This window comes from Henckelia pumila, chromosome 3 (assembly GCF_033568475.1).
Source record: "Henckelia pumila isolate YLH828 chromosome 3, ASM3356847v2, whole genome shotgun sequence".
NCBI lineage: Eukaryota > Viridiplantae > Streptophyta > Magnoliopsida > Lamiales > Gesneriaceae > Henckelia > Henckelia pumila.
Genome location: NC_133122.1, coordinates 43,065,543 through 43,209,721, shown reverse-complemented (window position 1 = coordinate 43,209,721; position 144,179 = coordinate 43,065,543). Strand labels below are relative to the sequence as shown.

General features: G+C 35.8%; 5 protein-coding genes and 1 pseudogene across 11 annotated transcripts; 4 read left to right on the top strand and 2 right to left on the bottom strand.

The window, feature by feature from the left end:
* Nucleotides 1-10,105: 10,105 nt before the first annotated feature.
* Nucleotides 10,106-15,216, top strand: LOC140891416 (protein STICHEL-like). Its single transcript, XM_073299894.1, has 6 exons — nucleotides 10,106-12,394; nucleotides 12,749-12,968; nucleotides 13,070-13,627; nucleotides 13,741-14,446; nucleotides 14,703-14,784; nucleotides 14,891-15,216. Exons 1-6 carry the CDS (start codon nucleotides 10,289-10,291, stop codon nucleotides 14,972-14,974), a joined length of 3,756 nt encoding a protein of 1,251 aa, XP_073155995.1. The 5' UTR covers nucleotides 10,106-10,288; the 3' UTR covers nucleotides 14,975-15,216.
* Nucleotides 15,217-15,858: 642 nt separating this feature from the next.
* Nucleotides 15,859-17,965, bottom strand: LOC140891819 (F-box protein At3g07870-like). Of its 6 annotated transcripts, none has more exons than XM_073300475.1 (3): nucleotides 17,481-17,908; nucleotides 17,285-17,387; nucleotides 15,859-16,751 (listed from the first exon to the last, which is right to left on the bottom strand). In XM_073300475.1, the coding sequence occupies exons 1-3, from the start codon at nucleotides 17,549-17,551 to the stop codon at nucleotides 16,005-16,007; spliced, it is 921 nt and encodes a 306-aa protein (XP_073156576.1). In that variant the 5' UTR covers nucleotides 17,552-17,908; the 3' UTR covers nucleotides 15,859-16,004. The 6 variants fall into 6 exon arrangements, 5 of the variants coding, with proteins under 5 accessions (XP_073156576.1, XP_073156574.1, XP_073156575.1 ...); XR_012152612.1 differs by having other exon boundaries at nucleotides 16,600-16,710; XM_073300473.1 differs by lacking the exon at nucleotides 17,481-17,908 and adding an exon at nucleotides 17,915-17,965 and having other exon boundaries at nucleotides 15,859-17,387.
* A 7,504-nt stretch (nucleotides 17,966-25,469) lies between these two features.
* On the top strand, nucleotides 25,470-27,431 carry LOC140892863 (uncharacterized). Its single transcript, XM_073301889.1, has 5 exons — nucleotides 25,470-26,008; nucleotides 26,095-26,356; nucleotides 26,548-26,706; nucleotides 26,807-26,953; nucleotides 27,115-27,431. The coding sequence occupies exons 1-5, from the start codon at nucleotides 25,974-25,976 to the stop codon at nucleotides 27,235-27,237; spliced, it is 726 nt and encodes a 241-aa protein (XP_073157990.1). The 5' UTR covers nucleotides 25,470-25,973; the 3' UTR covers nucleotides 27,238-27,431.
* A 38,020-nt stretch (nucleotides 27,432-65,451) lies between these two features.
* On the top strand, nucleotides 65,452-95,423 carry LOC140887378 (nuclear pore complex protein NUP160). 2 transcript variants are annotated; one of them, XM_073294599.1, is made up of 27 exons: nucleotides 65,452-65,812; nucleotides 75,230-75,362; nucleotides 75,476-75,740; nucleotides 76,015-76,075; nucleotides 77,889-78,046; nucleotides 79,410-79,492; nucleotides 80,463-80,567; nucleotides 80,655-80,749; nucleotides 80,961-81,081; nucleotides 83,119-83,301; nucleotides 83,621-83,813; nucleotides 83,974-84,530; nucleotides 86,204-86,366; nucleotides 86,636-86,913; nucleotides 87,000-87,187; nucleotides 87,647-87,723; nucleotides 87,827-88,170; nucleotides 88,899-88,967; nucleotides 89,062-89,380; nucleotides 89,704-89,832; nucleotides 90,170-90,278; nucleotides 90,385-90,462; nucleotides 90,691-90,823; nucleotides 91,776-91,883; nucleotides 92,310-92,450; nucleotides 94,412-94,585; nucleotides 94,952-95,423. In XM_073294599.1, the coding sequence occupies exons 1-27, from the start codon at nucleotides 65,625-65,627 to the stop codon at nucleotides 94,991-94,993; spliced, it is 4,494 nt and encodes a 1,497-aa protein (XP_073150700.1). In that variant the 5' UTR covers nucleotides 65,452-65,624; the 3' UTR covers nucleotides 94,994-95,423. The 2 variants fall into 2 exon arrangements, with proteins under 2 accessions (XP_073150700.1, XP_073150699.1); XM_073294598.1 differs by having other exon boundaries at nucleotides 90,661-90,823.
* A 135-nt stretch (nucleotides 95,424-95,558) lies between these two features.
* LOC140890926 (probable disease resistance protein At1g61300) lies at nucleotides 95,559-99,706 on the bottom strand. The gene is made up of 2 exons (XM_073299098.1): nucleotides 99,664-99,706; nucleotides 95,559-99,040 (listed from the first exon to the last, which is right to left on the bottom strand). Exon 2 carries the CDS (start codon nucleotides 99,029-99,031, stop codon nucleotides 95,951-95,953), a length of 3,081 nt encoding a protein of 1,026 aa, XP_073155199.1. The 5' UTR covers nucleotides 99,032-99,040; nucleotides 99,664-99,706; the 3' UTR covers nucleotides 95,559-95,950.
* A 6,137-nt stretch (nucleotides 99,707-105,843) lies between these two features.
* Nucleotides 105,844-108,045, top strand: LOC140893018 (F-box protein At2g23160-like; annotated as a pseudogene).
* The last annotated feature ends 36,134 nt before the right edge of the window (nucleotides 108,046-144,179 follow it).

The window sequence follows — 144,179 nt, the reverse complement described above, 5'->3', positions numbered from 1 at the left end:
ATCATTTAGGGTCTTATTCTCTAGCCCGTAAGGTTCTCTTGGCGGGATATTTTTGGCCCACTATTCTGAAAGATACCATAACTTTGGTGACTTCTTGGGATAGTTGTCAAAAACATAGTAGACTTCGGCACCAACCAGCAGCTTTAATGAAAGGGATAGTAGCAGCATGTCCTTTCGATCAATGGGGAATTGATATTGTGGGTCCTTTCCCTCCAGCCCCAGCTCAAAAGAAATTCTTGCTGGTTGCTATTGATTACTTCTCTAAATGGGTTGAGGCAGAGGCTTTAGCTCGAATTACTGAAGGGGAAGTCTTGAAATTTTTGTGGAAGAATATTGTGTGTAGATTTGGAGTACCACGTAAGCTCATATCTGACAATGGGAGGCAGTTTCAAGGGGCTCGAGTGCAAGCTTGGTGTAAAGAAATAAAAATTCAGCAACACTTCACATCTGTCCATTATCCTCAGAGTAATGGTCAGGTGGAGGTGACTAATAGGTCTTTGGTGCAAAGCCTGAAGACGCGTTTGGGCCAAGCCCAGGGAAATTGGGTGGAAGAGCTCCCTAGTGTGTTATGGTCATATCGTACCACACCAAGAATTGGGACTGGAGAGACTCCATTTAGTATGGTGTACGGAAATGAGGCCGTCCTGCCAGCAGAAATTGGAGAGGAGTCGGCTCGGACCATTTTCTATGATGAAGAAAATGGAAAGAGGAGGATGGAAGACTTAGAATTTTTGGGTGAAAAGAGAGAAGCTGCTGCTATCAGGATGGAGACATACAAGAACAGGATAGCTCGGTCCTATAATCGTCGGGTGCGCAGGAAGGGTTTCCAGGTAGGAGATTTGGTGCTGAGAAAAGTTCAGGAGGTGGCTGTAGGGAAGCTCGACCCTAAATGGGAAGGACCATACAAGGTGGTGATGAGGCTCAGTTCGGATGCTTACTACTTGGAGGATTCAAAAGGAAAGATGTTGAAGAGACCTTGGAGCGCTTACAATTTACGCAAATATTATTCTTAAATGTTGCAAGTTCAATTTTCCTTTAAGTTGTAATTCATGCAAGCTACCTTCTACGTTTATCTATAAGCAGTTATTTTTTCAGAAATATTGATGTAAATATGCCTCAGCTCATCACCTTAGTCACGCTTCTTAAGCCCCTGACTTTGGTTCAGCTCATCACCTTAGTCACGCTTCTTAAGCCCCTGACTTTGGTTCAGCTCATCACCTTAGTCACGCTTCTTAAGCCCCTGACTTTGGTTCAGCTCATCACCTTAGTCACGCTTCTTAAGCCCCTGACTTTGGTTCAGCTCATCACCTTAGTCACGTTTCTTAAGCCCCTGACTTTGGTTCAGCTCATCACCTTAGTCACGCTTCTTAAGCCCCTGACTTTGGTTCAGCTCATCATCTTAGTCACGCTTCTTAAGCCCCTGACTTTGGTTCAGCTCATCACCTTAGTCACGCTTCTTAAGCCCCTGACTTTGGTTCAGCTCATCACCTTAGTCACGCTTCTTAAGCCCCTGACTTTGGTTCAGCTCATCACCTTAGTCACGCTTCTTAAGCCCCTGACTTTGGTTCAGCTCATCACCTTAGTCACGCTTCTTAAGCCCCTGACTTTGGTTCAGCTCATCACCTTAGTCACGCTTCTTAAGCCCCTGACTTTGGTTCAGCTCATCACCTTAGTCACGCTTCTTAAGCCCCTGACTTTGGTTCAGCTCATCACCTTAGTCACATTTTAACTTAGGCACATTTAGTACTTGGAGCAGAGAAAGATCAGGTCGGGAGATCATATGAGCTTTCGCATAACATCATTCAGGTCAGGTCGGGGGCTCATATAAGCTTTCGGATAACATCATTCAGGTCAGGTCGGGAGATCATATAAGCTTTCGGATAACATCATTCAGGTCAGGTCGGGAACTCATATAAGCTTTCGGATAACATCATTCAGGTCAGGTCGGGAGATCATATAAGCTTTCGGATAACATCATTCAGGTCAGGTCGGGAACTCATATAAGCTTTCGGATAACATCATTCAGGTCAGGTCGGGAATTTATTCAAGTTTTTTGGGTAACATAAGGCAGGTCAGGTCCGGGAGCTCAGCTCAACTCTGTTCAGCTCAGCTCAGATTGGTTCAGATCAGCTCACCTCCGGGTGTTAGTTTTATTTTTAAACAAGTACTTTGCTCCCCTTAGGGAGCTCAGCTCTGTTCAACGCCTCCGGGTGTTAGTTTATTTTTAAACAAGTAATTTGCTCCCCTTAGGGAGCTCAGCAATGTTCAACGCCTCCGGGTGTTAGTTTATTTTTAAATAAGTACTTTTCTCCCCTTAGGGAGCTCAGTTCTGTTCAACGCCTCCGGGTGTTAGTTTATTTTTAAATAAGTACTTTGCTCCCCTTAGGGAGCTCAGTTCTGTTCAACGCCTCCGGGTGTTAGTTTATTTTTAAACAAGTACTTTGTTCCCCTTAGGGAGCTCAGTTCTGTTCAACGCCTCCGGGTGTTAGTTTATTTTTAAATAAGTACTTTGCTCCCCTTAGGGAGCTCAGTTCTGTTCAACGCCTCCGGGTGTTAGTTTATTTTTAAACAAGTACTTTGCTCCCCTTAGGAAGCTCAGTTCTGTTCAACGCCTCCGGGTGTTAGTTTATTTTTAAACAAGTACTTTGCTCCCCTTAGGGAGCTCAGCTCTGTTCAACGCCTCCGAGTGTTAGTTTATTTTTAAACAAGTACTTTGCTCCCCTTAGGGAGCTCAGCAATGTTCAACGCCTTCGGGTGTTAGTTTATTTTTAAACAAGTACTTTGCTCCCCTTAAGGAGCTCAGCTCAGTTAAATGCCTCCGGATGTTAGTTTATTTTTGAATCCGTACTTTGCTCCCCTTAGGGAGATCAACTATGTTCAACGCCTTCGGGTGTTAGTTTATTTTTAAACAAGTACTTTGCTCCTTAAGGAGCTCAGCTCAGTTCAGTTCGATGCCTCCGGGTGTTAGTTTATTTTTAGGTGATAATCTCACCTCCCTTTAAGGAGCTCAGCTCAGCTCACCTTCGGGTGAGCCTATTTTGAAGAGTTAATCGTACCTCCTCTTAGGGAGTTCAGCTCAGTTCACCGTCGATTTTTGGTTTTATTTTTAATGTTTATTACGCTTTCCTTAGGGAGCATAGCTCAGCTCATCGGGGAAGGTTAAGGAGGTCAGTTTGAATTATGAAGACTAAGGAAAATGTAAAGCAAATAAACTGGCGTGAGAAGGCAAAAATTTAAATGTTTACATCCACAAAAACCCTAAACTAACTTTCATTCTCTCCCTCGCCCTCATCCTCACCCTGTTCATCTATGCCCCCATCCTCTTTTGCTGCCTCTGCTGAGGTTAGGGAGAGGGCAAACCCGTCTAGGTCCAGGAAGTCCACAGGGGTCCCTTCAGGAGGATAGCCTGCTGTCCTGAACTGCTGAGTGCAGCCGTCGAACCCTTTGGCCAGGTAACCATAGGCTTGGGCAGCCACCTCATCCATATATTCATCGGACTTCAAGAATGCTTCCTTGAAGCCCTCAGCTCCCTTGGACAGCTCAGCTCGGGACTCTTCCAGTTCTTGAAGGGCCTGAGCAAGTTGATCATGGGACCCCTTGAGTTCGCTCCAAAGATTCTCCTTCTGCACCTCGAAGACCCGGAAGTCACTTTGATGCTTCAGCCGTTCAGCTTGGAAGCCCATCCTCATTTCCTCCATCTGGGCTCGGAGATTGGCCACCTCTTTCTCATAACCAAGCTTCGCGTCCTCCGCTAACTGGTTGAGCTCAGCAAAATGAGCTTCATAACCTCGGGCATCCTTAGAAAGTTGCTTTCGAGTCATGGAAGCTCGGAGGGACATCTCAGCGTTCAGGACAGCAGCCTAGGAAAGGAAAAGAACAATTAAAAGAGAATATAAAAGAGGAACATAAAGTAACGGATAAGGGAAGGTTACCTCAGCTGAGGCAGTGTTAGAACGTTGCATCAGCTCAGCCCATCCAAGGCTTTTCACATAATCGGCGTCAGCCTGGGAGATCATATCCCGGAGGACTGACCCAGCCGTTGGAGAAGGCCCGACCCCCACAATACGCAGGGCATCGTGGTACATTTCGAAGAAATTGGTCCTGCACCGGACCACAGGAGTCTGAGGCTTCTCCGCCCTGAACTGACGAAGGGGTGCCACCTCCGGAATAGAAGATTTCCCGGAGTCCAGCTCCACCACCTCAGGGTGAGGGCTTGACGGTGCCCGTTTTTTCGAGCCTTTGGACTGGGTGGCAGAAGGCTCAGGCTTGCTAGTGGCTCGTGGTGAAGGGGCTTTAGACTTGGCTGAGCTCCCTTCAGCCCGGGCCCCTGATGGGGCAGTTGCTTTCTTCTTCTCCAACATTCTCTTCATGGCTGAATTCATAACCCTTTTTTCTGCACGAGACATAGGGAAGGTCAGGACAGGAAATGAGAGAGCATAACATTAGTAAAGCGGAGCACGGGCGGGGAAAGGGCCGTACCTAATTTTCCTCGAACAGAAACATCTGCCGAGCTGAGCCCATGGTGGCAGAGCAGGTCCTCTGCCAAAAGGGCAGAGACATCAAAGCACCTTCCCCCTATAGCCCTTTGGGCTCCAGTAAACAATTCCCCTTGACGGAAGCCCGGGGCGGGAACAGGTAGGAGTGGGAGAACATCCCTCCAAGATGAACATATGTCCCAATCGTCAGAGGGACATACGAAAAAGAAAGTATTTTTCCAATTTTTATTGGAGCTGGGAGAACCCTTAAAAAATTTACAGTTGGGGCGGCAGGAAAAATAAAAGGGGCCCTCCTCAGAACGTTTGGGCAGCAAGAAGTTACAAATGGTAAAACAGTTAACTTCGAAGCCCAGAGTCCTAAAAAGAACTACAAAACTACAGAGAGTTCGGAAGGAGTTGGGGGTGAACTGTCCTAGGTAAAGCTCATAGTATCGGCTGAGCTGTTGGAAAAGTAAGGGGAGGGGAAATCTAAGACCTGCCTTCAGCTGATCTAAATAAAAAGTATAATACCCTGGAGGAGGGTGGTTAGCTCGGTCTGTGGGATCAGGAATGATGAATTCATAAGTCTTCGGGGCGTGGGATAGAGCTCTTATCTTTTCCTCATCCGAGGCATCTAGCTCGGAGGGATACTGCTCAAACCACGGCACCACAGAGGCTTCTGGGTCATTGCCCAGGTCATCATCCCGAGCCGAGGTTGAGGGGTGAGCAGGGTCCTGGCCTGTAGGCTCTCCTGCGGGGGTAAGTGCGAGGGAATCAAATCGATCCACCTCTCGGAATATTTCATCCGAGCTTCCAGAGTTAGCTCGGGAGGAGGAGGCCATTACTTACAAGGATACTTAGGCGGGGAGCTCGGTAACAGAAGAATCAAGAAAACATGGGAGCTCGGGAAAGGGAATCTGAAAGAAAATTAAGAGAAGCAAAGTGAGGGGAAAGGTGAAAATGAATTTTCACAGTCCAGACCTATTTATAGAAGGAGCAAATGAATCCAGGCCGTTGATTTTTTGGAAGATGGACGGCTCGGATTTTCTGAAATTTGAAAAGTTACCGTTACATGATGACACGTGTTATTAGAATTACAGTTGTCCTCACTCATGTGCCTCAGCTCAGTACAGTCGAGGATAACCTCTCCCAGGCACCTTAGCTCGGCATCCATTTAGGGTCATCTCAGCATAAAAATGAATTTCGAGTCTTTGACCTCAATTCGACTTTTATCGGAGGGACTTGTGATACCCGGAAGAGGAAATCACCTTAGCTCATAGATGACCCTAAGGTAAAGATCAATCCTTAGCTAGCCAGAATCGTCTGGGGGGTCAGCTCGGGTCGGGAGTTTGGGAACTCGGGAGCTCGGTCAAGCTCTCCCATTGTAATGTCCATCTCAGCTCGGGAGCTCAGCCAAGCTCCTCCACCATTACCTCCAGCTCGGCTCGGGAGCTCAGCTCGGGAGCTCAGCCAAATTTCTTCACCATCCTCTCCAACTCGGGTTGGGAGCTCTGGATTTCATCTCAGCCCCGATGTCAGTAGGGAGTTAGCTTAGTAGAGGGGTTGAATAACCTTGATGAGCTAGCTAAGATGTTAGGATCAGTGTTCAGGTGGAGTTCAGGGGTTCAGCAATAACTTACTCACCCCTTTTCCATATAACCTCAGGGAGAGCAGCAGTATAGCATCCTCATGATGACTGTTCAGCTCAGATTAAGTGTATTGTTATTTCCTTTGTCAGATAATATTCGGGCGAGATCTCAGCCTAAATATTCGGGATTGTGATCCCGGGATTCGCGGATTCTTGATAAAGAAAGTAGGCGCTAAACTCGGAGCCCTCTCCTATAAATACCAGGTTCACTTTCATTATTTGGATCTTAATTTTTTACTCGAGTGCACACACCACTCTCTATATTTTGCTATCCTAGCATCTGACTTGAGCGTCGGAGGGTATACGCCGGAATACCTTCCGGCCCTCCTTAACACTCTTGTTAGTGGTTTCAGGTCAGCAGCAGTTCATCTTTTATTTGGAGGAGTTTCTTCAGCTCATCCAAGGAAATCACTTTATTGAGGTATATCAATGGTGTTGATCGATTTTAAAAATTCTAGTTGATGATCTCGATTCACATTCTTCACTAAAGTGTTTTTGGATAGAAAATGATGGTTGTGTAAAATTTTGAGATTTTTGGACAATATTTAGAATTTTTCCTAGATAATTCCTTATTTTCCACCATAACTTCCGCTAAAAATTTCTCTCTAAACCTCTTAATTTTGTTCAAGTTTCCTATAAAATACTTGGAAATAGAGTCTATTTACAGAGATAGCTTGCAGAGTCACCGAGCTTTGACACTTGTCTTAGCGTAGTTATCAATTTTTTACACTTGTTCGATCTGGTCAAGTGTCATACTTTTATAACGTACATACATTTTTTTATATTTAAATCCTATAATTAAGTATTTTTCAGTATTTACTATTTTTAATTTTTTTGGCATATTTTATGAATTTTAATGTAGTTTTTTAGATTATTAATATTATCATGTTTTTAGTAATTCAATCACTCAAACTTTATCTAAACACCTCAAAATAAATTTTTGGGTGTCACAAAAATTTTACACTATGAGTACTACTCAAAAAATACTTCATTTCCCAGGGAAAAAAGGAAAATGCAAAAATAAATTGCGAAGATACGGATGAAACCTGCAAAATTTATAAAACTCACTTGAAAACGCACATTATTTCGATTTTTCAATTACGAAAATGAAAATAGGAAATCACAGAAGCTGAATGAAACCATTTCCAAAAATATAAGAACATCCACTTCACAATTATTTATAATAAAAAACTCATACACAGATAAATAAAATCAACCGGTTCAAAAAGAAACATAGTTAGAAGAAACACACAAAATAAAAATGGAAATTTTGGGAGTGAGTGGGAAAATGATGTCTAGAAGGGGGATGTGCGTGATTCGTGATAGCTTATTTAACTTTCTTTGAACATAAAACTTCTATGATACGGTCTTAAAAATAAATTTTGAGAGACATATATCTTATCCGATTTGATATATGAAAAAATATTTAATTTTTATGTCAAAAATATTAATTTTATCGTCGATATGAATCGAGTCTATCCATGTCACAAATATAGACGTGCAATACTATCTTACAAAAAAAGTTACTTTTCTTGTGAGCATTCCGAAATTATCTACTTGGAAATTATATTTCTCTTCAATTTTTATTTTTTTTTTTTATCAATGTCAACTTTAATTTTTTTGAACGGAGTACATTCAAAATATTTTAAATATTAGTCAAATCCCAAATTCCATCATGACATGAGTAAATGACAAACTACCATAAATATAAAAATAAAATTAAAATTTTAATTAATCTGAAAATCATTACTTAGGTCAATCTTTATTTTAATGTTGATTTGTTTCGCCCTCGTACAGTTGTACTCTGATCCAATAAAATATAACACAATAGTGTTTTCATTAGTATAGGATACAGAGTGATTAGATCAATAAAATCTCAAGTAATTTTTATGGGGTCAAAAGTAACATTTTTTTTAAACCAGAATATGAAAACTCTTTATTACAAATATTTTATTAAAAAATTATAAATTGAACGAGAGGGCCAAATGAGATGACGGTAACCCAATAAATTTAAGTGGCAAAACTTCAAAAAATTATAATAAATATAATATTTAAAAATTTCACGTAGAAGGAGACAAGAAGTTAAAGATTTGATAAGCTAGCTTAGCCGATTTATATATATGTCCTAATTAAATAATAAATAAACAATGATAAGTACATTCTATCACATTATATATTGTATATTGTTGTCATAATTACAAAATATGCATAATTAGACAAATTGTTAGCAAATTTTAATAACTATGTTGTATCAGAACCACGGCTGTATTTTGAATGTGTGAGGTAAACCTTATTTTCAAAAAAATTGGTAAAAACTCTTGTGAGACGGTTTCACGGATTAATTTTGAGTTATTCATGGATCATGAATAATATTTTTTTATACCAAAAACATTATTTTTTATTGTAAATATGAGTTATGTTGACTCGTCTTACGGATAAAAATCCGTGAGACCGTCTCACAAGAGATTTACTCAACAAATTTATTCATGTCGTTTTAGTTATGTTAATCACAATTATTTAGGAATTGATTTTTAATCAATCTAATATGAAATATTCCAAAATTCTAACTTTTTTGTGAAAAAAACAAAATAAGAAAAAACGTTATGAGATTTGAAATTTTAGCAAAGTGAAATTATTGGTAGGGGCCGTCGCCCTCGATCTGGATTTGCCATCCTACCAAGCGGGAGTGACTTTCTGAGGCATTGGATCAACTATTAATGCTCTTATTTATTTACATTTATTACTATTTATTCGTGTCGATAGTGACTATATAATAATAATAATGCTAAAGGTGCTACTCATTTACTTTATTTTTTTCCAGCCATTCATTCTGTATAAAACAAACTGATCTAAATTAATAATCGAAAATATTAGTTTAGTTATACTATATTATTTAAGATCGAATGACTTGGAGTAATTAGTTTTAGCTTGCGTTTGGATTGAAGGCGACTTGGAGTAATTAGCTTTAGGTTGCGTTTGGATTGAAGAGATTTTAAATCCATGAATTTCGATTATATTTTATGCTTAATATTATTTAGGCATTAGTTATGTAAAGTAGAATATATTTCAAATGACTTCATTATTGGATGGACTTGAAATCCATCGTAATTAACACAAAATACTATGTGAAAATGGTGTTACTTCTCTAAACAAAAAAAATACATTTGAATATATTTGAAATCAATGGTTTTGAAATCCTTCAATTCAAACACAACCTTAGCATTTTCAACCTTTGATAAACCAAAAAAATGCATCTCTACTCAAATTCCAAATTTTATGTTTGTCTGATAAAAATATCATAAAACTTATTTTCGTAAACTTGTATCTAATTTATGGCTAACATATCCTAATAAAATATTTTCTTACATATATATTTTGTTAATACTTTTGAATTTAAATGATTATATATAATCGATGACATAAAATTATTATAAAAAGTCATAGTAAAAAATTAATAATTTAAACATAATCTCTAGATTTTTGTAGAAAGTATTTATTTAGTACAAAGAAATATACTAATAATTTTAAAAAAAAAGCGAGATTAGACCAAAACCTCTCAAAAAATACTATCATCGATGTTATTAATTCTTGTAAAAACGAGAACGAAATATGGAACGATCAGCTCTTTCTTGTGGGCCTCGGCGTGGATGAAAACGACACTCATCAAGCAATCTTCATTAACAGAGCTTTCTTCTTAAAATAGTCAAATGGTTTTGAAAATAGACAAATAAAAAAAAAACTTGTAAAAGGAACGTTTGGAACTTGGACAAGACAAAAAGTCTTTGGATCATCAAAGTCTGTTCTTTCTCACATACATACATGCAGTTCATGTTGTGGGACGCAGTTATTCATCTTCTTCCATTATATATATTTATTTTTACAACATTCAAATCAGACCCTACCTGTTGTTTTCCTCCTCCTACTGGGCTACTTCTACCTCGCTAGCTGTACATTCTTAATTTCAGACCACCCCTTATTAATTAAATGGTTGTTCAAAAAAAAAAAAAAACAAGAATTAAAATCTGTGAGATCTTATCTAATACCCTGTTTCCTCCGAGCAAAAAGATTCATTTTTTCCTGGTTTTTGAAACTTTGTTTTGAATTTTCACGTGCATTTATGTAAATAAGTGGTTGGCATTGTCAAAATAGTTTCTATATAGGAGGAATGGTGGGTGGTGGTGGTGGGATTGATCCAGGTTGCCTGAATATGAAGAAAGAGTTGGCTCGAATTCGGAAAGAAGCTCGAGTGTCCCGGGACCCTGGTACATCCTCGTCCTGGCGTTCACCGATGAATTCTGCGAGGTCCTTCAGCAAGCATCATCATGTGCATCACTACAAGAATGCCCAGGATGATGGTAGTCCTATTCTTGATTCCTCTGCACGGTTTTTGCAGACCACATTGCATGTGGAAAGCAATAGTGCTTGTGGTGGTTGTGATAATTCTGTTAATAGAGGCGATGCGAATGCGAACGAGAAGGAAAGGAAGGTGTTTTTGTACAACTGGAGTTCGAAATCCGAGAGTGAAAAGGATGGTGATCCTGAGAATCAGAATGAGAACGACGAAGGGCCGTATTCGAGTCATGAGGAGAGTGCGGACTTGGAATGCTTAAATCGTGAAAGGAAACTTGTGGGAAATGGTTCCAAGAGTTATGCGTATTGGAGTGATGGGTGTGGTTCGTCGATCTTCAAGTGTAAAGATACCAATCTTGTTCCTGCCATTCGACATAGGATCAAGAAGTCGAAGAGAAGCAATCATTCTAGCAAAAGTTTGCTTCGTTCTAATGATAAATTGCAGAAACAGATACTATTGAGTAGTTGTGTCAAGAACATGGTAGAAAACTTGGCCGATGCGGGTGCGAAGAGGGATGGTTTGGTTGGTTTGGTTTACCATTCTGATATTGATACAGAAGATGAAAGTTATTCCTTTCTCGCTGGTTCTTCCATGAAACAAGTTTACAGGAAAGAGGAAGATTATGCTTCACATAGTACTCCGGCATCGTCCACGAGTTCCTATAACGATTACGGCTTTAAGGATTCCAGTGCGATCATGCCTCGCGATTCAACCATGGGAGATGATGCAGAAGAAGATGCAGATGATCAAATGGATTTTTCAGTCCAACAGAGGTGTGGAATTCCTTGTTATTGGTCGAAAAAGTTAGCACGGAAGTCTAGAGTAGGATATGGGAGTAGCTATTCTCCATCTCTTTCTGAAACTCTGAGGAGAAAAGGAAGCAGCATCTTGTGTGGAAGTCATAGGAGCTATCAAAGAAGACGTCACAGGGCATCTATGGCTTCCAACAAGAGGAGACTGGCTTCTCGGACAACGGCTAAAAATGTCCTGTCCCTTCTTACCAATAGCGGTGATGATAGAGGAGGATCATCTATTGGAAATGAGCATAGTGATCATGAGTCCTCGTCGAATCTTGGGGAGCTTGATTTGGAGGCTTTGAGCAGGTTGGATGGAAAAAGGCGGTCTTCAAGTTGTAGGAGTCGAGACAGGTTCGAGCTTGTGGCACCTCATTCGGGGATTCTAAGGAAAGAATCTTCTCAAACTGTCATAAATCTTAGCCACAAATATAGGCCTATGCTTTTTGAGGACTTGATAGGGCAGAACATAGTTGTTCAGTCCCTAATGAGTGCAATTTCAAGGGGAAGAATTGCCCCGGTTTATCTTTTTCAAGGTCCGCATGGAACTGGCAAAACTTCGTCTGCAAGAATTTTTGCTGCTGCTCTGAACTGCCTTGCCACTAAAGATTCAAAGCCTTGTGGGGTCTGCAGAGAATGTGTGGATTTGATATCTGGCAAGGTCAGTGACCTTATCGAAGCTGATGGTTCCGATAAGCAGGGAATTGAAACAATGAAGAATCTTCTGAGAAACCTTTTGAGGGAACCTCGATCCACTCTTCTTAAGTACAAGGTTTTTGTTGTGGACGAGTGTCACTTACTGCCTTCAAAGACATGGCTGTCACTCCTCCGACTCCTCGAGAAACTCGTGCACCGTGTTGTTTGCATACTCGTAACAACTGATATTGATCATGTGCATCATACTATGTTGTCCCGGTGTCAAATAATTACTTTTAACAAAGTTAGCATCTGCGACATAACTGCTCGACTCAGGAAAATTGCTCATGATGAGAACTTATATGTTGAATCAGATGCGTTAGAGTTGATTGCTTCAAGTGCAGATGGTTCGCCGCGAGATGCAGAAGCTATGTTAGATCAGTTCACCCAGTTTGGGAAAAGAATCACCACGTCCATGGTGAATAAACTTGTGAGTTTTAGTTCACATTTCTTCTTTAAATCCAATGGATAATTATAGTGTATTTCCTCTCATCATTGTGATACTTAACAGTTCTTTTATGCTTGATCTCTGAACGGAAAATAAAATTTTGTATCTTACATATTCATAAGTTGTGGGAAGCAATAATTCTCCTTTCTTGCATATAATCTAATCAGGGTGCTAAAGCACTGGTCATAACTTTTGTTGAACATTAAACACTCAATTCTATAATTGATATCAGATTCAAGGCCACGTGTTCGGGTACTCTCAAGAGCAGATGGTTTCTTATCAGGTGGATCCATTGATTGAATCAACCAAGTCATGTAAATTGCTTCCTTTTTGTAGATTGGGGCTGTTCCTGATGAGAGATTGCTGAATCTTTTGGAATTAGCCATGACATCAAACGCTACCGAAACAGTGAAAAGAGCCAGAGAATTGATGAATTCAGGTCATGATCCTGTGGTTTTAACGTCTCGGATGGCGACTCTTATTGTGGATATTATTGCTGGAACTTTCTTGAATGTTGATTCTAAGAACAATTATTCTTTCTTTGCCGGACGAATTTGTAAGTGAGGCTCGGTTTATTCTTGCTTTATGGTTCTCTTGATGATTCCAATTTTATGATATACTTTTAACTTTATAAGTGATGACGTGATGAATTTTCAGTGTCTGAAAGAGAACTAGACACACTCAAGCATGCGTTGACGATGCTCTCTGAGTCGGAGAAGCATCTGAGGGTATCAACAGAACGGTCGACGTGGTTCACAGCAACCCTGTTACAGTTAAGTTCTGGTCCTTCACTTGGTCAAGCCAACTCAGGCGGTAGCAGACGACAGAGCTTCAAAACAACGGAGGAGGACCGCATAAAAATGTTCGGAGGATCTTCTGCTCAAAAGCAGAGAGCTGATGGACAGTTTGCACCTGAAAATTCAGGTTCTGAAGTATCCTTTTCAATATCAGCCGACCAGAATATAACGAGAAAAGATGATCAAATCTCATTGGTTAAAGCTGCCAGTGACGATTCTAAGGCCAGCCAGAATGTAAATGGTGAGGCATTGGTTCTCTCTCACTATGATTGTGGAAATCGGAAAACGGCTTTGAGATACATGAACTCAAAGGTGTTGGCAGATATCTGGGTTCTGTGTATTGAGAAATGTCATTCAGACACTCTGAGACACCTGCTTTCTTCTCATGGAAAGCTTGTGTGCATATCTGAAGTTAAAGGTGATATTTTTTTACCTAAAGATAACGTCGAGACCCGCAATTTGTCAGAGAGAAATTAGCTTCTTGAAGTGGTTTTCTTCTGCCCTCCTGATCTGTATGGTTTCTGTTTGCAGGTGGATTTGTTGCTTATGTTGCATTCCAAGATAGTGCTATTAAAACCAGAGCAGAAGACTTTCTGAGCAGTATTGCTAACTTGTTCAAAGTCGTTTTACAACACAATGTGGAGGTTGAAATTATCCTTTTACCAGATTCTTTGGGCCAGAAGCAAATCAAGAAACACATATTTACTAACCCGAAAGACAAACTAGAAAGCTCAAAGAGAACAGAAAGCAATTCTGGTCTTAATTTGGAGTCATTGAAGTTACAAGAGTTAATCTATAATGAGTGCAGAGTTGATCAAACGAAGCAGTTTGAATCTGCCAAAGGAAATGATAGATCAAACACTTCTAGAGAGAGCAAGCCTCTTGTTCAAATGCAGAGAATTGAATCAATCATACGTGACCAAAGATCAGAAACTACACTGTCACAGGCTATGGAGAGAGGCATTCCGGGATCAATGGCTCATTCGAAAGCTGAAAGGAGTCGTAATCTGACTCAGGATGGTCAGTTTCATCAAAATCATTCGAAGCTGAAGAATTCAGAATATCTGCCATCCCAGCGCTGGCAAGATGAGTATATCTGTGAAATCACGGCTTCGAAAATGAATGATGAAATGGCATCCGAGAAGGACGGAACTTTAAAGATGATAGCTGGGCATCCCGTTGTCCCAAGCTTGTTGCATAACACAAGCTTTGCGAGCAATATTGGCAAAGATGATATGTAAGTTACTAGCTTGTCTATGTATTACTACTTTAGTTTTCAGTGCTCCAAAAGTGATGTTTGGTTAAATTATTATATGATTTTATACTTTTGGGTGAGTAAAATATTCTCCACCAGACTTTAATTAGTCATAGAGCAATTTTCTTTCTTTGTTTTTTGGCTTGATATGTTGTTATGGCCTCATAAGAATATGTTATGAAGCAAAACTTGTCACTTGGAAGAGGATTTGCTGTAAACTTTTCGGTGTCTTATACAGCGGATACAGATCTGGATCACGAAATGCCGGTTTCAGTGGTTTGTTCTGTTGGAACAACAGCCAACCTCTCAGACGGGGAAAGGTAGGCTGTTTCATTCCTTGAATTAGTGAAATTTAACCTTTTCTTTCTTTTTGTCTTTTTAGTTCTTTGTGTGGATTCTTCAATATATGATATGTTTCAATTCCAGGCTACTCGTGCACGTAGAATCCGACGATTTTCATGGTTCGGAGTATGTGCAAGATGGAAGACAGACAAAGGATACAATAGATGACATAAAAAAAGAGTATTGAAATGTCTGTGTTTCCACCCTTTCTTCCTTTTTGTTTTCCATTCTTTGGGTTTATTATCTATGCCAAATCAACCATTTGGCTTCTGTATTTGTGTACATGATTTTGTCTGTTTTATGGTATAAATAAATAAGAATTGAACGATGAGACTGGGGAAATATTCTTTATGCTGCTGTTAATTGTTATATAATTGCAGTGTGGTGCTATATATTAGGTAGTGTTTGAGAAAGCTTCTAAGAAGTACTTCTTAGTTTTTCCTTGAAGCTCTCTCAAAGACTACCTTAGTATGCTTTGAATACCAAATTTGTGATTGTTTTGTTATAGTTTGTAATTATTGTTCGGATTACAATGGTGCATTTATATTAACTCTGTGATATGTAGAGATAATGTGTGAAGATTTTTTTATTTTTTTTTGATAATATAATGTGTGAAGATTTGGGTTTTAGAAAGTGGGTTAGTTTTTTTATTATTAAATGAAAAACATTACTTATCTAAGTTGGCGTGGTCATTTTTGTCTCCATTTTGTTTATTTCAAATTTTACTCTGGAACAAATATTTTTCGGATATTTTTTTCGATTTATTTTAAATTGTAAAAAATAAAATAAAACTATACAAATTTATATATTATATATGTTAAATAAAAAATATATCATAATAACTATTTCAACTAAATGAAGCAACATTTACCACAATATCTGAACTGGAAATGTTTTTTGTAAATATCAGCATTATTTGCTAGACTTCGCAATTTGGATTAAGCTAAATAGTAATCAAGTATTTCAAACATGTTGTTCTATAGTTAATTTGGTTTCATATGATGCCAGAACAGATATAAGCAAGAATCATGCAAAAATAAAACCTTCTGCATTATCATGAAATACATTCACAGTAGAGCCAAATACATATATTGTGTTGTTCTCAGTCAAATCATAAGTAGGCATGAAGCTCATGTAAATATGAAGCTCATGCCAAATACATATATGATATATTAGTTGGCTAGCAAGTTTAAATTCTTCAGTTTTGCGCATTTGCTCCCACAACATCCTTCGGAGATATGAAGCTCAAATCGTGCACAATAAACTCGGATTTCGTGGGTCCCATCGGCCTTAGTTTCTTGAAAGTTCTTTTAGTAGGGCTGAAAGAAACAAGTTGTTCTTCCCTAGATATAAACCATAGATCCCCGTTGTTCAGGAATTTGATTGGTCGTTGCAGTCGAAGATCCTGATATGACAGCTCGGCATAAAACTTCGTGTCGAAGCTGAATTGTCTGGTCCATGATTCTTGAACTCCATATTCTTTCATTAACCAGGCCTCAAAGACAGTATCCTCGTAAATGTAGCAGATGCAGAGGCAATTTTTTAGGACACCAATATTGATTCTGGAGGTTCTGTCCATATACTGTAGACTGAAGTGAGCTGGAGGTGGGACAAACTTGAACGCTTCTGCTGCCAAGTCGAATGAACTTATAAGCTCGCAAGGTTTACAACTATTGGTTATCCAGTGAACGGCGCCATTCAGAAGAGGATCGAACGACTTGTGTTTTGGCCAAGGGGCGTTTTCAATCCTTCTCCATGAATCCGATCCAAGTGTGTGCACATCGGCTACCAAACTTTTCGATTCTTCGGACGTCACAGGGTCAATGGATGTAAGACACATTAGACTGATAACCTTGTACTGCTTGGTCTTCGGACAAATTCCAAATCCAGAATGGTTTGCACAACTATGAAATGGAGCAGAGATGGCCAGGTAAGGAAGCTCTATCTGTTCGCGACGAATAGGGTTGCAGATGGCATAGAAAGGCTTTGGTGATGAATCAAAATACAAACATAGCAGTCCATTGCATGATCCAACAAGAACATGTCTTCTGGTATTGAAAGTAAACACAGATATATTCCAAGTGTATAGCCCATGATGACAGCAATAATATTTACTTTGATCATCACAGGTGCAAAAGGATAAAGGTGGTTCCTCATGGTTAAAGGTAAAGAGTCGGCGAGTGTCCAACCGACCCAATCTTTGTTGAAAAACTAGATTGGTTGTTAAGATAGATGATCTTGCACGATGTAGTTCGATAAAACAGGGATCCTTAACTAGTCGTAGAAACGTCTTGCAAACACAACTACAGTAAAATATACTCTTCAGCGGGAGCCTTGAAAAAATATCGCATAATATATTGTCCGGCAACTCAAGTACTAAGGGCTCAATTAGTCTAGTTATCAATGCTGCAGTACCATCACATTGATGTTCATCAGTACAGTTGTTTCCTCCTTCTTCATTAGTCATAAAATATTTACCTCGTCTCTTGCTTCGATCCAACTCCATCGGATGAACCATCGCCAGAAGTCCACACTGTTATGAAGGAACAGTAATTTTATCCTCAGCCTTATATATCCTGTTCTGCAATCAAAGGAGGAAAGAATATTAAATTCATCCCACGATGAAATTGGCTATGCAAATGTGATATTCCAAGAGAAAAAATACAAAACATACAAGAGAAGGTTGTTTATGTTGAAAACATCTCTATTTCCTGCGTCACTGAAACCCAGAGCAAGTCCCACCATTTCTCAACAATCCAAGAACACCACCGCTCCATAAATTTCCAAAAAGCATAAAAATTCGTGAACAAAAATTCAAATAGTGTCCCGAGATATTTTAATAATCAAAATCCCATTCGAAATCCAGCTTGACGGCCAATTCTGGTCCCGTCATAGAACTATAAATCAGCTCAAAATTGCAGAAAAACATTATTAAACTTGATCTTAATGACTGAGTCCACCGCAAATGTAATTAAATAAATTGAAGAATCGTAACTTCAAGCTCAAATCTTGCGAATCCGACCGCGTAATTTGACACAGAAACGATCACATACGAAAATTTACAGATCAAGAATATATGAGAAAGATCGATGTACGGTAACAACTTACAGTGCAATAGAAAGCCACCCTTTTTGTGTTCTGCTGAGCCAGTGTGCCTTCCTTTTATTTTATTTTATGTTATTATTGGCAAAAATTAGTAAATATGAGTATTTGAGTAAATAATTAAAATACATATAAATTAAGGTTGAATTGGATTAAAAGATTTGAAATCTAGGAATATAATGTATCTTCATTGTTTAGATTACTTTAAAAAAATTCATCTTCATATTTATTGTACTACAATTGAGGTCATCACAACGGATTTCAAATTCTTAGAGAATATTGGAATTAATTTAAATTCATTGTGGTTGGAGGGGTGTTTGACAGATTTTAAAAGTTTTGTAAATTTATTTGAAAAACATTTTAGAAAACAGTTTTAAACTTATTTGACATCTTTTAAGATGTTTTTATAAAAAAAAGTTGTTTCACCGCTAGTTTTTTTAATAAATGTCTTATTTTAATATTTTATTTCTTCATATTATCTTTGTATTAAAATTTTGTTATTTCTTAAGGGGTTTATTTATCCAATAATTATAAATTTGATGCATGCAATATTTATATTCTATACAAAAACAAAATAGAAATTTTTAAAATTTTAAAATAAGTTTTAAAATTTTTAAAGTTGAATTAGTAAAATATAAAATATAAAATATAAAAATAAAATATAGATACATAATATTTTGATAAGATAAGTTACATTAAACTATGTAAAATTAGTATGAAATGTTCTTTATATTAACAAAAATTAATATATAAAGTATATAAAATTAAATAAACAAAAAAATATAAGTATGATAATGAAAAACAATTTAAAAATTAAATCGTATATTTATCTATATTTTAAAAAAATTTAGTCAAATAATATATCACTCAAATCATAATATTATATTTTCTTGAATATCCTATATTATCTCTATCTATAATTTTGAATTCAATCATATCTTATTTGAATTTTTAAATTTGATGATAATGTCTTCACTCTTTTCAAAAATAATTTTTCGGTTAAAAAATATTATAGTTTTTATTTTAGCAGTCTTTTCAACTTATATATAGGTGGGCACCTCATAGGTGGGCACGGGAGGTGGGCAGCATAGCAAAACTCTATATATAGAGTTTTGCTATGTTGCCCACCTCCCGTGTCCACCTCCATGCCTACTTATGAGGTGGCAATCATCCAATGGATGAGATGAATCATATACAAATGGTTCATCCAATGGATGAGTGTCACCTCATAGGTGGGCACGGGAGGTGGGCAGCATAGCAAAACTCTGTATATAAAGTTTTGCTACGCTGTCCACCTCCATGCCCACTTATGAGGTGACAATCATCCAATGAATGAGATGAATCATATACAAATGGTTCATCCAATGGATGAGTGCCACATCATAGGTGGGCACGGGATATAGAGTTTTGCTATGCTGTCCACCTCCCGTGTCCACCTCCATGCCCACTTATGAGGTGGCAATCATCCAATGGATGAGTTGAATCATATACAAATGGTTCATTCAATGGATGAGTGTCACCTCATAGGTGGGCACAGAAGGTGGGCAGCATAGAAAATGTCTATATATAGAGTTTTGCTATGCTGTTCACCTCCCGTGTCCACCTCCATGCCCACTTATGAGGTGGCAATCATCCAATGGATGAGATGAATCATATACAAATGGTTCATCCAATGGATGAGTGTCACCTCATAGGTGGGCACAGGAGGTGGACAGCATAGCAAAACTCTATATATAGAGTTTTGCTATGCTGCCCACCTCCCGTGTCCACCTCCATGCCCAATTATGAGATGACAATCATCCAATGGATGATTACAAATGGTTCATCCAATGGATGAGTGTCACCTCATAGGTGGGCACGGGAGGTGGGCAACATAGCAAAACTCTATAATGAGGTGACAATCATCCAATAGATGAGATGAATCATATACAAATGGTTCATCCAATGGATGAGAGTCACCTCATAGGTGGGCACGGGAGGTGGGCAGCATAGCAAAACTATATATATATATATAATTTTACAATAATAATATCCTGAGATTTTGATATTTTATCTCGATATTTTATATTTAATTCATCATGATATTTTGATATATGAAATTTCGGTATTGAATTTTTTGTGTTGTAAAAGTTGATGTACAAATTTCTTTGTATCGGGCAAAACAAAACAATTAACGCTAAAAGCAAAAATTAAATTTTGTTTGATTACGATAAAATATATTTAAATTTTCAAGATTAAATTGTATTTTTATCTATATTTTAAAATTTTTAGATCAAATATTTTATCATTTATAATATTATCTTATTTTTTGAATATTCAATATTATCTCTATTTATAATTTTAAATTAAATAATATATTATTTGTATTTTTAAATTTTATAATTTCTTTAATATTTTCGGAAATGTCTTTTGGGTGGGAAATTTTGTTTTATTTCTATTTATGTGACTTTTTATTTTTTTTATATATATATATATATATATTATTCTTCTTAATTATTATAATATTTTTTAAAATTAAAAATAAACTCTTTCAAATTGTTTTCCTGATTTTTTTAAAGGAATATTTATAGAATAAGTCCAAATAAGTAACTGTTTAACTCGGATAGTTATTTTTAATCTGTACATAAAATTGTAACCAGCGACATCGTTCACGTATTGCGTGTATAATATTATATACAAATATTATGTTTTGTGTGTACATAGTATAAATTAATATTTTCAAGTATTTCATTTTAATTTTTTTTTACAATTTGATACTTTTGTGGGGTTTTATTCGAAAATAAAAATAAAAAATGAGCATACCAAGAGATCACTAAGATGCGTTTGTTTTATATATAGTATAGATCGGTTGCAAAATTATATTAATCACACAAATCATATTTGTTAGTAATTCACGCATAGAAAAATTCACGTACATAAATAATTTATATTAAATTTAAAAATAACTTACATTTTTTATATTTTAAATTAAAATTAAAAAATACAAGGGAAAGATGGTTGTTATTATAAGTAGTAAATAATAAATATTGAAAAAGTGATTGTTTTGAGTGGTTCATGCATCATCATCATCATCATCTTCAAAATATTTTTACAAAATATCATTTATATAAAATTTATACCATCAAATTTCAAAAAATATTTTAACTTTTTTCCAAACACCAAAATGGAATTCCAATTCCATATATTTAAAATCCAATTCCAAATCCAATTCTAATTTCAATTTCAAATTTTATTTTTTAGGTATCCAAACACACTGTATAACTCGTAACGATAAAACTTGTGGTATTAACTTTTTATGTGTATTGAATACGCTCCAGGATAAAAATTTATTTTCTTGTATATATTTATTTTTTTGACAGTTGAAAGCTTGTAATTTATTAAGATGAAAATAGGTTCTGATCAATTACAAATTTAATCAACCACAAAAGAAAAGATTCATGCTCCCATACAAAATGAGAGGAGGATGAAAAAGCAAAAGCAGCAATCGAGTTTTGGGTTAGATACTTGAAAATTGATGCTTTAACTATGTATAAATTTCTGTCAAAAAAACTCGTGTCGCAATTAAAATATATAATCATGCGCATGAAAAAAAAAAAACAAACAAACATAGTTGATAACTTTGCATGAAAATAGGTGATAACTATAAAATACGATGTTTTACAATGTTATATGACTTATTTTGATACTCGATGGTGACTAAATTGATTACACATGAGATTGCATGTACTTTGATGGATATATGAATTTTCAATTATATATTTCATATTAATTTAAAAAATTATTGACTTGACTTGTTTGAATGGATGATATTGTGTAGAATTTTGAACATACTCTATATCAAGTTAGTTAAATGATTTCAAAAGTCATTATGATGCATTTTATAGAATCGACTTTAAAATCCATATTCCGAGTGGGTGTTTGCCCGTAAATGCATGCATGTTCTCCAATGAATGAGTTTGTAGCTCCTTCAATAGGTATAATGTATTTCATGTGCACACACGAATAAATATAAATTAGCATCATAATTAATTTGTACTTCACTAGTTATTATCATTCAATAATTAGGTGAATGAGTACAAATCCAACTCTAATTCAGTTGCTTGATACCGAATTGATGGAAAAATATTTCAAGGACGTTTCACTTTCAAAAAGGCTTATTCATGAACGGAATTTTTGTTGAAATTAATAAAAATTAAAATAAATAGGATATGAAAGTTAAAAATAAATATTTTAAGAAAGAAAAAGTGTCATTTTAAGGGAGGAAAAATGAAAAATGTTTTGCCGATAAAGTACAAAGATGCTCGTTTAATATAAATTAAATAATAATTAATTAGCGGCCACGCAGATGTAATAAATGAATACAACATGCTATTTGTGATATCTTTATTTATATATATATATATATATATATATATATATATATTGCTATTTGTGAATTGTGATATCGTATAAAATCAATAACGGATAAAATTTAGAGTGATATTCTTGTGAGACGGTCTTATCCATGAGACGTGTTAACTTTACTCATATTTATAATAATAAGTAATACTTTTGACATAAAATGTAATAATTTTTAATGAATAACTCATATAAGAAATCCGTAGCAAAAAAATGACCCTTGAAAATTGAAATTGTTTCATAGGACTTTTTGTCAAAAATTTAATAACATGATGTGTACGTTATAATCAATAATGAATAATAGTGTCGTGACAAATCTTAGTAAATCCCAAATCAACTCAAGATTAAAATTTTATGTGTTTTCTGAAACTACAATATCAAAACCTTTACCCACATGTCTTCATTATAAAATTTTGTAGCATTTTGGTTTAAAAAATTCCCAAGTACGAAATCTTATTTGTAAAATGAGAGGTATATGGGAGAAGAATATATATATATATTTAATTTGATGGGGCAATTTAAAATAGTGGAAAGAAAAAATGAAGGGGAAAAAACGGTTGTACAAAATAAGTGAAAGAATTAATGAGAAGATAAGAAATTTTTTTGAAATAAATACATAATGAAATTAAATTATGAATTTTAATTTCTTTTAATCGAGTTTAAGAGTGTTTTTTTAAATCACATTGATATATCAAAAGTAATTTCTATGAGCACCTCTCGTTTTATAATATTAATACTTAATAATAATATAATATATATTATAAAAATGTTTTTATCTGTTATTTCTATTTTTTAAAAATAATTTATTTTTGTCCTTTTCAATTTTAAAAAAGCAGAGAATGCAAACAAACTGACAAAATTTTGGTTAGTTCGATGCTACCCCAGGGTAGTGCTCTGGGGATAGTGTGACGGATCATGATTGGTCAAAATCAATGGGTCCTACATGGAATCCACTAATTTTGATCAATCATGGGGTTATACGTCGCCCGCAGGGTATTACCTTACGGGTGGCATGAACAAAACCCAAAATTACATATGTATGTCTAAATGTAATTAGCCCAAGTGATGTCGTTTGTGGTGTTCGACATGCTGGTTCAAGTCTTAACATGTTGGGAGCACGTGCAAGATATATATATATATTTTTTATAGTTTTTCTTGTAACACTCTAACAAATAAAAAATAGAAAATAGAAACAAGTATCCGAAACATGAAAGTGAATTTTAATTTTTTTAGTCATTTGTGAATTGCAGCATATCTGATAGCAAGATGTCACATTGATCAAAGATTCGATATTTCTTGAATTCGAAATTGGGTAACAAGTTTGACACATAATTAGTAACCCCTCATTAATGCTTACAAATTGGGATGGCTAGATCAGAAAAACCTGAAAATAGTTCAGATGAAAAACATGTATCCGAGGGCAGTAATTTTAGAAAGGTAAAATGTGACCAAAAGCAAACATCTCATTCTCTCGTTACTCGTAGTTATCCAAGATAAGACAAGACAAAGATGTTCACCGAGTAATTAGCTCATCCGACATACTCTTGATATATAATGCAAGCAGCCACAAAACCTTTGGATGATTTGAGTTATGCCGGATCATTTGCTTCGGAGATCAAAACTTTGATATCTATTTTAGATATTAAATACAACTTTTATGTTCGAAGGACGGTCAATGAAGTGACTCACTTCTTAGCAAACTCTGTTTTTACCTCCTCACACCTTTCTTCTGGGTTCCTGCAGGAAGCTTTACGAATTGACTTGTCCATGTTGTAACGAAAGATTTTATTTACGGGAAATGCTATATGTACATATTGAGTTACATATTGGTTACACGCTACACATGAAAAATTACAAAATTATCCCTCTACTTGATTTGAAAAAAATCTTTTCAAAATACATTAAGAATATTTATGTAATTTCAAGTGCAACGTGTAACCCTCCGTGTACATGTAGCATCACCCTTTATTTACCATCAATAAAATGATACAAGTTTCTTGTAAAAAAATGCAAATATCTCCTTCTGCATATCTATATTTGTAATAAAATGTAATATACATAAAAAAATAATATTTTTACAAAACAAATAAGAGATATATCTCATAAAATTGGCTCGTGAGATGAGACAATATAATATAAATTTTTGTGATATATATATATAGAGAGTTTTGATCACATGGACAACCACCATGAGCAGTTACGTGAGCAACAGCTGACGTGGCACCTTTGACATCTAATGAGTAATTGCTACGTAAACTGTTGCTCACATAGTTGCTCATGCTCATATGATCAAAACTATATATATATATATATATATATATATATATGATTCAAATGACCATCACGTTTTCACTTATACAATAAATAAATTAAATGTGAAAGTATTTGGATGATAATAATAAAAAAAATAACTCAAACACTTATAATGTTAATAATATAAAGTTTTACGACATCTTCCCACTCACAAGATATTATAAAAAAATATGGAATATGATGACTACGCGTTCATAATTACTGCGTAAAACACTACCCCACCCTTTTGAATGAAAATATATTAAGAAAACCTTATTGCGGTCTTTTTCGCGAGCCACCAAAAAAACCACTTTAAGTTGCGTTGCCCCAACACAAAAATTAATACACGAATTACTTTAACATAAAATGCGTGTTTTTTAAAATATTCTACGCTAATTATCTATTATATCCATCATGGCTTAAAAAATACGAGATGCAAATTAAATTTAAGTATGTCGTTAGTGAGATGAGACACGTGGATCCGACCCATATCCAAGGGAAAAAGTTTTTTTTTAATATAAAATGTATTTATTTATTTTAATGATTCGGGTCAGATCCTCACAATATTGGCCTAGTTTCATAGTTTTTTTGTGATTACATTAATGTTATAAAAAAAATATAACAATTAATTAATGTAGTTATTTTTGTCGTTACTATCACCATATTTTTAAAATATATATATAGCAAAACAGTACTACAAAATGTTATGAATAATAAATTATCAAATAATCGTATACGAAGTCTACAAATTTAAAGAAGAGAGACAGGTATGATCACAATCACAAAAATAAAATTAATTATAAGATTCTTTAACTTAGAAAAGGGGTTAAGTGGAGTGGGGAAGACGATGCACATGGAGTGCCACTGGCCTTTATGAGAGAGAGAGAGAGATCACTCGAAGATGAAATCAAGAGCTTGCGGATTTTAATCATGGAGTAGCTTCTGGCATTCCATGTGCACCAATCTCTTTGCCCCACTTCCTCTTGTTTTTACACATAATCATTTCATCTCCACGTTATATTTTTATGATTTTGATCTTTTTATATTGTGACAAATATAAGTCGTTTTGTCTTATATTAGATGATATGATATTGTATGCGCGCAAAGTCAACATAATATTTTACATACGATAATTTACCTGTCAAGTATGTATTAAATCGGCCATTAATCCATTATTAATATATCCGAAAAGTACTCTTGATTTAGTTACTGTACTGTCTAAAATTCAGTTGGATCATTACCATGATGACTCGTAACCGATCTTGGAGTTAATATATAATACGCGTATTTCTATAGTCGTATGTGAGAGTTTCTTGGATATATATCACTCTCAAAAACTTCATTAAAGCAACAGCTAGCAGCCTCCCATTAGAGCATGAGAGCCAGCCCCTCAAGCTGTAGCAGATCTTGGTAATACTCGATTCTACTACAACTATTTCTTGGTAATATTCTAATTATATACATATATATATATTGATGTGTATATATATATATAGGTCTATAAGTGAGGACTCTTTGAGAAGATATGTGTACTATGCGAGTGAGAGCTGCATACAAGAGTTGCTTTCGGCTTCGGAGTCGAACCGGGCCGGGAGCATAGCCGGGAACGATGGATGGGAAGCTGTGGGGATGGAGAATGGCGTGGAGATATCCCGACGTCGTTCGGGATCGCTCCACACGTTCCGCAGCCGCTGGGTGCTCAAATCCGTCTCTCCACAGCAGTTTTTGACTGTGGCTAATGCTATTGATGCAGCTAAGGTGATCCGAGTCATTCATATATATATCCTTTTGTATTGCCAAGAAATGGACGTGTAAAAGCACTTTTCAGTTTTTTCTTAATAAAATTTTGAAATTTTGTTAATAAAATGCTTGCGCTTGGTACTAACAAGAGTTTCTTGAATGTATAATACTATATATATACATGATTTTTAATCGAATGATATTTGCAGCAATGGGATCCTGATTTAGTAGAAGCCAAGTACATCAAGGATCTTGAAGAAAATCTCAGCATAATTCGTCTAAGATTCGGAGACAAATCCAAGCCTTCATTCAGAAACAGAGAGTTCATCGTTTACGAGCGGCGCGAGACGATGGATGATGGAACTTTGGTGAGTGATTCCAATCCTTTTTTTTTTTTTTTGGAGAAAAATGTAAAGGGCATTTAGAATTTTCATATTTCTATATCATGTGGATTAAAATATAATACAGGTTGTAGCAGTGGCTTCTCTGCCGAAAGAAATAGCAGCTGGATTGTACCCAAAACAGAACAATTCAATAAGAGGGCTTCTGCTGCAATCTGGATGGGTTCTTGAGAAGCTTGAACATGATTCTTGTATGGTCACTTATATTGTTCAGGTAAATTAATTATTTCACTTTATATTACTTAATTTCTTTTTTTATTCATAAAATTTAATTAAATTTATGGGGTTTTTTTTCCCTTTTAATTTCTTTTTTTATTCATAAAATTTAATTAAATTTATGGGTTTTTTTTTTTTTCCCTTTTTTGGGTGGTGAAGTTGGATCCTGCAGGATGGTTGCCCAAGTGCTTTGTGAATCGTTTCAATACAAAACTAGTGATGATTATTGAAAACCTTAAAAAACAACTACTGGCTTGCCCCACTGCCCGGGGGGATCCTTGAAAGTTACGTTTGGACTATGAATTATGAAATCGGGTACGGAAATTGATATAATTTTTAATTTTATTATTTTTATTTTTGTATGGAAAAAAAAAGGAGAGAGAAGAAAAAAGTGACTATATGTAAGATATAAAGATTCAATTAATATGTATAACTATGTGTCACGATTGTTCCCATCTATCTTAGCAATTTTATGATCATCATGCTTTTTTATTTATTTATGTTAATTATCCAAATAGAATAATTTCATATTATTGGATTGTCAATCGAAGATTAAACTTAAGATCGTATCATCATTTTATTTTTGTCCATTTCATTTGTGGGATGTAGCATCATTACACCTTTGGATATCTCGAGTAGTGTTTGAATTTGAAATATCATGATTTTATCTACTCAATCGAGAGTAATGGATTCCAACTACTTACACGATGGGAATGTAATAATTTCTAAGACTAATTATGAACCCATTCTTAAATACATGTAACATGCATGATAATTTCCTGCTCATTTCGTTTGAATTAAAGTGAATTTGCATCTCGGTAAGTCGAGTTAATCCAAAATTAATTTAAATAAGTGAAAGTCAATAAAAATATATAATGAACCTTACATAATCCAATAAAAATCGTATTCGTATATGTAGTGTGAAGATAATACACTGATTTGGGTTTGTTTGGAACAAAACAGCAGATGTTTTTTTTTTTAAGGACGAGTTTTTTTGTTAATGAGAAAATTATTATTGGTTAAAAAGTAGAAACAAATATCTATTTGTGAGGGAATAAGTACAATTACTTTTTTAGTTGTTGAAATTAGGTGTGGAATCGGGTCGGGACTCGTCCCGTAACCCCCTTACCCGATTCCCGTCCTGATAGGAATTGAGATTTTTTTTTTCTCCCGATCCCGCACCCGAGTATTGTCGGGACCCGAATGTTTGGGATCCCGAACATTCGGGATCCCGTCGGATCGGGAGAGGGTAATCCCGAATAATATTTTTTTAAAAAAAATTTATATGAAAATATTTTTTAAAAAAAATTGTGAAAAAAATCAAACAATTTTTTAATACATTACAAATAAATTAAAATTTCTTTATATATAACCATTAAAAAACTAAAACCTTTTTTTAGTACATTACAAATAAACTAAAACAACTACTTAATTAATAAAAAAAACATATAATTATTCATAATAATAAAAAAAAACAAAATAAAAATTTATAACTCAATGTTAATATTAAAAAAGATAAATATAAAAAAATTATATGGTATATAATTATAAAAATATTAATATTAAAACATAAATTTTTTTAAAAAAATTATTTTTTTAAATAAAAAATATTATTTTTATATTCGGGTCGGGTCGGGTCGGGAATCCCGTCGGAAAGAGTAGCCTATCCCGATCCCGAAATTAATCGGGTCGGAAAAAATCCCTACTACTCGGGTCGGGAAAATTTTGGGTCGAGAAAATTTCGGGACGAAATCGGGACGGGTCGGGATTTATATAAAATTTGCCACCCCTAATTGAAATTACGGGAAGTAATGTTATTCGAAACATATCTTATATGTGTGTTGTTTTTTTGTTTTTTGTTTTTGAAGAAGAATATAAACATTAATAAGATTTCAAATAATTGTTTGATACAATCTTAAATAACCAAGGTGGAAAACCACCATTGAGGGATTGACCCATTCCATACTCGAAGGCGAGCTCAAAGCTCTTCTGGCAAGGGAGTGTGCAACCGAATTTGCTTGCCGACTCATGTGTTTGATCAAAAAAAACCTCGGCAAATTCATAAGTTGTCGAATATCCATAGCAATAATTTCATCCGTCTCTAGATCATCAGTCTGTTTTAAGACAGATTGGACTGCTAGAAGCGATTCCGAGAATACCCGCACATTAACCACATCCAGAAATTCACAAAATTCCATATCAAATCTGATGGCCTCTAGTTTCGCCCCTTTAATTGAATCCCTATGCCTAATAATTTCAGCTTTCGCACCCACAACCGTGTCAGTGTAACTACGAACAACAGCTGCCACACTATATCTGTTGGAAAAAGCGTCAAATTCAGCATCAACTTCAAGGCGAACAAAGTTCTGTTCTGGTGGAGACCATCGATGTGCTGAAGGTCCATTACCCAATTCACCAATACTTCGACATGCTACTTCAATATCTTTAAAAGATTCCAGCCAAGCAAAACACCATGACACGTTAATTTCTTCTCACAAGAATTAGGATTATGTCTCCTTTTGCATCCTTTTTTCAAAAAAGTATTCATAATGTATGTAATATTAAAATTGATGAAATCATATTCATAAATACTTTATCGCAAATTATATATGTATATATATAATATAAAATATAAAAATAACGATCAATTTGGGTGGTAAAAGTGAGTAAAACGTATTTGTAGCTGTCGATAACCGCTCTTAAAGGTGGAAAATAACCGTCTCTAAAACACTTTTTTTCCCAGTGGTAGCCTCAATTTTTTAAAAAAGTTTTTTGTTTTATATTTTGTTTGTTTTATTTAGAATATTTATAATTTATTTAATAACATGATATTCGAGTTCAAAAGTGCGAGCTTCACTAATTTGAAAACATGTATTTTATTATCTAATTTAGGTCAAATATATTTTTTAAAAATAATCTTCTGCAGTGTATTTCAAATACACTTGGGGAGGTTTTTTTTAAAAAAAATGTTTGACCAACTCTATTTTCCAAAATATCCCCATTTTAAAAACAAATAATTTTTCAAATAATAGATATCTTGTAAGAAGATCTCACGGAACATTCGCGAAACAGGTAAACCCGGTTCATATTTTCAGTAAAAACTAATATTTTTAACATAAAATAAATTTTTTCATCAGTAGGTGCAGATCAAATAACCGTCTCACAAAATTACGCAATGGAACCGTTTCATTGAAGTTTTTTATTTTGAAAATGATGGTGAACTAGATAACTATTTTTTAAAAAAAAATTAAAATTTTAAAATATTAGGTAATTTGTTTTTCAAAATAATTTGTAATATTTTTTATTTTTCTAAAAAGATAAATTTGTACATGGTTTGGACCGACATACATCTTCCTTTATTTTTAAAAATAAAACCAACACATATCTAAAAGTTAAAACATTTATTTTCTAGAAGAATAAAAATAGAGCAATACAAACCTTGTTAATATAAAATAATATTATTGTCAAATCAAATTTTAGATTACATTTAATTTTTAGTCGAACACTAAAATGAAATTCCAAGTCTACATATAGAAAATCCAATTTTTATTTTTATTTCGACCAAACAAATTGAAATCCTGACCCTTTTGAAAATTAAAACTAGGGTACTGGATTTAAAACCTCGGCCCATTAAAAGTTAAAACCCGGGCAAAACTCTCTAATCCGGGCACTCAATTTATTGGGTTTTTTTTCTCAAAAAAATTTATTATATGATTTTTGATATACTGATTATAGATACTAACAATCATTTATATGATACTAAAAATCAAAGCATGCGCGTTATATGTGTTAGTATCAATTTATAGTCACTTTTACTCTAAATTAACCCAACTCAGATTAACTAAATAAACATGTAGTAGCGATAGTAAGGATCGTTCCCACGAGAAAAGTGAAATTTTTTTGTGTTCTTAAAAATACTGAAAATAAATAAAAGGGATTTTTGGATTTTTAAAAAAATAACTACTAATAAATTAAAACAAATCAAAATAAATTCTTCCAAGTCTTGGTATCAGTCGACTACACCCTTAAAATTATTCATTCGATCATCGATTCCCTAAAAATAATTAATTCTCATTGAATATTCACCATTGGAAATTTAATTCCTGTTTCACCTAAATTTTAGTTAACTAGACACAAGCGTTCTAAGTTAACCCTTACCAATGAATTAATCCAATACAAGCGATTAGATTTAAACCCACGGTAGCATTCAAACTAGCAAAACTGATTAATCTATACAACACATACACAAGCGGATGTATTTAGCCTAGTCAATTGTTATCCCTACAATTCATAAACTCACAAGAGGATGATTATTAATTGTAGTTGCTTCGCAAATTAGATGATTCAAACAATTACGAATTTGAATTCTAATTTAACATTAGATTGTATAGCGAAATCACAGGCCTTATAATCTCACACACAAGCATGACAATCAATTCAGAACAACTCTTGATACGCAAATAAAATCAAACAATGAAAATCTGAATCTTACAAGATAAATAAAATCAAGGGTTCGTCTTCCTCAACCAAGAATAAAAACTAAAAAATTAAAAACTAAGAACAAGAAAGATAAAGCTTAGCCGCCAGATGAATTATCTGCGTCTGTAGCCGTCTCCCAAATCTCTTCTGCGTTCGATACCCCCCGAATCCCCTCTATTGTGTCTTTGAAATCTCTTTTATATGTCCTCGAAGCCCGTCAAAGAAAGCCCGACAAATCGAGTGTTTTAAAGTTACAAAAATCGGCCACTTTCTCGCACAGAGCAGCGCGGGCGTGCTTAAGCTACGAATTTTCACTTTTTTCACGTCCAGGGATGGCGCGGGCGCGCGTATAAATCGGGAGGGCGCGCATGCCTCTCGCATGTGTTATTCTGCAGCGCGCAACAATTTTCAAAAAATCATTTCTCACAATCTAACCGTCAAATTGAGCTGAAATTTGGACAGCTGCTTTAAAACATTTTGAAATTTATTATGAACGGTAAAGATCAGATTTTATCTTCTCTACAATTAAATATGATTTTCTGATCATTGCTGCTTCGTAATTTTTCTCTTATCTCGGCTCTTTCTTCCATCTTTAGTTTCATTTCTTCTTTTTTCCTATATCAAATCATATACAATGATTAATAACTATAAAACCAAATTTATCTTTTAAAATGCATCGAATTATAACAAATTATAACAATTAAACATAGGAAAATATGGACACATCAAACTCCCCCATACTTAACCTTTGCTCGCCCTCGAGCAACGCAAAAACCTAAGCAAAGATGAATAATGAAATCACAGCCTCAAAGAAGTTTCCTCATACAAAAAAAAATTATGAATACTCTTGATTTTCCATAATACACCATCAGTCAAGAGTGAACGTGTGTGTGTGTGTCATGTTATTTCAGCTACATGCAACTTCAAAAGAGTCAGTTTTAAGACTGTTCGCCGACCTATAACAATTCAGTGTAAGTATCCCCATCAAATGCCATTTCCTCCCAACAATCTTCAAACAAAAACACAACTCTCTTGAGATATAATTACGCAACTTCGGATTTTGCACCTGGTATTGCTTTAGCCCCAATAATTACCCGCAAACTTAGCTATAACTGGCTAGGATACGAAAATTTCTTCTTTTCTAATCCCCTCGTCTATAGCCCGGATGGAGCATCAACCCCATTTAATCCGCATACTTAGCCTTGAATTTAATCTTTTAGGATTAGGATTTCAATCCTTTCTAGGCCCGGATGGAGTTGTATAAATTTTTTTTTTTCAGGTGCACCCAAGATTGTTTATGTCAAGTCAAAAAGATCATCAGGGTTCAACAAAACACTATCAAGCTTGACAAACACCTATTGCTGTGCAATGGTCCAACAGACACAAACATTATCTAATACATCGCTACAGTTCACTGGTCAAACATGTGTGCTTAAAATATTTACTACTCAACCTAAGGTTTCTCATATCCAATCAAGAGTAAAATTTTTCAGCAAAAATAATTTTACAAAACTTCATCATCATAGGCTAGTGAATTTCAACAGTTATATTCATTGCTAACTATAAGCTCTAAAATTTTTCAAAAATACGGCTAAATGCTCTAACTGACTGGCTAAGTCCTCTCCCCCATACTTAAAATCTTACATTGTCCCCAATATAAGTAAAAATTCAAAATAAAAATAATAAATAAAAACTGAAGATGAAAATAAATACTCCCCTTGGGTTGCCTCCCAAGCAGCGCTTGATTTTCAGTCGTCGGCTTGACTCTCGAAGCACTGATCAAAGAGCGGCTGACGTCCATAATAAGTGTCATATGACACAACAAATGGGTCTTTGTTCCATATTCCCTCAAGCTTGGCCAGATATATACAGATGAAGCTCGTCACCTCAACAACACTCCGTAGCTGGTAAACATGGGAAGAGAATATCACTGCAGGCTCTTGGAAACCAAAATCTTTCGAAACTGGTACTCCATCATATGTTGTTTCTTCCAGTACATCTTCCGACTGAGGTTCAACAAGAATAGAATGAAAGAGTGGGTGCCCGGTTAGCCAACTTGTGGCTAAGGGCTTTTATGACTCTATGTATAAACAATCTTTGTTTAATATAATTTACATTAATTAATGGCATTATCTTTATCTTTCTTCATATTGTTATATTGTAATATACTATTGTTGTTTTGATAAAGACCTTGAATATACTATAGTGTAAGTAAGATGAGATAGTGAATAAAGAGAGATCACTATTATGAAACACATCTTATAGTCACTGTATATTCTAAACAGTTCCTAGTCAATTGAGCCGTCCGCTAATAAGGATAAGGATAGCTCGAGATTGAGACTAGCATTTGTGATGCCAAGTACCATGTTTCATTGGTAATGGACATGGAGATGTTCAAAGCATGCAAATGGATATTCATATGATGAATGATCGAACTACCCTATTCGAAATTTCCAAGTGGTTATCACTTATCGAGTGAATAAAGTCCGCGGTTTTGGTTGTACACCATTAGTCCTTACTACTTGAAATATCATTGAGACTCTATATGCTAGTACTGTACTTTGACTAATTTACCGACTCTATTGGGGTCATCAGGTGTCGGGATTGGGTACAGTTACGACACATATAGGAGTCGATGCTTTGTTGTCAAGGATTCACCACATACTTGCGAGTATGGATATCCTATGCGATCTGAGGAGATATTAGTGTGACGAATCTCTGGCCAGAGTACATGATGTATTTTAGGTTACTCGGTTTTCCTAGTAACACATGCGATGTCACTATTTGATCTCCAAGATGTAATGCATAGTTATCGAATCTCGAACGACTCTCGATGCACCAATGGTTGTTGATTCGATCGGGATATATGGATGAAGAGATTGTACTGTACGCTAACCAAAATCTACTGGTTTTTGCAGGCACTATCAGTGATATCTAGGGAATCATGGGGCGATGTTGCTAGACGCTCTTACCATGATTCGTTGGGCAAGTCGGAAATTGTTGTTTCGAGTCACAAGGAGTTGTGAGCCCACAGCTAGCTGTATCCCTGAACCATTGAGGGTCACACAAGTAATGGATTACTAAACCCCGTTGAGATAGTTAAATTTAAAAAGTTAAATTTGATGAAAGAGAAGTTGGACTTCTTAACTAAAAGGGAGTGGAATTTCCTAAAATGTCATAGGGATGAACATTTTTGGAAATCACTGAATTCGGATTCAGAAAAATTATCTTGACTTTAAAAGGTGCAGAAATGGTTTCTGTGCACATTGGTGAAATCGGTTTATCAATCGGAGTCATGATGAAACGACCCTAACTCTATAATAAATAAATATGCGGAAATTTTTTTTTTTTTTTTATTACTACTAAATAAAATATGTACATATATGCCCATACATATATGCACAGAATAAAATATTTAAAATAAATACATGACTAAATAAATAAACAATTTAAATACTTAAGAAAAGTTGCATTCTTTGAAATAAATAAATATCTGAGTCAACCCCTTAACTAAAATATATTGCATAAAAATAATAAAACGTGTGCATGCACTAAAAATATTTAATAAAATATTCCAATAAACCTCAACCACTAAAAATATTAAAATGTATCATGACACTCATGCATGGTGACTCAGAAGCTGTCACGGTCACGGGGCTACTGCAGCACTGCTCATACGTCCTCACCAACGGTAGGAGTAACCTGCTCCTCTACGTACTCACCTACACCATATCAGTGTAGTGAGCCTAGAGGCCCAACATGCATACTAACAAGGGTTTAAAATAATTTAAATCAATTTAATACTAATACATACATATACATGAATGAGCATGCTTAAAAATTTCATAACATAACTTACTTAAATAAACATAAATAACATAATACATAACATACATAATATCATACATATTTAAGTTGTTGAGCACTTATTTTCTTAACATCGAATGGTCCTATCCGTAAGTGTGACCCATAGTGCGACTGATCAGTCTAAGAAACCATCGTACGAGGCTGGTGGCGAACCACCCATACATAAATGGCAGAAAACTGCCCATACATAAATGGCAGAAACTGCCCATACATAAATGGCCACACTACTTCAATTTCCACCTAAAATATTTTATTTGCTCAACCATAGAAATTCAATCATAGCATAAAAATTGATTTCATGAATGCATGTACTTAAATAAATTGTGTGTCCTTCATTTATATTTAATTTATTTTCTAATATCATATAAATATTCAAATAACTTTTCATGCATAAAATAATTAAATATAAACTCAGGACACATGCAATTTCTCATAGTTGGATTCAGCTGCTGGCCCTAGACATGCAAGCCCATTAACTTAAGACTTAGCCCAATAAATCAACCAAAGCCCATTAAGACTAAATTAGGCCCAATAACACTGTCCCTGGCCCAATGGTCCCAAAAGCCCAATAACAGGCCCAATAACTTTCATGGGCTCCCAAGCCCATAAAAATTTCTGGCCAATTTAAAAATTTAAATAAAGATTATTAAAAGCCCAAAAATACTGAAATTAACCCAAAATAATTTAATGAAGCCCAAATAAATTAAATGGTACTAATTAAATTTTTGGGAATTTAATTAGCCCATTTAACTCCTAATTAACTTAAAAACTTAAAAATAAAAATACTCGAGCCCAATTAAAATAACCCGGACCCACTTAACCCGACCCACTAACCTACTGGCCCGACCCGGACCCAAGACCCGACCCGGAAGCCATCTGAAACCCTAAACCCGAACCCCTTTTCCTAACCTACCCTCTCGGCCGCCGAGGGCTTGGGCAGCAGGCCTTCAACGCCTGCTGCCGCCCTGCTCCGGCCACGACCGGCCGGAGCGCCGCTGGCAGGACCTCCCCAGGGTCCTGCCGGTTCGAACCCCACCATGGTTCCAACCCCATGCTTACCCTACGTCGAACCCGATGCTTCCCAACCCAAAACCCTAATCTGCTCTCGGCCGAGCACTTGAGTGAAGAAGGTGACCACCTGGGCTCGTTTGGCTCGAACCACTCGAGCCACCCGAGCCCAGACCACGTACCCACACCCCAGGAGACCTAGCCATCAGCCGAACCATGCATGGAGAGAAATAAACCGTGAGCATGCCATGAATTCGAAGCACAATGCACAAACAACAACATTAAATCGATTTTTCTGAAAAATACTAAAAGGATTTAGATGCCTACCATAACTTACATGATATATATACTGATATGGCGTAAAAATGAGAAAAAGATCATGCCTTTCACCGTAGATATGGATTTAACACGTGTAGGAAGGACTTCGGGACGACGGGACGACCTTGGCTTGCTTGGAACCTTGAAACCGATCTTCTATGGAGTTTTAGGGCTGAAGATCGATGAAGAAGATGATGAATGGTTGGGGTGGGTGTCGGCTGAGTGAATTATCGTGGGAGGTAGGGATAGGGTTAGGTTTTGGTTTATTAGAAAATAGGGTAATTAAGTATATAATTAAGGATATAATATATATATAAAATATTACTTAACCAAAACTCTAAAAGAAATCTTTAAAAATCTGAAATATTATTGAAAATCCCGAAATTAAAATTTAGGGAATTTTTAAAAGTGATTAAAAGTCATTATCTTGACTAATTTTGGATAAAAATGACCTCTAAAATTAAATAAAATTAAATACTTAAAATTTTGAGATAATAAAACTCAAAATAATATTTTAAGGCTCCAAAAAGGCTCATAAAATAATTTGGCTAGAAAGTTGTCATCTCGTCCGTCCACGGTCCCGTCTACGCGATTAAATAATAAAAATACTAAAAATCATAAAAATTACTAATTATGGGTTAAATGCTTAAAAATAAATTAAATCATGCATAAATAATTCACATAATTATTTAACCCATAAATCATAAATTTAAATAATTAAATATCCTAATTATGCAGGCGGATTTACGAAATTAAAAAAAATACCGGGTGTTACAATTCTCCCCCCCTTAAATTAAATTTTGTCCTCGAAATTAAAGTACTTACCCGAACAACTCCGGGTAGCGAGTCCTCATATCCTCCTCGGTCTCCCAAGTAGCTTCCTCCTCCGAGTGATTCAGCCACTGGACTCTGACCATCGGTATGACCCGCGTCCTAAGCCTCCGCTCCTCTCTAGCCAAAACCCGCACTGGTCTCTCCTCGTATACAAGATCTGGTGGCAACTGTAAGGGCTCGAAATCCAACACATGCGACGGGTTGGAGACATATCTCCGAAGCATGGATACATGGAAAACGTTGTGCACTGCCGCTAGCCCTGGAGGTAGAGCTAAACGATAGGCCAACGTACCAACTCGCTCCAAGATCTCGAATGGCCCTATATATCTCGGATTAAGCTTGCCTCTCCGCCCAAAACGCGCTACTCCCTTCATAGGTGACACCTTCAAGAATACGTGATCACCTACAGCGAACTCCAAATCGCGTCGTCTGGCATCTGCATAACTCTTCTGCCGACTTTGCGCAGTCCTCATCCTATCTCGAATCTGCGTCACGATGTCAGCTGTCTGCTGCACAATCTCTGGACCCAACAAAATCCGCTCACCAACCTCATCCCAATGCACCGGAGATCTGCATCTCCTCCCATAAAGTGCTGCATAAGGAGCCATACCTATAGACGACTGAAAGCTGTTGTTATAGGTAAACTCCACTAATGGCAGTCTAGTCTCCCAAGATCCTCGAAAATCGATGACACAAGCTCTCAGAAGATCCTCGAGAACCTGGATCACTCTCTCGGACTGACCATCTGTCTGGGGATGAAATGCTGTACTGAACAAAAGTCTAGTCCCCAAAGCTGTGTGCAGACTCTTCCAAAACGCTGAGGTGAACCTCGGATCTCTGTCTGATACGATAGACACTGGTATTCCATGCAGTCTAACAATCTCTCTGATGTAAAGCTCTGCATACTGTGTCAAAGTGTAAGTAGTCCTTACCGGCAAGAAATGAGCTGACTTGGTGAGTCTATCCACAATCACCCAAATCGCTGTACACCCTCTGGTACTCCTCGGTAAGCCAACTACAAAGTCCATCGTAATATTCTCCCATTTCCATTCCGGAATAGGGAGAGGTCTAAGAAGTCCTGCTGGACGCTGATGCTCTGCTTTGACTTGCTGACAAGTCAAGCACTCTGACACCACTCTCCCGATGTCACTCTTCATCTCGGGCCACCAATACAATAACTGTAAGTCTCGGTACATCTTCGTACTTCCGGGGTGAATGGAGTACGGAGATGCATGAGCCTCTGCTAGAATCTCGGCTCTCAACTGATCAACGTTCGGTACCCACATCCTCCCACGGTACTGAACGATGCCATCCTCCACTGTATACAAGAGATTATCTCTAGCCTCATCTCTCTGTCTCCAACGCTGTAGCTCCTCATCAGTGGACTGTCCCTCTCTAATCCGATCTCGCAAAACTGGCTGCACCGTCAACACTGACAAGCTCGGTGCATGGCCGCTCGGATAGCACTCCAAACCAAATCTCTGAATCTCGGTCTGTAGTGGTAACTGTACAGTCAAACATGATACCACTGACGACTTCCGACTCAAAGCATCTGCCACTACATTAGCTTTACCCGGATGGTAGCTAATGTCACAGTCATAGTCCTTAACAAGCTCAAGCCATCTGCGCTGCCTCATGTTCAACTCCTTCTGGGTGAAGAAGTACTTGAGGCTCTTGTGATCGGTGAAAATCTTGCACTTCTCGCCGTAAAGATAGTGCCTCCAGATTTTCAACGCAAATACCCCTACTGCAAGCTCCAAATCATGCGTCGGATAGTTCTGCTCATGAATCTTCAACTGTCGCGACGCATAAGCGATAACTCTGCCACTCTGCATAAGTACTGCGCCCAAACCAAGCTTGGACGCGTCGGTGTACACCACTAACTCCTCATGTGGCACTGTCATAGCTAACACAGGTGCTGAAGTAAGTGCATCCTTCAGCTGATCAAAGCTCCTCTGACAATCTGGACTCCAACTATACTTCGCGTTCTTCTTGGTTAAGGAAGTCAAGGGTACTGCAATAGAGGAAAAACCCTTGATGAACTTCCTATAGTATCCTGCTAAACCCAAGAAGCTACGAATCTCCGAAGCATTCTTTGGAATCCCCCAATCCCTCACTGTCTGCACCTTGGACTGATCCACTGCAATCCCATCCCTAGAAATAATGTGGCCTAGAAACGCCACCTGCTCCAACCAAAACTCACACTTACTGAACTTTGCAAACAGTCGATGCTCCCTCAAAGTCTGCAAGGCTGTATGCAAATGCTGTGTATGCTCCTCAATGCTCCTCGAGTAGATCAATATGTCATCAATGAATACAATGACAAACTGATCTAGATACGGCTGGAAGACCCGATGCATGAGATCCATAAAAACTGCTGGAGCATTGGTCAACCCAAAAGGCATCACCAAGAACTCATAGTGCCCATATCGTGTCCTAAAGGCCGTCTTAGACACATCTGAATCTCTGACTCTCAGCTGATGGTAACCAGATCGCAGATCGATCTTGGAGAATACCGAAGCTCCCTGCAACTGATCGAATAAATCCTCTATCCTCGGTAGTGGATACTTATTCTTCACTGTGACTCTGTTGAGCTCTCGGTAGTCGATGCACAATCTCATGCTGCCGTCCTTCTTCTTCACAAACAACACTGGAGCTCCCCATGGAGAAAAGCTAGGACGAATAAAGCCCTTCTCCAACAGCTCCTGAATCTGCTCCTTCAACTCTCTCATCTCTGTAGGAGCAATTCGATACGGTGCCTTAGAGATAGGCACAGTGTCCGGCAACAACTCAATACTGAACTCCACCTCTCTCACTGGTGAAACTCCTGCAACGTCGTCAGGAAAAACATCTGGATAGTCACGTACCACCTCTATATCTGATAAAGATCTGCTAGAAACATATGAGGTAGTGACCACACTAGCAAGAAAACCCTGACATCCATGACGCAACAGTTTCCTCGCACGAACAAGTGATATCGTTTGAGGAATACTGCTAGACTGAGATGCAAAGAAAGTAAACATCTCACCTCCTGCTGGCTTCACTGACACTGTCCTACGTCGGAAATCAATCGAAGCTCCATTAACTGATAGCCAGTCCATACCCAAAATCAAGTCAAACCCAGTCAATGGAAGAACCACTAGATCTGCTCGAATGGAGTGTCCCTGCAACTCCAATTCCAGATCCCTGATGACACTAGTGGTAGTGATAATCTGTCCGGATGGCATGGTAACATCGTAACCACAGTCTACAACTTCCGGTGTAATGCCTATCCGTCTGATAAAATCCCGGGAGATAAACGAATGCGTGGCTCCTGAATCTAGCAACGCAAACGTGGAGTTGCCTCCAACTAGAATTCTCCCGGTGATCAAGGAGGTATCTGGGTCTGCCTCCTCTGCCTGCATCACATACACTCGCCCACTGACGTTCTGCCTCTGCGGGCAGTTGGCAATCTGATGCCCTGGCTCCTTACAACGATAGCAGACTCCTGCTCCCATAAGACACTGCCCGGAATGCATCTTCTGACACTTCGGACACACTGGATATCTCCCTGGAGTAGGGGCCCCGCCCCTAGTCTGCTGCTGTGGCTTCCCTTGAGGCCTCTGCTGATTCGGGCCCTTAGATGGCCCTGTAGACTGCTTTTTCGCAGGTGGCTGCGAAGATGGTCGCTGATACCCTGTCTGCATAAACTGCCTCTTACCCTGCTGCTCTTTATGTATCTCTCTCCGTCCCTCCTCGGAACGCAAGGCCCTGCTGACTGCAGACTCATATGTAAAGACGTCTGCCATACGCACGTCATGCCTGATCTCAGCCTTCAGGCCCTCCACAAACTGTCGCAGCTTCTCCTGCGGACTATCAGCAATCATGGGCACAAAGTGACAGCCCCTCTCAAACTGGCTCACGTACTCCACAACCGATCTGTCCCCCTGACGGAGACTCATGAACTCCCGGATCATGCGACTGCGCACATCCTCAGTGAAATACTTGGCGTAGAAGATACGCCTGAACTCAGCCCACGTCAGTGTAGGTAGATGGACCCCTCTAACTGCACCCTCCCACCAAAGGGCTGCATCGCCTTGCATCATGTACGTAGCACAGCTCACCCTGTCGGTGTCTGTGATCCCCATATAATCAAAGATGGACTCAAGAGAGCGAATCCATCCCTCAGCCACCAAAGGATCGGTGGTCCCCATAAACTCCTTAGGCCCCTTCTTCTGGAACCTCTCCGCTACGTCCTCCTCATGTGAAAGTCTGGGACGTGCAGCCTGCTGCTCCAACAGAGCAGTAATCCCTGCCATCATCGTAGCACTGGCCTGCTCCAGTGCTGTCATAGGGTGCTGCGGAGGTGGCGGTGGAGGTGGAGGTCTCCCTCGTCGGTTCACTGGTCTGGGAGGCATTCTGCACCACCACATATTTATTTCCGTAAATCGCCATGCATAACTAAGTGTTTAAAATTAAGGCTAACTTAAATTCTAGAAATTAAATCATACTATAAACATTTAAAACTTACAGACCGGTAGCGTGGATTTCTGAGCTAGCATAGCAGTAATGACCCCTCCAAGGACCGCGCTTTGATACCAACTGAAACGACCCTAACTCTATAATAAATAAATATGCGAATTTTTTTTTTTTTTATTACTACTAAATAAAATATGTACATATATGCCCATACATATATGCACAAAATAAAATATTTAAAATAAATACATGACTAAATAAATAAACAATTTAAATACTTAAGAAAAGTTGCATTCTTTGAAATAAATAAATATCTGAGTCAACCCCTTAAATAAAATATACTGCATAAAAATAATAAAACGTGTGCATGCACTAAAAATATTTAATAAAATATTCCAATAAACCTCAACCACTAAAAATATTAAAATGTATCATGACACTCATGCATGGTGACTCAGAAGCTGTCACGGTCACGGGACTACTGCAGCACTGCTCATACGTCCTCACCAACGGTAGGAGTAACCTGCTCCTCTACGTACTCACCTGCACCATATCAGTGTAGTGAGCCTAGAGGCCCAACATGCATACTAACAAGGTTTAAAATAATTTAAATCAATTTAATACTAATACATACATATACATGAATGAGCATGCTTAAAAATTTCATAACATAACTTACTTAAATAAACATAAATAACATAATACATAACATACATAATATCATACATATTTAAGTTGTTGAGCACTTATTTTCTTAACATCGAATGGTCTTATCCGTAAGTGTGACCCATAGTGCGACTGATCAGTCTAAGAAACCATCGTACGAGGCTGGTGGCGAACCACCCATACATAAATGGCAGAAAACTGCCCATACATAAATGGCAGAAACTGCCCATACATAAATGGCCACACTACTTTAATTTCCACCTAAAATATTTTATTTGCTCAACCATAGAAATTCAATCATAGCATAAAAATTGATTTCATGAATGCATGTACTTAAATAAATTGTGTGTCCTTCATTTATATTTAATTTATTTTCTAATATCATATAAATATTCAAATAACTTTTCATGCATAAAATAATTAAATATAAACTCAGGACACATGCAATTTCTCATAGTTGGATTCAGCTGCTGGCCCTAGACATGCAAGCCCATTAACTTAAGACTTAGCCCAATAAATCAACCAAAGCCTATTAAGACTAAATTAGGCCCAATAACACTGTCCCTGGCCCAATGGGCCCAAAAGCCCAATAACAGGCCCAATAACTTTCATGGGCTCCCAAGCCCATAAAAATTTCTGGCCAACTTAAAAATTTAAATAAAGATTATTAAAAGCCCAAAAATACTGAAATTAACCCAAAATAATTTAATGAAGCCAAAATAAATTAAATGGTACTAATTAAATTTTTGGGAATTTAATTAGCCCATTTAACTCCTAATTAACTTAAAAACTTAAAAATAAAAATACCCGAGCCCAATTAAAATAACCCGGACCCGGACCCACTTAACCCGACCCACTAACCTACTGACCTGACCCGGACCCAAGACCCGACCCGGAAGCCATCTGAAACCCTAAACCCGAACCCCTTTTCCTAACCTACCCTCTCGGCCGCCGAGGGCTTGGGCAGCAGGCCTTCAACGCCTGCTGCCGCCCTGCTCCGGCCACGACCGGCCGGAGCGCCGCCGGCAAGACCTCCCCAGGGTCCTGCCGGTTCGAACCCCACCATGGTTCCAACCCCATGCTTAACCTACGTCAAACCCGATGCTTCCCAACCCAAAACCCTAATCTGCTCTCGGCCGAGCACTTGAGTGAAGAAGGTGACCACCTGGGCTCGTTTGGCTCGAACCACTCGAGCCACCCGAGCCCAGACCACGTACCCACACCCCAGGAGACCTAGCCATCAGCCGAACCATGCATGGAGAGAAAGAAACCGTGAGCATGCCATGAATTCGAAGCACAATGCACAAACAACAACATTAAATCGATTTTTTTGAAAAATACTAAAAGGATTTAGATGCCTACCATAACTTACATGATATATATACTGATATGGCGTAAAAATAAGAAAAAGATCATGCCTTTCACCGTAGATATGGATTTAACACGTGTAGGAAGGACTTCGGGACGACGGGACGACCTTGGCTTGCTTGGAACCTTGAAACCGATCTTCTATGGAGTTTTAGGGCTGAAGATCGATGAAGAAGATGATGAATGGTTGGGGTGGGTGTCGGCTGAGTGAATTATCGTGGGAGGTAGGGATAGGGTTAGGTTTTGGTTTATTAGAAAATAGGGTAATTAAGTATATAATTAAGGATATAATATATATATAAAATATAACTTAACCAAAACTCTAAAAGAAATCTTTAAAAATCTGAAATATTATTGAAAATCCCGAAATTAAAATTTAGGGAATTTTTAAAAGTGATTAAAAGTCATTATCTTGACTAATTGTGGATAAAAATGACCCCTAAAATTAAATAAAATTAAATACTTAAAATTTTGAGATAATAAAACTCATAATAATATTTTAAGGCTCCAAAAAGGCTCATAAAATAATTTGGCTAGAAAGTTGTCATCTCGTCCGTCCACGGTCCCGTCTACGCGATTAAATAATAAAAATACTAAAAATCATAAAAATCACTAATTATGGGTTAAATGCTTAAAAATAAATTAAATCATGCATAAATAATTCACATAATTATTTAACCCATAAATCATAAATTTAAATAATTAAATATCCTAATTATGCAGGTGGATTTACGAAATTAAAAAAAATACCGGGTGTTACACATGATGAATTTTATATTAATTTCTATAACAACGGGCTTGGCTTGTTGGGCTTAAGTTATGGATTATGGGTCATAAGGAGTTAGAGTCCTAATACAATTATAACTTAATCTAGTCTAGAAATTATCTATAAATACATGTGTAGTGTTCGAAAATTGACACAATTCATTCTTGCAATTTTCGAAATCACACATATATTTTAAAGGGGAATTTTCGAAAATTCCTCTGTCCCTTTAGAGAAAATTCGGTCTGTGATTTTTGTGAAAAATTACATTCCGAATTAACAGATCAAATCTGTTCATTCTCTACGATAAACTTCTGATTGATTTCTAGTGCAATCAATCAGAGAGTTTCTGTTTTCTGTTCGTGGACCTTATTCTGGAGATTGATCGTGAAGCCATCGGTTCCCGGGATAAACAAGAAGAGCAGATTAAATTCTGTTTGTGTCCATAATCAAGTCGTTGCTTGAAGAGGTAAAATATTATTAATTGTGATTATTATTATTTTACTTGCAACATAATTTAATCGTAAAGTTTTGATACTCATGATATGGAATTGTTCCATATCGAAAAAATTAAAATTTTTAAACTTCCGCTGCACCGGGTATCAATTCTTAATTTATCTGAACACGTTTTCCAACAGTGGTATCAAAGCCAGGTTGCTCAGATCAAATGATTAAATTAATCGATTGTACAAAATTTTTGGCCTCGGGTTTTGAAACAAAAACAAAATTTTAAATTAAAATTTAATGGGCACATCGGGCAGCGAGCCCATCGCTGCCCAGGGCAGCGCACAGTGCTGCCCAAGGGGCAGCGACAGGCTGCTCTGCCCGGCCCTCATTTTGGGGCGCGGGCTGCCCGGGATTGTCCCGGGTAGCCCGGGAAAAAAATTAAAATTAATTTTAATTAAAATTTTAAATTTTTGAAATTTTAGTTTTTTGGTCCGATCGAAAATTGTTTTTGATTGGTCCACGAGGCATCGGATCAAATTGTTTGAGTCCGAAATTTTTAAAATTGATTTTTGGATAAATTTGAATTTTTGGAAAATTTGTAAATTTTATCCGTTAAATTAGATTTTATAAAATTAATTATTTTGGTACAATTGATGATAAGATATGGTCTTATGAAAGTATTAAATAAAATATGATTTTATCTTTTAAATTATGATGTCATTGCATGTTATCCAATGTTTTAATTATTGAATTAATTATTGGATAAAAGGATGATCGATTGTCATGACCAATATTTTAGGTGTATGTTAGGTAATTTACATTTGGTTTTATTGTTGTTGGGTTTTATTAATGGGCTTGGTTTATAGCCCAATTTGAATTGTTATTTGTAATAAAAAGTGGGCTTGGTTTATGGCCCGTTCCCACCCTTTAAATATGTATCCCCTACTTGTCATCGAAATTTATTGTAAATTTGTTAGACTTAGTGGGAGATAAAGATTTGAAGACAATGGTGGGCCCAGCAGACGATAAAAACCGAAAAAATGTAAATGGAAGCTCAATGTAATAGGATTGCATTGCATACTTGCATATCACCTAGGATTGGACTTACACTCGTGATTGGAAACCACGGGTCGATTAGATAATGGGATCGATCATCCTTAAATAATATATGATATTATTGATGTATGCATGTTTAGACTAAATTGTATGAATCCCGCAAGCATACATAAATTGCATGATGAGACAAATTTTCAAAAAAAATTAAAATCCCTCATTTTAAATATGATTTAAAATTGATATCAAGATTTATAAAAGAGAATTTAAATATTGTTTAAATGTTCCTACCTTCCATCAACGATCAATGTATGAGATGCTACCCGCGGATACGGTCCGGCTCATATTATTGGGGGGGCCCGTTCGTCGGAAAGCTGTACATTGGATCGACACATGCTGTAAGTTGGGTGGAACTCCCATGGGATTGGCTCATATTATTGGGGGATCCACATGGCGAACGTCCATCATAACTTAATATTGATGGGTTATCTTGACATGTCACAATAAACGGCGTCATATTATTGGGCCCTTATTGGACATGAGGTAAAAACATGGGGGTTACTTTGGAAGTAATTGAGCTCTACCTTCTGAAAATTATGGTTGGCTGATATTATTCGGGACTATGATTTGTCAATTGGACTCCATGTTCCCACTAAGGAATGGAGTTTTTCGTTTTCACTAGAGGGTAGTGAAATCGTTAAAATAGTGGGAGTGAAATTCATAAAATTAAATTTTGCCATATTTTATGTCTTAGTAAATTAATTAAACAATCACTGATTATTGTCTGTTTCTTTTCAGTATTTCATTACAATGAATTCGCGCAATCCACTATACTCAATTCTCGAACAAAACAAATTGACTGGCGCAAACTATACGGAATGGTTCCGTAAATTAAAGATTGTTCTAAACTCGGAGAAAATTTTCTACGTGTTAGAAAAAAATCCTCCAAAGGAAGCACCGGCTAATATAAGTCCGGAAGAATTGGCAAAACTAGATCAATGGTGGGACCATGATATCAAGGCTAAATGCTATATGCAAGCTTCAATGTCTGATGAACTCCAGAGGCGATTTGAGGATACCGTGAATGCTGCTGACATACACATGCACCTCAAGGAACTTTTTGGAGCTCAGTCAAGGTCGGAGAGGTATGCCACCGTCAAAGAGCTCATGACATGCCGCATGCGAGATGGGACTTCGGTCCATGAGCATGGGGTACACATGATTGGGCTCATTGAAAAATTGGTAACACTCGAATTGACATTGGAGCATGAGCTAAGCGCGGACTTATTACTTCTTTCACTTCCTTCGTCGTTTGACGGATTTGTGGTGAACTTCAATATGAACAAGATAGAGGCCACCCTTGAAGAGATGGTCAATATGCTTGTGTCTTATGAGGCCACATTAAAGAAGGATAAACCGGTACTCTTGGTTGGCTCCTCTTCTTACTCTAAGAAGGGGCCAAGTGGAAAGGGTAAGAAACGTTATGCCTCACCCAAGAAAATTGTACCACAAAAGAAGGCCAAGACAAAAGCTTCAAACATGAACATATCTGGAGATGTTTGCCATCACTGCAAGAAACCCGGTCATTGAAAACGTAACTGCAAGGAATACCTCGAGCAGTTGCAAACTGCAAAGGGTATGTTTTACATTGAAATAAATGTTTCACTTAATACTACTTCTTGGGTATTGGATACCGAATGTGGATCTCACATTTGCAATGATTTGCAGGTGATGACAAGAAGTCGTAAGCTTAGGATGGGTGAGACCCAGCTGAGGCTCGAAAATGGTTCCAGAGTTGAAGCCAAAGCAGTGGGAGACGTTTATTTAGTTTTGCAGAACAATTTTAAGTTATTTTTTAGAGATGTTTTATTTGTGCCAGATTAAGTTAAAAACATTATTTCTATTTCTATGCTTGATAGAGATGGTTTTTCTTGTAATTTTGTAAATGAGATTTGCAATATTTACAAGAATGAATGTTTGATTGGAAATGGACAACTTGAAAACGATCTATATAACTTAAAATTAAAAGACGTTCCAATTAATTATGTTGATAAACCGGTAACAACAAATAAAAGGAAAAACGATAGTCAAAACCCGGCAAACCTTTGACATGCTAGGCTAGGTCATGTTTCCTCAAGGAGGATGAACAAGCTAGTGGGAGAGGGCATGTTTGATATGTCTGATATTAACTCTCTACCTACTTGTGAGTCCTGCCTAAAAGAACAAATGACTAAATCTCCTTTCAAAGGGAAGCCTGAGCGTAGTCAAAATCTATTGGATTTGATCCATACAGATGTTTGTGGACCATTTAGTATTGGTACTAAATTTGGTCACACCTACTTCATTACCTTTACTGATGATTATTCGAGGTATGGATATTTATATTTAATAAAATATAAGTCTGAATCATTTGAAAAGTTCAAAGAATTCAAGGCTGAAGTAGAAAACAAACAAGGTAGAAGTATTAAAGCACTTCGATCGGATCGAGGTGGAGAATACTTAAGTACCGAGTTTTTGAACTATCTAAAAGAGAATGGGATTCTCTCTCAGTGGACTCCTCCTATGACACCTCAGCTGAATGGTGTCTCGGAGCGTCGCAATCGAACTTTGTTGGACATGGTTCGATCCATGATGAGCTTAACTGAGCTCCCACCTTTGTTTTGGGGCTATGCGCTTGAAACGGCGGTATTATTGTTGAATAATGTCCACACTAAAGCAGTAGATAAAACTCCATATGAGTTATGGAATGACAAAGCTCCTAAATATTCGTACTTAAGGATTTGGGGATGCCCTGCTTACATGAAGCAGATAGTGGGAGATAAGTTGGATAGTCGATCCACCTTATGTTATTTTGTAGGATATCCGAAGAATTCAATCGGATATTATTTCTATCATCCTACTGAAACAAAAGTGTTTGTTTCAAGGAATGCCACCTTCATGGAGAAGGAGTTCTTATTAGATAAGAAAGTCAAGATGATGGAACTCGAAGAAATTCGAGAAGAACCCGAGATACAAAATAATGATCCTACACCTCAGGAACCATTGATTGTCACGCCTATATCTAGGAGATCCGAGAGGACTTCTAGACCTCCTATTCGATATGGTCTTATTTTTGAAGGGGATCAAAGTGAATCCGACATTGGATGTGATCCAAGAAACTTCAAGGAAGCAATTTCTGATGCGGATTCTAATTTATGGCTTGAAGCTATGCAGTCGGAAATAGACTCGATGCATACAAACCAAGTTTGGTCTTTAGTAGATCCTCCCGATGGAATTGTTCCAATAGGGTGTAAATGGATCTACAAAAAAAAACTTGGGCCTGATGGTAAGGTACTTACCTACAAGACACGATTGGTAGCAAAAGGTTATACTCAAAGACAAGGAGTTGACTATGATGAAACTTTTTCACCAGTCGCAATGTTCAAGTCCATAAGAATCCTTATTGTCATAGCGGCATGGTATGACTATGAGATATGACAAATGGATGTGAAGACTGCATTTCTTAATGGAAACATTAAGGAAGAAATCTATATGATGCAGCCCGAGGGATTCACATCCATGGGAAGCGAGCATAAGGTATGCAAGCTTCAGAGATCAATTTATGGTCTCAAACAAGCATCAAGAAGTTGGAACCAGAAATTTGATGAAACAATAAAGGACTTTGGTTTCATAAAAAACCCGGAGGAACCGTGCGTGTACAAGAAAGTAGTTAAGGATGCGGTGACGTTCTTAGTGCTTTATGTTGATGACATCCTACTCATTGGGAATGACGTAGGGATGTTGCAGTCAACAAAGATATGGTTATCAGGTAGATTCTCGATGAAGGATTTGGGTGAGACATCCTATATTCTAGGGATACAGATCTATAGAGATAGATCTAAGAGAATGATAGGACTCACTCAAGCAATTTACATCGACACCATATTGAAAAGGTTTTCTATGGATGAGTCCAAGAGAGGACATCTACCTATGTATCATGGAGTTTCTCTATCCAAGTCTATGTGTCCCAAAACTGACGAAGAGATAGAGAAAATGACACACATACCATATGTGTCAGCCATAGGTAGTATTATGTATGGGATGATATCTACCAGACCGGATGTAGCCTTTGCTCTGAGTGTCACGAGCAGATATTAGGCCAACCCCGGTCAAATGCATTGAAAAGCCGTGAAGGATATTCTTAAGTACTTGAGAAGGACTAAGAATATATTCATGGTTTATGGAGGAAGAGAATTGAAATTGGAAGACTATACCGACTCTAGCTTCCAAAGTGACGTGGATGACTCGAAGTCAACCTCAAGATTTGTATTCATGCTCAATGGTGGTGCTTTCTCTTGGAAGAGTTCCAAGCAAGACACCACAGCGGATTCCACCACTGAGGCAGAATACATTGCAGCATCAGCTGCTGCTAAAGAGGCCTTTTGGATGAGGAATTTCGTCTAAAATTTGGGCGTAATTTCTGAAGCTGTTGGTCCAGTTCCGGTGTACTGCGACAACACTGGTGCCGTTGCTCAGGCAAAGGAACCAAGGTCTCATCAAAGATCCAAACACGTACTGAGGAAATACCACATCATCCGGGAGATTGTGGAAAGAGGAGACATCACTGTCGAGAGAGTGGCCTCTACAGACAATATCGTTGATCCACTTACTAAGCCCTTGCCAGGACCATTGTTTAACAAACATCGCGAAGCAATGGGATTACGTAGTATGACTAGTTGGCTTTAGGGCAAGTGGGAGATTGAAAGAGTGGGTGCCCGGTTAGCCAACTTGTGGCTAAGGGCTTTTATGACTCTATGTATAAACAATCTTTGTTTAATATAATTTACATTAATTAATGGCATTATCTTTATCTTTCTTCATATTGTTATATTGTGATATACTATTGTTGTTTTGATAAAGACCTTGAATATACTATAGTGTAAGTAAGATGAGATAGTGAATAAAGAGAGATCACTATTATGAAACACATCTTATAGTCACTGTATATTCTAAACAGTTCCTAGTCAATTGAGCCGTCCGCTAATAAGGATAAGGATCGCTCGAGATTGAGACTAGCATTTATGATGCCAAGTACCATGTTTCATTGGTAATGGACATGGAGATGTTCAAAGCATGCAAATGGATATTCATATGATGAATGATCGAACTACCCTATTCGGACTTTCCAAGTGGTTATCACTTATCGAGTGGATAAAGTCCGCGGTTTTGGTTGTACACCATTAGTCCTTGCTACTTGAAACATCATTGAGACTCTATATGCTAGTACTATACTTTGACTCATTTACCGAATCTATTGGGGTCATTATATGTCGGGATTGGGTACAGTTACGACACATATAGGAGTCGATGCTTTGTTGTCAAGGATTCACCACATACTTGCGAGTATGGATATCCTATGCGATCTGAGGAGATATTAGTGTGACGAATCTCTGGCCAGAGTACATGATGTGTTTTAGGTTACTCGGTTTTCCTAGTAACACATGCGATGTCACTATTTGATCTCCAAGATGTAATGCATAGTTATCGAATCTCGAACGACTCTCGATGCACCAATGGTTGTTGATTCGATCGGGATATATGGATGAAGGGACCGTACTGTACGCTAACCAAAATCTACTGGTTCTTGCAGGCACTATCAGTGATACCTAGGGAATCATGGGGCGATGTTGCTAGACGCTCTTACCATGATTCGTTGGGCAAGTCGGAAATTGTTGTTCCGAGTCACAAGGAGTTGTGAGCCCATGGCTAGCTGTATCCCTGAACCATTGAGGGTCACACAAGTAATGGATTACTAAACCCCGTTGAGATAGTTAAATTTAAAGAGTTAAATTTGATGAAAGAGAAGTTGGACTTCTTAACTAAAAGGGAGTGGAATTTTCTAAAATGACATAGGGATGGGCATTTTTGGAAATCACTGAATTCGGATTTAGAAAAATTATCTTGACTTTAAAAGGTGCAGAAATGGTTTCTGTGCACATTGGTGAAATCGGATTATCAATCGGAGTCATGATGAATTTTATATTAATTTCTATAACAACGGACTTGACTTGTTGGGCTTAAGTTATGGATTGTGGGCCCTAAGGAGTTAGAGTCATAATACAATTATAACTTAATCTAGTCTAGAAATTATCTATAAATACATGTGTAGTGTTCGAAAATCGACACAATTCATTCTTGCAATTTTCGAAATCACACATATATTTTAAAGGGGAATTTTCGAAAATTCCTCTGTCCCTTTAGAGAAAATTCGGTCTGTGATTTTTGTGAAAAATTACATTCCGAATTAACAGATCAAATCTGTTCATTCTCTACGATAAACTTCTGATTGATTTCTAGTGCAATCAATCAGAGGGTTTTTGTTTTTTGTTCGTGGACCTTATTCCGGAGATTGATCGTGAAGCCATCGGTTCCCGGGATATACAAGAAGAGCAGATTAAATTCTGTTGGTGTCCATAATCAAGCCGTTGCTTGAAGAGGTAAAATATTATTAATTATGATTATTATTATTTTACTTGCAACATAATTTAATCATAAAATTTTGATACTCATGATATGGAATTGTTTCATATCGAAAAAATTAAAATTTTTAAACTTCCGCTGCACCGGGTATCAATTCTTAATTGATCTGAACACATTTTTCGACAGACTCAAACACCTCTAAATCTTCAGTAGGAATTGATTCGCTCTCCCAATCCTGGTTCTCTGAATCATCATCATCGAACCAAATTGGTTTGGTCACTGCTTGAGTATCTTGCTTCACTTCCTGTTCTCTGTGTCCCTGGGGAATTGATCTCTTGAGATTCTCTATGTGCTCCGCAAGGTCGCATCTAGAATTTTTTAGATCTTCTATATCTTCCACAGTCGATGCCACAAACTTGCTCATCATATCCGCTAGCGGATGTAAGATCAATTCCGAAAAACTTCCCTCCTTCTGAAGTTCGAATGGTTGGTCTGTAAAATCTAGGTATTGAAAGTATGAATCCCGGTAATAGTCAAATTCTGCCATATCATCCATCAGGTGTCTAATGGTCTCATCATCTCGGCAAAATATTAAAACACCGGCGATGAAAGCTCCATCAATTATCCATCTTCTTGTCACTGCATCCAAACCATTAAGAAAATATGTAAGGAGAAAATAGTTAGAAAAATCATGATACCGGAAGATGGTTTCCCAATCTTTGAATCTCTTCCAAGCTGCGTAGAATGGCTCTCCGTGTTGCTGGGTAAAACTTGTGAATACTTGTCGACTTGACATCTCGAAGTATTTCACCATAAAAATCCTCCTTCGCCTATGCAAAATTCTTTCTACCTCTGGGTCGTATGAAAATTCTTCTTCTTCCGAAGATACACCTGCACGCACGAACAAACCAGAGTAGCACTAGAAGGAATAATAAAAAATAAAAATAATAAAATAAAAACAAAAACACAAATAAATTAAACGCCTTTCCCCGGCACGGCGCCAAAATTTGGTAGCGCTTAGTCGTGTCACGCCCAAATTAACCCAACTCAGATTAACTAAATAAACATGTAGTAGCGAGAGTAGGGATCGTTCCCACGAGAAAAGTGAAATTTATTTGTGCTCTTAAAAATACTGAAAATAAATAAAAGGGATTTTTGGATTTTAAAAAAAATAACTACTAATAAATTAAAACAAATCAAAATAAATTCTTCCAAGTCTTGGTATCAGTCGACTACACCCTTGAAATTATTCATTCGATCATCGATTCCCTAAAAATAATTAATTCTCATTGAATATTTGTTACGCCTTAAACGCATACAAATCTCGTGTTATGAGATTAATGTTTTTAATGCATTAACAAATCTCATATTATTATGTTTTGATGATTACAAAACTCGGTTAATTGTTACTAACCATTTAAAGTGAGAATTTGCAGATTAGATCATACTAACAATCAAATTCTTGGAAGTTACTTTGAAGTTGTAAAAGAAATGGACAAGGACAAGCCAATATTATAAAGCAGAAACTTGCAAAATTCACCGGGCACTTTCCGGTCATCCAAATCAGATCTCCAACAGTGAAAATCAATATCAGGATGTTCTCAAGCTTCTCTCTAAATTTCATAGCAATCCAACGGCTGGATATGGAGATATGATTTTTTTAACAAAGCTGCACAGTACTTACTTCTGCAAGGAATGAACTATGAAGACTCAACTTCAGAAAATAACTGGGAATGCTTCGTTTATTAAAATCCGATCTCCACCGATCACATGGATTTCCATGATGTTTTAAAGTCTGTATCCAAATTTCAAATCAATCCAACGGCTGGATATGAAGTTATGATTTTTGCAAATATGTTGAACAGTAGCTATTTCTGCAAGGAGCTAACTGCTGAAGTATCGGATTCAGAAGACTACTGGAATCGATGGAGGCATCCAAATCCAATCTCCACCAATCACGATCAATATCAGGATGTTACAAAGATTGTGTGTTAATTTCAGGCCAATCCAACGGATGGATTGTGAGATTCGAATTTTTGAAAAGTAATGCTCAGAACAAAAGCGAGAACGTGATTTTGCGACTTCCGAGATTTACTGGACGTGTTTGATTTTTTCAAATTCAATCTCTACCGTTCAGATTGAAGATTGCGATGTTTTCAAGCGACTGTCCAAATTTGAGATTAATCCAACGGTTAGATTGAGAGATATGATTTTTCCACAAAATCTGCTCAGTGCTGGAAAAAGAAGGCAGCGGCGCCTACACTTTGTCTCTACTCCTTGGCTTCCCAATAAACGCTCTAAGCACACAAATTCAAATTCAAATCTTTGCCAACTATAAATAGAGGCTTGCCAAGACCATTTAGAGAAATCCCAACTCATTTCTTCTCTCATTTGCAAGCAATATTCTCTCTACCAAAGTGCTCAATCAATATTTGAGAGTTATTTGTGAAAATAGTTTGTGAGTTGGTTGTGCTATTGTTGTAAACACTTAGTGTGAAGCCAAGTGTATTGTGAGATTGTTGTAAACACTTGAGTGTGAAGCCAAGTGTTTTTGTTGAGGCTATCCTTGGAGCCATTAAGGCCAAGTGTTCGAGTTGTATCGGCGCGGTGATCGTGTTGAGTTGTAAAGGCTATCCTTGGAGCCATCAAGGCCAAGTGTTCGAGTGCTAGTGGATCCTTGGTTAATCGTACTTAACCAAGAAGGGGAGGCGTAGACGATTTATCGTCGAACTTCCATAAACAATTCCTATCTCTCTTTTACTGCTTTATTTACTTTACGCATTTATTTACCGCTTTACATTTGATTGCTTTACTAGTCTTCCGCTTGCGTTTAGTATAATCGCTTTAAATTGCTAAAGTTGCCAAAGAACCTAATCCCCCCCCCCCCCCATTAGGTTCTAACAAGTGGTATCAGAGCCATTTGAAAATACTTTTCAAAACCTTTTTATGGCAAACCTAGCAAGTGATTATGCTCAAGGGCAATCTACTAATCGTCCTCCTCTTTTCAATGGCATAAACTACGGGTATTGGAAAAATTGTATGTCCCTATATATCCAATCCGTAGACTATGACCTATGGAAAGTGACGGTGAAAGGTCCCTATACACCTATGAAAATAGTTGATGGGGTTGAAATTCCTAAGGGAATGGATGAATTTTCAAAAGAGGACATGAAATTAATTTCGCAAAATGCTAAAGCTATGAATATCTTGCATTGTTCCTTAGATATGAACGAGTACAACCGGATATCGATGTGCTCATCTGCTAAAGAGATATGGGACAAGCTAGAGATATGTCACGAAGGCACCAACCAAGTGAAAGAAACAAAGATCGACTTACTCCAACTCAAATACGAAACATTTGAGATGGAATCCAACGAAGATGTTGACACCATGTTCCGAAGGCTTACTCAAATCATCAATGAGTTAGCACAATTGGGAGAACAATATCCTACCAAGCAAGTTTGGAGGAGAGCTCTTCGTGCCCTACCAAAAGAATGGGATGCAAAGAGAACCGCCATAATCGAATCCAACAAAGGGGACACTGCCGCCTATGATCTTGATCAACTACATGGAACCCTAAAAACCCATGAGTTAGAAGTGTCCACAAGAAAAGAATCAAAGAAAGAAGATGTCAAGCACAAAGGGATAGCCTTGACTACACGAGTCAAAGAAGATGGCGATGATGACATGACTCTCTTCGCAAGAAAATTCAAGAAATTCATGCGAGGAAACAAATTCAAAAAGGACAAGAAACCTGAGAAAGAAGTGACCTGCTACAACTGTCAACAACAAGGTCACTACGCCAATGAATGCCCACTCAAGAAGAAAGTGGACAAAGGAAAGAAGAAAGCCATACTAGCTACCTGAGTGATAGCGACGACGACGACGAGGAAGCAAACCTCTGCTTAATGGCTAAAAGTGATGACATCGTCTCTGAAGACGATGACGAGGTACCTACTTACGATGAACTCTTACATGCTTATAAATATATGTTTGATATGGTTAAGATTCTTAGAAAAGATAATAGAAATCTTAAAAAGGAATTAGAAACTAAGGAGCATGATAACCTTAGACTTAAGGATGACTTAGATCACTTAGAAAAATCTTTCGATAAATTCAATGTGAGTAGCAATAAATTGAACAACCTACTTAGCATGCAGAAATGTAGCTTTGATAAGGGAGGAATAGGCTATGGTAAAAAGTCTATAGACTTTGCTAGTCTAATAGCTAAAGCTAAAATGAGATCACCCCCTACTTGTTCTTATTTTTGCAAATCTGGTCATGTTAAACATAAATGCAGATCATTAAAATATCAATATGTTCAAAAGAGCTATATGAAATGAAGGCCTAAGAGTACTTAACAACTCATTAGTCGGCATTATGAGATCACAATCTAAGGGAGTTCAATATAGACCGGCTTAAAAATGCCTTGACTTGCGGCTGGTCTCCCTGTTGAACGTTGCTCTGTCCAAGGAAATAGGTTTTTAAAGTGGTCATATGCCCTACCTACTACTGGGAGCACTCTTGGAAAGTGGCGATGATGTTGCTATGAGAGACTGAACTCTTAAAAGTCTATTTTGTATCTCTCTTTTCTAACATTGTGGACCCAAAAGAACTAAAGGGTACCAAAATCAATTATTTTTAGGGAAACAAGAAAAATGCTCTCCCTAGAATATGGTATCTAGACAGTGGATGTTCTAGACATATGACGGGGAACAAGGATCTTCTTCAATCAATCAAACCAAAGGAGAAGGGGACTGTCACCTTTGGAGACAACAGCAAAGGAGTAATTGAAGGCATCGGCTCAATAGGTATATCTAATTCTTGTCTAATTGATGATGTACTCCTAGTGAAAGGACTTAAGCATAATCTACTAAGCATAAGTCAATTGTGCGATAGAGGTTATGAAGTCAAATTCACTCCCCAACACTGCACTGTATCATTTATTAGTGACAAATCCATAAATTTCAAATGATATAGAAGTGAGAACGTTTACAAGGTCTCTTTAAATAATTATCTTTATCAAATATAAAAAGCCTTGTATCCGTGAATGTTGATGACAACATTCTTTGGCATAGACGATTGGGTCATGTTGGTCCTAGTACCATCGAAAAACTTTTAAAACTTGACTTAGTCGTTGGTATGCCAAAACTTGATTTGAAACTTGATTCTGTTTGTGATGCGTGTCAATTTGGCAAACATACAATGGGAATCTTTTAAAAGCAAAAATTTTGTATCCACTTCTTTGCCCCTTGAACTTCTCCACCTAGATCTATGTGGTCCCTCGAGGAACGCTAGTTTAGGAGGAAAGCTTTATGCGTTTGTCATTGTAGATGATTTTTCACGTTACACGTGGACATTGTTTTTAGCTCACAAAAATGATGTCTTTGAGTATTTTAAAACTTTTGCTAAACAAGTTGAGAATGAGAAAAATCTTTCAATAAAACAGATCCGTAGTGACCACGGAACTGAATTTCAAAATGAGAATTTTTCAAACTTTTGTATAGAAAAAGGCATCGGTCACAATTTTTCTTGTCCTAGGACTCCTCAACAAAACGGGGTCGTTGAGAGGAAAAATAGGACACTAGTAGAGATTGCAAGGACCATGTTATGTGAGCATTCTCTACCAAAATATTTTTGGGCTGAAGCAATGAACACTGCCTGTTACATCATCAATCGCGTATCAATAAGGCCAATTCTCAAGAAAACTCCATACGAGTTATGGAGGGAGAGAAAGCCTAACATTTCATTCTTTCGGGCTTTTGGATCTAAGTGCTTCATTCACAACAATGGTAAGGAAAACCTTGGCAAATTTGATGTCAAATCCGATAAAGGTATTTTTCTTGGGTATTCTACTACAAGTAAGGCTTATAGAGTATTCAATAAGCGCACCTTACTTATTGAAGAATCAATGCATGTTATATTTGATGAATCTTTGTTAAATATTTCTCGCACCAACAATGATGATATAGAAATACTTGAAGAAGAGATGGTTTCCTCAAGCTTAAATGATATAGATGCTACAGTTGAGGAAACACCACTTCCTAAGGAATGGACACATCACAAAGATCATCCTAAAGATCTGATAATTGGAAGTCCATCAAAGGGAGTATCTACTCGCTCTTCTCTCAATAATATTTGTAATCATCTTGCTTTTGTTTCTCATGTTGAGCCAAAATGTGTTGATGATGCTTTACTTGATGATTCCTGGATTATTGCTATGCAAGATGAGTTAAATGAATTTAAACGCAATAATGTTTGGGATCTTGTTTCTAGGCCGCATGATAGACCTGTGATAGGTACTAAATGGGTGTTTAGAAATAAACTTGATGAGCATGGCACCATCACTAGAAACAAGGCTAGGCTCGTAGCTAAAGGATATAGTCAAGAAGAAGGCATTGATTATGATGAGACTTATGCTCCTGTTGCCCGTCTTGAATCCATTCGTATGTTATTTGCTTTTGCATGCTCTAGAAATTTTAAATTATTTCAGATGGATGTTAAAAGTGCTTTCTTGAATGATGATTTGAAAGAAGAGGTCTATATTGAACAACCTGATGGCTTTGTTGATAATTTGTTATCTGATCACGTATATAGACTCAACAAAGCTTTGTATGGATTGAAACAAGCTCCTCGAGCTTGGTATGAAAAACTCTCTTCTTTCCTTATTACCAATGGCTTTACTAGAAAAATTGTTGATATTACATTGTTTACTTTATCTAGAGATAATGATTTGCTTATTGTGCAAATTTATGTGGACGATATCATTTTCGGTTCTACTAACGAAGATCTTTGCCAAGAATTTTCTAAGCTTATGCAAGATCACTTTGAGATGAGCATGATGGGGGAACTTAACTATTTCCTCGGATTGCAAATCAAGCAGTGCAAGGATGGGTTCTTTGTGAACCAAAGCAAATACATCAAGAAAATTCTAAAGAAGTTTGGAATGGAGAATACAAAATCATCATCCACACCGATGAGCACAGCAATCAGACTCGACAAGGATGAAAATGGTAAATCTGTAGATCAATCTTCCTTTCGTAGTATGATTGGCTCCTTATTATATGCTACTGCAAGTAGGCCAGACATTATGTCTAGTGTATGCATGTGTGCACGATTTCAATCATGTCCAAAGGAATCACATTTGTTCTCCTTAAAACGCATTTTTAAATATCTTTCAAATACTCCAAATCTCGGCTTGTGGTATTCGAAAAATTCTTTCTTTGATTTAAAAGCTTACTGTGATGCCGACTTTGGTGGATATAAGGTGGACCGGAAAAGCACTAGTGAAACCTGTTTCTTTTTAGGAAACTCTTTGGTTTCTTGGTTTTCCAAAAAGCAAAACTGTGTTGCGTTATCAACGACCGAAGCCGAATATATGGCTACCGGTAGTTGTTGTGCGCAAATTCTTTGGATGAAGCATCAATTGCTCGACTATGGCGTCTCTTTTTCAAAAATCCCTATTTTCTGTGACAACACTAGCGCCATATGTCTAACAAAGAATCCGATTCAACATTCGCGCACCAAACATATTGACATTCGTCATCATTTTATTCGTGACCACATCGAACGAAATGAAGTTGAACTTCAATATGTTGACACGACAAATCAAATTGCTGATATTTTTACAAAACCACTAGATGAAAATACTTTTATTCGTTTGCGTGGTGAACTTGGAATGATTGAATTGTAATCATTTGAAGACATAAATAAATTTAATGTCATATTAAGGGGGAGCTTAATATAAAATTCGAGCAAATTTAATGTTGGATAATACAAATTAATTGTATTTATTCAATATTAAACGCTCATATTTTGTTAATTATGTGAATTTATGTGTTGTATTTAGAAATCATATTTTCTATTTTTATTTTTTTTTTCATTTAATTTTCCAGCCTTTTTGATTATCACAAAAAGGGGGAGAATATAAATGGTTAACTAAGGGGGAGAATAATATGCTATAAAAAGGGGGAGTTTTATTTATGCATAGTTTTATTCTTGCAATTATATTGTGCAAATTTAAATTGTTTATTTAATATTGTACTTTTATTTCCCCTATTTAACCAAGTTTTGTGATCATAAAAAAGGGGGAGATTGTTACGCCTTAAACGCATACAAATCTCGTGTTATGAGATTAATGTTTTTAATGCATTAACAAATCTTATATTATTATGTTTTGATGATTACAAAACTCGGTTAATTGTTACTAACCATTTAAAGTGAGACTTTGCAGATTAGATCATATTAACAATCAAATTCTTGGAAGTTACTTTGAAGTTGTAAAAGAAATGGACAAGGACAAGCCAATATTATAAAGCAGAAACTTGCAAAATTCACCGGGCACTTTCCGGTCATCCAAATCAGATCTCCAATAGTGAAAATCAAGATCAGGATGTTCTCAAGCTTCTCTCCAAATTTCATAGCAATCCAACGGCTGGATATGGAGATATGATTTTTTTAACAAAGCTGCACAGTACTTACTTCTGCAAGGAATGAACTATGAAGACTCAACTTCAGAAAATAACTAGGAATGCTTCGGTTATAAAAATCCGATCTCCACCGATCACATGGATTTCCATGATGTTTTAAAGTTTGTATCCAAATTTCAAATCAATCCAACGGCTGAATATAGAGTTATGATTTTTGCAAATATGTTGAACAGTAGCTATTTATGCAAGGAGCTAACTGCTGAAGTATCGGATTCAGAAGACTACTGGAATCGATGGAGGAATCCAAATCCAATCTCCACCAATCACGATCAATATCAGGATGTTACAAAGATTGTGTGTTAATTTCAGGCCAATCCAACGGATGGATTGTGAGATTCGAATTTTTGAAAAGTAATGCTCAGAACAAAAGCGAGAACGTGATTTTGCGACTTCCGAGATTTACTGGACGTGTTTGATTTTTTCAAATTCAATCTCCACCGTTCAGATTGAAGATTAGATGTTTTCAAGCAACTGTCCAAATTTGAGATTAATCCAACGGTTAGATTGAGAGATATGATTTTTCCACAAAATCTGCTCAGTGCTGGAAAAAGAAGGCAGCGGCGCCTACACTTTGTCTCTACTCCTTGGCTTCCCAATAAACGCTCCAAGCACACAAATTCAAATTCAAATCTTTGCCAACTATAAATAGAGGCTTGCCAAGACCATTTAGAGAAATCCCAACTCATTTCTTCTCTCATTTGCAAGCAATATTCTCTCCACCAAAGTTCTCAATCAATATTTGAGAGTTATTTGTGAAAATAGTTTGTGAGTTGGTTGTGCTATTGTTGTAAACACTTAGTGTGAAGCCAAGTGTATTGTGAGATTGTTGTAAACACTTGAGTGTGAAGCCAAGTGTTTTTGTTGAGGCTATCCTTGGAGCCATTAAGGCCAAGTGTTCGAGTTGTATCGGCGCGGTGATCGTGTTGAGTTGTAAAGGCTATCCTTGGAGCCATCAAGACCAAGTGTTCGAGTGCTAGTGGATCCTTGGTTAATCGTACTTAACCAAGAAGGGGAGACGTAGACGATTTATCGTCGAACTTCCATAAACAATTCCTATCTCTCTTTTACTGCTTTATTTACTTTACGCATTTATTTACCGCTTTATATTTGATTGTTTTACTAGTCTTCCGCTTGCGTTTAGTATAATCGCTTTAAATTGCTAAAGTTGCCAAAGAACCTAATCCCCCCCCCCATTAGGTTCTAACAATATTCACCATTGGAAATTTAATTCCTGTTTCACCTAAATTTTAGTTAACTAGACACAAGCGTTCTAAGTTAACCCTTACCAATGAATTAATCCAATACAAGCGATTAGATTTAAACCCACGGTAGCATTCAAACTAGCAAAACTGATTAATCTATACAACACATACACAAGCGGATGTATTTAGCCTAGTCAATTGTTATCTCTACAATTCATAAACTCACAAGCGGATGATTATTAATTGTAGTTGCTTCGCAAATTAGATGATTCAAACAATTACGGATTTGAATTCTAATTTAACATTAGATTGTATAGCGAAATCACAGACCTTGTAATCTCACACACAAGCATGGCAATCAATTCAGAACAACTCTTGATACGCAAATAAAATCAAACAATGAAAATCTGAATCTCACAAGATAAATAAAATCAAGGGTTCGTCTTCCTCAACCAAGAATAAAAACTAGAAAATTAAAAACTAAGAACAAGAAAGATAAAGCTTAGCCGCCAGATGAATTCTCTGCGTCTGTAGCTGTCTCCCAAATCTCTTCTGCGCTCGATACCCCCCGAATCCCCTCTATTGTGTCTTTGAAATCTCTTTTATATGTCCTCGAAGCCCGTTAAAGAAAGCCCGACAAATCGAGTGTTTTAAAGTTACAAAAATCGGCCAATTTCTCGCACAGAGCAGCGCGGGCGTGCCTACGGAACAGCGCGGGCGCGCTTAAGCTACGAATTTTCACTTCTTTTCACGTCCAGGGATGGTGCGGGCGCGCGTATAAATCGGGAGGGCGCGCATGCCTCTCGCATGTGTTATTCTGCAGCGCGCGAAAATTTTCAAAAAAATCATATCTCACAATCTATCCATCGGATTGAGCTAAAATTTGGAAAGCTGCTTCAAAACTTCTTGAAATTTATTATGAACGGTGGAGATCGGATTTTAACTTCTCTACAATTAAATATGATTTTCTGATCATTGCTGCTTCGTAATTCTTCTCTTATCTCGGCTCTTTCTTCCATCTTTAGTTCTATTTCTTCTTTTTTCCTGTATCAAATCATATACAATGATTAATAACTATAAAACCAAATTTATCTTTTAAAATGCATCGAATTATAACAAATTATAACAATTAAACATAGAAAAATATGGACACATCACATATTCATAAATACTTAATCGCAAATTATATATGTATATATATAATATAAAATAAAAATAACGATCAATTTGGGTGGTAAAAGTGAGTAAAACGTGTTTGTAGCTGTCGATAACCGCTCCTAAAGGTGGAAAATAACCGTCTTTAAAACACTTTTTTTTTTCCAATGGTAGCCTCAATTTTTTTAAAAAAATTTTTGTTTTATATTTTGTTTGTTTGTTTTATTTGTTTTAGTTAGAATATTTATCATTTATTTAATAACATGATATTCGAGTTCAAAAGTGCGAGCTTCACTAATTTGAAAACTTGTATTTTATTATCTAATTTAGGTCAAATATTTTTTAAAAAAACAATCTTTTGCAGTGACACAGTGTATTTCAAATACACTTGGGGAGGTTTTTTTGTTTTTTTTTTAAAAAATGTTTGACCAACTCTATTTTCCAAAATATCCCCATTTGAAAAACAAATAATTTTTCAAATAATAGATATCTTATGAGAAGATCTCACGGAACATTCGCGAGACTGGTAAACCCGGTTCATATTTTCAATAAAAACTAATATTTTTAACATAAAATAAATTTTTTTCATGGGTTGGTGCAGATCAAATAACCGTCTCACAAAATTACGCAATGAAACCGTTTCATTGAAGTTTTTTATTTTGAAAATGATGGTGAACTAGACAACTATTTTTTTTAAAAAATTAATTTTTAAAATATTAGGTAATTTGTTTTTCAAAATAATTTGTAATCTTTTTTATTTTTCTAAAAAGATAAATTTGTACATGGTTTGGAGTTTGGACCGACATCATACATCTTCCTTTATTTTTAAAAATCAAACCAACACATATCTAAAAGTTAAAACATTTATTTTCTAGAAAAATAAAAAGAGAGCAATACAAACCTTGTTAATCTAAAATAATATGATTGTCAAATCAAATTTTAGGTTACATTTAATTTTTAGTCGAACACTAAAATAAAATTCCAAATCTACATATAGAAAATCAAATTTTTATTTTTATTTCGACCAGACAAATTGAAATCCTAACCCTTTTGAAAAATAAAATTAGGGTACTAGATTTAAAACCTCGGCCCATTAAAAGTTAAAACCAGGGCAAAACTCTCTAATCTAGGCACTCAATTTATTGGGTTTTTTTTTCAAAAAAACTTATTATATGATTTTTGATATACTGATTATAGATACTAACAATCATTTATATGATACTAAAAATCAAAGCATACGCGTTATATGTGTTAGTATCAATTTATAGTCATTTCACTCTAATTTAGCATATCATTTTCATTCGTTTCTCGATATATTTTTTGAGTTGAGCAGAAACTCGGAGTGGATACGTTGGGACCCACACCATACTCACAATAATTTTGTTGGTTCATGTGTGCATGAATAATAACTTGTGGAGATTGTAATTCACCTTAGAAAGATAAGATGTTGCTGACATATTAGATTGAGCATAATACGTCTTTTGCTCGAGAAACCAGCATGTCATCTATGATATTTTTTAGAACGACATCAATTAAAATGAAATTTTAAATCTACCAATTAAAAATCTAATCCCAAATTCATTTTCTTCATTCAACCAAACACATGACTGGAATCTGAGCATTAGGGCATGAGGTTTCTAAACCCGGCCACTAAATTTATTAAAAATTATCATATGTCTTTTCCATATGATATGATATATATATATAATACACATGTATATAAACACCAGTATCATTCTGTTTTCAAATGCATATTTATAAGTTTTTTATGTTATAAGTACTGTTATCAAACAAATAATAAATTAAAATTTTAAAAATTCAAATCAAAAGTGAATTCATATGACTGTTAATACTAAATAAAATTTTTAATATATTTTTTACATAAGTTAATTTAGGGTATATACAAACCAAAAAAAAAAAAAAAAAGCCACTCAAATTCTCCCCCCTCTCCCTCCCCATAAACCCCGCGTTCCACACCTCTTGCAGGCTGCAGCCCCTTTCTACGCTACGCTGCAAGGGACGGGACATTCACCCTTTTCCCAGCTTTTTCTCCAGTCATTATTGCTTGTAATTCGATAGAAGCGACTGTCTCCGACGGCGTCAATGGAGAGCACCGGCGGGTGGCGCATGGCGGGGATGGAGGTGCCGATACTTAGCACCGACTCCATCGAGTGGGTTCAAGTCTCCATCCCCTCTTCTTCTAATTCACATCCCAGTACTTCTCAAAACCCAGTTGCCAAAGACTTCGCCTCTTGCTGCCCAATCGGAGATCCCCCCTCTTATTTTATCTGGTAATTTAATCCCTTGTTTGCTCTCTTGTGCATGTGTATTTCGTACCTGTTTTTGTTTACAAGCTTGGAAAATGCTACTAGGTTATGCCTTTTTTTTGTGTGTTTACGGTCGGGTGTTCCCAGAAAAGTTTTAAGTTTTAACTAGAAAAATGATTATTTTTGGTGCCTTATTCGCCTAAAATCAAGCACTGACTCTTATTGCTACAACGAATGGTGGGGATGGTGTCTGTTTCGGTTTTATCACTATCTTACGAAATGATCGCTACCATTCTATACAACCATTCTATACACTTTTCATTAAATAAAACTTTATTATGTTTTTCTATGGAACTTAAGATACGCACTAGTGTCATACCGTAGCTACAAGTCTACAGCATATATTAGTCTGAGACTCTGATATCATGGTTTGAACACTTTTGCTCTGAGTTAGCATATGTTTTTCCGTGCTGTTGTGTACACCATTTTGATGTTATTCACGCGGTGCTTCATGCCATCCAAAATTGTGCACCAGAACAACAGAACTTATTATTTTGTTATTATTCTGATGCATCCTCATTGTGATCAGCGGTCCAAGTGGACTATGGAGTCAGCCTTGCAAAATCCCAAAGTGCACATATTAATGGTCATAGACTCATAGGGATATTAAAGTATCTATTTTGATGGCCTTTGATTCACTTGCAACCACATTGTCTGATATAACTATCTTTTCTTTTAATGTCACTTGTGCCTCGGTTCATCGTGAAGCGGAAAAAAAATCTGCTATGAACTGGCACTTATCCCCTGTTCAGAGAGATGTACGTGTCTTGTTAGACCACTTTTAAATTATCCCGACTTTTAACATATGTGAAACTTCTTTTGTAGTTGTGATCATATGGATAATAGGACGTGCACTTGATGGGGGTATTTATTTTTGAAGTTTTGTTTTATGAAGCAAGTACTACAAAATTTGGTTGCTTACGTTACATCACGTCTGCCCAAAGCAAAGATAGTTGTGAAGTTATTTTATTTTATTTTTAATTTCTGGAAAAAATTGTTTTTAGTTTTATTCTTTTTTGATAAAGGGTGTCACTCGGATACTCTTTCATGAAATCATAAGAAAGTTTACCATATTTCCTTTTTCCCTTCTTTTGGGAGAGTGAACCCCCCTTCTTTCTAATTGGATCCTTTGATATCTGTTAGAAAACGAGACTTGGACCTCACTCACCTCAAAAACTAGCTCAAGAGGTGAGAATTGCCATTTTCTATATAAGGAACTTCCAGGCTATTTACCAAACCGATGTGGGTCAGAATTAAACATACCAACACACCCCTCGCACGTCCAAGAATGAAACGACTGGAACGTGGAGATCAAATTAATGGGGGTGGCCCAATTATGGGACTATATAAGGAACTTCCAGACTATTTACCAAACCGATGTGGGACAGAATTAAACATATCAACACACCCCTCGCACGTCCAGGAATGAAACGACTGGAACGTGAAGATCAAATTAATGGGGGTGGCCCAATTATGGGACGGGTGAGGCCAACTATGGGCCGTCCAACACATAACGGTGGAACTTGACTCTGATACCATGTTAGAATTGACTTGGACCTAACTCACCTCAAAAGCTAGCTCAAGAGGAGAGGTTTGCCTTTGTCTATATATTAAACTTCCCAGGTTATTTAACCACCGGAAGTTTTTTCTGGAAACTTAGCAAGTGCTACAAAATCTTGCAGACAAGAACTGGATTTCAATTTTGAAAACCATGCCAGGGATCAGCATGAGCATGATAGTTGTGGTTTGATTGATAGGGCGACCAATACCAAAGTCATGGAAACTTCATTTGAAGTTTCCAAAAGATGAACATGTCCAAATGGTGGATGGATTTCAATGCTCAGCGAATTCCCCAAGTACTCGTGGGGATGTAGTTGATCAAACTTTTTATTGTGCAGTAAAAGGGTTCACAGATTCAATAAATGCTTGTACTGAAAGCTCATTAAGAGATTCTTTAGCTGATGGGATGCATCAGAAAAGGGTCATGGACTACGAATTGTCGTCCAATTTCGTATTGAAAGAGTTTAATTTTAGGGTGATTCAGCCCAGCCAAAGACAGCTAATGGATGCAATGGCTGATCCCAAGACTTTTAACTGTGTATGGAGCTTGTGCGCAAATTTTAGGAAAAAGAGATCATGTAATCATAGTCGAAACACTAAATTTTGGGGTATGCATGAGGAAGTGAAACATCCAAAACCGACTTTTAACATATGTGAAACTTCTTTTGTAGTTGTGATCATATGGATAATAGGACGTGCACTTGATGGGGGTATTTATTTTTGAAGTTTTGTTTTATGAAGCAAGTACTACAAAATTTGGTTGCTTACGTTACATCACGTCTGCCCAAAGCAAAGATAGTTGTGAAGTTATTTTATTTTATTTTTAATTTCTGGAAAAAATTGTTTTTAGTTTTATTCTTTTTTGATAAAGGGTGTCACTCGGATACTCTTTCATGAAATCATAAGAAAGTTTACCATATTTCCTTTTTCCCTTCTTTTGGGAGAGTGAACCCCCCTTCTTTCTAATTGGATCCTTTGATATCTGTTAGAAAACGAGACTTGGACCTCACTCACCTCAAAAACTAGCTCAAGAGGTGAGAATTGCCATTTTCTATATAAGGAACTTCCAGGCTATTTACCAAACCGATGTGGGTCAGAATTAAACATACCAACACACCCCTCGCACGTCCAAGAATGAAACGACTGGAACGTGGAGATCAAATTAATGGGGGTGGCCCAATTATGGGACTATATAAGGAACTTCCAGACTATTTACCAAACCGATGTGGGACAGAATTAAACATATCAACACACCCCTCGCACGTCCAGGAATGAAACGACTGGAACGTGAAGATCAAATTAATGGGGGTGGCCCAATTATGGGACGGGTGAGGCCAACTATGGGCCGTCCAACACATAACGGTGGAACTTGACTCTGATACCATGTTAGAATTGACTTGGACCTAACTCACCTCAAAAGCTAGCTCAAGAGGAGAGGTTTGCCTTTGTCTATATATTAAACTTCCCAGGTTATTTAACCACCGGAAGTTTTTTCTGGAAACTTAGCAAGTGCTACAAAATCTTGCAGACAAGAACTGGATTTCAATTTTGAAAACCATGCCAGGGATCAGCATGAGCATGATAGTTGTGGTTTGATTGATAGGGCGACCAATACCAAAGTCATGGAAACTTCATTTGAAGTTTCCAAAAGATGAACATGTCCAAATGGTGGATGGATTTCAATGCTCAGCGAATTCCCCAAGTACTCGTGGGGATGTAGTTGATCAAACTTTTTATTGTGCAGTAAAAGGGTTCACAGATTCAATAAATGCTTGTACTGAAAGCTCATTAAGAGATTCTTTAGCTGATGGGATGCATCAGAAAAGGGTCATGGACTACGAATTGTCGTCCAATTTCGTATTGAAAGAGTTTAATTTTAGGGTGATTCAGCCCAGCCAAAGACAGCTAATGGATGCAATGGCTGATCCCAAGACTTTTAACTGTGTATGGAGCTTGTGCGCAAATTTTAGGAAAAAGAGATCATGTAATCATAGTCGAAACACTAAATTTTGGGGTATGCATGAGGAAGTGAAACATCCAAAACCAGAAGGATATATTTCTCCTTTAACTTGGTCGGTCCAATACAAAAGGAAGCAATCGAATATGTCTGATGATTTATCATCCTCATGTCTGGTTCCAACGGTTTTTCCTTCAAAATCCCTTTGTGTTGTAACCCAAGACACTGCACAGGAAAATGTTGAAGATTGTGCAGAGAATTCTGTCAAGCACATTTCATATTTGGATGCATATCGTTTGATTGAGACTCCAATTTCTATGGGTCGTCCAACACATAACGGTGGAACCTGACTCTGATATCATGTTAGAATTGACTTGGACCTAACCCACCTCAAAAGCTAGCTCTTTTGACATGGTACCTTTTCCATTTAAGAAATTTGTTTTCTCCACTAAATCCAGTAAATTCTTAGTGAACTCTTCTTGATTGAGTTTAATGGTGGGGATCTCGTCTTCATATTCATATCCAAAATCTTCCATGTCACGCTTTGCCATTTCTCTAGATGCAAGTTCGGGTGATGGGAGGAACTCTACAATAGTTTATGAATTAAAGTTTGTGTCCGCTATTCTCGAGACATCATCATTACAAAGAACCAACATAGGCGGATTTATATGCATAACATTTTGACTAGATTTAACTTGAGGCTCATACTCATTCCTCCCTCCCTGCACTCCTGGAAGGCTAAGCGGCTTCGCACTAATAGATGCACTTGCATAATGCCTGAATTGTGCTTTCATTGGACATGCATTGCAATTGGGCTGTCTCTTCGTACAAAAAACCTTTCCAAAGGTGATCATATGGTAATGGCATTCATACAGTGTTTCATTTGAAATCTCGCACAAACGTGGCCAGATGTACTTCTAGATGGTATCCACTAAAGGGTAATTGTTTAAAAGATGTATCTGAACATCCTCCGGAAGTGGATGAAGAGGGACCCATCCAAGACGCACCAAAATCCGTCCAACGTTGGTATCAACTGGGAAGGCAAGATGATGAAGCGTCAAGAGTTTCACACACTCAGTACTCTTGAAGCCAAGTCCAGGTATGCTCAATAAGTAATTTTTTGCTTTATCAGGTGGAACATCTCTCCAATCATTCGATCAAGGAAATCCAAGAAGAGCTCACTAAAAATTTACTGGATTTAGTGGAGAAAACAAATTTGTTAAATGGAAAAGGTACCATGTCAAAAGAGCTAGCTTTTGAGGTGAGTTAGGTCCAAGTCAATTCTAACATGGTATCAGAGCCAGGTTCCACCGTTATGTGTTGGACGGCCCATAGAAATTGGAGTCTCAATCAAACGATGTGCATCCAAATATGGAATGTGCTTGACAGAATTCTCTGCACAATCTTCAACATTTTCCTGTGCAGTGTCTTGGGTTATAACACAAAGGGCTTTTGAAGGAAAAACCGTTGGAACCAGACATGAGGATGATAAATCATCAGACATATTCGATTGCTTCCTTTTGTATTGGACCGACCAAGTTAAAAGAGAAATATATCCTTCTGGTTTTGGATGTTTCACTTCCTCATGCATACCCCGAAATTTAGTCTTTCGACTATGATTACATGATCTCTTTTTCCTAAAATTTGACATAGGGCACAAGCTCCGTACACAGTTAAAAGTCTTGGGATCAGCCATTGCATCCATTAGCTGTCTTTGGCTAGGCTGAATCACCCTAAAATTAAACTCTTTCAATACGAAATTGGATGACAATTCATAGTCCATGACCCTTTTCTGATGCGTCCCATCAGCTAAAGAATCTCTTAATGAGCTTTCAGTACAAGCATTCAGTGAATCTGTGAATCCTTTTACTGCACAATAAGAAGTTTGATCAACTGCATCCCCACGAGTATTTGGGGAATTCACTGAGCATTGAGGTGAGTTAGGTCCAAGTCAATTCTAACATGGTATCAGAGTCAGGTTCCACCGTTATGTGTTGGACGACCCATAGTTGGCCTCACCCTTCCCATAATTGGGCCACCCCCATTAATTTGATCTCCACATTCCAGAACATGCATCCAGTTACACAGAAGGAGGAGTTTGATTCGTGCGATCCTTAGGAGGGAGAAGCCGGACCTAGTGGTCTTCCAAGAAACCAAGCAAATGAGGGTTGATAGGAGGTTTATAGCGAGTTTGTGGAAGTCAAGATTTATCGAGTGGCTGGAGTTGCCAGCTTTGGGCAGTAGAAGGGGTATTCTGGTGGCATGGGATTCTAAGACGGTATCAGTGAAGGACAACTTAATCGGAGAATTCTCAGTTTCGATTAAAATAGAAAAGGGCGGTAATTCTGATTGGTGGTTTTCAGGGGTGTATGGCCCATGCAATCCGAAGGATCAGCAATATTTTTGGGAGGAATTGGCAGGACTGGAGACGTTGTGTAATCCTAACTGGTGCGTAGGCGGAGATTTCAATGTGGTGAGGTCTCTGAGTGAGAAGTTGAACAACACCACCTCGACCAGTAGCATGAGAAACTTTGACTCTTTGATCAGAGAGTTAGAGTTGTGTGATCCTCCGCTCTTGAATGGCAAATTCACTTGGTCCAACATGAGAGTGTCCCCTATTTGCTGCAGACTTGATATATTTTTGTTCTCGGGGGGTTGGAAACAGATGTTCAAGTTCAGTAGACAACGGATACTGCCGAGAATCACTTCAGATCATAATCCAGTAATTTTGGACACCACAATAGGGGAATGGGGTCCAACTCCTTTTAGGTTTGAAAATATGTGGTTAAAACATAAGAATTTCAAAGAAGAGTTCGCAATGTGGTGGTCGAGTAAAAGCGTGCAAGGGTGGGAAGGGTATAAGTTCATGAGGAAATTGAAGGATATCAAATCGGACATTAAGAAATGGAATTCAGATAAGTTTGGGAACTTAGATGCGAGAAGGAAGGACTTGGAGAGCAGGCGAGGGACTTTGGGAAGACAATTTGGTGATAGAGAGAAGAGTTCTTAGGAGTGAAATGAAGGAATTAGCTTGCTGGAGTGCTCAAAAGGATTTTCAGAAAGCAAAAGTAAAGTGGTTGAAGGAAGGGGATTGTAACACGAGATTTTTTCATTCTTTACTCAGCCAGAGGAAGAGTAGATCGAGAATTGAGAAACTGGAATTGGAGGATGGAACCTTTTGCACGGACAGTGAACTTATCAAGGCGCATTTGATCGAATTCTATCGCAACCTATTCAGTAAAACAGGTATTGGGGAGGGGTTCGGCATAGAGGGAGTGGAATGGAGCCAAATCGATCACGATGATATGTTACAGCTTGAGCTTCCGTTTTCAGAAGCAGAAATCAGAAAAGCAGTCTTCGAGTGTGATGGATCGAAATCTCCGGGCCCCGATGGTTTCACAATGGCAGTTTATCAGGACTGTTGGCAAATAATTAAGGGGGATTTGCTTAAGGTATTTGAGGAATTTTACGAAAAAAGAATAATTAACGGTGTAACAAACGAAACCTATATTTGTTTGGTCCCAAAAAAGAAAGATTCAGAGCGTATCAAGGACTTTCGACCTATTAGTTTGGTAACCAGTTTGTATAAGATCATCGCCAAGGTGCTAGCTTCGCGTCTGAAAAAGGTAATGGATCATACGATTGCAGATTCACAAAGAGCTTTCATCAAAGGGAGACAGATTCTTGACTGCTGTCTCATTGCTAACGAGATGGTAAAAGAGTTCAGATTGAAGAAAAAGAAAGGATGGGCTTTTAAAGCAGATTTCGAAAAAGCTTACGATAACGTGGATTCAGATTTCTGGATTTTGTACTCATGAAAAAGGGATTCGGTGAGAGGTGGAGAAGATGGATCAAAGGCTGCCTAGACAACGTCAATTATTCGATTCTTATCAATGGCAGGCCCTGTGGCAAAATAAGAGGAGAAAAAGGTTTGAGGCAGGGAGATTCTCTATCTCCCTTTCTTTTTAACTTGGTAGCTGATGTTCTGGCTAGGCTAATGGACAAGGCTAAGGCCATGAACTTTATTCAAGGCTGGGATATAGGGAGGGGAGGAGTCGAGGTTTCTCACATACAATTCGCAGATGACTCTCTATTTTTTGTGAAACATTCTGTTTACTTTTTGCGAAATGTCGGGTTTGAAGATCAACTTGGATAAGAGTGCTTTGTTTAGCATTAATTGTGAGACCGAAGTGGAAGTAGAGATGGCTAGAGATTTTGGTTGCGGGCTGGAGTCTTGGCCCATTACTTACCTGGGGTACCTTTAGGAGGAAATCCTCTCAAGATATCCTTTTGGGAGCCGGTGTTGTTCAAAATGTCAAAAAAGCTGGCTAGTTGGAAAAAAATTTTTCTATCGAGAGGAGGTAGACTAACTTTGATTGAGGCGGTGATGAATGCCATTCCGGTGTATCAGTTATCGCTATTCAGAATCCCTAAGGGGGTGGCGGGGACCATGGAAAAGTTAATGAGGAATTTTTTGTGGGATGGGCCGGACGGGGACAAACATTGTCATCTGGTATCTTGGGAAAAGGTTAGCTTGCCAAAGAGTAGGGGAGGGCTGGGGATCGGCAATATCCGTTCTAGGAATAGAGCTTTGTTGGGTAAATGGTGGTGGCGTTTCTCGGAGGAGGGTAATTCGTTGTGGAAGAGGATTGTGGCAAGCAAATACGGCAAACATGAGAATGGATGGGATGCGGGACTGGCAAAACATAACACTTTTCGGAGTCCCTGGAAGTTCATCTCTAGGATTTATCCGGATTTTATTCAATCAGTGAGGTTAGAGGTCAAAGGGGGAAATAGAATTAGGTTCTGGGAGGACTGTTGGGTAGGGCAATTCTCTTTTCAGTTTCTGTTTCCTTCACTTTTTCAGATCTCTAGCGCTCATAATAAATCAATTTCTCATTTTCTTTCTAGCGACTCCATCTCTTCGTTAAATTCTCCTTCGTGGGATTTGCATCTTCGTCGTAATATTAGGGATGAGGAGCTGGGTGAGCTGTCTAGTTTGTTGGAAGTTTTGGGTAGGGTTAGCTTAGTGGAGGGAGGGGAGGATGTTCGGAGGTGGAAGTGGGTTGACTCAGGAGTGTTTTCAGTTAAATCCTTCTTCGATTCCTTCTTCTCGGATGATTTGTATCCAAAATTCGATCTTTCTCGCTTTATCTGGAAGGCTAAGATTCCCTCTAAGGTAAAGGTATTCGCATGGACAGCGGTGTTGGGAAGATTGCCGACTTGTGATGTGATTCAAAGGAGGTTTCCGAATTGCTCCTTCAGCCCTAATTGGTGTGTATTGTGCAAACAAGGGGCAGAGAGTCAAGATCATTTGTTGGTTCATTGTACATACACAAGTTCATTATGGTGGTTGCTGCTGCAGGAAGTAGGTTTGTCATGGGTGGCACCAGGTTCCACGAGAGAGCTATTCGGAGCAGATTTGGGTTGGGCACTGGGAACTAGGGGGCAAATTTTGTGGGGTGTTTTAGTGCATTGCGTTTGCTGGATTGTTTGGCTAGAAAGAAACAGAAGGATCTTTGAAGATAAAGAAGATTCGATTGAAGTTACTTGGGACAAGATAAAGTTGAGCGGATCAACTTGGTTACACAATATAAAAGAATTTCAACCTTTTGCGATTTCAGATTTGTATAGGGATTGGAGCTTAGCTTTGAGCTAGATTTACTTGAACCTCTTTTGAGGATTAGTGGATCACTGGTCCACAAATTGTACTCTAATTATCTTAATTATTAATAATATTTATGTTTCTGATAAAAAAAAAATAAAATATGTTTATGACTTCAAAATTTCATCGTGCTTTATGATTTTGTTTTCCTTTTGGCTTCTGCACTAAGTGGAGATGATCAGCTCCTCCTTTTCCGCAGGAAAATTAGCAAGAGCCATTCAAATATCCTGGAGCTTCTGGAGTTATCCAATAATAATGAGATACCAAGTATCGGACTTCGACTCATTTTCCCTGACACTCTTTTTCCATTTGCTTTTATCTGCAAAAATGAGGTCTTTCTTTTATCTTTAACAAATTTATCTTTGTCGATGTTTCCTTCTGCTTAGTCATTTTATTGCCAGGTCTTAATTTTGTATGGAGGGCTCATGCTTTTTTGTACGTGCAGGAAAAGTTGGCATCTGGGAATCAATTTTTGCTTTATGCTCTGACGATGTCAGGGGTTGCATTCCTTATTAGGTTGAGGAACAGTTTTGATTATGGACCTTATTCTGTTATCCCAACTGATGAGATACTTGAGTACAACACACAAATTCAACCGTACGATGGAGCAATAAAAGCCGTTTCAGCAACAGCGGGTTGTCTTGTAATTGGAAGGAGTGATGGATCTGTTCGTTATTTTCAACTTGGCATAGTTGATCCCAGTGCTCCAGGTCTTCACGAGGGTCTTATCTTTCTTTTTATTCTTAGATTACAAATATCGTTTCCGTAACTGTCAAAATTCAACTTTTGAAATTTATCTCCATTATGATAATAATCTGAGATTGTGCATTATGATAATAATCTGATATGGTGTTTCTGATTATAAACTATGACAGGCATTTGTGCTGGTTTGACTACCCATTTGTTCATCTACTCTGCATTATTTCAACTTATAATTACATTAGTTGGTATTAATCTTAACACTCTTCTTGATGTGGGTTTTAGGCTTTGTGTCTGAACTGCGAGATGATACTGGATTTGGTCGGTTGTGGGGCATATTATCGAGGTACATATTTTCATGGCTTCTAGTTCCCCGTTCCATAAGAGTATTTAATTTTAATTTCTGTTCAATCCTGAGTAACGGCATTTGTTCTTACGAAATAATGTTGATATGTTGTTTGGCGCCTTGGCCGTTTCTTGTTTCTCACTCATAACAAAATTTTCTCCTTGAATTGGGTTTTGTCTTCTCCTTCTCTGATCCTTGCTCTTACTACATTTCTTTTACTGAATAATCATTTCTAAGTTCCAGGTTTTCTACTTGATTGATTTTCTTCACATTTTATATTACTTTAATTGAAGAGATTTGGGATTGGAGTCTTGGACTGTTCATTTACTCACAGAAAATTGGGCAAGGGATAAAATTGATAACAAGACAATTCCATTGTCGAAATATCAAATAGGAATGATGCTAGAATCTTATAGATAGCACAATTATGATTTCACATATTGACTAGAAAGGTGATAGATGCGTGATAATTTACAAATTTATGAAAGGGATGCATAACAAAACAAAATGAGACTGACTAAAAGGGGAAGAAGAATTGTACCTTGAAAAGTGGATAGAAACTTATTACATCACATGGGACTGGTTAAAATTAATATATTTTCGATATGATATACATAATTGATTTAGAGGGTGGAAAGTGATATGAAACAGGCTAATTGGATAGAGAAACTTGAGCTTGTCTTCATTTATAATCTATTCTAACTTTGAGCACCAAAACCTTATTTGTTTTATGATTTTACTTTTAGAAATAATTCTTTTCTACATTTCTTTACACCTCTTTATGGAATAATTTTCATAACTACAGTGGTGTTTTCTGAAATTTTTTTGCTTTAAATCTGTGACATGTTAGGCTTTCATCATAATTTTGCAAAGAACTAAACGTTACCTCCTTGTTTTATTTCTCTTGCTCATGTCCCTGAAGAGCTGAATTGGGAAAATTTTGTCGCAAACAATTGTATTTCTAATTGACGAAATAGGCAAATAGCTCATAATTCTTAGTTTTTGGGTTAAAAATATTTTTTTGATAAGAAACGAGATCATGTTATATATATTTATAAAAAGGACCATGTGATAATTACAAAAAGCGGATAAGATATCCGCAGACGGAACCCTTAGTACCCACATCAACAAGATATAACACTCCACAAATCTGAGCTCAAGGTGCAGCTAGGTTCAGCCCTCGCACCTAGATGCAAGCCAAGGTGCAGCTAGTCAATGGGCATGTGCTTTACATGCTCTTGGTGGTGAAGTACAACCCTTGGTTTACCATAAAGCTCAAGATTTAAACAAGCCTTAAATGTAGATGATGACTATAAGGTAAAATGCAAGGTATTTGCCATTAATTTTATTTTAAAAAAATATTTTTTAAATTAATTTCCACATATTTAGATTCTAGGATATTATGCCATTTGACTTGGGTGCATGTCTTGCTGTGCATGTCGCTCCTAGATGCTATGCTACTCAAGAGGCTTACGCTTCTGATAATTATGGTGGGATGGCTTTTTTTAAGTTTGAAATGATGCATGATTTAGTAGAGGCAAGGATGATTCAGTTACTCTAAACCATGTCTAGCCTTTCGGTACTTGATTAGACTTGTATAATTTACAGCACTTATTATTTCCATAAATCAAAGTAGATTAAACTTGTGGCTATATGCATCAAGTTGAGAAGTAGTTAAAGTTCATTTCGTGGAATATGCAATCAAACCAAACTACTTCTCCATGGGTGATAATTGCAGAAGTTGTTACGTTTTCTATTACTCTAAGCGAACCGCTTACTTTTGTTGACAAGATCATTTTTAATTGTCATCCAGGGGTCCAACGCTAGCTGGTGTACAGGATTTAGTAATATCAGAGATGCACCAGAGAAAACTACTTTTTGTGCTTCATTCTGATGGGTGTATTCGAGTCTGGGACCTTTCAAGCTGTAGTAAAATTTTCAGTAACATGATGACAGACCCAACATTACCAGGTACGTTTTCTTTCTCACATCAATAATCTTTCTGTTAATATTATTGATAGTTTTGACCTTATTATGGTTTTTGAAAATTTGATTAGGAGTATAAATAAAAAATTTTCAAATCCTTTGTCAGACGAAATCTAAATCTATAATAACCAGAAGAGGGATGAAATTTTTTTGCAAGTTTTTTGGCTTAAACTCTTGGAAACCTGCTGATGAAAACCTCGATAATACACTGGCAAGACCGTGTATCAATACTTCGGGCAGCACTCCATAAGATGTCCACAATTTGGATTGCTCACCACAATAACAAATCACGATCCCAGAAGCTAGGCTAAGGCTAAGATTTGACTTAGAAAATTTTTACGATCTAGAAGACTCACTTGAAGATTGTTGGGATAAGATCAAGTTTAGAGTCGCGTGTTGGAGTTTGAAGAGCTTAGAGTTTAAATCATTTTCGACGTCAGATTTGTATAGGAGTTGGAGTTTCGTATTTTGTTAGCAGCTTTTCAGCCTTAATTAGGCGTGGACCCCTGGTCCACTTTTTGTAACAAATCTGTTCTATTAATATATTATAATTTCAAAAAAAAAAAAAACGATGACACAACCCTTGTACAGATAAGGATTTTCCTAAGAGGAGCTGCTCTTAACAAGAGATGAAATACCATACCCTTGTCACTAGCACAAGCTAGAATCCTAAAAGATGATAAAAATTATTGTCTTTACTATTCAGACTACCCAAATTCTATTCCCTTTTAAGTTTAATCTGACCTACCATAATGTGGCTTTCTAAACCCATATGAGCCTAGCCTACACTTGGCGGGTTGGGCCATAACATTTTCATTATCCTGATTCATATTAAATGAAGTACGACGCATGCTAGACATATCTGCATCAGACTACATGGACCAAGTCCCCATCACTTCTCACATTTTCCTTTTGACGGTGAAATAGAGTATTGCCAGTATAGACAAAAATGCATTATGAAAGCTGTTCACAAATTTTAGGCTCTTTTTTGCCAAACTATGTGTCGATGTGTGTTGCTTCATGATGATATATGAGATATGTAGTGGGGTTTGCCTGCCTGAGGGATAGGGATGTTTTATTGAGAATGCTTGACATGAGTGGCATCTGCCATTCCTAATTTCTCAGATAGGGTTATTTGCTCTCCTGATTTTTAGCACTTCATGTTAATGCCTAGCAGATTTGGTGTATTGATGTCGTCAGTCCCATTAGTGATTAAAGAAATATATTACAAAGAAATGCCTTCTCTCCTTATTCGAACAGAACCTGTTATGACTTATTTTCTTATGATCGTGGTTTGATTTGTAGCTTGCGATATGATTATGACATTACTTCTGTCAAATGCTTTCAGGAGCTTTGGTGAGGCTGTGGGTGGGGGAAGCTGATTATAATACAGGGATAATTCCTTTGGCAATACTCCACAACCAGCATTTGGTAGGTGGAGAAAAGGAGACATGATCATGCTTTTGGATTATTTACTTACCTGCTATATCCAACCTGTATTGTTCTTGTCTGACCGTTTCTTTCCTATCCAGCCTGATGTGCTTGCTGGCTATCTCTCTGTGTTTCTGAACGACTGTTAATGACTTCATTTGGTTTTACCTTATGTTGTTATTTTTAAGTGAAACTTCTCAATTTTTGTCGTGCATTCCTCTAGATACACTCTCCAGGGCAATTGAATTATCAGGTAGAATTAAGACTAGAATGGTTTGGAAATATTGTGGGTTTAAAAACCAAGTTTGTGATGACTAATTTGTTTCTTATGCGAGGTTACTTTTAACATGATTTTAAATTTGTCATGGTGTTACCAGGATGCTTGAGCAATTATTTAGGTTCAGGTTTTTTTGTGTTTGATCTTCGATATATTTGTTAGATTGAGTTTTAATATAGGGGTGTCCGTAGTAATTAAAGTGGAGAGAAGTTCGGATCATTGAAGTTGGGAATTTGAAGCAGAGAAGAATTGATTGGGGTGTATGGAAGAAACTGTTATGAAGAAGATGTCAAGATGGAGTATTTCACCACTTAAGGGTTCAAACAGAATTACATAGAAACAGTTCAATTACCGCTAATAAGGAGATAATTAAGATATATTTGTAAATCTAAGGACATTCAGAGGTAAAAAAATTAGTTTCTAAAATTGGGGAATCTGACGTTTATTCACATGGAAATCCTTACGCCATCAGGATAAAATTACTGATTTTGTTGCATGTACTAATGTGTTGATTATTGTTTTATGATTTGTCTTGCATGTAAAAATGTGTTGATTAATGTTTCAGAGCAACTAACCTGTGTGGTAAAATAATAATTTAGGCTTCTGTAGATTTTCTAAACGATTTTTGTCTATAAATGTAACTGGTTCGCTCTTTACATTTATATTTGCTTGCTCTGAATGGCAACTTGTTAGGGAGATGGCACAGATTCAATATTTCTACATGGTCTTCGGTGTAATGCTGGGGACAGGTTTGCATTGTTTCTGGAGCCTTCATTGAAAAAAATTTCATTACGGGAGGTAATTAATTTGTCAGCTTCTAATTTGAATCGCTTCTGATAAATAGCCGACTAATTCCCATGCATTTTCTTTATTGTACATTTTCAGGGTGGACCTATTGATATTTGTCTGTCTTCAAACAAATTGTGGATTCTTAAGGAAGATGGACTTTTACTGCACAACTTGTTTTGTGATGACCATGAGTAAGTGCTTGGAGTGTATTGGTTTCTTTTTATACACTGGCTACATTAACCGGAACATGTGTTTTGCTTGTATAATAATTTTTCCCTTCAGTTAGTTGGATATGTATAGAATTCAGACAACGCTTTCTTCGTATTATCTTCGCATCTTTTCTTGAATAGTTATATTAAACTGTTTTGTGCTCCAATTTACTAACACTGGATTTTGTGTCAGGGGATTAGCACATTACTATCAATTGCAGGAAACATTCGTTGCTGACCTTCTATTTCAAAGTTCCGAGCATTCTTCAGCAGATCTTTTTTCGCTTGCATGCGCGGCATTTTCATCTTCCAAGGTGGTGTAAGCAATATGATTTGTTGATCTATTTCTGTAATTTGCGGTCATTGATATTGAAGTACCCACCAATATTCACGTTTTAGTTATCTTTCAATGAACTTGTGACAAATTCTGCGACTTGTTGAAAGTCTGTATTGAAAACATGGTGAAAGTCATTAATGTTTCTTCTCTAGCCATATTTTTAATTTACTCCTGTATTATTCAGCGTGTTCGAAGACAAAGAACTTTCGTTTGGAGAAATATGGGATAAGATTAAGTTAACAGTTGCAGCTTGGATAAATAATTTAACACAATTCCTATCGTATGCGCTTTCAGATTTGTATAGAGATTGGAGTATAGTATTGAAGTAGTTTGTTTTATTGTAGTAGCTTAGAGCTAGTTGTGGACCACTGGTTCACCTTTGTAATCAACCCTATTTTATAAATATAATATTTTGCGTTTTTTATTAAAAAAAAAGAAAAAGAAAAGACATCACCAGTCCACAACCAAGTTATGGACGCGAAAGATATCTTATGTATAAGAGGAAAATAATAGGACTGCTACTCACTTGGAAATGCTGGTTAACTATATATTCACTAGTTTTGATAAAGCCTAGCTTTTTTCTTTATGCCAGAGATACCTATTTTCCATCAGCATTCAAACTCTGCAAAATGCTATTACAAAAACTGGGAGTCTCAACATCCATTTTGGAAATCTATTTCACCATTTTTCAATTTAGGAAGCTTTCTTGTGTAGAAAGTATCATAAAATGTATTGGTTTAGCTTAGATTAATAATAGAAGAAGTAATACTAACTATGTTGTCCTCAAATATTTTCCCTAAGATAATTTTACTGAAATGAAAGTTCATGAACCAACTTGGCCGAAAGCTTAGCATCCTAGTGTGACATTATGGTTAAGAGTCCTGTTTACCGGGGAAAAGTAATTTTAGAGATCAATAGAAAGAGCGGAAACTGTCTTTTCTAATACCAAGCCCTTGCATCGTAAACTGTAAGGAATCAAAATCAAAATCTTTTCTGACCTCTATGTGACACGTAATGTGCGGTTGTACCTGGGATGCTAAAATTTGCTTCAAGTTCTCTTCTCGGGATCTCTCATGTCACGATATCATAATTAACTTCCTATTATGTTGATTGAGAAACTAGGTGTTTGTATGATATCAAAGCGTCTGATCCGTTATTAGATTATGACTTGCTTTTTTGAGCCGGACTTGTTTTCTTAACTTATTTTCAATCAAATAGAGCATTCCTTTGCTTGGTATTGTTTTTTCTATTTCAAAGCAACATGGATCTTGGAATTGTACTATATCACATGTTGTATTTATGTACATGAGTCTGTGACAGGTCATGCCGATGAAAGTTTTTGAACTAAAAACTCACTCTTGAATGTGTCAAAATAAAATATTTATATTGCTGAGACATATGTGCTTCGTTTGGTTTGATTTATGGTGTTTCTAGAAAAGTGTTTTTGGGATATTCCATTGAAAAATGCAAAACAACTTTGCTTTCATTTTTTTGGAGGAGAGATTTTTTTCTTTTGGTAATTGTAGATGTACCATGGAAATAGTTAATTGGGTTAGAATCATCACATAATAAAATTTAGTTATTTTAACGGCGTGTGAGATATTTTTAAATTATAATTATAAAAGTAGCGTATTGTGTTTATATATATTATAATAATAACCTATATTTAGGAAGTGGTGAAAATTGAAACAAAAGTAATTATTATGTATAGAAATGTGAAAAATGAGGTGAACTTGTATTTTAGTGAAAGAATAAATGAAGATGGCAAATTTTTGGTGTTATTTCCCAGGATGGTAAGGGGAAATGAATTTTTTTTTTTGATAAGAAACCTAATATAAGGGGAAATGAATTCAAACAAAGGCATGCCTATTCTGACATGGGATATTATAATCAGGATAAACAGGGTTAGCTGAACGGATGGGTGTTCAAGGTTTCCTGTTGACATCTGTAGCTTGCGTGAATATTTCTTACATGATTTGTTGGCATTCTGAAAACATATATACCTGCTGTGCAGGAGGAAGTCGTCCCATTTGTCTCTTCTGTGTTTCTACGTGGGCTACTTTTTCCTGGTGTGCATTACAATGCTGCTCTCAAGCAAACATTTGCAGATCATAGCAAGCACTTCACTGATTCTGAATTTGGGTCGTTCACTACCAATGGAATTAAAAACGAAATACTGTCACTTATTGGGCATCAGGTATCATCTTTGATTCTCATTTAGCATCACAAAAACGCTATCCAGTTGAACAATTACATATTTTCCCCGTTCTACTATTTATTTTCTTATTCCTTTTTCACCACTATTTTGTACGGGTCCAATCAATTCTTTGATGCATTATGGCAGCTGTACTCTTTTGTTAATTTTCGCGACTTAACTGATTTTCAGTTAAAAAAAATTATGGTCGTGCAGTTTACCTTGCTTGTATTTTTAGTTTGAACTGAAAAAACTGAGGCTATCTTTAGTAGAAATCATAAGCTTTTTTTTTTGCAGCTAATAACGGTGTACATTGTTGTAGGGTGGTTACGAAAGTCCGGTTTCAACTTTTCATTGTTGGAATAGGTTTTGCTCCCGGTTTGTGGATAATTGGTGCAAAAATAATGCCGCATGTGGCATATTCATGGATCCCGTCACAGGTGCAGTTGGCTTAGTCAGGAGTAGCACAATATCTATTTTCCGTGGTTTGGTGGATGCAGAGCATATGATCTACGGTATAATAGACTTGGTATCATCTTTCAAATTTTGCACGAGCATTTATCCCTTCACTTGAGATAACTTTTCTCTACAGTTAATGTGCTTTTGTAAATTAGAAATAAATATAGCATGTTGTCAGTTTTGCATGGTTTTCTCAACTTTTACTGCGTCCACCAGGTTCCTTTGATGGACAAAAGCATTTAAGCTATTCTGGTGATGAGTTTGACTTGGAGATTCAACTTGATTTTGTCAAATGTGTGCATGATGTGAGCCAACAGTTGGGAAAAGCTTCATCAGCTATATTTTACGAGTCACTTCTATGCAGACCTAATATATCATCTGAGGATGTTATTCCTCACTTTCTAAAGATCCTAGAAACTGGATATGGTTCTTCAGTTGCAGCTCTACAGATATCAGAACTAGGAGCTGATGTTGTATCAGAGAAAGAGTTGTCTAATCATAGAAATCTGAGGAAATTTTCCACTGAAATGTTTTTGTCTCTCCATGCTTTATGCTACAAAGCCAATTCTTGGGACAAGATCTTGGATGTTGCTGAGAGATACCTAAAGTTTTTGGTGCCTCAAAAAATGGTACTTGGTGTAGATTTCGAATCAGTCTTCTGTATAAATAGTTCTGCTATGGTGCAGGCTACTTCCCAAATTGCCAAAGTGATGTTTGAATCCGCATTTGATGTTCTTATGCTGTTAAGCTATATGATTAGCATCAGTGGGCAGGTTAGTTCACATCAACTGCATTAGGGATCTAGAAGTACAATACTCATATCTCAATTTTTTCAATTGTTGTTATTTCACATCTTGCCTTTTCTTTAAAAGTATAATTTGCGAGTGTTGACACTTTCATGCCATGATTGGCCTTTTTAGAGGGAAATGATTAATTACTGTCATGCTTTCCATGGAGCTGTATAACATGTGTAATGTGTCATCTGAAATGTGATGGTTTTGCATTCGTGAAACCTCACAAAAGCATTACAAAATAACTACACTTCGATCCCTCAAAACAACTTATTTTCATGTGGTTTGGTAGACAAGAACCTTTTCAATTAATTTGGGACATTGTTATCTTTTCCGATCATTACATATACTTTCTTACTGCTTACTAGATTTGCATTCATCAAAACTTATGCTTCTGCCGTTATCATTGATTTTGAGCAAAGCTGAGTCCTAGCAGTGTTTATACCCTTATCTTCTGACAAATCAGTTAAGTAAAATAATAGGCATGGAAGAGGTGAATAAATATCCTAAAAATTGTCGCTTAAATGCACTTTTTCATGAGAAATTACTTTTTTTTACGGTATGGGTTCTTGGTGTATGAGATGAATGAGTGGAGTTTTGGCTATAATATCACAATTGGGAGAGTGCAGACTGTCTAAACCTTGTGCTGTCAATAAAGACACTCAGAAACATGGATTTCATTGTTGATGACTCATATGATTGTTTTAGGTTGGCTTCCCTAAATGGGGTGAATATTTGGCTTAAGTTATGACCAGTTAGTTTCTTACTTCTTTGCCATGATGCCTGTTAAAATTCAGTATGTATATGTTTATCAGACCATGACAAAGGTACAAGATATCTACCTAATAACAGAACAAGAGTTAACTTATTATAAACCTAGCCTGTCTTTTTATTTACTTTGTAGTATTGTTTTTATTCCTTTGGGAACACATGCCTCTTATGAAGGTATCAATCTGTAAAGAAGCCTATCTACAGAATAAAACCTCCTGTTTAAAGACTTTCTTATCATTTTGGTAGCTTCTACATTTACACCCATCATGGTAGTTTCTCTTGGGGGCTAAAAGCGAGGCTGTATAAAGGGTATCACAATATTTTATTTATTGGAATTTTCTGTATTTAATTAACCTTCACAATATACTCAATATTTCTGATAGGTATTCTGTCCTCCAAATCTTCCATGTAGAATTCTTTTTACCTCTCCCTGACTGCAAACTTTCTGCCTTTCTCTGAGTTTTCGGTCATACTGAATCAAGTTTTGATATCAGATTCCCTTTCCTTGTGTTTTCAACAACTCTAAATGAAAGGAACCACTACAACTAGTCCTTTCATTATTCCCCGAGATTCGCATCGCTGGCTCTATTTCCCGCAAAGAAGGAAAGAATTATTCAAGCATAAGGAGTTTAAGACATTCTCGGTTTCAGATTTATTTTCAGATTTATTAAGGGATCGAAGTTTTATATTTTGTTAATATGATCCAAGCTTTTATCGTCTACTTTCTAGTGTGCGGACCTCTCGTCCGCATTTTGTAATTAATAACTATTTATAATTATGATAATATCGTTTCCTATATATATATATATCTATTATATATATAAAAGATGACATTTAGAATTTTATTTCATGTCAGAAACAATCTTCCTTCATTTCTTTTGCAGATAAATATGTCTCATAGCCATGTTTCAAGAGTTAAGGTTGAGTTAGTTCCAATGATTCAAGAAATTATTACAGAGTGGCACATTATTCATTTCTTTGGGACTACACCATCTGAATCTCCCTCAGTTGAAGATTTTAGCTCTCAGCTTTCATCCTTACAAATTGGTAATGACTGTAGAAGGTTTCAAATTGTCATCTGATTTTTCGCATTGCAGCTACTTGGTAGTATACATGATTTTATTCATGTGATCGCTTGTCAGTTATTTAAAAATTGTTGAGAAATCTCGTAGGGATAGATTTACTTGTTTAAATAATTAGTATTATTACATGCTGTCTTATTGAGATACTAAACATTGCTGATTAGCATTATGATAATTGAGGTTGTATCATGCAACTAAATTGAATCGCGATTCCTGACTTATATTTTCCATCAGATAGCAATGCCGATAGAAGGCTGTGGAATGGGAGGCTAGGGAAATGTGAATTTTCTCTAGCATTTATCCTATTACTGAGTATGCAAAGTTTACCGGGAGATCTGAAGCATCGTTCTTTGACTCGGCTTCCAAATCCCAGTAACTTGATTAGTTTAAGTCAGGAATTTACGAGCTGGATAATTTGGGGAAGAGCTGGAGAAGAATCTTCTGAATTCTTCAGCAATTCGATTGATCTTGCTCTAATCTTACTTAGGCAGGGCCAGTACAATGCGACGGAGGTTTGTTTGTTTCTTGTATGTGATTGTACTACATTTACCTATGTGTTCAAGTTAGGTCAAGATTCTAAATTTTTTTTTTCATCTAGTATTTGCTCAGTTTGGTGGATGTTTATTTGCGGAAGGAGAAAATCTTCGAAAGCCTTCAGGACATCAATAGGAAATTGCCCACACTTCTCCATCTTCTTGGATGTTGTCTCGTTGCTCAGACACAACATGAAATACTCGTTCCAATTAAAGACAGAAATGCTTGTGAAGCTGTACGCTGCTTTTTCAGGCACGTAGATTTCTTTGTAAACCATGATTTCTGGTTTATGTAATTGGGAAAAAAAACACTTATTTTAAGGTGGTAGAATTCGAGTGTTATAGATGTAAATGTTGGTTCTATTTATTGCTCCCATGTACATTCTCTGTCTGTTACGTGTTACTTATGGCTTTTCTTGTGCTCATCCAGCTCTGTTTAGGTTTGCTTTTTTCTGTTGTGGTAGTCCTTCGCAGGGTTTTCCTACAAGGTGTGGCTGATTATGTTTGGTCATTTGAATTATTTAGGACTGTAATTCCCATCTGGTGCATATCTGCATCTTTTTTGATCTATTTCTTAGGTTTCATTAAATTGTAGTTTGCTTGATCTCTATCTTGCCTTCTTTAGTATCTAAAATTTGAAAACCAATTTAATTTCTCCTAGTCGATGGAAAAAAGGGGTGCAATAGTTATATCATGCAATGTTTGTTTTCAGAGCTTCATCAGTTAAAGGATCTTCTGCAGCTTTGCAAAGTTTGCCACGTGAGGCAGGATGGCTGCGAGTTGATTTCAGTTACGTGAAATAGTTAATTATTATCTTTACTGGGTTCTTTATTGTGAAAGATTTTGATACATGCTATTGTTTTATTTGACTATGTGTATCTCTTCCTCGCAGGTAGCTTTTCCTCAGCTGTTGCATGGAAGCTTCAGTATTATCAATGGGTGATGCAGCTATTTGAACAGTTCAATATGAACGAAGCTGCCAATCAATTTGCTCTGGCTGCACTTGAGCTGGTTGATGAGGCTCTTCGCCCCGCAGATAGCAGCTCACAGGAGAATTCTGTGGAGTCAGTGACTACTGTGAAGGGCCGACTATGGGCTAATGTCTTTAAATTGACGTTGGATCTTAATAACTACCACGATGCTTATTGTGCGATAGTATCAAATCCAGATGAAGAAAGCAAGAGTATTTGTTTGAGACGATTCATTATAGTGCTTCATGAGCGCGGTGCTGTGAAGGTTGCAACTATTTTCCCACCCCTATATTTACATTTTATTTTTTCCTTATGACTACTTTTCTTTGTTACCTCTTCATTCTAAGTGTCCTCGTGTTTTGAAGTGTCGGAAACATCAATGAACCCAAAATCAAGGATTATGAATCTTGAAATCAGGGATTTTGCTAACTACAACCAAGAGATGGCGTTGTCCAAAATTAGGGTTGCGTTGTCACTCATTTATTTTCCTTCAATTGATATCTTGGTTCCTTACTGAGGTATTAGTGAATCAATAAGTAATGAAAATAACTATTTTTTCGATCCTTCTCATGTACATAATAAAGACAAATATCGAATTCAACCTTCCTGAGCGAAGTACATAGCTATTGCTTTTTCCATTGCTCGATCAATGTTTAGAGGTTGTTTTCCTTTATTTTCACTTTGTAAATGCTTTAATCTTTGTCTGCACGAGTGTTCATATCATGCTTGTTATCTCTAAACACTGTCTCTGATCCACCTGTTAATATTGATATAATTGCTTGTGTTATGTTCCGAGTGAGAAGTTTAAATTTTACTGCAAAGTTCTCCCTTCAAGAAGTTTTAAATTTTGGAAACCTTTTTTTCGTCGGTTTTCTTTTGATGGGAAAAACTTGATTCAGGTGATGGCGCATTGACTGGACTGAGATGTTTTTAATGATGCAAATATGCTTCAGGATTCGTTTTGATTGATTTTTGTTTTCTCATTGCCCACAGATGCTTTGTGATGGCCAGCTACCATTGATTGGTTTAGTGGAGAAGGTGGAGCAAGAGCTTGCCCGGAAGGTTTGATACGATTATCAAAGAAATGGAATATTCTTTTTGAGGGTCATACTCAACAGACTAACATAATTGAGTAATTATCATATTTGCGCTGCAGGCTGAACGTTCAGATTTTTCAACAAAGCCAAATCCTTTTCAATTACTTTATGCTTTTCAGATGTACAGACATAACTGGCGTAGTGCTGCTAGTTACATATACTTGTACTCTGTGCAATTGAGAGCTGAAGCAGCGACAAAAGATCGTCAGTATAGGTCTTTGGCTCTGCAAGAGAGATTGAATGCTCTATCTGCTGCTGTTAATGCTTTGCAGCTTGCTCATCCTGCACATGCTTGGATTGATTCTCCTATCGAAGAAAATTTTCATGACAAAGACAATTATCCAAATAAAAAGGCGAGGCTGATTATGCAGGAACCACGTAAAGTATCCAATACAGTAACTTCTGAGTGTCAACTTTTTGAGCAAATATACTACATTTATGCTGAAAATGGTTTCATACACGAAGTGTTGCATTTTTTGCTTAGCCTTGTGGTATTGGCATATTTTGTCAATTGCCTCAAATAAAGAAGTTGGTTTTTTTTTTTTCCCAAAAAAAAAAACGAGTTGCTTGGCTGATCGTGCATCATATGGTCTTGCAAAAGCTGCTAAGCTGGTCTTACTGCTAATTTTCCATATTGTGCCTTTCTACCTTTTTATTTTATGGACTGATCACAATTCCTTGTCTTCACTCTCATATTTCAGCTCCTGCCGATGATTCTCTCCCTCAAAAGTCACGGTCTTATTTGGATGTTGAGAAACTTGAAAGTGAATTTGTCTTAACATCAGCGGAATATCTGCTTTCTTTAGAAAACATCAACTGGACTAGTACTGGTATGTTCAAACTGGTGTCACTTATTTGGTAACTGCAAAGAAATCATGTCCTTTAAGACTTTCCAAGTAAAATTAATTTGCACATATAGACTACAGAGTACTGCTAATTGATTTCAGTGATTTATTAAATTTGGGCCATCCTTGCTTGATAATCTATATTTTGAACCATATTTGTTTATATCGAGCAAACTAATAGGACATTTTTTTCATCCTGGTGGTTACGGCAATTGCAGACCTTATGTGATATAATATTAGATATAGTCAGGACATGCTCCTTTCTCACTGAGGCAAGCTTTTCACATCAATCTTTGTTTGAATCTTGCACGCTATTTTTCAGGAAATGAGAACCCGTCTTCTGAGCTTATTGATCTGTTGGTTGAGATGAATTTATATGATATGGCTTTTACAGTGATATTGAAGTTCTGGAAGGGTTCAGCATTGAAAAGGTATTACTCGTAGCTGTCCTGTTATGTAATCTTTAATGATCAGCTGTTAAAGTCCCTTGATGGCTTCGATGTTCTAAAAAAAATAAGGTATTTGATACTGTTTTAGGGAACTTGAAAGAGTCTTTACTGCCATGGCATTCAAATGCTGCCCGAGCAAACCAGTTTCCTCGCTTCTGGGCCAACGGTATTAAACATAATTTTATGTGTCAATACTGATTCTTGCTTTGTTTTTGTATAAGTGCAATATCTATTTAATTTCTTTTCTGCTCACACCTATTCAAATTTATGAAGTCAAAATATCTCATCTGTTAGAAAGCTTGAAGCTATCAATAAAGTTTTGTTCCCTTTCCGAGCTGTATATTTATGCATAGTTTTGATGCAGTCAACTGAAAGATATGTCTGCCTTTCCCAGCAAAGATAGTAGAACACGTGGCCTTTTGTTGACTTCAGGACATCATGAAGCTGTTCAGAACTCAAATGAGATGATTGCACCAGTACAACAATCTATAAGCAGTGGCCATTGGCTTACGCTTGAACTCTATCTTGTCCGTATTTCTTTTTTTTTTCCTATAATTTTCTTTCGTTTTTATGTTTTTTCTTGGGCTAAAACATGTAATGGTTTTCTATTTTTCATGATAAACCACGGTTTATGTTTTCTGTAGTATGTTGTTAGCTGTTCTTTCCTGCGCAGGGAATGCTTTATTGCCTTCTGTTTTTTTTCTTTCTTTTTTGAATACCACTGCCTTCTGATCTTAAACTTCAGTTCAATTTGTTTGCTCTGACTTTGATGGAAAGTTCAACATTTTATCAATTTCATAAAATTGGATGTTATTAATGTGCCTTTACTCTTTGAATTGTATGAAGTTGTATGTTATTAGTGTGCCTTTGCTCTTTGACTTTAAACGATTGAACAATGCAAGAATATGCAAAATATTTCCCACAAAGATCACCTTTTGCCACAAGTATTGGACACACACATTGTGTTTGATGTTTTGACATTTGAGTACTTTATTGACCGTGAAATAGTCTTCTAGAAGGTTTCTTTTTCCAGATCTTTGGCAAGTGTATTGTGATTTCAATATTTTCATTTGGATTAAGAAGTTTCCATCTTGTCTTAGGATGTCGTAGATTCCAGCCAATGTCAATGATTCTTCTATGATATTGATGTTTATGTGAGATATCTCCCAAATTCGGCACTATGATTTTAATGTTTATATTAGATATCTCCCAAATTCGTCACTGTAAACATGATCGAACTTTGTTTTAAAATTTTTTATCCCTTTGTATTTTCTTTTTTAGCAACTTTTTTTTTTTTTTTTTTGCTTTTTAAATTTCTTGTCTCAAACTGATTTATGATTTCTCTGGCTTGCATGTCAGTATGGTTTTGGGTGTGAGGTGGTCTATATGAAATTGGTAGTAACTTGCCCGTGTGGAACCAAAATTGAACCTGTTTTTCCCTAAGATTCCAACACTACTTGTTTGGGTTATTGATTGCAGGACAAGTACATACCTTCTCATCCGAGATTACCACTAATTGTTGCCCGAGCACTTCTTTCAGCTGATCCTCAAATTGAATTACCTCTTTGGTTGGTTCGGGTTCTAAAGGTAACTTTTGGCATAGGATTCTGCCAAGGAATAAGTAATATACTGTAGTGATATACAATTAGGTGCAATTTTTTGTAAGTGAACACATTTGAAGAAACTAGTGCGTTTATTTAATAGGTGTAATTTTAACGACATATGCATTTAGAATTATAAATTTGTATCTTTTTTGAGACGTGGCTGATTACAACAATGGCAACAAAATCGAAAGCTGGATGCCAGTTCTTATTATGACAATAAATTGAAAGTATAAGCTCATGTCAGACTTTGTTACAAGTCACTGGATCTTGTATGGGTGAATAATTTATAGGTAGATAATAACTTGTAATTTGGCAGGCTCAGCAGCATCATGTTTCTGTTTGTTTCTTTATCGAGAAACAATAAACACATATGCAATCATCTTGTTATTTCATAATTTTCACATGACAGGATGCTCGAACTGAAAGTGGTTTCGGAATGACCGGAAGAGAGTCAAGCCCGGCATCATTGTTTTGCTTGTTTGTCGATTATGGCCGTTACGTGGAAGCGATTAATTTGTTGATTGAGTATGTTGAAGCCTTGGCAGCAGTTGTAAGTTACACATATTTTTCATGTTTAGCACTTGGACCTTGAGAGTGTTGTCACATTTTGCTGTTATGTTCCAGTCTGGTATCCAATATATACTTTTGTTTTTTGTTTAAAGTTCATCTTGCACCTTGAGAGTATTGCCAAATTTTGCTTGTTATCTCTGACTGTACTTTCGGCCTCCTTATATTTAATTAAAAAATGCTTTGTCAACTTCCGAGCTCAAGAAAACCTCGGTTATATGTATACATGTTAGCCAACTGAATTTCAACCAGTTCTGGGTTGTTAAGTAGTATACTGGATTGGACTTGTTCCGGATATACCGGATCGGGTTGGAACAAAATGTATTGAACTGGATTTGACTGGGTTGTTGACCGAATTGATATAGATCACCACAGGGTGGAGATCAAAATGAAATAATTTTTCATTTTGAAATGTACTTAAATATATGTTAATTATCAAATAACGTACTTAGAAACTAAATATATTCTTAATTATTTTTAGAACTACAAGTGAAACAATATTTGGTCATTTAAAAATAATAATAAATTATTACAATAAAATATTTCTCATAATTGTATCGCAATAATTAATTAATAATACAAATTGGTCTGGATCCCATTGGAGCATTTGGGTCCAACTCCTGGTCAATTTTCTAAAAGCCTATCCAATTCATATGGAAAATAGGATTTGGCAGGCCCCAAACTAATTGAACCTGTTATGGATTGAACCAGACTGTACTGGATTGGTTGCAATCAACCCAATCCATTAACCATCACAAGTTACATGTGGATGGACTTTTGAGTAGAATTTGAATTCGAGAAATTTTGGTAGTGTTTGGATTAGCTCTTGAATGGAGCTTGCTAAACTCGAAACTCCATAATTTGGACGATGTTTTTGCAAGTTCCATTAAAGTTTTTTTGGAAAGTTTTATTTAACACATTATTTAGCATTTCAATTGAATGGTTCAAAACACACATACTTTTTAGTATTGCGTTTTTCTTTTGTCCCTTTTCAACTAATACTTATAGCCTTTTATACTTCATCATATTGGAATCCAATCATTTCAGTAACTTCAGGAAAAGATGACATGAATGCCATCAATTTTATTGGTTGAAATTTCACATTGACATACATTTTTTTTGGGTGTGGAAATAATGGGGTGATTTCGTGGAAAGGATGTAAATCAGCATGTTATTTCCGCAGAATTAGTCCCTAAAGCATCTCTGGAATCTCCACTATGTGATGAACCTTTCTTTTACTTAAGATGTAGGTCCTTGATTGTCAAATTCCATTCCATCCAGTAGGTCTGTGCTTATTCTGTCTTGGGGTGTGACAGGCACATTCTCTCTCAATCCATGGTTCTTTTTTTTTTTTTTTTTTTTTTTTTTAAATTTTTTATGTCCATGTCTTGTATATACACCAAAATTAAATCGAGTTTATGTTGATATGATTAGGGAGCTGGTCTTTTCTTTGTCACTCGCGGATCTCTTGTCCGCCTTTTGTGATGATATTGTTTACATATCTAATATATTATCGTTTCTTAAAAAATAATAATAATAATAATAATTGTTACGCTTTATGATATTTTCGTTTTTCAGAGAATATATAATATTTGATTTTTCCATAGAAGTTTGTTTTCCTCCTTTTCTTCTTGACAACCATTTGAAAAAAATGGGCTCCTCGAAAGAGTTTGTGTCTTCCCAATCCCGCTTAAAAATCACATCTCAAGATCCAGTCTTTAGCATAGTATGTGGATGATTTTTATATTTCAGTTCTTTCTGGCTGGTATATTTCTAGTTTGCTTATGCACCTAAAAAGTGATGGAAATTTATATTTCTCTGCATTTATGTGAGGTTGCACGATTATTTATGCAGTTGCCATCATCATGAATTCATGATGGACACACTCCACGTAGTCCCTTGGTTTTCAATTTGCTAAAAACTTGAGATTTTCAATCTCTGCAGCGACCAGCTGATGTCATCCGTCGCAAAAAGCCATTTGCAGTATGGTTTCCATATACTTCTATTGAACGTTTGTGGTGCTTGCTCGAGGAATCAGTTAGACTGGGGCACAGGATTGATCAGTGTGAAAAGCTGAAAAAGTTATTGCATGGGGTGTTGTTGAACCATCTCAATCTTGTAAGTTCTTTATTCTACTCCCCTTTTACACGCGACCTGGATGGTGTGTGTTATAGTTGGGATGCTCGTTTGTTATAAGCTGTTATCCTGTGAGTGAATTGGCAAATTATAAGGCGTTTGGCGGCTAAAAAAACTTGTAAATGCCTGTAGCAGTATGTGATATCGACTATGGTACCAATATTCACTTCATAAAACCATTATCACACCAAAATAATTGGTATGGTGTCAGCTGATACCATAATATACTGAAAATTTTTTTTAAGTAAAAAAATCAACATTGTTACCTTATGATGTATACAATTGTTTGTAAAGCGATCTCCTATTATTGACTGAAGTGATGGCTGTTCTGTTTATGAAAAAACTCAGCTGAAAGTGGACTCAGATGATGCCCGGTCTTCCATAATTTAGCTTATCAGTAGTCTTTCCTGCTGCACTGTGAGACTTTGAATGGCCTGGAGAGATTCAGGTTTTACATTCCTGGGCATGTTAAGACTTTGTGTCGCACATTCAGAGTTGCTTTGATCGACATTTGTTTCGGCTCAAAGCTGTCCCAAGAGTTTACTTATTGGCTTTGAAGTTCAAATTCATCCCCGGGAGGCAGGCCACATTTGTTATCCACCGTTATCTTTCCGGTAGGTCAACCTAAAAGTTTTGTGGTTGAAGGCACATCGAGTGTATTATTCATTTTGCTCATGAAGTTGTATTTATTTTCTTTTTGTACGAGTGATGTTTGTCTTAAGAACGGAATTACAAGAAACTTTCAAGCTGGATGTATTTATTTGCTGGATTATATTGTTACATAATCCATAATCCATATTAGCAGCTCTTTTGATTTTGATGCTTCTCAATTGAAGTTATCGTTGTACTATTTGCATTTATTATTTCTCCCGTAGACGTTATTTTTACTTCTATGACCAACTCTATTCTTCTTTTTATATTTTTACTTTTTAAAAACATATCTCCGCTTATTCCATATCCTCTTCACAAGGCGAAAACAAAAAACGAAAAACAAAAAAAGAACCAAGGGATGACTTCATTTCATCAAACCATATCAGTGTGTGGACGAGTTTTTAAAAGCAAAGGAATAGAGTCATGGTACTCCATTTTTAGCTTCCTTTGGGCAGTGAATTGCAGTAACTTCAGGCGGACGTGTGCAGGCATCCTTCATAGTTGCAGCAAGCTGAGCATACGAGGTTCCTCAGAGGTTCTCTCTCGTTGAAAAATGAGATTTCATCACCCTCGCTAACACAAGCTTATTATGGCTTCCACATGCTTGAAAGATGCACTAAAATTTGACCTTTTTTTTGATCTTTCTGACACATTCCAAAAAATCCATGCACCCATATTAACAGCTTCTCCACCTTGTTAGAACCCTTGACAGTATTGAAGCCTCTTGATAAACATTACAGCAAAAACCATTGCCTTCAAGCTTGGCTTAGCTGTGCTTGTTTGCAACCACACACCCAAACGTTTAACATAAGGTTGAAAGATATCCTTTGCATTCGGGTGACTACATTCTATTGAGTCCCACCAGCCTTGGTCTTCTTTTCCGATCCAAATCTGTTCCAGAGACGGGGGATGGAGCACATAGAAAGGAAGCATCTTTAATTTATAGCATTGAAGGAGTACAATATTCTCGATAGAATCACATAATATCGTCTCCCTGCAGATGCTTTTTAATTGTGGCAACCATTTCAAAGAGATTCTTCTTAGCTTCGTTAAGGTGATAATGGCTCGATCTTCGTGAGAAGAAGAATACAGCATTGAGCAGGGACTGATGCTAGTTGATTCTGAGTTATTATCTTCGTCAGTCTCTATTATTTCCTCCAATTCTGCACATTCAGATATATGAATCTCCTCAAGGTTGCTAAGATTGTGCAGCAGCCTCAGTGTGAACAGCTTCCTTATTTTGTTGCAAAATTTGATATGCAACTCTTTCAGACAACAGAAGGTGCCGTACAGAGGTGCAGCTGTCACAGCTACATCACATTTTATGAGAGAAGTGAGATCAGGTAACATATAAAGAATCAGTCTTTCGAGGCTTCGGAATGGGATGCAGCACGGCATTTGTTCTCCTTTCATTGGGTCACTGGGATTGTATCTTGAAATGCACGTAACTTCGCATCGGCCGAGTCTCAATATTTTCAAGCTAGTTAAATAGTTCAATGATGGAAATATATCTGACAAGCTGCTATTCAGGCCAACACATTTAGATATTACCAATTGTTGGATGTTCTGTGGCAGCAAAACTTTGTCTGCTCTTCCTCTTTCTCTCGTGAAGCAGTATCCTTTCAAAGTCAGCAGTTTACAACTTAATATTTTTTTGTTCGATTGAACCAATGATCCAGAATCGGACTTACCTACAGAAATATTGTAAAAGCTAAGTTTCCCATGTCTTTGTTGGGATATGATGAATTTGTTGAGATCATGCACATCACAGAACGATCCCTGAAATTCTTCCAACTTTTTCAACCATTCCATCTCTTCTCCTCTCACTTGAAGATGATCAGGAACAATAAGGCGTTCCAGAAGGGAGAGTTTCGGAAATAATCCAGCTGGTATCATTTCGAGACTGCTCATATCCCCCAAATTTAGAGACTTGAGATTGATCAAATTTTGCATGCCTGGAGGCAATTCTTTGATTTGATTCTTGTTGAGATCAAGTTCTTTCAGCTCCACGAGTTTTGTTAGAGGTGGCAAATACTTGAGGTCAAGACAGTGTGCTAGTAACAGTGTATTAAGATTCCCCAATTCGTCTACAGAATTCGGTAACACCTGAATCCAAGTGTAACTTAAGTCTAGAACTCGAAGACCACGCATATGCAGAAAAAAACTTTCTGGAATCACCTCAAGAGGATTTCTTCGCAAAATCAGAGACGAGAGCTTGTGGCATTTGGGTGAGAAGCAAGGAGGAATGATAGATATCTTGTTGCACATCAAGGATATCTTATCCAAATCCTCTTGCCAATCCTGCTCCGCAGGCATTCCATACAGCTGAAGCCCGGCTTTGACCATGAATTTGGGATCACTACTTGTGACCCTGAGGGCCATGTCTCTGATCAAGTCGTGAATCTTCACACGTCCATAGTCAGTTCTTTCTAATAAGGAGGCATTCTCCAACTTATTCAGTACTGAGTGGCCCTGATCAAAGTTGGCTTGTCTACTCTTCCTTTTATCCATCAAGTCCTCGGAAATAAATTTCGCAATCAATTCTTCTCTTGGAATCCTGTAGCCTTCAGGGTACAACGAGCAGTATAGAAAACAACGCTGCAACTTCGGATCCCTCAAGCGGTTAAAGCTACAAAATAGTACAGGGAAAACCTCGGTTTCCATGTCATCTGTCCCCATTGAAGATTCTTTCAGTTCCTCTAATGCGTCTCTCCATTCATGAATGTCTGTGAGACCTCTCATGCTTCCACCAATCGTTGTAATTCCAAGTGGCAAGCCAGCACACATCTTTGCCACATCTTTTGCAACTTTTTCTGTTTCATGAGAAAGTTTTGTGCCACTACCAAGCTTGTTCAAGAACAATTCCCAAGCTTCCACCTCACATAGAACATCAACTTTTATGTTCTTTTCACAACCCATTCTATTACAAACATCCACTGATCTACTAGTTATCAGCAACTTGCTTCCATTTGTTCCAAGTGGAATTCCTATCTTTTCAATCTCAAAATTCTTCCACACATCATCCAAGATCAGCACAAATCTATTTCTCCTCTTTAGTGCCTCGAACAACCGTGCAGCTCTATGATTTTCATTATTTTCATTGGAGAGATCTAGGTTCAGAACATGGGCAATGTCATTCTGCAATTTGTGAATGCTGGAGTCTTGTGAGACATCTATCCAATACACATAACAGTTGAATGTAGGATCACTCAGGAGTTTGTCGTGGATATGCATCGCTAATGTTGTTTTACCGACTCCTCCCATTCCATATATGCCAATTCGTAAGGCACCGTCATTCATTAACCACGTCCAAACAGTCTTCAAATTTTGTTCTAAAGCTCGTTGCCCTCTACATTTTGTGGTCACTAATGGCCTCCCCTTCGTCTTGCAAACTTCAAGAAAAAACCCCTCAGCAAATTTACCACATTCAACAAGTTTATCAACCTCCAACTTCATCTCCTTCATAAGGCTTCCCAGATGTAGACGGGAATTAAAGTTATAAAATCTTGTTTGCTGTAATTGTTGGTTCAAGTTGTCCAATTCAGTTTTCTTTACATCCACTTTCTCTAGCCAATCTTTAACTTCTCTCTTTCTTTTTCTACCAGTGTGGACTTCTTCTTCACGCAACATGGTACGCACATCAGCTGCTCGGTTTCCTAGAGCTTGGATTTCACTTTCAAGAATTCTCATTTTACCCTCAGTACCATAAGAGTCGCGGATCTTTTCCGCACCAAGATTTGCCAACTTCTCCACCATGTTTGACAGCATCTCAGCCATGTTAAACTTCTGAAAATAATTCAAGACTTATCTCATATGATCACGACGGAAGCAAACTTGAAAGTATCGAATTCAAATCTGATAATTATCCAGTTTCAAGTACTGGCACCAATCACAATCAAATCACTGCTTGGTGAGCATATCAGCATGGCAGAGAGGGAGAGATCATGTATTCAAACCATTGATTTCTTAAAAATTGTGAACTGCAGAAGTCAGCTCGTAATTACCTGTAGATCTTAATAAACATGATCTGAAAAATCTTGGGATTTTACTGTTCAAATTTGTCTTTTATCTTTTCAATCAAACTAAATTTATGTTAGTTTACTCGAACAAAAAGTTCACAACTATCCAAGGTAAAAATCCAGCAGTGTCATTCAACCTGTATATAACACATATAAAAGCCGGATCAAAGCAAAAGCTTCATAAATCGATAGCCCGTTATTATCTAGAAATTAATGAACGATGCAAACAGGCAACCACGAAATAAATTCACGAATAGCGATCGTGTATGTTAACATTTCAAAGAACAGAAAAAAAAAATAGAAATCTTGCAATGAACATATATAATATTATGAGCAAACTCACATATATAATATTATGAGCAAACTCAGTAAATTATTCATTCAACGTACCTTATGAAAAGTTAATCACCAGATTCGGAGCAGCCAGCACAAGCAAAACTACACTTTCAATAGAAAAGTCAACTTTCTAAATAGTGGGAAAGATAAAATAAAATTTTAATGAAAAAAAAAAGTGCTAATTGCATTAATCTCCCTCTCCCCTGTGCAAAATCTAAAAATCATAAAATCCCCTAAGAAATATTAATAAGCTAATGGATCCCTCAGTTTTTTTAAATATAGCACATTTCACCCTTATGTTATATAAACTCAGACACATTTATACCTTATCATAGGGGTTTTTATGCTAATTTTTTTAAAACATAGGGTCTAACATGCTATTAATTTTATACAGGATATTTTATATTTTTTAAACTTTTCACAAAGAATGTTAATGCAATTAATTCTCTATAAAAATATAAAATTGTAAGGGTGGGTGCGGGCCGGTCCAATTTATTTTGGTTTGGGTGGGTAGTTCAGGTACCCAAAAATCGGGTATTTGACTTCTACTAATATATGATCCGAAGAAAATCACTTCTCGAAAATCACTACCCGACTTTCGGTTATTCTAGAAAATTCGGATAGTTTTGAGTATAAATTTTAGCCTTATGTATGATGTCGATTGATGGAAAAAGAGTTTGCAATGTGTTTACACGGGAGAGTGTTATTTATAAAATGTTAATTACATTTCGCCTCATCTAATTAAATTTAATCAATATTTATTGGACAAATTTTTAATTCCAACAATCAAATATGAAATTAAATATTTAAAATATGTACAATATATATAAGATTTAAAACATTAAATCAAATTAATATATCAAAATTTAAACCGTATTTTAACAATTGTTAAATAATGAGGTTATTAATGGTATTATTATTGTAATTATTACTATTATTATAAAAGATAAAATTTATGAGGAAATATTAAAATATAATTATTATAGTAGTTTGGTACATTAAATTTCGAGTTTGGGTCCGACTTTTTTTTTAAACTACCCGACACTAAACTACCAGTCTACCACCTCTCCGTAAAATTAAAAAATTTATTTTTTAGTGATTTTGCCTTTATCTGCTAAAAAATATCAAACACATGCATATTCCATAAAGTTAAAAAATAATATCCTATAATATAAGGTTCTTGTAATTTGTGAAAAATTAATTCAGTCGAAAAACTAACATGGGACGGAATTCCTGTCTGAATTTCAAAAATCAAATTAGTTTTTTTTAAAAATAAAAATAAAAATTGCATGTGATGTGAACAATCGGTAGGTAAGTTAGATCTTACCTATACAGACACTGTCTTGAGGTAGATCTAACGGTGGACATTTATCAATAAATGTGAGATACATTATTTTTTAGTGGACCCCGCGTGTATTGATAAATGAGGACCCTTAGATCTATCATGGGGGTAATGCCTGTATAGGTAGGTTGAAATGAACCCAATCGGTACGGGGATTGTTAGTATTAATATTTAATTGTTGAGGAACATAAAATTAAAAAGAAATTGTCAAAACTTATATAAGCAATCATTTGGTTGATTATTTAATACAAGGCATCTAATCTATGTTTGTCGGGTGGTACGCACTTTAAATAATTAGTTGATGGATCCGTTAAATTTGAGAAATTAAATGTAAAATTTATCCACGGCTAATTATTTTATTATTGGACAAAGTATACCAAATAAATATTCCATATATATATATATATATATATATATATATATATATATATATATATATCTTGACCAACATCTGTCAAATTGGAATTAACAAAAAGATCCATAATATATAATTAATGCGACGTAATCCATACAAATTAACAACCCGATTTCTGTCAATCATCGCACATGTCAAAGATATCCCTGCAGTCGGCCTCACTAAAATAATATTATTCAAGTTTATAATCGTTTTTTTTTTAAAAAAATAATTTATAATCGCTTTTGCAATCAGAATAAATATTAAAGTTGTATCTGTATAGAAGGATTCAAATTCAACCCAATGGTATTTATGGTTAATTAGCAAAGATCCTAGAAGTTATATACATATGGTATCATAGTATCGGAGTTCAGACACACGTATCATTCGTTTCATTCCATCTAAGCTATTTTTTGGGATGATTTAGGTTCAAGTCAAAATCTTTACAGAAACAATAGATCAAAATCTAAATCCATATAGTAGTAAAATGAATTTCAATGATTTTCAAATGACTCAGTGTGTGGACTTAAAATCATCATAAATATTATATAAAAATGAAAAAGTGAAATTGAAGTTCCATCGATATTCCAAACCTTGAATAATTATTGGTAGGAACTTGTCAATCAGATAAATTTGGATACTATCATATAATCGTAAACATTCAAAATCAAATCAATCATGATTTTTTTATTTTTTTTTTTGCCTTCCAAAACAATATCGATATTCAATGATGCCGAGTGGGTTCAAACTTCAAATTGATGCTACTCGTCAAAGTTACCTCAACAAATTTAAGAGGATATTATATATAAATATATAGAATAGCATATATGTGTATTTTGAAGTAGCCAAAAAAATAAAATAAAATCAATTTAATACTTGTTTATTTTTCTATTACCCTTAAGAATACAACTTATTTTGGTACAGAAGGATGATGTTGGCCATGTGAAAAGGAATCCAAAATCTGGCAAATTCCATCTATTTCTTCCATTAATAAGCATCTCAAATTTCTTTTAAGTATATATATATATGCTCAATCACACGGATCTACATATATATATATAAACTCATTGGTAACGTTTTTATCTATATATATATATGCATGAACAATCCTCCCTTCAAGAACTAGTGTATTCGTCGTCCCGGCCCTATGGAATTCCAAGGAAGATACCAGAGGCTTCGCGTTGTTAATCAAGAGAAGCCCGCGCGTAAAAGATCGTGTTGGATGAGAGGAAGAATTAGAGGTGTGAAGCTATCAAGGTACAGAAAGTTGAATTGGAAGCCATTCTCATTCCCTTTTGTTTTTTCAAGAAAGATTGTCAAAAGATTGATGATGAATATGGATGAAGCTTATCCTGGAATTATCTTCTCTTGTCAATGGGGACTTCCTATTCTTTCTCATTAATTAATTAATATTGATCGATGTGGAAAAAATAAGAAGAGAATTTAGAGAAATGTATTTTAATTTTTGATAGGGTTAATGTTAACGTGCATACATGCATGATTGATTTTAGTGACATGATTTTTCGAGAAATCCAAGTCCAGTTTCATTGCATGCAAATTTTGCTATTTTGTTTTACTGGAATCATTTAAAACATTGAATATTTAATCGATCAATCAAGCAAATGTAAGTAAAGGTGAAGTGTTTGAGATGTCACATATCGGCCTAATTATGACATATATAGTGGCGAAGGTACATGTTGGGAGCGTGGCCAATTTATTATTATTATTATTATTATTATTATTATTATTATTATTTATATATATCAATTTTATAAAATTTTAAATTAATTTGATATTAGTCTGGATGACTCGATTCAAAAAATTAAACGATTTCAAAATTTAAAATTTTAAGACTGGCTCCGCTATTGGCTCATGAATAGAGTTCTTGGAGGCTGAGGGAAGTGTCGATGCTACCCACAGGGCGTAGCGTGGCAGATTTTGATTGGTCAAAATCAATGGGCTCCACATGGAACCCATTGTTTTTGACCAATCATGGGTTACACGTTGTCCACATGATAGTATTCTGTGGGTAGCATGTACAAAACCTAAGACCCAAGAGTTTCATATATGAACTTGGACAATCTTCGCTTATTGAGTTAGCTTTTGGGGTGGAATACTTTAATTAGATATTAATCTACAATATTAGGGAGTGTTTGCAATCACTAAAAAAAAGTGATTGTTAGCTTTTGGCTTTAAAAAATTATTTTTGTGTGTTTCTTAAATCTAGATTATGTGTTAGCTTATGCTTAACTTAATTAAAATCCAAAAGCTGGTCATGTGATGATTATGATTCTCCAAAAGTGATTCTAATAAGAAGATCATTGTTAAAATCACTCTAATCACTTATCAAACACTACCCAACTTTGAGTTTTAGATTCTCACATTTGTTTCCAAACACTATCAACTTTTGATTTTTCTTAATTTTTTTATAATTTATAAATTAATCGCTTCTACAAAAGCACAATTTATTGCAAACACTCCCTTAATAGAAGAATTCAACGTGAGTTTTGAAATGAAATTTCCCAAAAGATTAGTAAACACTAAACAACACTAGTAATCTCGAAATCTTTATCAATGTTTATATATCTACTTGAACATATATGAAGTTCGCCCAAAATTATCCATTTATTGAATAAAAATACCTAAGATTGGATGGGTGCAGTCGATATTAAATCTTCCTTCCTTCCTTCTCTCACCATAAATATATCATTAGATTGCTTTGCAATCCGATATTTTGAAACCACCACAATTGATTTCCATCATTGATTTTTTTCTTGAAACCAAAATATGAATCTTGAATATAATTTCAAAATAAATATCTAAAAATATAGATGCAAGCATTGCATGAGGGAGTCACAAAATGTGGTTTTTGTATTTTCGCTTCAGTTGTATTTTAAATTATGATAGTATTAAAAAATATTATTTTCACTATTCTATCAATATATGTAATTACTTATTTTTCAAAATATTTTTTTAAAATTCTATTTAAAAAGATGTTATTTTAAGTGTTGTAATTTTTTTTTTATTCAAACCGTTATTTATATTGAATTGATTTTCATTAAATAAATAAGGTCGTAAATTAAATGAAACTAAGAGTTTTAATAAAAAAATTATTTTAAATAGATTTATCAGATATTATATACATATAATATCAAATATGTGCAAAGTAAACAAAACCGAAAAACAAATACCAAATTAAGCATGAAGATTGTGCTTGATTCGTAATCTAAATAATAAATAATAATGTATGGTTAACTAAATATCATTTTTATGGATACCATATTTAATTGAACAATTGTCAATTGCTATGGTAACACAAAATTCAATCATATTTAAATTTGGAAAATTTATTTTTGAAATGAGATATTAAATTTTACCAAGAATTAGTATTGAATTTAGATTGAGAGAAAGGTAGAAAATATTTTTTTTTTAGAATTTTATAATTATGCAAAGCTATATTGTATAATCTTTACTATCTTTACTATTTTATAAAATAAGAACATGTTAGAATAATTACTCTAGAGGATGCCAAAATTTTTTCCCAATTTGTTTCCCAAGGCTTTGGATGGATGGATAGAATTCAATATGGACAAAATAGTAATTTATGATTCTACCACGTTTTTTCTCTCAAATTACTGTACACGTTCAGTTGTTCTATTTCCATATATTTCAAAAATTAAACCCCTCAATGTCTTCTAATCTTATCAACTGCTCACATGATCCGTTTTATCGATAAAGTTCAACCTACCTTAAGGGTTTTATCCTAACCATAAATTCAATATCTCATGATTTGCCACATCAAGTATATCACATTAATTATACTCATTTGTAAAAATATTAACCATCAAATACATGATTTGAGTAATATTTTTTTATCCTCTTCCTTCCCGTCAACTTATTTCCCATCAGTTTATGTGACCCATTTTTATCATTTTTCCCGTCAGTTTCTTTTATACATGCAACGCGCCATGTGTCACTGTGTGTTTGGATGCCTAAAAAATAGAATTTGAAATTGGATTTAAAATTGGAATTGGAATTGGAATTGGAATTGGAATTGGATTTTAATTTCATGAAATTCAAATTTCATTTTGGTGTTTGGAAAAAAGTTAAAATACATATTAAAATTTACTAGCATAACTTTTAGGAAAGTGATATTTTGTAAAAAAAAAAAAAAAAGTTAGGAAAACTTAAATTTATAACTTAAAGTTTATAAATTTATTATTAGAAATAATTTTATTGTTTTTATAAACTCAAATCCCATGAAATCTCATAAAATCCGACCAATTTTGTAAGATTTCACTTAATTAAATGAAATCACATAAAATCCCATCAAATACCAATCCCATTTTAAAATTCAATTTTACCAAACACTCCAGTCCACCAAATACTTCCATGTAAATCCGTGATTTCGTCGATCCGTGATTTCAAACACTGAGTATGGAATGAGAATCGAATTCTCATATATTATTATTATTATATTATATAACACCATCCAAACTCTGCCACCCCGTCGGCTGCTCAGAAAACTTATCAAGGTACTGTCTCCGACCTCAGCAACCAAATCGACGCGAAGGTTTTCTGTTGATTTCGGTTAAAGTTTCGAACTTTTCCTTGATTGAGGTTTTATGTTTTAATTATATGGTGATAATGCCAATTTTTTTAAACAAAAGTGCGATGAAGTGATTTGAGATCATGTTTGTTTGATTCTTTTGGCTCTTTCATTTGGATTTTTAATGGGATTTGGGTTTTTTTCCCCTCGTAACAACAAAATCTTGGAATCCCTCTTTGTATTTTGGCGCATGATTTGTTATGGTGGCTGTTATCTGTAGAAGTTTGCGTTTGCCAATAATGGATTTGGAATTTGGATTATGCAGAAATCATGAGAGTGATTCATAATGCATTTTAACTAAGTGGGAAAAAGTAGTGTACCAACAAATTAAAATTTCTTACCACTTCATCTGTGACGTGGGGAGAAATTAGCCAGCGTTGCTGGTTCGATACTCGTATGGAGCATATTCCCTGCTGAAATATTGTGGGGTATGCTTTGGGGATTGAGCCATCCCTTTCGCTCATGCATATCCCTCGATTTACCCTCCGCATGAGCCAATGGTCCTCTGACTTATATGGAATGGATCCCTTCGGGGTCGACCCTTTTAAAGATAAAACCGGTGATGGGTTTTACTAGTGCAAACAATCAAAAACAAAAACAACTAAAATCCATCGCCGTGTTTTAGCGACGGGATGAAGTGGAAAAAAATTTGTTCGGCATCAATATATATATATTATTTCTATTTGAAGAAATTGTTGGGGATTTTAGAATAATGAAACGCAAATTATATGCGCATACTCCAGGTGACTGATCATTAGAAATCCCCAGTGTAGGAAAGATGGATTGACACTGTTTTATATACGGATTTTTGTTTTGGTTAAATCCGAATGACACGTATGTGTGCCTTCCACGTTTAAACGAGTATCATTGACTCCACATTGTTGAGCAAAAGACTTTTTCTTTTTAACCTAATATTTGATCCCATGATGTATATCTTTATTCAGTAAACGTGAAGGGCTTGTCTTGAATTGGGAAGCAAGATTTCTAGTGCTGAGGTTGGAGATACTCTTCTCTCAAACAATGTCAAAACAATGTCAAAGTACTGCAGAGTTGATTATCGTTACTTATAAAAGAAAAAGTACTGCAGAGGTGATAAGTAGACACAGTTTCCCTATATGTGAGTTGCCGGTCCACATATTTTGTGATATTTTGTCTAGGCTTCCGCTGAAGAGTATATCACGATGTCGAAGTGTTTGCAAGACGTTTCTCGACCTTCTCAAGGATCCTTATTTTATCAAATTACATTTTGCCAGATCACCTACCTTAACAACCTATCTTCTTTTGCTTGAGAACCAGGGGATGTGTGTGGTTCTCCACTTTCTTACCTTTAATCACGATGAAGTTGGTGTGTCCTTGTGCTCCGGCGATGATCAAAGTTTTCATCTTGACTTTTTTGATAGTCGGCATATGGCGTGTCAGATTGGTGCCTACCTTGATCCACCAATTGCGTGTCAGAATGGTGCCTACCTCCTTCCACAAATCCGAAGGCTTGATTTTGTTGGTTCATGCAATGGACTGCTGTGTTTGTATGTTGACTCACCAACGCCCTTCTATGCAATATGCAACCCTCTATGCCGCGAAATGGTAATGCTTCCTAGCTTGGTTGTCTCAGCTCCCCCGTGCAAACAATTCCGGATTCGGATATTGCCCAAAGACCAACAAGTATATATAAGGTTATCAGTTTCATGCACCATACTTCCATCGACCCCGTGACTTCTGGAGAATCGAAAAGAATGGTAGCTAACATACACACACTTGGTGCAGATTCATGGAGAAGGGTTGAAAATTCCCCTAGTCCAAAACACAAATCATTTGATCCTCTTCTGAATGGTGTACTCCACTGGATAACGGACAGTCATAAACCTTGTGAGCTTGTCAGTTCCTTCAACTTGACAACAGAAACATTCAAGTTTGTCCCACCTCCAGCTCACTTCAGTCTACAATATGTACATGAACAAAATCTCCTGGATCAATATTGGGGTCCTAAAGGATTGCCTCTGCATCTGCTACATTTACGAGAACGGTGATTTCGAGGTTTGGTTGATGAAGGAATATGGAGTTAAAGAATCATGGACCAGACATGTCAGCATTGACACGAAGTTGTATGCCGTTGAGGATCTGCAACGACCTATAAAATTTTTGAACAACGGCGATCTGTGGTTTATGTCTAGTTCAAAAACTGTTGTTTCTTTTAGTCCAACTAAAAAAACTTTCAGGGAGTTGAGAGGATTTGCAGCCGGGGAAAGTGAGATCACAGCGCATGATTTCAGCTTCATATCCCTTGAGGATGTTGTGGGAGCAAAATGTAAATATATAGGCATGAGACTGAAAAACCTCGAGTCTTTTTGGTGATTTTTAGTAGTTTCTTTATACGTCGGTCTGGTTTTCCACGTTTTGCAATTACTGCGAATGGTTTTGTGGTTTTCAACATTTTAATTTTTTTGTATTTTAATTATTGTTTATAAAATTACTTTCATTTCTTTGCAATTTGTATCAAATTGCAGCGATTCTGAAAAAAACATATAGTTAGCCATGTGAAAAGGAATCCAAAATCTGGCAAATTCCATCTATTTCCATTAATAATCATCTCGAATTTCTTTTAAAGTATATATGCTCAATTAATCACACGGATCTACATATATATATAAACTCATTGGTAACGTTTTTATATATATGCATGAGCAATATTCGACCCTTCAAGAACTAGTGTATTCGTCGTCCCGGCCCTGTATATGGAACTCCAAGGAAGATACGAGAGGCTTCGCGTTGCCAATCACGAGAAGACCGCGCGAACAAGACCATGTTGGATGAAGAAATTAAGAGGAAGAGTGTGAAATGAATTGGAAGCCATTCTCATTCCCTTTTGTTTTTTCAAGAAAGATTGTCAAAAGATTGACGATGAATATGGATGAAGCTTTCTCTTGTCAATTGGGGACTTCCTATTCTTTCTCATTAATTAATATTGATCGATCGATGGGGAAAAAATAAGAAGAGAATTTAGAGAAATGTATTTTAATTTCCGAGAGTTTCACATATGAATTTGTACAATCCTCATTCTTTGAGTTAACTTTTGGGGAGTTGAGTTAAATTTAAGTCTACAATCTTTAACATGAAGAACTTATTAACACGCATTTAATAAATGATTTTCATGGTAATAATATATACTTTTTGAAAAAAAAAATTATTACGTGTCTTAGTGATGTAATCAATATAATCTTCGACATTACAACTAATAAAAATATTTGCAACAGGTTTGAACAATGTAACACTTGCAGTTTCAATGCTTGTATTATTTACGGTCGTGATTATTTTACATTCACATTAACAGTTTAGAATAAGACATTATCAATAATTCATGTAAGCTTATAAATATAAGTGTTACCAGGGGCGTAGCCAAAAAAAAATTTCACCCTGGGTAGACTGATTCCATGAAAAATTTAAAATAATTTAAATAAAATATTTAAAAATTAAAATATATTAAAAATATAATTTATATTCAAAGAACACTCGCAAAACATTTAATGATAACTATAAATATTATATAGTGACAAAAAATATAAACTACTAAAGATGTGATCGATGTTACAAGTGATATGACTTCGAAAAAATGTTGGTGGTTGTAAAAAAAATTAAGTTATATATATAATATATTAAATCATCGCATTCAATTGATATCGATCCTTACAATATACTCAAAATGAAAAATATGATATTTCAAATAATATAATACATCATGAAAAAATTTAAACATGAATTACTCAAAAACACCTCATTTATGATCAAAGAAATGAAGAAACTTTAAATATATAAATCCTAAAAATAAATTACTAAAAAATACAGACCATTTCCATTTTTCAATTAAAAAAATACAAAAATTTCATATAAAGTCATAGAAACTAAGAACACACATCAATAAAATCAAGCAGTTCAAAAATAACAAAATATAATTTTAGAAAAAACAAAAGTCTTGATAAAAATTAAACTTTTAGAGCAATTGGAAAGAAATATGACTGGAAGAAGAGATGTTTTCTCTTTCTTTGAATTCTTTTTTAATAAATCAAACCAAACAAAACCCACAAATATATTTAAGAAAATAAGTTGGACCAAATATTGGGCTAATTAAAAAAATTTAACCTGGGCTAAGAATACACATATATTATAACTAATAATTTTTTTAAAAAAATTGACCCTGGGCTGGAGCCCACCCCAGCCTTTGGGGTGGCTCCGCCCCTGAGTGTTACGTTTATTGTAGTTTTACATTAACACAATATTGATAATGAAACTTATGTAATTATTACAGATCGATCGAGTTTTCTATATTTTTATTATTAATCTTGAGAAATTATGTCATGATTCGTACCATGAATTCGTTTTACTTTCTATCTCATGTATGTATGATAATTTATTTTTTATTTGTTAATAAGTGAGATATGTTAATCAAATTATATTAAATATGATTTTGTAATTTTCTATGTTATATATTGATCACTAATTGATTTATGAAAAAAAATTGGTATAAATAATGCATTCTAAACCTTAATTTAAATTATTGCGTCAAATATTTTTTTTATTTTATATTTGTGATTTTTTTCTCTTTAACGATTTTTCATATCATTTGTTTTTTATTCTCCATGAAAGAATCATTATTATCATCATCTTTAATAACAATTCTTGTGATACCATCTTCATCAATCATTTGCATTTTTCTATCGTAATTATTTAATCAGACAGTCTCTTTTTTATGCTAAAAATATTTACTTGCAAAGAATAACAATAATTTCATCATTCTCATCTGCATTCTGGTATGTTATCCTCTTTCATTACTTGTATGTCAGTATCGTTAACGATAAATGTATTTGTTGGACATCCTCACTTTTTTTGATTTCTCGTTTTTTCAAAATCTACTGATCTCTTTTTGCTTACGATGCTCTCATTGCTGAAATTTTTGATTGAATTTTGAATGTCTTTAATCACTGTTGGGAAATTTAGTTTTGGTATTTACAAAAGAAATCCAAACTATTTGAGCAACCAAAAAGAGCTAAACTGATATTCGTGAATGATGACGTCACTATCAACGACCACTTGGCTAAGGACTGCAGTTTACTTTGATAAACTGAATCGATAAACTGAAAACGCATCAACGACCGCGCTCAACTGGCTAAGAGATGCAAAGCAGTTTACCTCGCTAAACTGAATCCATCAGTTTACCCTTGCCAAACTGACTACATCAGTTTATCAACAACAGTTTACTACCGTGCCATTTCTGGATAAGATCATCCGTACTCTGACAACTCTGCAAAAGGTAGTGTCGCGATACTAAGGGAATGTCGGCTCCAAAAATCGTTGATGATGGTGACAAATCCAACGGGAATAATTTAAATCCTATCTGAAGGACAATTTGAATTTATGACTATTGGCAATCCAAAAAGTATAAATAAATATCTTGATCAATCTCAGAGATACATGATGCACTGAAAACTCTGTCATTCTTACGAGAACACTAAAAGCTCTTTACGCTCAAGATTTAATCAAGGAACTCGAAGCACAAACGTTCAAAAAGCATTATTCTGATCATTGAAGGGTCGATCTTTGTGCTAAGGATTTCGAGTTATATTTATTCTATTGTTCTATCAGTCTAGGATTGAAACTAAAGTGTTATACTAGAAGTTCTTGTTTAGGCAGTGTTTAAGTCCTAAACTGGATTGGGTTTGTGCAAATTACTTGTATAAATCAAAGTCTTCTAGTGATATCCTTTCGAGGTGGAAGAAGAGGTGACGTATGAGTGTTTAAAATCTTCGAACATCCATAAACAAATACTTGTGTCATTTTCAGTTTACTCACCATTACCACACACCCTAAACTGATATTCACTCAGTGTTTTAAATCTGCAGCTTGACATATTTCTGCACATATTTTGTTTTCCAAACTGCATCCGACACTAAGATAAGCCTCGAACTCATTTATTAAACCGACCGAGTTCAATATTTCCTACTAAACTGTTTGAAAGTATATTCAAACCCCCCTCTAGACTTTCAACCGATCCTAACAAGTGGTATCAGAGAGGTTATTATCTTACTCTTAAAGCACTGAACCGAAATGACTTAATTCAGCAAAATTCCTATGTTCTCAAAAGAAGACTTTGATGACTGGAAGATTCGTATGCAAGCACACCTATCAGCACTAGACGATGACATGTGGTCTGTCATCACTGATGGACCTCTTGCGATCACCAAGATCAATACTGCTATAGCTCTTTCTGGAGGTGGTTCACAGTACATTGAGAAACCAAGAATCGAATGGACTGCTGAAGACAAAAAGAAGGCAAATGTTGATAATGTGGCTAAAGATATCCTGTATAAAACGCTTGACAAGAACACCTTTAGCAAAATCAAGACATGCAAAACCGGGAAAGAAATTTGGGAGAAGTTGATTCAACTCTGTGAAGGAAATGAACAGACGAAAGAAAACAAACTGTCTGTCGCCTGTAGTAGCCTGATTCCATTTTACAAGATTAAGTGATTTTAAACATGTTAGAAAATGACATATAATTTTAAAAGTGTCAAAACATGTTCAAGGAGTCCTTATTTGGTAAAAATAAGTGGAAAATCAGATTCGAAACGCCCAAAAATGGTAGGGTAGGTCCCGGGGGGTCCAAAAATGACTTCGAAAGGACCAAAACAGTTCGGAGCACACGGACCAGTTCGGGCCCTCCAAACCACTTCGGGCCGTCCGATCCCGAGATTGGACCGTCCGAACTCAGCAGAGCCCAGGTGTCAAAATGGCTCGGACAAGTGGCAGTTCGGGCCGTCCGAACTTCGCCTATAAATAGGGGTCCGAATTCCTCATTTTGAAGTGCAATTTTTCCTCTCCTCTCCCGGTAATTGCTCTATTTAAGGGTTTTGAGACTCTTTTTTTAAGAGTTGGAGTAGGAAATAGTATATTTTTATAGCGGATAGTGTTTGCAGTAGCAGCCAGGCGACGGAGCTCTGACGAGGCGTCTAGGGGTCGTAGCTAGGCTATGCCCAGGCTCTGGGGCATGCGTCATCAGCGGGCTGACGACGGACGAAGGTATGGCTTTGGTTCCCTATAGTAAATAGGAAGTAGGATATAGTTTAATTAAGACTTTTAAAGCCTAGTAGGTGATGTTTGGCATGCTAGGTAATGCATGGTTATTTATGTTGTAGTGTTGCATGGTAGGTTTGGACCTAGATGGGAGCTTCTAGGATCTGTCATAGTAAGGTACAGAAGTATTATTCGAGATATCCAGATTGAGTATGCATGTATTATGTGTTTGCATGGATTATGTGATTGCATGTTTTATATGCCTTTATATATACAGCATGTCACGACTGTATGTTGCATACATGAGCGTATTGAGCTTGTATCCTTGCGATATCCGGTATTGGGATATTTATCCTATCAGTATATCCTTGGGTTAATTTTGTAGGAAAATGGATTTTTGAAGAGTGAATTACGGAGCAGCCTTGATCGAAAAATCATATTTAATTTTAGACACATTGAAATCCAATCTTCACCATTCAGATTAAATTTAAAAATGTTTTAAAGCTGCTGTCCAAATTTCATCTCAATCCGACGTCTAGATCTCGAGATATGAATTTTTGAAAATTGTCGCTCGGCGCAGATTTTTTGTACTGCGCGCGCGCGAGTCCGACGTACAGGCCTCTGTTTTTATGTGCTGCGCGCGCGCGTGTTCGGGGGTCATATGTGTTCCGAAAAATCCTTATTTTGAGAGGAAATTAACTGGTAGGCGTTCCGGACCATATATATAGAAGATATAACATATTTTTGAGGGTTTCGGAAGCTCCAGAACGCAGACAACGTAAGAGGAGGCGGCTGCAAGGCTTGGAAGAGAAGATTTCTTCTTTCTTTTCTTTTTTTTATTTTTATTTTTGAATTATTGTTTTTAATTATTGAGTAGTTTATTTTCAACCAAGACGGCGTGATTGGGCCGAACAAATTCATGTAGAAAACTTGGATGTTTGTTTGGGATTTTTTAGAGTTGATTTTATTTTATTGATTGTCAGATTTATATTTATCTTGTGAATAGTCTGATCAACTGTTTGCTTGCATGTTAATCAATTCCAAATCGACAGAGGAGGTTTTGATTTTGATCACTCTGATAATTAACATATTGTAAAACCGACTAGAAATAGAATTCGGTTTCAGTGTGCGGTTTAGGTGTAAACTGAATTTTCACAAATATTTAATGCATTCAAATTTGATTAGAATTACGAAAGATTAGTTCATCAATATTTGAATAGGTTTGATTGTTCTAGAAATAGACCTTTGAACAAATTAGGAGAATTCCCGTGAATTAAGATTAAATCTGAGTCCTGAATCGACTACATGTTACAAAATTTGTTCGGTACCTACGTGTGTCTTGGTTGTCTTTGTCTTAATTATTTTTATCTTTAGTTATTTTTATTCGTATTTCTTAAGCAGTTTTTATTTTATATTCTTATTTTATTTAATTCAAAATATTTTCTATTATTTTGTCTAGATTAAGTAAAATAATTAATTCTTGAGAATTGACTGCAGTTCCTGTAGGATCGATACTTGGACTCTCTGTCCACTTTACTATTACTTGACCTGGTGCGCTTGCCAGTAGATTTTTATCAAACCGATTTAGCCGGTCAGTCACCAAAATCCGTTGGACACGAATCTTGTGTTAGGTCACTGATATTTGGTTGGACACGTGTACTTGTGTTAGGTCACCATCGGGGCTTCTGATATTTGGGTTAATACATTGGATTTATTCGATATGGTTGTATCATAATTATTATATTTGGGGATTTATTTATGCTTTTCCGCTGTTATTTCTGATGATTTATTAATTAGGTTAAATGCAAGCTTAAGCTTCTGTTTAGTAGGTGATCACGGTGTGGATCACTACATCGCCACTCAAAAATTTGACAAGATCAAGATGAAACCAGGTGAATCAATGACAGAATTTGATGAGAGAGTAAGCAACATTGTTATTGAGCTTAATGTATTGGGAAAAACATATCCCAACAGGGAAGTTATTCTCAAGGTAATTCGAGGCCTTCCCAAAGAATGGGATGTAAAGACAATGACCATGAGAGAATCGAAGGACTTGAATAAATTAGAGCTGCATGACTTGTTTGCAGATTTAAAAGCCTATGAATTTGAGTTGCAGACTCGAGAAGAAGATCAGTCTACCTCACAATTGACCAAGGCCTTGACTGCAGTAAAAATAGAGTCACCAGCTAAATCAGAAAAATCAGCAGAACAACTGAGCAGTGATGCCATGTCTTTGTTTTTGAAGAAGTTCGGGAAATTCATCAGAAGAAACCAAGAAGGATCCTACAGAAGAAATTTCCAAAAGAAAGAGGCAGTTGAAGAACCAAGAAGTTGCTTCAACTGTGGAAAAACAGGACATTTCATTGCTGATTGTCCCAAACCAAAGAACTTTGTAAAAGGAAAAGTTCAAGGGATGACAGACACACTTCGAGACAGAAACATGAAGCATTGGTTGCAAAGGATAGCAAAACCAAGTGGGCAGAAACAGATAGTGATTCAGAGGGATCAAATTGTTCCTCAAGTTCCAGTGATGATGAAGAAGAGGTCAAGTGTCTTATGGCAAATGATCGTGAGCTTCCATCCACTAGTGAACAGGTATTTGATTTCAGCTCTGAGGAATTTACCAGGAACTGATCAAAGCTCTTCATGATATGGCAAATGAGTATCATCAACTGTCTTTAGCATTCGATGAAGTCAGAGCCAAGCAAAAGGATCTGCAAGATGCCTCAACTGAACCCTCCTGGGAACAATCAGTTGAGATAAACTGTCTTGAAACAGAGATTGTTGTGCTTCGAACTGAGAATTAACAAATCAAGATCGACATCATGAATCTTACAACAGAAAAACATAATATGGATGAATTAGTAAGATCATGGAATAAATCTTCGAGCCTGTTGACAGAAATGAATGATTCACAAAGACCTCTCCATGACAAAACTGGTCTTGGATATGGTAAGACGGTGGAAACTGGTGAATCAAGTACTCTACCCAAACTGAACATGTGCAAAGGCAAATACATAAACTTTGTACGAGTAGTTAGAGAAAATGAAAATGAAAAACATATCCTGATGACTTGGCAGCAAATAGAGCAAATGAACAGAAAAAAATTTGGTATCGGCTTCAATCCTCAGGAAACTAAGGTAGAGATTGCTAAAAGTCCTGAACGAACTAATGTATATCAACCTAATTCTATGAGAGGAAATCAAAGTCAATACCAAAATCAACGTCCAGTTCAAAAGCGATATAGAAATTTCAAGGATACTGGAAAAGGCAAACAACATATGGTCTCACAAGCACATCACACTCCACCATCTAGAGCATCTAACTTAGTATGAAACTATAGGAACATAGAAACTGATAAACTGGTTAAAGTATTCCAGGTTTGGGTTCCTAAAGGATTAATCCCTCGTGGACCCAAATAGATGTGGGTACCAAAAGTTATTCAACCTGTGAATGCAGGTAGCAGGTACCAAGGAAAATGAGGATGAATCATGGTACTTAGACAGTGGATGTTCAAGACACATGACTGGAAATGATAAACTACTGTCTGAACTCATTAAATACCATGGTCCCACTATCACTTTTGGTGACAACTCAAAGGGTAAGACCATGGGTAAGGGTAATATTATCCACGACAACATTATCATTCAAGATGTTCTATTGGTTGAAACTCTGAAATATAATTTAATCAGCATTAGTCGAATGTGTGACTATGGGCATTCTGTTGAATTTCAAAAGCTAAACTGCATTGTTAAAGATGCCTCTGGTAACATTATTTTGACAGGAAATAGATATGGAAACACATATAAAGTTTGATGGAACTTTCAGTCTTGCAAACCAGTTTGCCTCGTAGCTTCCAATTCTAAACGCAACTGGATTTGGCACAAACGACTGAATCACCTTAATTTCAAATCAATTTCCAGTCTGAGTAAGCTCGAGCTAGTAAGAGGCCTGCATAAAATTGATTTTTCCAAAGACAAAGTTTGCTCAGCTTGTCAATTTGAGAAGCAAGTTAGGTCATCATTTAAAAACAAGAGTTATAACTCATCTTCCCGATGCTTGAAACTATTGCAAATGGACTTATTTGGTCCAATTCCAGTAACAAGTTTATGGGGAATGAGGTATACTCTTGTCATCATTGATGACTACTCACGTTTTACCTGGGTCATTTTCTTAAAATCAAAAGATCAAACTGCTTCTCAACTAATCAAGATTTTTAAAAGACTTTTTAACGAAAAATCAAGTAAGATTGACAGAATCAGAAGTGACAGAGGAACTGAACTTGTCAATCAAACTTTATCTTCTTTTTTAGAGCATTATGGAATCAAACATAAATTCTCAGCAGCTAGAACACCACAACAAAATGGTGTTGCAGAAAGGAAAATCGTACTCTTAAAGAAGCTGCGAGAACCATGTTAGCTGACTCCAAAGTTTCTCAAAGGTTTTGGGCAGAAGCTGTGAACACTGCTTGCTACACTCAGAACACATCAATGATATGCAAGAAATTTTTTAAAACCCCATATGAGATCTGGAATGGCAGACAACCTAATGTATCATACTTCAAAATTTTTGGGAGAAAATGCTACATCCACAACAATGGTAAAAGTCATCTGACTGCATTTGATGCAAATTCAAATGAGGGTATATTTCTAAGATACTCCTCAATTAGCAAAGCATATAGAGTCTTCAACAAAAGAACTCTAAATGTTGAAGAATCAATTCATGTTATTTTTTATGAAGATTTAACTGCTGATATTGCAACTAATACTCATCAACTCTCAGATCTATTTCAGGAAATACAATTAGACAATGATAGTCAGGATGAAAGTGATGACGAAGTTTCACCACCTATCAGAACATTTCAAAATCTTGAACCTGAACTAGTGGACCCAGTAGCTGAGGATCATAACATTGATCAAGAAGTTAATATTCACCATACTCACACAGTTGAGAATAATGAAGGGCAACATCATGAGATTCGTGATCGTCACACACATTCTGAAGACACAGATCTCAACCAAGACAACATGACTAATCAAGATCTAGATGCACAAGTGAATATTGAAAATCGGCCTAACATTAGACTCAAATGGTCCAAAAAGCATCCACTCAGTTCGGTGATAGGTAATCCTATAGCACCACTAAGGACTCGAGGACAAATAATTAAAGAACTTCTTCATGCAACATTTATATCCCAAGAAGAGCCAAAGAAAATTGAAGATGCATTGACTGACAGCTGTTGGATAGAGGCAATGCAAGAAGAATTAAATCAGTTTACTAGAAACGCAGTCTGGGATCTTGTTCCAAGACCAACACATCAATCAGTTATTGGCACTCGATGGGTCTTCAGAAACAATCTTAATGAAGAAAGAACTGTAGTTAGAAATAAGGCAAGATTAGTAGCTCAAGGATACATGCAAGAAGAAGGAATTGCCTATGATGAAACTTATGCACCAGTATCTAGACTGGAAGCCATAAGGACCAAGGGCATTCGGGCCTCTGAACTGCATCCGTATTAGTATTGCTCAAAGACGAGCAAGCTTTTTCTCGACGAAATCTTCATGAGAAATTCTCCAATTATCCATTATTTACTTGATTTAATATGTACTTGCATATCTTCATTTTTTTTATAGACTAACAGCTCAGATATCAAAGAGTCTATAGCATTTATTATATTTAAAATATTGAGAATATAAAGAGTTTCTTACGTATAACTTTCATGAAATAAGGCACTGTTTATGACAAAATATCTCTGAAATTTGATTGCATGTAATCATTATCTGATAACATAGTTTTTCGCGCTTACTATTACATCTTGCAGTTTACCTTTATTTACTTAGCAGACGCATTGACACAGTTTAGGTAAAATAGTTCAAGCACAAAATCCAGTTTAGTAAAAATTCCTTTATTAATACTTGAAATTAAAAGGCTACAATCAGTCAATCACACACTTTTTATGTAAGGCCCGGGATTATTTTATTTTAATCCGAAAATATTTAATTTGGGAATATTTAGAGTTTAGAATTAAATTCTAATATTCTTAAATAAATAAGGATTGAAATTAAATTAAATCGCTTTTCCGGGGACTGAATTGCAAATAGCCAAAAGTTCAAGGACTAAACTGCAAATATGCTATATATATCTCATTCTCCACTTGATTTATATCATTTTTCACGTGAAAACCATTAGAAAAGGAAGGAAAGGGCAGATAATGGGCTGAACCAAACCCCACTCCATTTTTTATCCGAAAAAGTTTCGATAACTCGCGCTCCGGTTGTCAGAAATTCCAGATAAATATATATCTGCGATCACCGCTCCGAGACCTTCGAATTGGTACAAGTTTCATTCATCTTTATCAGACTTTATTTTTATGTTGAAGATGGAAATTTATGATTTTAAGATATAAGCATTTATGAGCTGTATCGATTACGTATTCGCAGACAGTTCTGAAAAAGACTGTTGTTCAGATTTTATATGATTTATTGAAGTTCTTTCGAAAATTCCCTAGTTCTGATTATGCTTGGTTGTGTATAGATATGCTGATATGTTGGGGAATTATGATTTATATGCTTGTTGGATTGAGTTGATTACGGTTTGGATTGCCGGTGTTTAGCCGTTACGCTGCCGAGTCGCATATTGTCATGACTTTGCTATATTGACTAAACAAAGTATGATAGGAGTTGAAATCTGATCTTGTGAGATTGTATACATATCATTTCAGATCTTAGCACAAGATTGACGACTCGAGACATAGACTTCGAACCGTGACAAAGTTGAAGCAAGGTTTGCTAGCATTGCACTTGAGATTGAGTTGAGAAATTAAGCAACCTTTTGATATGATTTATCATTGATGTCATTGCAGATTTAAAGTACTTTCAGACTCGACATTGAAAGGTATAAATGACAGCGAATCCAGATGGGATAGAACACTCGAAATAGCTATCGTTTCGAGTATTCCCTTGTTAATCACATACTTGGTTGATTATGTATTTTATGTGATTAGATGCTTTGATTGCTTTACATGCTTATGTGATTAGTTGTTCAAGATGTTTTATAGCATTTAAAGCATACAGAACATGTTGCATTCATCTTGAACTCCAGCCTGAAAAGCACAGAGGGTTGAAAGGCCTAGAGTGCATATGACGTTTGGAGGGCTGTAGTTGAGTGGCACGGATTGTAGACTTACTTCCAGAGCCAGAAGACTCACTATAGTTGCACCAAAGTCAGAGAAAATAAATTATTTGACTTCACCTCGATTGGTGAGTTGGTGTTCGTTAAAGATTTTATTTCCTCGGGATCCCAAAGAACTTATATTCGATTGATATCAGCTTGATAGCCTCTTTTGCCATATGCATTGCTTTCACGTTTATTATCTCGGGCTTTTATACTGGGATTTTATTCTCACTGGAGGTATCCGGCTATTGCTTTGTTTTGTATGTGTGCATGGCAATAGGTGGGGCAGGAGCTGGTCAGAAAAGACAGTGATAGCTCGAGATAGAGTCTTAGCATGTGAGGATACGGGTTGTAGCAGCAAGACATGTACTTTGAGTGGATAAACATGTTAGAAACGAATACAAGAATGTTGTATAAGTTGTTAACTACATGTGTAACTTGTGTAGGAAAGCTTATCAGATGTTATTAGATTGCATGTTTATGATTTTGAAGCTTGTATCAGAGTATGTGTTGGTATGTTTCAGGTTTGGACAGCAAAAATCTTCCCTGCATTTTTTGGAAAATGTAGCCCGCTCGATCGGTAGAAAGTCACCGATCGAGCGAGGCCCTTATTTTGCAAGGCAAAGAAACCAAGTTTGTGCCCGCTCAATCGGTAGAAAGTCACCGATCGAGCGAGGTCAAGAATGTCCTGGACCCGAGAGCTTCAAGTTTGAGCTCGCTCGATCGGGCAACTTTTGCCGATCGAGCGAGACTGTGTAATTTTAAAAAAAAAAAAAAATTAGCTCTTGGTTCTTTATATCCTTTGTGTACTTGATTAATTGTTAATTCTAATAAATTGCCCTAAGATAAGATTAGCAACCCGAGTCCCTACAACAGGTGGTATCAGAGCATAAGTTTCTGGATTTAGTTAGAAGTTGATGAGCGGGGTAGATTGAGTCTGTCTGATTGTTTGATATCACATGAGATTACATGTTGTATCTGATTATGTGCATTATATGCTAGCATGCTTTATATTTCAATAATTATATGACTGCATGATTATGTGCTTTTATTGCTACTGCATGCTATATATGTAATTGTATTCTAGATTATCCTCAGTCAGAACCTTAATTCTCATGAGAATGCATGAGAATGCTTATCAGAGAAGGATGGAATAAATTGCTGCATATGATATTGTTTATGCACTAATCTGTTTGACAATCAGATATGCCTCCCCGTAAAGCACCGGCCATTAGACAGCCATTAGTGGTTCCTCCAGCTGAACCATCACCAGTATCACCGCCAGCTGTTGAACCCCAGAATGCACAGGGTAGTACATCTGCTGACCCTATGGATCCTACTGCTACTCCAATGGAGACTTTGTTGAAGCAATTTCAGTCATTCAAACCGCCAAAATTGAAAGGAACATAAAACTCAGTGGATTGTGAAAATTGGCTGGAAGATATAGAACAACTGTTTGAATCACTCGACTATACCGATGATCGTCATATCCGACTGGTAATACATCAACTCCATGAAGTTGCCAAAAGTTGGTGGATTACTACCAAACGGGCATTGGAACAACGAGGTACGATTATCACCTGGACTGTCTTTAAAACTGAGTTCTATCAACGTTTCTTTCCAGTCTCCTACAGGAAGGATAAGGGTGCTGAATTTGCCAATCTAAGGCAAGGCAACTTGAATATTGAGGAATATGTGGCCAAATTTTCAAGTCTTTTGAAGTTTGCTCCACATATAGCAGCTACTGATGAAGCAATGACAGATCAGTTTATCAATGGCCTTAATCCCGATGTGTTTACCTTGGTGAACAATGGACAACCTAATACTTTTGCGGATGCTTTGAACAAAGCTAAGGGAGCAGAAGCGGGGTTATTGCGACAATGAGGAACACCGTTCATTCCACAACCATCTCCCCAGCTTGTATCAACCTTAATGCCACAGAATCCGCCACAGTTTCAGCAACCATCTCCCAGATTTGAGGGAGGAAGCAGTGGCAGAAAGGATTCTCGTTTCAAGCCTAAAGGGAAACAGTTTAAGCAGGCAGCTAGTTGTTCGTCCAGTTCTAGTGGACAGAGACAGTTTGGTACAGGTCAGAGAACAGGTGAATCATGAGTGTTTTGTGGTAAGTGTGGTGGACGACATGCTATCGATCAGTGCAAAGGTGTGTCAGGTAATTGCAATATTTGTCGCCAACCAGGTCACTATGCCAAAGTATGTCCCCAATGAGCTATGGGTGAAAGTTCTTCTCGACTAGCACCTCAGACAGAAAGACAATCAGTGCATTCATTCCAGCCTCAGCAACAGCCCAAAGCAGGAGGAAGCCAGACTGTTACTCAACCTCCTAGACAACAGGCTCGAGTCTTTGCACTTACTGAGGAACAGGCTCAGGCAGCACCTGATGATGTCATAGCAGGTAACTGCTCTATTTAAGGTTATCCTGCCTATGTTTTGATAGATACAGGTGCATCACATACATTCATCTCTGAAAAATTTGTTATGATGCATTCTTTATCGTCTGAGCCATTGTCTACTGTTGTTTCTATTTCTTCACCTTTGGGTGAAGGTATTATCTCTGTTCGAATAATTCGAAATTGTGCGTTACAATATGACGGGAATGTGATTGATATAGATTGTATAGTACTTGGATTATCAGATTTCGATTGTATTTTTGGTATAGACATGTTAACCAAGTACAGGGCAACTGTAGATTGTTTCCAGAAAGTGGTTCGATTTAGACTAGAAATGGCATCTGAATGGAAATTCTACGGTAAGGGTTCTCGAGCCAAGATCCCTTTGATATCTATGTTATCTATGACCCGTTTATTACAGAGATGGGCGGAAGGATTTCTTATTTATGCATTCGATGTATTGAAATCCAGTCCAGCAGTAACAGATATTCCAGTTGTGCATGAATTTGCTGATGTATTTCCTGATAAAATTCCTGGTTTACCTCCAGCTCGAGAGATAGATTTCAGTATCGATTTAATGCCAGGTACACAACCAATATCCAAAGCTCCTTACAGAATGGCACCTATTGAATTGAAGGAGTTGAAGGATCAACTGGAAGATTTGTTGGCTAAGGGGTACATTAGGCCAAGCGTTTCACCTTGGGGCGCTCTATTTGTACGAAAGAAAGATGGTTCAATGCGATTATGCATCGATTATCATCAATTGAACAAGGTAACAATCAAGAATAAATATCCACTGCCTAGAATAGATGATTTGTTTGATCAGCTACAGGGTTCAGCTATCTATTCTAAGATTGATTTACGATCTGGATATCATCAGCTGAGAGTACGAGATGAAGATATTCCTAAAACTGCTTTCAGAACAAGGTATGGACATTATGAATTCATCGTCATGCCTTTTGGTTTAACCAATGCTCCTGCAGTATTTATGGGATTAATGAATCGGGTATTTCAGAAATATTTGGATGACTTTGTCATTATTTTTATCGATGATATCTTGATCTATTCCAAGAATGTACATGAGCATGCTGAACATCTCCGAATCATTTTATAGACTTTGAGAAATGAGAAATTATATGCCAAGTTATCGAAATGTGAATTTTGGTTGCAGAAAGTTGTGTTTCTTGGGCATATTATTTCAGGTGATGGGATTTCAGTGGATCCAAGCAAGGTCGAGGCTGTATTGAATTGGCCTAGACCTACATCAGTGCCAGAAATACGAAGTTTTATGGGCTTGGCAGGTTATTATCGACGTTTTATCAGAGATTTTTCCAGCATTGCGAAGCCTATTACGCAATTGACTCAGAAAAATAAGCCGTATGTCTGGACTGAAGCGTGTGAAACTAGTTTCTTGGAGTTGAAGAAAAGGCTTACAAGTGCACCTGTCTTGACGATTCCATCAGGTACGGGTGATTTTGTAGTATATTGTGATGCTTCTCACAAGGGTCTGAGTTGTGTGCTTATGCAGCGAGGGCATGTTATTGCTTATGCTTCGAGACAGTTAAAGCCACACGAGACTCAATATCCTATTCATGATTTGGAGCTTGCCGCTATTGTCTTTGCATTGAAGATATGGTGACATTATCTTTATGGTGAGAAGTTTGACATCTTTTCGGATCACAAAAGTTTGAAATATCTGTTTTCGCAATCAGAATTGAATATGAGACAGCGTAGATGGCTTGATTTACTGAAAGATTTTGATTGCGAGATTAAATATTATCCAGGGAAATCTAATGCAGCTGTAGACGCCTTAAGTAGAAAGGTATGTTTTTTATCCTTGTCTACGATAGGTGTATCTCAATTGGTGGAAGATTTTTGTATTTCTGGATTAATATTTGAAACAGATATGCGACCTATTCGTGTTTGTGCTATAAGAGCTGAGCCAGAACTGTTGATGAGAATCAAAGAAGCACAGAAAGAGGATCAGAATATTCAGAATTCTATTGCTATTGTCAGATCTGGACATCAATCTGAATATCATGTCAATGCTGATAATGTGTTATATGTGAATAACAGACTTGTTGTTCCAGATGTTTCAGACTTGAAACAGCAGATATTGAAAGAGGCTCACAGCAGTCGATTCAGTATTCATCCTGGTGGCAGGAAAATGTATAATGATCTGAAGACACAGTATTGGTGGAAACAGATGAAAGCACATGTCACAGATTTTGTGTCTAAATGTTTGAATTGCCAACAGGTGAAAGCTGAAAGAAAGAAAATAGGTGGTCTATTGCAGAGTCTATCAGTTCCAGAATGGAAATAGGATCACATTTCCATGGATTTCGTTACACAGTTACCACGTTCATCCAGAGGGTGCGATGCCATTTGGGTGATTATTGATCGTTTGACGAAATCAGCATGTTTTATTCCGTACAGAATGACGTACAGACATGATCAGATGGCAGAAATCTACGTCAGAGAAGTGGTAAGATTACATGGTGTGCCTAAATCTATCGTTTCAGATCGAGACCCTAGATTTACATCACACTTTTGGCATAGTTTGCAACAAGCTCTTGGTACTCAATTGCATCTGAGTACAGCTTATCATCCTCAAACAGACGGACAGTCAGAGCAGACTATCCAGTCACTTGAGGATATGTTGAGAGCTGTAGTACTAGATTTTGGTACTAGTTGGCAAGATTCATTACCACTTGCAGAATTCTCTTATAATAACAGCTATCAGACGAGCATTGAAATGGCTCCTTTTGAAGCACTGTACGGAAAGAAATGCAGATCACCGTTGTATTGGGATGATATCTCAGACGTACCAGATGTTGGGCCAGATATGATCCGAGAAATGACAGAAAAAGTGAAGCTTATACAGAAAAGAATGAAAACAACTCAAGATATACAAGCAAAGTATGCAAATATCAGACGACGACCTCTATCTTTTGATCAGGGAGACAGAGTTTTCTTGAAGATTTTTCAGTTTAGAGGTACAGTCAGATTTGGCAAGAAAGGAAAGTTATCTCCACGTTTTATTGGTCCGTATGAGATTATTGAGAAGATAGGCGATCTTGCTTATCGACTCGCTCTTCCTCTATCTTTGTCTGGTATTCATGACGTATTCCATGTCTCTATGCTGCGGAAATATCAGCCTGATCCTTCCCATATTCTTCAGCCTGATGAAGCTGAACTTGAAGAGACTCTTAGTTATTTTGAGCAGCCGATTCAGATTCTTGATCGCAAAGATAAACAGCTCAGAAATAAGACAATTCAGCTAGTCAAAGTTCAGTGAAGTCGACATGGCACAGAAGAAGCGACTTGGGAGATTGAGTCAGACATGAGACAGAGATTTTCAGAGTTGTTTCATTGATGTGAGTTCTTATTCTGCTTTATGTTATTTCCTTCTCTTATGTGTATACAGATTATCTATACAGCTTGCTTATGATTTCGAGGACGAACTCATGTCTTAGTGGGGGAGAAATGTAAGGCCCGGGATTATTTCATTTTAATTCGAGAATATTTAATTTGGGAATATTTAGAGTTTAGAATTAAATTTTAATATTCTTAAATGAATAAGGATTGAAATTGAATTAAATCACTTTTCCGAGGACTGAATTGCAAATAGCCAAAAGTTCAAGGACTAAACTGCAAATATGCTATATATATCTCATTCTCCACTTGATTTATATCATTTTTCACGTGAAAACCATCAGAAAAGGAAGGAAAGGGCAGATAATCGGCTGAACCAAACCCCACTCCATTTTTTATCCGAAAAAGCTTCGATAACTCGCGCTCCGGTTGTCAGAAATTCCAGATAAATATATATCTGCGATCACCGCTCCGAGACCTTCGAATTGGTACAAGTTTCATTCATCTTTATCAGACTTTATTTTTATGTTGAAGATGGAAATTTATGATTTTAATATATAAGCATTTATGAGCTGTATCGATTACGTATTCGCAGACGGTTCTGAAAAAGACTGTTGTTCAGATTTTATATGATTTATTGAAGTTCTTTCGAAAATTCCCTAGTTCTGATTATGCTTGGTTGTGTATAGATATGCTGATATGTTGGGGAATTATGATTTATATGCTTGTTGGATTGAGTTGATTACGGTTTGGATTGCCGGTGTTTAGCCGTTACGCTGCCGAGTCGCATATTGTCATGACTTTGCTATATTGACTAAACAAAGTATGATAGGAGTTGAAATATGATCTTGTGAGATTGTATACATATCATTTCAGATCTTAGCACAAGATTGACAACTCGAGACGTAGTCTTCGAACCGTGACAAAGTTGAAGAAAGGTTTGCTAGCATTGCATTTGAGATTGAGTTGAGAAATTAAGCAACTTTTTGATATGATTTATCATTGATGTCATTGCAGATTTAAAGTACTTTCAGACTCGACATTGAAAGGTATAAATGACAGCGAATCCAGATGGGATAGAACACTCGAAATAGCTATCGTTTCGAGTATTTCCTTGTTAATCACATACTTGGTTGATTATGTATTTTATGTGATTAGATGCTTTGATTGCTTTACATGCTTATGTGATTAGTTGTTCAAGATGTTTTATAACATTTAAAGCATACAGAACATGTTGCATTCATCTTGAACTCCAGCCTGAAAAGCACAGAGGGTTGAAAGGCCTAGAGTGCATATGACGTTTGAAGGGCTGTAGTTGAGTGGCACGGATTGTAGACTTACTTCCAGAGCCAGAAGACTCACTATAGTTGCACCAAAGTCAGAGGAAATAAAGTATTTGACTTCACCTCGATTGGTGAGTTGGTGTTCGTTAAAGATTTTATTTCCTCGGGATCCCAAAGAACTTATATTCGATTGATATCAGCTTGATAGCCTCTTTTGCCATATGCATTGCATTCATGTTTATTATCTCGCGCTTTATGTTGTTTATACTGGGATTTTATTCTCACCGGAGGTATCCGGCTATTGCTTTGTTTTGTATGTGTGCATGACAATAGGTGGGGCAGGAGATGGTCAGAAAAGACAGGGATAGCTCGAGATAGAGTCTTAGCATGTGAGGATATGGGTTGTAGCAGCAAGACATGTACTTTGAGTGGATAAACATGTTAGAAACGAATACAAGAATGTTGTATAAGTTGTTAACTACATGTGTAACTTGTGTAGGAAAGCTTATCAGATGTTATTAGATTGCATGTTTATGATTTTGAAGCTTGTATCAGAGTATGTGTTGGTATGTTTCAGGTTTGGACAGCAAAAATCTTCCTTGCATTTTTTGGAAAATGTAGCCCGCTCGATTGGTAGAAAGTCACCGATCGAGCGAGGCCCTTATTTTGCAAGGCAGAGAAACCAAGTTTGTGCCCGCTCGATCGGTAAAAAGTCACCGATCGAGCGAGGTCAAGAATGTCCTGGACCCGAGAGCTTCAAGTTTGAGCTCGCTCGATCGGGCAACTTTTGCCGATCGAGCGAGACTGTGTAATTTTTAAAAAAAATAAAAAAAAAATTTTAGCTCTTGGTTCTTTATATCCTTTGTGTACTTGATTAATTGTTAATTCTAATAAATTGCCCTAAGATAGATTAGCAACCCGGGTCCCCACATTTTATTTCCCTCATCTTGAGGAAAATCTCAAAACTCTAGTTTGTCACCCATGCTCGTAGAGGAGCAACTGAAGGATCCATAAGCTCATCTGACGCAACGCGAACCAATGTGATGTACTCTTTACTAAGCATCATATAGAGAACATTTTTATCCTTAAAAATGTCTCTCGACACAAATGTGTCAAGAGCTATCATGTAGTACATCGCCCTCTGAGCTATTTCCATTGCATCCTCATATTTCCTCGAAGGAAACTGAGCATGATGATACATGTGGAGTTCTTCTATCTTCAGTCAGAATTTCATCACTTTCTCAAACACCCTTTCCTCGATCCTCTTCTTCTCAATCTCAAAATAAATTTCTCGACATGCTTCACATGCCACGTATGGACTTTGACCAAAACCAAACAAGGGAACACTGTTACTCATACTTCTTTGCTCAACTAAAGTTATAAAATCGGTTATACTATTATATTTCACTATTTATAGTTGAAACGTATAGCATTTTTAGAGGGAAATATGTGTACTATCTCCCGCCTTGCTGTACTATGTATTTTGAATTTCAAATTGTTCTGTGTGCCACGTCATTCTTGTGTCGTATTGACCAAGTCACCCATCATTCAACAATTCAGTTTATCATAAACCCTAAGTTTATCCTAACTTCTCTTACGATTGCTCTATTGATTCACAGGAACCATTTCAATTGCTACTTCATCTGCAGTTTACATTTTCAATGCTCTCGCCGTCGATTTTGAATCTCTGAATGGAATGGATAAACCAGACATATCCAAGGTTTGCACCGCTCTTGAACAATCTGGACTTCGCCCTTTTTTGGATATCAAAAATTTGAATATCTATCAAACGGACTTGTTATCGTTATATCACAACTGTACACTCAAAGATGATGACATACTGTTACTTTCTCTCGGCGGACACACTATTCAAATCAGTGAAAACTTTTTTGCCAACACCTTCAGTTTACCTACTTCAGGTAATACTGACTTCAATATTATATCAACTACTGATATCACTGAAATGCAAAGCATATTTTCTGGCTCAAGTAAACCGATTTCTCTGTCTGGATTCAAAAGAGACCTAAAGCCTGAATATCAAATGCTGACTGATATTGTTGCTAAGAGTATTTTGGAAAAAGGAGGGTCCTTCGCCAAATTAACTGTTGGAAAGTTCAAAGTAATGACTGCTATCATGAAAGGTGTGAAGATCAATTGAAGTAATATCCTTTTCAATATCTTTGTTCAAATGATGACACCGACAAAGAAATCTTCTGGATATATACTACAAGCTAGTCAACTCCTTGAAAATCTCGGAATTACTCTTCAAGCATCTTCTTAACTGCACAAGCTTAGAGTTCTGAATCATGAGTATCTCACAAACTTTCAATCCAGAGAATCTATTGACTTAGTGATCGCAAAAGTACAGAAAACACCAATAAAAAAATCAACCAAGAAGAAAAGAAATTTTGTGATACATGACAGTGATGAAACTGATAGTGAAGAAGTTGTTAAACTGTCTCAAACCAAGCATACAAGAACTCTACAAACAAAGGCTATCTCATCTCCATCTAAACTGATCATTTCTGTGATTCCTAAATAAGTAAATATGGCCTCAACTGAAGATGCACATCTCGTTGATAAAACAGCTGAGGAGCTAAAAACCAAAACTGATCCCAAGGAAAAGCAACCCATGATGATTGAACCACTTCAAAGTCTTCAACCATCTCTAGAAACTCCAACACATGAAAACTTGGGAACAGTTGTTAAAACTCAGAAGGCTCCTCTGTAATTTATCTCACCAATATTAGTCCTGCCACTAGCAATACCAATTGGTGGTTTATCTTCAAAACAAATTGTTGAATATACTCATTTAGGTTTGGAATTAGTAACAGGAAGTTCTCAAATAGCATCCTCTTCAGATCCTGACAGGCCATCCAATGCTATTCAACTTCAAATTGACTTAACCATGGATGAGGTACTTGAATATGTTGAGAAACGCACTGCTGAAATCTTTGATACTTGACACCAATACAGGACCTCTACATTGGCTAGGCATCTCACCAAAAAGAATGAGCTGTCTAAATTTGTCAAACTTGAAGAAATTGTACTAAGGGTAGTCAAGACTTACAACATTCAGGATGCTTTGATAAGAAGAAAGTATTTCTATGATCTCTTAAGGATCAAGAAACTGGGAGAAATTGTTGATGAATTTCAAAGAAATTATGATCCACGTGCCAGAACCTCTTATGAAGATCGAGCCATATTCACTCAACTGCAAACTGATCTCATCAATATACAAACAGAAGTAAAATTTTGGGAGACTGATCAAACTTTGGAAACTCCAGAGATTTTTGTTCGGAAGAAACACAAATCACACTCCACATCCAAATCCAAACACAAAAAAAGCAAGAAAAGTCATACTTCCACTGAATCCTCCAACCATTCAATTGATCAGGTGTTTGAAGAACTTCAAAAAGAAACTTCAGTTGCCCCCAATACAACATATACATCCATTGAGCAGCAGCTGCATACCTCAGGCACTGAAAATGCTCTACCCGAGCTTCAACTAATGAACGTTGATGAATTGACCTCTCATATTGAAGCTGAGGATCATCCAACTCATTTGCTAACAGCACCATCTATGGAAGAAGTTGTGCCTCCAATGTCTTTCCAAGAGGAACCTGAAGAATCCCAACCGATCACTATGGAAGTACCATCCTCTCAAATTCTTGACCACACAGATGAGACATTCACTTTATCGCAAAAGAAAATCACAGAACCACACTTGTCTCAAGCAGATGAGTTATCCTTCTCAACCCCCACCGAACAAGCTCTAACAGAATCAAAAGAAGTCTCTCAAACTTTGAAAATCCCATCTCAACTTGATGACACACCTGCTCCAACCAAGTCAATTGATGAAGAAGCACTTCGGACATCAAATTCAACTGATGATCCATCAGTCACGCCAATTCTCATTAATGATGAACAGCTGCACGAACCAGTACATGAATCATCAACACATGTACAAATCATCAATGATTCATCTCTTCATGACAAAGCTATTGAGACTGAGACTCTATCTCAAACTCTAGCAATGATTGTTCATACAGTCCCTGAATCATCCACTTATCAGGACAAAGGAAAAGAGAAGGTTGAAGTGATCGCAACTGCACATTCATCTCCTCCTAAAGGACAGAAGATAGATTTTACCAAAGAAAATCTCTCATTCATTGGTAAAGGAACTCTATCTCCCACATCTACGAATGACGATGATTGGTATCAGGCGCTCTCTCAGATTGAAAACTCAGTCTATGCCATATCCAAGACTGTCACTAGTCTCAAAGAGAATCAACAAACAACCAACAACAACATCTCTTTTCTGAGACAATCAATGAATGCTGAGCTCAGTAAACTTCAAGAAAAACTTACCCTATTGGATAAAATCCTAGTAGATTCAAATCAACTGACAAGCTCACTGTCTCAACTGCAAAATTCTCATCAGTCTTTGGAGATAAAAGTTGAAAACTTGAATGGATTTGTTCAATCTTTTCACACTTCAGTTCAATCAAATTTTCAAGGAATTTCTCGGCAACTCAACACTTTGGCAAGCTTATCTCAGAATATCTTGCGAACTCAACATGAAGCTCAAGCTCTACAACGTAATACCTCAGCAGCTCATCAACCATCTCGCAGCTCATCATTTCACATATCCTCTTCCGATCGAAGATAGTTTATCTTTTATTGCATCGAGATTATTATGTTATCTACTCTTGTATCTCTCCTTCCGGATCTTTACTTTTTAGTTTATCTAAAAGGGGGAAGATTTCTAAGACCGTGATTAAAACTGACTTTGCATGACATTGAATATCAGTTTATCATGATAAATTGAAATGTTTTGATAAACACCAAAAAGGGGGAAATTTTTGGGAAATTTAGTTTTGGTATTTACAAAAGAAAGCCAAACTATTTGAGCAACCAAAAAGAGCTAAACTGATATTCGTGAATGATGACGTCACTATCAACGACCACTTGGCTAAGGACTACAGTTTACTTTGATAAACTGAATCGATAAACTGAAAACGCATCAACGACCGTGCTCAACTGGCTAAGAGATGCAAAACAGTTTACCTCGCTAAACTGAATCCATCAGTTTACCCTTGCCAAACTGACTACATCAGTTTATCCACAACAGTTTATTACCGTGCTATTTTTGGATAAGATCATCCGTACTCTGACAACTCTGCAGAAGGTAGTGCCGCGATACTAAGGGAATGTCGGCTTCATAAATCGTTGATGATGGTGACAAATCCAACGGGAATAATTTAAATCATATCTGAATTCTGAAGGACAGTTTGAATTTATGACCGTTGGCAATCCAAAAAGTATAAATAGAGATCTTGATCAATCTCAGAGATACATGATGCACTGAAAACTCTGTCATTCTTACGAGAACACTAAAAGCTCTTTACGCTCAAGATTTGATCAAGGAACTCGAAGCACAAACGTTCAAAAGCATTATTCTGATCATTGAAGTGTCGATCTTTGTGCTAAGGATTTTGAGTTATATTTATTCTATTGTTCTATCAGTCTAGGACTGAAACTAAAGTGTTATACTAGGAGTTCTTGTTTAGACAGTGTTTAAGTCCTAAACTGGATTGAGTTTGTGCAAATTACTTGTATAAATCAAAGTCTTCTAGTGATATCCTTTCGAGGTGGAAAAAGGGGTGACGTAGGAGTGTTTGAAATCTCCGAACATCCATAAACAACTACTTGTGTCATTTTCAGTTTACTCACCATTACCACACACCCTAAACTGATATTCACTCAGTGTTTTAAATCTGCAGCTTGACATATTTTCGCACATATTTTGTTTGCCAAACTGCATCCAACACTAAGATAAGCCTCGAACTCATTCATTAAATCGATCGAGTTCAATATTTCCTACTAAAGTGTTTGAAAGTATATTCACCCCCCCTTCTAGACTTTCAACCGATCCTAACAATCACAAATGTTAACATTTCATATTTTATCTCAACCGTTTTGTTGCATATTTTTCTTTATTTATTCATCTGATTGAAAATTTGAATCGATGCAATTGTTACAGGATCTTTAATTTAATGTGAGACGTGTCATCCATAATTTTTCTAGACTTTTTTTTTATTAACTATTCCGTGGTAAATTGATTAACATATATATATTTACAGACTTCAATAATATTTAAATAATATTAATCTTATAGTTTTGCTAAAAACAATTGAAGATATTCATCTCCAACTCTTGTAAAAAATATTCATTCGTTAATTGTATCATCTTATAAAATAATTGTTATAGTTTTTTAGATTTTTTTAGGAGAAAAAATAGGTAATTTTTTAAATTTCAACTTTTACATATATGATATTTGTGTGTTGGTTTGTTCAATTTATTTATTATTTTGGATTAAAACTTGAGTCCACATGAATTGATTTATTTCAGCATCGATGTGTAAATTTAATTTATATTTGTATATATATATATATTAATAACGTCTAAAAATCTGATATTTTGTTATATTTACGAACTCATGATATAATTATTTAGTTCAATAGATCCTTACGCAAATTAAAATACATAATATTTTTTGTTGAAAAAATATGTCATTCCATCTACAAACAAATAAAAACTAAAGTATTTTGGTGTTTTAATATTTTAGGAAACTGGATAAGTTTTTAATTTAATTAAATTTTTTGTGAAAAAAATATGTTCATTTTATCTAAAAAAAAATAAAAACTAAAGTATTTTGGTATTTCAATCTCTTTGGAAACTAGAACCTTATCTAATATGCACGCATTTTTAATTTTTACTTTATCATAATAATTGATTTTACAAAAGTATCCTCATAGAATTTATCAAATGTATACTAACCAAAGACAAAGTTGAAAATACAAAATGAAAAATTTTGACCTTGGTTCACATTTTTATAATTGGGGTATAGATAAGTAATATAAAATATTATTTTTATGTCCTAGCCAATATTTAACTTTTACATTTATATTCTTATATGTATTTATTTTTACATAAATTTGTGTAGAGTAAAAGGGCAAAGTTGTAGATTCACAATTGTAAAACTTTACTATTTTATTCACACTTTTAGATAGGTAATAGATAGATAGATAATAGATAGATAGATATATCGACGTGAACATATATAAAGTTCATATTTTCTATTGAATAAAAATACCTTAGATTGGATGAGTGCAATCGATATTATATCTATATTATATATAAAGCAAGAGCACCTTAGTGGTCTCTTGGTATGCTCATTTTTAATTTTTTATTTAAAAAAAATCCTCACAAAATTATCAAATTGCAAAAAAATTAAAATTAAAATTAATCAAATATTTGAAACATATAAATTTATATTATATACACACAAAACATAATATTTGTATATAACATTACATACGCAATGCATACGCGGCTAGTATACTATATGTCACACAAAGTAAGCTAAAATAGATCGTTATTTAGTTAAATAATATTTCGACACATGTGTTACTTGCTTAGTTGCTTGTACGATTTTCTATAATTAATTTAATTTATTTGAAAATAGATGTAATATTATTTATTCTATATTATTATATAATAATTTCACCCCTTATTCTAAATGTTTTTTTGTGTCAAATCACATAAAAAAATTCTTCTCATTTTATCCCTAAATTTAAAACACTTATTAGATTTCAAATAACTAAATTATCCCACTTTCCTCTAACATTCATATTTCCTTTAATTATCTCTATCTCATTTTTCAAATTTCATTATTTATCAATTCTTATTAAATTTTTTACATAATTTTTTACAACTTATCTTGACGTTATATCAAAATTCTCAAATTTTTTCATCGTAATAATTTTTTATATTTTTTAAAAAATAATTAAATTGTTGAATACGTGACAAAAACGATTGTTAGTAATTATAAATTTCACAAGGGGGTCCAAAATGTCGATCTGGTAGCCTGACACTAATACATAATAGAAGGTACTGGGAGACAGAAAATACAAAACAAGCACGCCATGCACCAATCAGAAGAAAGAAATTCGTTGTCCATGTTGGAAAATTTTAGGAAATGCATGCACATGGTGGCGTAGAAAGTTCAATAATTAACAGATAAATTGTACTATTTTTAGGAAATGCATGCAGACTTCAAATATTTCAGCAGCCGACATGGTCGAGTTCATCTATATCATTAATTGTTTTTTAAATATTTTTTTATGGGGTTCAATTATGAATCTCACGAATTACAACAACGATAATTAAATCTGCAGTTAAGTTATATACGATAAGTCGTAACACACTTGTTCACCGCTAAAATCTCGATTGATCAGATGCTAACACAAAGACAGTACACTTATACTATACATAAAAAAAGTTAAGTTTAATTTTGACTATGTGAGGTCCGAAATCAATTTTGGACCATTAGATCTAATCTTTACTATCATTTTGCTAACACGAACTCAACTTAAAATCACATAATCATGGATATTTTTGTTGTTAAATGCCATCATGATTAGATTATGATAAATTAAAAAGGATTAATAAGATCCTACATAATACCTAAATTATGTATCCAATGATTCATATTTTTACATATAAGCATTAATAATAATATATTATTAATGTGACCAAAGCTTCATTTATCATTAATTGGTACTCCTCGATCAATGCATGCACCATACCTTACCATACCCCACCTCACCTCATGCCATATACGAGGACGAGGGTCCCATGTGATTTCCATAACAACAAAAAATATATATATATATATATGTTGTGGCATTTCCATAACGTTGTGGCATTGGGTGGATTGCCGGTGCATTATATTTATTTACTTATAATATTAATTAATTAGTGTACCGGTATAAGCAAAAATATTTGTACAATCTTATTCATAATTAATAATTTGATTTATATGCAGATATAGATAATATCACAATTTAAAAAAATAATGAAAGATCATTTTGTCATTTGAATTAATTATATTTATACGATGGTTATAGTCTTATACCATAATTGCAAAAATTAATGGGAGATTAAACTATCATTTGAAGCGATGAAATAAAAAAGGAAAGAACTAATTAACAAATTACCATGGCACTATTTTGTGTCTATCAAACTTTGATTTAATAATAGTAATAATAGATATCAATGTGAGTTATATATATACATATAACATACCGAATATGAGGATCCTTTAATTGTTCAAATGTGTGTGACAATTATAGAGTTTTATTTTATAACTGAAAACTTATTATTTAAAAGGATAATGCTAAAGATACAACAAATATCGTGTACAACGATCTTTACAACAATTATATCGTGAGATTTGTTATTTTATCGTGAGATTTTATATTCAATTTATCGTGAGATTTTGATATATATAATTTTTACATTGTGTTGTAAGATTTGTTGTACAAAATTTGTTGTACATGTAGCATTGCTCTATTTAAAAACGTAACTCCCAAATCAATTGCTTACAATTAATTTAAAGTTGCAAATCATTGCAAAGTGCATGGTTAGATAGAGAATTGTGTGTGCACACACACGCACACACACATATATGCATATATATTTAGTTATTATTAATAATAATTGTCATCATCCATCATCAATAAAAATTTAATATCAAAAGCATTATTAATGACTGGCCCAAAGAAAATGGATTGAGGCACTTTTGAGCCCACTCGAAAAAGAACAAATCATAGTAAAATTGATATTAGTTAAGATTAACATTGCATAGTGAACTTGAACATAGCTATAAATGTAATTTATTTCTTGATTTTTAATAGTGAGAATGTTTTTAAAAATTATTTATTGACACTTTTCCCTTTCTTTCTTTCTTTCTTTCTTTCTTTCTTTTTTTTTTTTAAATTTGAGTTAAGACGCTTATGATTTTAATTGGTTTTCAAAATATATATCGAACAAGCAGTAAATTAAAAAAAAAATTAGATGAAGCAGTAAATTAAATTTGAATACACACACTGTGTGTTTATGTGTGTGTTCATGTATTAATTCATATACAGTTTATATACGTTCATGATATATGTGCATAATAGGCACTAACGACCCTAATTCAATCTCACATTAATTTAATTAAAAAAAACAGTAAAATTTATTATTCCTGAAATATAATAATTAATGATCAATTGGGTTGATTTTTTCGATAAATATTATTATAATATTAAAGGCATCATCTCCTCTCCATATCTTCCTACCACTAACTCTTCAAAAATTTTAAATAAAAAATTATGCCTTCTTCTTTTTGTAATTCTAATAATGGCAATGTATTAGGCACTAATGGCCAAAGTGAAAGCAACTTTTGTCGCTAAATAATTAAATTTATTTTGCATTGTAGGACCTAAGGCTGAGGCTCAACACACGAGAATCATGGCATCAATGTATAAAGATGTGATTCCACATGGATACTGCTCGTTTAATTATTATTATATATATTATCATAAGACAAATCTTACTAGCCAAATTTTATAAAATAGATCTTTTATTCAATTCGATTTATAAATAAAAATATTAATTTTACGTAAAATAAATATTGAATCGAGACCCGCTCTTTATTTATTTTGGTTGGAACTTTTATTTCGGAGATTATATTGAGTTTGAATCATTCGAACTCAAGTAGGCTCAAATATTTTTATCTAGGAAGTTCTCCATCTTTCTCCATTCACGAGATTCGAATTAAAAATCTTGTCTTTTTTAACTTTTGAGGGAAATCGGATTTGTCACCACGTGAATACTAGATTAATTTTGTGGTTTTAAGACTTGTTTAAGAATAATGTTTGTTCCCTACGTTTGACATCAGAAGTCAGATTGCAAATCACATATTAAAATAGCTAAACGTGCTTGCCCATTCTGAGAGAAATGGTCAGACCTAGTGGCAATAAAAAAAATTTAAAATTAATGGAGACATTTTAACATCTGTTGTGAAAAAGTAAAAATTTACGGTAAAACTCAAAAACTCAAAATTTATCAAATTCTACACTTTATAAAATTTTTCTCTCTTCACAATTGTGTTTTTCTACACAAATGGAGAGACCTATTTATAGATCTCAATTGGAGATTAGTCAAAAATTAATACATCATTAATTACATCATCACATACTAATTTTCAATATTTTACAACTCAATTTTCAACTTTCAACCTTCAACATTCAACAATAAATAATAATATATATTTATATATATTTTCAACACTCCCCCTTGTGATGATGATCATGATAAAATGACTATCTCCATTACGTGTTGTATACTGCCTCGTTAAAAACCTTACTAGGAAAAACCCATTGGGACAAAAACCATAGTAAGGAAAAAAGAGTGCAGCCACGTAAACTCCCCCTGATGTCAACATGAATGATTCTTCACATATTTCGTAGATTGCGCATCCCAATATTATAAATGTGTTTTCTGAATATCGCCGTGGGAAGTGCCTTTGTGAAGAGATCGGATGAGTTCTCACTTGATTGAATGTAACAGATATCAATATCTTTATTCTTCTCCAGCTCTTGAGTGTATGCAAAGAATTTAGGAGGAATATGTTTAGTTCTGTCACTTTTGATGTATCCTTCTTTCATTTGGGCAACACATGCGGCATTATCTTCATACAGTGTGATTGGATTCTTGTCCACTGATAATCCGCAAGAAGTTTGGATATGCCGAGTCATTGATTTAAGCCAGACACATTCACGGCTTGCTTCATGTAGTGCAATAATCTCGGCATGATTTGATGAAGTTGTAACAAGTGTTTGTTTCTGTGATCGCCAAGAGATTGCAGTGCCTCCACGAGTAAATACATATCCGGTTTGGGAACGTGCCTTATGTGGATCAGATAAGTATCCAGCATCAGCATAACCAATTATTCTCTGATTTGTATCTTTTGGATACAAAAGTCCCAAATCCGTCGTTCCTCGTAAATAACGGAATATATGTTTAATTCCGTTCCAGTGCCTCTTCGTTGGACATGAACTGAATCTTGCCAATAAATTTACTGCAAAAGATATGTCTGGTCTAGTGCAATTTGCAAGATACATAAGGGCACCAATGGCACTTAGATATGGTACTTCAGGACCAAGAACAACTTCATCATCTTCACATGGACGAAATGGATCATTTTCTATATTCAATGATCTGACAACCATTGGAGTACTTAAAGGATTTGATTGATCCATATTGAAACGTTTAAGGACCTTCTCTGTATAATTAGACTGGTGAACAAAAATTCCACATTCTTTTTGTTCAATTTGTAAACCAAGACAATACTTGGTTTTTCCAAGGTCTTTCATTTCAAATTCTTCCTTCAAGTATAACATCACTTTTTGAATTTCTTTATTCGTTCCAATGATGTTTAAATCATCAACATATACAGCAATAATCACGCATCCCGATGTTGTTTTCTTGATGAAAACACAAGGGCATATTGGATCATTTACATATCCCTTTTTCATCAAGTGTTCACTTAGCCGATTATACCACATTCGGCCGGATTGCTTTAACCCATACAATGATCTTTGTAATTTCACAGAATAAAATTCTCTGGGTTCTGAACTTTGTGCTTCTAGCATCTTAAATCCTTCAGGGATTTTCATGTATATATCACTATCAAGTGATCCGTATAAATAAGCTGTAACAACATCCATTAGACGCATGTCCAAGTTTTCAGACACTGCTAAACTGATCAAATACCGAAACGTAATTGCATCCATAACAGGAGAATATGTTTCTTCATAATCAATTCCAGGTCTTTGAGAAAAACCTTGTGCAACAAGTCGAGCTTTATATCTCACTATTTCATTTTTCTCATTTCTCTTTCGAATAAAAACTCATTTGTACCCAACAGGTTTAACACCTTTAGGTGTAAGGACTATAGGTCCAAAAACACTACGTTTATTTAGCGAATTTAATTCAACCTGGATGGCATCTTTCCATTTTGACCAATCCTTTCGAGTTTTGCATTCACCAAAAGATTTTGGTTCATTATCTTCATTTACGATGTCACATGCCACATTGTACGAAAATATCTCATCAATATCTTGTACATTCTTTCGGTTCCATATTTTTCCAGTATTAATATAATTGATAGAGATTTCATGATTCTCGTCAGTTTGTGGTTCTGACAAAATATTTTCATCATCGTGTGTTTCTTCTGGAACACCATTTTCTATTTTCTGATCATCATTTTTTTCTATGTATTTTCTTTTCCGAGGATTTTTATCCTTTGAACCGATTGGCCTTCCACGCTTCAGGTGTTTTATGACATCATGAATGTCTTCATTTTGTTTCTTTGGAATTTCAACTCGAGCAGGGGCATTTACAGCAGGTATATATGATTTTGTTACCCCTTTTGTGTCTGCAAATGCATCTGGCATTTGATTTGCTATTCTTTGCAAATGCACAATTTGCTGTACATCTTTATCACATTGTTTAGTTCTAGGATCCAAATGTAATAATGATGGTACATACCATGTGATTTCTTTTTCGATGTGTTTCTTTTCTCCCCCTAACATTGGGAAGTTATTTTCATAAAAATGACAATCAGCAAACCGTGCTGTAAACACATCGCCTGTCTGAGCCTCAAGATATCTAATGATTGATGGACTATCATAGCCGATATAAATACCATTCTTTCTTTGAGGTCCCATTTTTGTTCTTTGAGGTGGTGCAATAGGCACATATACCATACATCCAAAAATTCTCAAATGAGAAATATCTGGTTCTTTGCCAAATACAAGCTGCAATGGGGAGTGTTTATGATATGCACTTGGCCTGATGCGAATCAATGCAGCAGCATGTAAAATTGCATGTCCCCATATAGAAATAGGGAGTTTCGTTCTCATAATCATTGGTCTAGCAATCAACTGCAGACGTTTAATCAATGATTCAGCTAATCCATTTTGTGTATGAACATGAGCTACAGGATGTTCAACAGTAATTCCCATCAACATACAATAGTCGTTAAAAGTCTGGGAAGTAAATTCTCCAGCATTATCAAGTCTTATTTTCTTGATCGTATATTCGGGAAATTGATTCCGCAATTTTATTATTTGAGCCATCAATTTTGCAAATGCCACATTCCGAGTGGACAATAAACATACATGTGACCATCTGCTAGAGGCATCGATCAATACTATAAAGTATCGAAATGGTCCACATGGTGGATGAATTGGCCCACAAATATCACCTTGAATACGTTCAAGAAATATGGGTGATTCCTTTTGGATTTTAGCTGGTGATGGTCTTATAATAAGTTTCCCCAGAGAACATGCCTTACACTGAAACTTATTATTCTGAAAGATCTTCTGGTCTTTCAGTGGATGACCACTTGTATTTTCTATAATCCTTCGCATCATTATTGAACCAGGATGTCCCAATCGATCATGCCAATTTGTTAGTATTGAAGAATTTCCAATAACCATATTTGATTCGATTGGACTTATATGTGTATAATGCAATCCAGTAGGGAGCATTGATGATTTCTCAACTACATATTTCTTTCCTGATTTATATGTAGTAAGACACATATATTTCTCATTTCCTTCGGTTATTGTTTCCATATCATAACCATGAGAATATATATCATTAAAACTCAACAAATTTCTTTGTGATCGTGGTGAATATAAAGCACTATTTATCAAAAATTTTGTACCATTAGGTAACAAAAATTGTGCTTTGCCACATCCTTCAATCAAGTCTACAGGACCTGATATTGTATTCACCATTGTTTTTGTTGGTTTTAATTCCAAGAAATATTTTTCATTTCTGAGGATAATGTGCGTTGTACCACTATCTGGTATGCAAACTTCCAGTGCATTATTTTCATCTTTGATCATAGCATTTTCCATAATGATCTTAAAAAACAATATGCAATAAAATGAATTAAGAAAGATATATGCAAATTATAATATGTTATATAATATAAAAATTACATTGTTACATTCTTTTTCCACCAGTACATTTAATCAATATCTTCGAAATCATTCAAAAAGTAGGCAGCATCTAAATTCATTGAACCACTTGTATGGTCAATGTTTTCAGTAAAATTGGTCTCTTTTTCTTTCTCCTTTATTGAATCTTTATAGAGCTTACACAGATGCTCAGGGGCTCGACAAGTTCTTGACCAATGTCCTGGAGTGCCACATCTATAACAAACACTCTCAGTTCTTTTTGGATGATTTTCATTTTCACCCGTATTATCATGCTGCCTCTTTTGTGGGTGGTTCGTGACGTTCCTTTGAGATGAGTTATTGAAATAACTATCTCTTTTATTTTCAAATCCACGGCCTCGACCACGACCGCGATCATTTCTACGCCCACGTCCACGCCCACGTCCTCGTCCACGACCTCGACCAAAATCTTGTCTATATCTTTGATTTTGGTTTTCATTTTTACTTACGACATTTGCTTCAGGAAATGCCGTTGAACCAGTAGGTCTGGACTGATGATTTCTCATGAGCAATTCATTATTCTTTTCCGCCACGAGTAAACATGCGATGAGTTCTGAGTATCTTGAAAATCCACGCACTCTATATTGCTGTTGTAGAGTTATATTTGATGCGTGGAATGTGGAAAATGTCTTTTCAAGCATTTCCATCTCAGTAATATTATGCCCACAAAATTTCAGCTGTGAGACAATTCGATACATCGCAGAATTATAATCACTCACCTTTTTAAAATCTTGGAATCTTAAAGTATTCCATTCATCTCGTGCGGTCGGAAGTATAACTTCCCGTATATGCTCAAAACGTTCTTTTAACCCTTTCCACAAAATCATTGGGTCTTTTTCGGTCAAATATTCACATTTCAACCCCTCATCAAGATGTCTGCGTAAAAATATCATCGCTTTTGCTTTATCTTGTGAGGATGATATGTTATTTTCTTTGATAGTTTCGTTAAGACCCAATGACTCGAGATGCATTTCTACATCGAGGGTCCATGGCATATAATTCTTTCCGGTTATATCAAGTGCAATGAATTCGAGTTTCGCCAAGTTCGACATGGTGGTACTAGAAAATAACAATGCATTTTATTAGTTAATTTCCATAAATATGACAATACAAAATAATGGAAGAACATAAATTACAAGTGCGTATACAAATAGAAAAAAAATATGTGTTGGAAAATCGCTGGTGAGTAAAAGACTCGTGAGCATGATGATCATAGTCGTTATGAAAAATATCCTTATAAATGTCATCATCTCCATCTTCGAAAAAACCGAGGATAAAATATTTTGAGAGAAAGAATGAATTTGGTGTGATTGAAAATGAGTTTGAGTGAACATATTTATAGGGCAAAAACTAGCCGTTTTGTTACCGTTTGTGACCGTTGGGGGTAAAGAAAAAATTGAGTATGTGTTGAATAAAAATTCGTGATAATCATGTAATGCATATAATGATAATCATAATTAAATAATTATGTATATCATATCACATTATTATAAGGTCAGTGTCGTAGACAGCCTTTTATATAATGTTGTGAAATTATACCAATATAGTTAGTATAAAGTCAGGTATAGTATATCATATCACATTATTATAAGATCGGTGTCGTAGACAACCTTTTATATAATAACATGAGATTATACAAATATGGTTAGTATATAAATACACAATAATATATATCATATCACGTTATTATAAGGTCAGTGTCATAGACAACCTTTTATATAATAACATGAAATTATATTATTAATATATATATACATAATAAATATATATCACGTTATTGTTTAAAAACCTTAGAGGCTTTTATACTTGTCGTATCCCTTACCGGGAGTGTGGGATGTCGTCTTAACATCCTCCCAGGATTTATAACAAGTTTTGAAAAAAACTTATTTTTTCATAACATGATATTATATATTAATATATACACAATAAAAATATATAAACAGTAAAATAAAAATTCTTACTTGTTGAATATTTTTGACTTCTTCTTGTATTTTGGA

What these genes read in the sequence shown, in the direction of transcription:
- LOC140891416 (XM_073299894.1), top strand. Translation starts at nt 10,289, where the DNA reads ATGGTGGGTGGTGGTGGTGGGATTGATCCAGGTTGCCTGAATATGAAG. An exon ending in AATATTGGCAAAGATGATAT is followed by an intron (nt 14,447 to 14,702) that starts GTAAGTTACTAG and finishes TGTCTTATACAG; the next exon opens with CGGATACAGATCTGGATCAC. An exon ending in AACCTCTCAGACGGGGAAAG is followed by an intron (nt 14,785 to 14,890) that starts GTAGGCTGTTTC and finishes TTTCAATTCCAG; the next exon opens with GCTACTCGTGCACGTAGAAT.
- LOC140891819 (XM_073300473.1), bottom strand. Translation starts at nt 17,324, where the DNA reads ATGGTTCATCCGATGGAGTTGGATCGAAGCAAGAGACGAGGTAAATAT.
- LOC140892863 (XM_073301889.1), top strand. Translation starts at nt 25,974, where the DNA reads ATGAGAGCCAGCCCCTCAAGCTGTAGCAGATCTTG. An exon ending in TCAAGCTGTAGCAGATCTTG is followed by an intron (nt 26,009 to 26,094) that starts GTAATACTCGAT and finishes ATATATATATAG; the next exon opens with GTCTATAAGTGAGGACTCTT. An exon ending in CGATGGATGATGGAACTTTG is followed by an intron (nt 26,707 to 26,806) that starts GTGAGTGATTCC and finishes AATATAATACAG; the next exon opens with GTTGTAGCAGTGGCTTCTCT.
- LOC140887378 (XM_073294598.1), top strand. Translation starts at nt 65,625, where the DNA reads ATGGAGAGCACCGGCGGGTGGCGCATGGCGGGGATGGAGGTGCCGATA. An exon ending in GCCAGTACAATGCGACGGAG is followed by an intron (nt 86,914 to 86,999) that starts GTTTGTTTGTTT and finishes TTTTTCATCTAG; the next exon opens with TATTTGCTCAGTTTGGTGGA. An exon ending in TTACGCTTGAACTCTATCTT is followed by an intron (nt 90,824 to 91,775) that starts GTCCGTATTTCT and finishes TATTGATTGCAG; the next exon opens with GACAAGTACATACCTTCTCA.
- LOC140890926 (XM_073299098.1), bottom strand. Translation starts at nt 99,031, where the DNA reads ATGGCTGAGATGCTGTCAAACATGGTGGAGAAGTTGGCAAATCTTGGT.